Source organism: Diadema antillarum, unplaced genomic scaffold (genome assembly GCF_040938485.1).
Source record: "Diadema antillarum isolate AM-2024a unplaced genomic scaffold, OU_Dant_1.0 seq00000094_RagTag, whole genome shotgun sequence".
Taxonomy (NCBI): domain Eukaryota; kingdom Metazoa; phylum Echinodermata; class Echinoidea; order Diadematoida; family Diadematidae; genus Diadema; species Diadema antillarum.
The window spans coordinates 1-137,502 of record NW_027271183.1 but is presented as its reverse complement, the minus strand read 5'-3'; the positions used below and the strand labels follow the sequence as shown (position 1 = coordinate 137,502).

General features: G+C 39.4%; 1 protein-coding gene across 1 annotated transcript; it reads left to right on the top strand.

Annotated features, from left to right (window-relative positions):
- Positions 1–46,358: 46,358 nt before the first annotated feature.
- Positions 46,359–137,355, top strand: LOC139726633 (uncharacterized; the record flags this gene model as incomplete). Its single annotated transcript, XM_071637622.1, has 32 exons — positions 46,359–46,997; positions 96,425–96,610; positions 97,250–97,457; positions 107,125–107,287; positions 112,471–112,584; positions 113,049–113,204; positions 114,544–114,588; positions 115,791–115,829; positions 116,689–116,751; positions 117,265–117,339; positions 119,290–119,391; positions 120,371–120,427; positions 120,887–120,994; positions 122,980–123,087; positions 124,003–124,056; positions 124,547–124,645; positions 125,256–125,354; positions 126,340–126,438; positions 127,859–127,903; positions 128,363–128,461; positions 129,266–129,319; positions 129,977–130,030; positions 131,056–131,109; positions 131,958–132,011; positions 132,515–132,568; positions 133,487–133,585; positions 133,968–134,012; positions 134,678–134,731; positions 135,101–135,154; positions 136,234–136,287; positions 136,648–136,755; positions 137,266–137,355. Coding segments are annotated over exons 1-32 (2,808 nt in total), but the record flags the coding sequence as incomplete, so codon positions are not given.
- Between the last annotated feature and the right edge of the window lie 147 nt (positions 137,356–137,502).

Here is a 137,502-nt window from a genome sequence, read left to right as displayed (position 1 = left end):
GTTTTCGTATGTTTAATTTTGCTGTATTTGTGAATAAAAAAAATCACCGTGGAGGGGAATATTTCCCTTTAAACACACCTTTAAACTCAAGGCACGCAGTCACACTGAGAGAACAGAATAGGCTGTGTGAGTGCATGGATTGGGACGGAGTAGGCTTGGACGAGAAATCACGCCGCCGCCGTTATGAAGAAATGGTATGAAAGAGTCAGTGCGCCATGCAGAGAGACGATACAGTGGAACAGTACAGATAAGTTAGATAGTTTCCTTGCAACCGAGAACAGATTTATTACAATTCCCACAATCCTCACTGGAACAGCTTCCGTCAAACCCTCCTTAAGCAGGTAGGCAGTGGTCAGTTTCGTATGCGTATACCATAGATACATATTGAGGATCTCCTTTTTGTGGCGTAAAATTGTGTCCGAATCCCCTCTTCTTTTCGTTGTAGGTCAATGTTTCCAGTCAAGATAATGCAACAAATAGACACGTTTCCACTCATTACAATATTGCAAATAGAGCGTGTAATGTTTTAGCACGCGAGAGAATAGACTAACTGCAGGCAAATATAATGGCAAGAACAACACTTATCAGGAGAATAAAGTCATGCCTATTTCGCTTCATCTCTTATGATTCAATTTCTAATCATGCATGCATGTGAAACATATCAAACGTACACCTAAACAAATGGACAGACAAAGAAAAAAACAAACAAACAAAAAACGAACAAACTAACAAACTAACAAAGGAAACAAAACTAGAACCAACACAGTACAGACGAACGCCCTCTATATTTTTGTAACAGGTTATCTGTGAGCCAAACTCGTTGATGTGCATGAACTCGATCACAACAGTAATGATCAGTTCCCATGGTATGTAACCTTTATATTTTCTGTGTCTAATTTCACCGCATTCACTCAGACGCTTCCGGGAACAATGTCAGCTTATCAGCCGACAGAACCAAGTGGCCGATTCCGTCACAGTTCATTGCATGTGCAATGACCAGGGTCACATGATAAAAGCCCATCCTTTCATCTAATCAATTTTATTGATAATGAATGCCAGCAGGCTGGCAAATTGGACGACATTAAACGTACAGTACTTTGTATAGATTAAAACTTGTCAACAAAATCACTACCTAAATGCAGATACATATATACTCCGAGTCTCTATTCAATTTGTGAGTTATACAAATATTGTGGATTATTTCGGAAGATGAATGAAATTATAAATGCAAATTTTCAACATGATAAAGTAGCCTCGGGCACGGAAATTTATGTTGGACTTAGAACAAGCTAGACAAACTCTTGAACACTAATTAGACTATTTTATAGGGGGACTTTTACATGGAATTTGCAAATACTTGTAGTTAGGGATAAAGGGGATACAAAGGCTTTACGGATAGATTTATATTCATCAGACATTGTCAGAGCTTTATGCGTGTTTATAGATAAATGGACGAAGAAAAAATGTACTATTCGACATTTTTGCCTGCAAATTCTGCAAATACGGTCTGGCAGTTGATGACTTTCCTGACAATTTTTATGATGCACAATGTTTGGTATTATATGCAGGTCAGACAATAATTTGCCCCTGATCGTTAAGAGTCAACAGGAATTTCCCAAGGGGCAAAGGGAAAAGGTGGTCAAGAGACACTGTTTCTGACTTTATAAGTAGATTTTAGTAAAATCAACGTAGCCATAACAATAACAGCAACAACAAAAAAGAAACAAAACAAGTCAAAACAAAACAAAGCAAAGCAAATTAAAGCAAAGCAAAAACAAACACAAAAACAAAAACAAAAACGAATGCATTCATTTTCAGTTTCAGTTTCAGTAAGTTTTATTTCTCCACTTGTATAAAACAAAAATAAGTATGACGATATCAAAAATTATATGCAACTCATGGACAATCTAAAACAGGAGTTCTCAGTACGTAATCATGTAAATAATACATATCCATATATTTCTTGTTTTTCCTTATACATGTACTCATATTTTGTTCATTGTAGCAGTAATCGTATATGGCTGAGCCGAATTTCTCCAGGCTTGTCTGACCTTGCACCGTATATAGGGTTTGTTGACAAAAGGAGAGATAAATGGAATCAGTGATTTTGTTGAGTTTGGAGGAGTTAAAGTCAGACAGACCACTTCCGCCACTGCGAATAATCATAATCATCGTTGCCCCCAAGGAGGCGCCAGTGTTGTGTTGTCATGCCCTGGGAGTATGCGAGACTGAGATAAATATATTATGATGAATAAAGAGAGAAAGATAAGTGACTATCATATCAAACTTTACAGCCATCTTTGTTTTTCAAGCCTTGCCTAGTTTCATAACAATGCATCTATAATCATATGCCAAGTCTGGCATTTACAGGATAGATCACGACAGGTTTTGTGAAGAAAATAAGAAACAAAACCGAAAAAATCCTCCTCAGTGCGTTTTAAATCATTCTTTTTGACAAGAAAGCTGTTTGAGTATTTGCGGTGTCTTAAAATTATTAAAGCAGCAGAAGTTTCAATTATCAGTAGATCAGCACTTTTACGTGCCATGAATTTCTATTTTGGGGAAAAGAAATGTTATTTCATATAAAGATTTTAATAACAAGCATGTTGTAAGACTTTATTTTACCCACTATAGGTGGGAGAATTCTAGAGTATGACGTCAACACTTAAAATATTTTCCATTGTTGCTCCGTAAAAATAGATCAAACTTCAAACCCGATTTTGATTGAACTTCTTCCCATTTCGTTTGTTATGAACTCATTGTGAATACGGAGCATCTCTTCATTCTACGGAGACGAAAATAAAAACAATACAATCCTATAAATTATAAAATTGATAGTTTGATTTGAAGAAATGACACAAAGCAGAAGAAAAACTGTTGGAATTTTACAAGTTTTACATGTTTTCCATATGCATCCTGCATGAAAATTGGTCACAATCATTGTCTTCTGAGAACCAGAAGAGCTTTAATGCAATTTTAGGCGGTGTTAGGTTATTGGTATTATGTTGCAGAGCTCGAGCTCCTCTACGATGGTGTCAATTTTGAAATTTCAGTGAAATATTAAGAATTAACACCACAAGGGCGCTATTTTACCCTATATTTTGGAACGAATGCTTATAAATCTACCCACATTTGATTTCGTAAACCTTTCATCTTATGAAAATTAATTGCCTTTGTTTTTATTTACGCTCAGATTTTAGCTGACATGCAGTTTTAGAGCTTCTCTTCAATGCTCACACCTGTAAATAAAATGGAATGTCCCAGACCCCTTCACAAATTCTTACCAAAGATACCAAAATAAATGAAGAAAAAAAATTAATTAAAAGTCAATAATGCAGTTTGGCAAAAAACTGAATAGCTGCTGATATTGAGTACAAATTCCTCTACAAACTGCATTTTGGTTGGAAGATGAAAGCTTTTCTCATGAAATTTGTAGGGACTATATTTCATTGGGTGCATGTACAGAAAATGAGTGATAGCTCGAGTGAAAAAGAACACGAAGTCTGGCTTTGCGGACCCTTGGACAGAGTTTGAGCTGAAGAACCTGCCTTGGAAATTTGATGGATGAAAGGGTATATCTAACTTATCCAGGTTAGTGAAGATAAAACACCTCATTTTTCCCGGCTATTTTACAGAATGTTTTGAATTTTGAATTTTAACACACGTCTCTATATGGGGAATTATTTATCCGTGTGAGCCCTTTAAGGGCTTTGCTTACATGGAAGTTTCAAGTTTCCAATCTTCTGATATCAAGATCCTCAACTCATACGAACACAGTACCATGTGACAACCTTTAAAAAAGGACAAAACTAAAGCAAGAAATGATAAAGAACAAAGTCCAGCCACAAAAACGACAGCAACCAAACAGAGAAAGGGGGGGGGGGAGAGGAGAACATTTGAAAAAAAAAAACATTATTCCGTGATCGGTGCGAACCACATGTCTAATGCTCAAGATCGAGGTGAGAGGATTGATGAAGAATGAGTCGCAAAGGTGAATGAGTCATGATGTACTACGAAACCTTTGCTTTATTAGTATACAATAGATTGATGGTGCACGTGAGAACGTGATACATTAGGTCACTGCTCCCTCTAGACTAATTGCAGGCAAATTGTAAGTCTTTCCAGCAGAGCGATAGCGAGTAATACAATACTATCGATATGTAACTATGCATATTAATAAAAAAGACCTATATGTGAAGCTTATGTATATAGAAGCACACACACACACACACACACATATTATATATGTAATATATACATAATTCATATGCATATATGAATGATTATTATATGCATTGACGTTACATGATTGATAGTAGTCACAGTATTATAATCGCATAGCTAATTTACATTATCTTTTTTTTTCATTTCCACTAAAAAATTATATATGTTCGCATATTCTCATCTACTATTGGTTGTTACGTCGTTACGTTGTGTGTGTGTGTGTGTGTGTGTGCGTTTGTATTTTGAATCACATGGATTACCTATTCAGCATCGATCTCACCGTCTTGCATGCAGTAAATCGTGAAATTCTAAACGAGGGAGTTTAACACAAAGAAGAAGAAGAAATGAAAGAATGAAAATCCCAGTGACACTTTTGAAAAATTTAACTTACCTGTATTTATTGATAATGCAAATATATCAAGCTGCATCTGTTTCCTGACACATTTTGTCGAAGGTTCCACAGAAACTATCCACATTCATTAGTAGTAACCTTTCGAGAACTATCGTAAATATATATTAGCAGCTAAGATTGCTAAATATCATGGTAAGATATTCTGCGTTTTTCCCAAACATTATTCTAGGGCACTAAAAATTTGTTTAAGTTTATGAGTTTCCACACCACCACCAACACCAAAAAGAAAGAAAAGAAAACAAAAGAAAACAAAAACAAAACAACAGAAAAAGCAACAACAAAGACCCCAGAACTAAACCGCAAAACAGACCGACAGACAGCACCTGTCAATTTGTACATAATCAGACATTTTGTTGTTAGTAAAATTGTACCATCAGAGAATGAGACATCTAAAACAATAATCAGTCTATTGGAAGTCAGCCAAAGGATCGATCAACCAGAAGTATCAAGGCAATCATAGGAAATGCGGAAACCTAACGACCTGTGGCCGATTCAGCTTAGTTCAGCAAGTAACAATAATGCGAACGACTATTATAGTCCCCATAAATCTGTTCATTCAGATCAGTGGGAAAAAAATCTACGTAACAATTGATCGTGAAGTATATATCAATATTATCGATATTTTTTCTTTCTTTTTTTTTCATTCATTTTGTTGCTTTTGCTGTAGGAGTAGTTTAGACAGTTTACATATATACATGGGATTGTATTAATGTCTTTTCAAAGTCATATAGGTGAGGAATTTAGAACTAGTCGCCCGACAGATATAAATGAAGAGCAGTTGTACTCTCCCTGCACAGATTCGTGGTGTCGCATCTTTTGTTTTATTAAAGGGTCAATTCTGACCAGCTAAAAATTAGTATGGAAAAAAGGGGGAGCACCATGTACTTTACAAGCACGAAATCAGATATGAAATAGAGGAGTTACGAAATTGTTAAGATTCGCTAATTTTTACAGAACAGTTTTTCAAACAGTAACAGTGATGAATATGCAAATGAGTGACCTGACAATGTCATATCACCTCACAATTTTAGATCGATTCTGCACGAAAAACTCTCTTAATCTTTCTGCTGTTATAATGTAAAAGATGGCGTTATTCCTGGCTGAATAACTTCAAAATGATGATTAGTCACATACTCAGGATTTGAGACTGGGAAATAATTGCACTTTAACAAAAATTCCAAGAGTTTGTGTACTAAAATATACGCCAAGATGTGATGCGATGACATCATCAACTCACTCATTTGCATATTCATAACGACAATTCGCGAAACCTCACAATTTCATCGCTTTCTTAATTCTTATTCGATTTTCATTTCATTTTCACAGTTCTGATTATTCTGATTACGATTTTAATCTTTCTTTTCAGACTAACCTCTAACTGGTCCAGAGTTGCCCTTTAAGCACAGAAGAAATGTATAGGCGTTCTTATGGATACAGAATGAGAACTATATAATTTATGAACCATGCTTTGTCTGAATCAGAGCAATGTGTGTATGTATGTATGTATGTATGTATGCATGTATGTCTTTGTGTGTGCATGAATGTGCATGTGTGTATGTATACATAATGTGTTGTATGATAGCTCAAACTTACAAAATACTAAGCAGCGGCAAATCTCTTTGTACCTAAAATGCCTATGATGACTTGTATGTGCCAGATATTGTGTACGATGCAAGAGTAGGATCCCCTAAGTATGTCAGACTGATACATGGATGTTGATTGGCACAAACTGGTGTAACAATGACAATCTTTCCGTAGGATGGACATGATGGGGCCGAGTGAAAGACAGCCTTGAGAGCATGCATGTATTTCACAGTCAATCGACTCTTTCACTTTTATTTCTTTTTTTTTCTATATCAATGTTTGGTTATGATAGACAGTACTATAATGTACCATCAAGTGCAATAGACCCGTGCCAGAGAGTAAGATGTCGGGTAGAGAAGTAAATACTTGTATATACTTTTGATAATTATTTTGCGATAATCTTTCTGTCGTCGGTATGTCATCCACCCCCCCCCCCCCCCCAAACCTCAAGCCTTAATATGAACATCTCCGGAGAGTTCTTCATCCATTTACTAATATAAACATTGCGTATATAGTCGATAGAGAATGGATGGAATATAATGAGGAATATAGGAAGAAGGGGGACGGAAGGAGGAGGGGAATGTGATGGGGTATACGGGTTGGTAACAACAAGCCTTCTGCAGCTCTGCCACATACCCTGGCCTCTATACTCGTCGCTCTACCTAATTTGGGGCAGTTCCGGAGGTGATGGCAGGGGGACGTTTCTAAACTATCGATGGACACCCGACTTCCGACCACGTCTTTGACAGGGGATGTGACTATACGATTCTTCTCTTTATAGGGCCTATTTCACGCTCTCTCTCTCTCTCTCCCCTCCTGGCACTCACTTAGGCTTCCGTAGCCCGTGGAAGACTATACTCGAATAAGTAATTAAAACAAAACAGTGAAGTGTGTTCCTGCGTCGTAATCAACAGCAGCAGTGCTGATCAATAAAGCATAATCTTTGCCGTGTACTCACATCTCTGCCAGAGACGCACAAATTGGCGCACACCCAAACAAACACATAATACAGACACCCACTTAGTACTTTTCAGTATACACACACAAACACTAGCGATATCATTATATATACACGTATATGATTATGTATTTTTAAACAACCTTTCATATCGAGAAACATGCGTTTCCTGCGCCGTAGAATCCATCATAACGCCCACATTTTCCTGTTTACTCTTCGTTGCAATTTTGTCAAAGCTGACTGAGGCATTAAATGGAATGTTACTGGTTCAAACTCTCTAAGGATGCATGTAATTCCTATAATGTTAAGTCAACAAGATATAAAGGCCTATAACTCTGCACAGCGTCGCTTCTTTTATTTACTATCAGATGGCAAGAAATTCAGATACTCTTGTTATGTTTCACTTTTGACTGCAAATCTGTTTTGTCAAGGAACCTTTGCTCTGCTTTTTTATATCCTCATAAGTGTGAGCACAGTGGTGTGAGTGAGTGTGTTTTTTTCCCCGACCTGTGTATCTCATTATAGCTACATATATATTTTTTTACAAATGATTTAAATAATCTATATCAAATATAATAGCTATAAAAAAACCCTCGAATAATGTATTATTTACTTATTATTCATCTAGCGATCCACGTCCCACAAGCTTTACTTTTTAGTGGATCACTATTTTCCATAATCGAATCTGTTTTCCGCACGTCCACGAAGTATATATGTATTGTTTCTCCTAATTATTGTATATATATATATATATAAACATATGTTGTTATATAATTTATTTCGGATATTACATGAATCTTTTGCAAATGTTTGAACAATATCATTTCATGACATGTATACTTTGTACTATGTTTTGATTTTTGTTGATTGGAAATTTGTACTATGTTTTTTTTATTTTCGTCGATTGGAAATAAACTATGATTGAATTGATTGAATTGAATTGAGGTTTGGGTCTCGAAAATGATAGCTCCAGGGTTCATATCCCACTAGATACTGTATACCATCCTTGGACACTGTTGATATTCCTCTTGATGCGGGAGGTAAACGTTTAGTTCCGAAGACTTACATCGGCATTACAAAACAACATCATCAACAACAACAACAACAACAACAACCAACCAACCAACCAACAACAACAACATCAAACGAAGAGCTATTTCAATTTCCCTTGCTAGAAAAAAAAAATGCAAACTCATCAACATGCATTTCATCGGAAAAACAGAACAATTACGATGAAACTCGTATTTATAACAAATTGGAATAAAAGTTTGTTAATTGTGGTTTTATTTAGGCAGATTAATAACCTCTTCAGTGTTGACACTTATCTTAGGAGGGCCTTGCCATTTGGAAATATTGCTCCGTTATTCTTAGGATGAAATTTTACACCTGCATTAAGAAAAAACATGAATGGCGTCAGAGGATTCTAATCCAAAGGGTACCATTTTCGAGATCCGAGCCTTCTTAGTATTGCCTCTGTGTTCAGAAATATATGGATATAAACAAGTCGAGATGAGGATTTATGACGAAATGACAAGGAAATTATGAGGCACTGAAGAATGACATAATCTTATTTCATGCCATGGAAGCAGAAATTTGCATTTACATCTGAAACGTATCTTTGGAAACCCCTGAAAGAATCGTAAGATTGTTTTCTTTCTCGACGCAACCGTTTCATCATTTATCAGTTTCATGAATAATTCTGCATGGTAGACAACAATCTGAGAAAAGTGTTTGTAAAAAAAGAAGAAAGAAAGCGTCTCTCTTTTCTTAAAGGCATGAAATTTACGACAGTAACGACACACTCATGGCACTGTTAACATTGATGATATTTGTATCAAAATAAATGATACGGCGATATTTCTGTGAAAAAAAAGGAGCAGGATTTTTTTTTTATAACATCCTCAATGAAATGGCGCTGAAAAAAATGATACGCAGCTTTTGAATTCAAGTCGTTAACATTTGAAAGGCTTAGCAAATGCTTTTGGTGAGAACATAGTAGCTTGAATGAAATGTAAGCAATATCAGATCATTAGATTATTGAAAAGAAACTGATATATCGAAGTTTACAATCACACAGATCATTAAATTATTGAAGAGAAACTGAAATATCAAAGTTTACGACTATAACGTGAGATATCTCTGCAAAGGCGAATGATTCGTACTTGTACAGAAGGGCAAGACAGATAAACGTGCTTTCCTTCTCCATCCATACATAACAGGGGTGACAGCAAAGAGAGCCTGAAGGTGATAATCCATGCGCCACTCAATTGGGGCGTAAAGTGACAGACGAATTGACCGTGAAATACCCTCAGAACTTCACTTTGCACTTTGGTATCAAATGAAGAGCATACACAGACAGACAGACAGACAGACACACACACACACACACACACACACACACACACACACACACACACACACACACACGCACACACACACACACACACGAGCTTAAAAAAAGGCCAAACACTGAACAGTTCACTTCACGTTGCGTGACTGTCTCCACCGGAAGAGCGGCATATAGCGCACTTCCGGCCTCGAATACACCCATCTGCTCCAAGTATGTATCGAAATGGTTGGATTGTAAGAAGGAGCCATATTACAGACAGAAAGAGAGAGATGATAGAAAAAAAAAGGAGGTGAAGAGAGACGGATGGTGATAGAGAAAGAAAGAGAGGGGAGAGGAAAGCATAAACTTGATAAAGAGGAATCGAAAAAAAGTTGAAGAGAAGAACTGAGAAAGTAATATTACTTTAAAAAAACATACATCCCTATAAAATTGATACTCACAGAGTACGTAAGCTTAAAAACGTACCCTATTATGCAGATGAGAAAAAAGTTAATACTGTTTTATGATTATTCAAAAGGTTACAGAAGTCGGCCTACCTGAAATATAAAGTAATGATGCTAAACTTATACGAACATTATAGTCAAGTAAGCATAATCGGTGTCAAGATTGTGGACAGCAAGCAATCCTACCCAATATAACTACCTTCTCCTCTTTTTACCATTTATTTAAAAAAGAGAAGAAATTGAATGAAAACTTCAATCTGCACAAGAAGGTGTAAAACTCTGACACGTATAGGGCAAACAGGAAACACCGAAGTCGCTAAAAAGTTACCGCCTCTAGCGGAAAACAAGAAAAGATTGCCGCTGCGCTGAAGCAACAAGGCGATAATTTGATCAACATATGTTCGGCACATGAGCCCTGAGTAAATTCGCAGCAACAGGTTGATGTGTTAATTCTATTTACAGGAGAACCGTAAGCTTTAGCTAATATGGCTTCAGTGCCTTTTTCCCCAGTATGTATCCTCCATGTACCACGAGCGCTGGGTATCTTGGTGGATGCACAACTTTTGAAGTCCCGATAACTTTGACATTGTTTGACGCGAGCGTCAAGGTCAACAACTCGTAATAGCGATACATGGCAGTCATTTTATATATTGCTGTCGTGCAAGAAGCGACGTTGGACGCGGTGCTACATCATTGGACAGCCTTTCAGTTTTTACAGTGTTTTGTTTCACTTTATGCATTGCTGGATTTGTCAGCATTACAACTGATTTCCATTTGCTAATGTCCCAGCCTTGTGAGGAAATTATTTGCATTTTTTTTGTGTCCAGATTAAACGGGTGATGATCGTTATCCCGAAGGTTCGCTAATTGCTAAAAATGAAAGAAGGTCCGCTCTTCCGAAGGTTCGATATTCCGAAACACACAAATTACTTATACCTACGTGTTCATTAATCCAAAAATGAAATGTTTGAAACTAAGAAACATTAACGACTTTATTCCGATAGTTTTTTTCCTTCCACAGGGTGTTTTATTTATACACATGTTCAGAAAGTGACATTTACAAATGATTTTTTAAATACAAAACAGAATCATAATTCAGTTATCGACAAACAGTGGCCTACTGCGCTTGTACATAATTATAATAACAAAATTTCTTTAACTTTTACACAACATATAATTTATATTATTCTTTTTTTTTTCCATTGGCAGAAACAACCCTGAAAAGACTTTTAATATAATGTAATTCTAATTAAATGTTCAAAAACACTTAATAAATAAAGCCCATTTTTTCACAAAATTCTTTTCTCTACAATTCATTTGACTTATACATTTTTCCATCTCAAAATAACATTTTATCTCAGATATTATATGTTCGAATGACGGGACGGATTTTTTTTATTTCGCTGAAAAAATTTCTCTTCTTATAACAATCATCATACAGTTTAATGCACTGTTGTTAAGACCATAAAATCCGAATAACTTATGTTGGTTTGTAAATACAATTTGTTTATCTATCTCCAGGAGTAACCATCGCTCAAAATTATTCCATATATTATTTGAATAAGGACATTAACAAAATATATGCATTATGGTTTCCTCACTATTATTACAATCTTAAATTGAAACCACCTCATATTAATATCAATAGTTGATTGAAAAGGGATTAAACAGTATAAAGACCATGTTTCATCATCAAGATCCAACATACTACTCCACTTTACAAAACTGTTACATTGTTTTGACGTGTGTCTTAACAACGTTTGATGAATATCAGAACAACCTTTCTTATGTTTCAATATTACATTTGGGAATAAAGGTTCTGTCATCTTCGACATGCAGTTTTGTTTTGTTTTGTTTTTTGCAAATGATTGGTTAGAAGTAGGCCTACACAATCCACAGTGCTGAAGAAAGTTAGTTTGTATACCAAACTTCCTCTGAAATTCAAAATATGAAAGAAATTTTCCATCATTATCTAACAAGTCATTTATAAAACGTATAAATTTCTCATACCAAGACTTAAAACATACAGTGTTGTTATTCATTTTAATCAAAGGATTATTCCAAAGAGGCTGGCTTGCCAAATTGTCATGTGTATTAATTTGTCAAAATTCTGAAAAAGCCAGAAGTACCTCTTTCCAAAAATCATTAAGCATTACATTGGCATTTTTTTTTTGGTAGTATAATGACCACATAAATAAATGAAACGATACTGGTTGGGGCAAGAAAGAACGGAACATGTGGTACGTGTAATTTTCAGTCTGCGGATCACAAATAAACCTTCTGATCCAGGATATTTTAAGAGATTTGGCATGCATGAAAATATCAATCATTTTAGTACCACCATGACAATATAACTGACACATTTGATTTCTATTTATTTTATCGGGTTTATTTTCCCATATAAACGAATAAAAATAACGATTTATATCTGTCAATGTTTTGAGATTTGGTTCAGGAAGTGATAACAGCAAATAATCTAATTTTGACATCAATAGGCCTAATGATTTAACTACAGTAATTCTTCCTAAAACAGTAAGTGATCGTTTAAACCAGGAGGTCATTGTATTTGTAATATCTTTCATTTTTTTCCACGGTAATTTTGTTCAACCATTTCATGTAGTTTAACCGAAAATTCTATTCTCAGGTACCTAAAGTACCTACCCTGAAAAATCCAATCAAAATTACAATCTTCCAATAATCTAATTCTACAATTGCGATTCTTTCCTATCCATATCATTTTAGTCTTTAGTTAATTCGTAAATTCGATATATTAGCAAAATTATCAAAAATCTCAAGAGCATCTTTTAGATCTTGATCTGATCCGTTGAGTGTTAGTAGTGTGTCATCTGCGTATTGTAATACTTAAAAAAAATTTTCATTAATTTGCAACCCAACTACAGAAATCTTGTGCCTAATCATAATTCCAAGATTTTCTCTGACCAACAGAAAAAGATAGGGTGATAAGGGATCCCCTTGCCGACAGCCCTGTTCTATTTTGAATCTATCTGTAAAATAACCGTTCATTAAAACACTGGAAGTAGCATTGTTATAAAACAATTGAACCCATTTTTTTCTTAGATTGGCCGAAATTGAAAAAAATCTAATTTTTGAAAAGAAACTTATGAGAGACAGAATCGAAAGCCTTTTCGAAGTCAATTGAAAGTAACAAACCTGGTATATCATGTAACTCTGTATATAAAAGTATATCATACAGTAAACGAATGTTTTCACCAATGTATCGACCTTCCAAAAATCCGGTTTGATTTCCATGTATGAAATATGATAAAAATTTCTTAAATCTGTTTGCTATACAACCAGATGCCAGTTTATATATTACATTCAATAAAGAAATTGGACGCCAATTCTTTAAAAACTGTCAGGGTTGATTTACTTTTGGAATTAATGTGATTACTCCTAATTTTTGTGCAGCCGACATTTGTCCTGAAAAATAAGCATAATCTAAGATATTTAATAAAAAAGATTTAATTTCCTTCCAAAAAACACGATAAAACTCCACGGTAAAACCGTCTAATCCGGGAGATTTATTACATGTTTTTTAACACAGAGTATACCTCTTCTTCATTTAAGGGACCTTCTAATGATAACGAAATTTGTTGTGATAATTTTGGGATGTCAGAAGATGACAATAATAGGTCTAAGTCTACATCTGTGGTTTCTTTTGCTTCATACAAACAGGAATAAAACTGAAACACTTCTTTCTGTATATATCACACTGATTCGGAATAATATCATTTTCACGGGAGAGCTGACGAATTTGTCTATCAACATTATTCTGTGTTTCCAAGGTTAAGAAATACTTTGAGGGCTTCTCTCCTAATTCCATCCACTTAATCCTGCTTCTCATTGCGATTCTTTTTCTTTTGAGCGTAAAATTTCAAATTCTTCTTTCAGTTTGTTTCACTGATTCTTCTTTCTGTTTCAATGATTACTGTTTCAGGGACAAATACTTACATAATGAAAGTGAAATTTTTAATGGCTTTTCTAAAGTTCTTACAAATCAAATGCGGGTATATACCTTTACTTTCAACTTTTACTTCTCACTGAAATGTCTCTCGACAGCGACATCGATCACTGGTTCATTGCACTGCTTCTTCTTCTATGAGACAGAATTCTTTAAATGAAAATGGAAATGGAATGAAATGGATAAGTGAACAATAACCCATGAGGAATGAAAAGACACAGACAAGAGTTATGGCATAGGCAGCAGTGCACTATGATAGATGACCCCATGACCTAATCAGTGTTGTTTACATAGCAAACAAGAAGAATAACCGGAGTGCAGGGGCACAGCCTCAGACATTATGACAAGAGGTGCATATGCACTCTGCACCTGAAGGATGAAACACCCTTTTCAGTGATGTCACCTACAACATTTTAGTCTGGCAAGCTGTTCCAAACACGAACAGCTGTGTATCTGAAAGTCCTGCCTGTGGAAACTGATCAGAAGACAGGCACTGCACGAACATGGCAAGGCATTGACAGGTCTGGAACTTACTGGTCAACATATTTCCATGATCGAATCTGAAAAGTAAAAAGACAAAACAAAACAAAACAAACCCATCAACAACAAACAAAGCAACAACAACAGCAATAACAGAAACAATAACCAAAACGCAAATAGATGTTAATTTGATAAATAACAACGTATTCTTGATGCTACGGCTGACATTTCCATAGTACTATCATCACAGCGACTTATATCAAAGCGACGTGGAATCAGGAACGGACTAGAAGTCTTGTACCTGCAATGTTCACTTTTTAGTGTTTCTTCGACTGGCCCTGGTATTTATTCACCTGTTTCACGTACAGAGAGGGAGAGGGAGAGACAGAAATTGAAGAGAGAAACATTGCATTTTGATCACTTAACGAGTTTACTTAACCTGATCTCGATCCCTGATGGTCCTGCGCCGGAGAGCTTCCCTCCCTTCAACCTTCCTGGATTCCTCTGGGAAGCCACAGCCCCAAGCTAAGGACCAAGGTGCTCCTTCCAAATTAAACTATGCTCAAATCAAAATTGGATAAACGTGTGTGTTTTCTCCCTCAAGGAAACTGTGATAGCTCTCATCATCACACCTCATTCAGTTGGCTTTAAGGGTACCATCAATCTTCTTTTGAGAGATCTTCGAAGTGTGGCCAAACATCATCTTTCTGTAGACTTGAAAGCAGAATGTAAAAGGAAATCTGAGCACTGCGCTTCCCTATTTTGACAGGGGGTACTTTTATTTCTTTTTCTTCTAAATTTAGATTTCATTGTCATATTCAATGCTTCTTTCAGTCACCAAACTTTATCCATCTAAAATCTGAGAGAAGGGCATCTCATCCAATAGTAATCAAGCATAAACAATAGTCGTACAATGGGTAATTTTCAATCTAGCCAAAGTACAAATAAATATTGGTCTTCTTACGAAAAGGGGGTTTCGTACGTTGCGGAAAGAAATCTTGGACAAGACCATCGACCAGGCTGCGAACTTATGAACGGAAAGGTCTACAAACGCTGGTTTCGTACGGCATTCTTAAGAAGATCTTACGAAATGTTCTGAAGATGGTTCCTACGGCGTTTGTAGCAGTTCGCAAAGGCATTTGTGATCAAGTCTAAGCTCAGAGCACGACTGAAGAAGCTGCCAAATAAAAAAAAATCCGAGGACCCCCCCCCCTTTTTTTTTGTTCTTAATGGATTAAACTCTAGCCACTGCATTCTGTAACCCAGGTGACCAACTCCAAGCTTTGATAGCCCCATAAAATGGGAATGGACGGTGGAGCTTGGGCCGGTTGAAACACTCCCTTATACTCATTAACTTATAGTCCTCGCAGCTCAAAAGCTCGCTCTGCTTGTAATCATAATATAATCTGATAACAACGAGCACGTATCAATGCAGACAAGGATGTGTCTCGATGTTATGCAATCTCTATTCTCATTAGTGACATCATCTGACGATACACCACTCTACACACAGTCATCAACAAACAAAAGACAAAAACAGACATGACTTTATTTCGTGTAGATGACTTTGACTGTAGTGCACCACCAATCTCTCTCTCGCTCTTTATTCTTCTCTCTGTTTCATTTTACTCTAATTGGCAACAACCAAGAATGAAAAGCTGGCAAAAAGTCTGGCTTATAATGTGTGAAAATCTGATGCTTTCAATGTGAAGGAAATTAACGTCCTGTCAGTGCACCCGCTGGGTTTCGGGATTTTCTGTGGAAATTTGGCGGGAAACTGCTGTGTGCAGTGGGCCCAGGTGTTGTGGCGTGGCCGCAGACATTACTTCGTCGCACGCATGATATTTGAACATTTGACCTTGGCTATGTCGGAGAGGTAAATACAGAGGAATTTGAGAACACAAGTTTGTTTTTTGTTTTTTTATCTTTTGCAAAATTTTTATGAATGATATCGCAATGAAAACTCGCACGACTGTTACTGCCCCAAGTCTTAGGATAGGCATTGGCAGATAAGGAGCTGACAAACCTGACCGCCAATATTCCGGTACAATTAAGTAAGCTCTTTAGCAGGTGGAATGTTTTGGAAAGCGGGTTGTTTTGAGAAAGTGGAAAACACATCTGAAATAGATTAGACACTATTCATGTTCCTTATGCAGGTTGATTCACTGCGAGGAAAAATCGAAATGGACTGATGTTATACTCAAGCAAAAACCTAAAAACGGCTGCGGTGTGCTATGAGAAAATCGGAAATAGTTTCAAAACCGAGTTTGGTTCGGTTTGGTTCGTTGGCTTTTATTGTAAAAATGGCTGGATCTAAAGTTCAAAATCATAGATAGAACTAGAGTCCTGTTATTGTATTTCCATTAGCCACCACCAATTGCTGAGGTAAGCTCTAAGCAAAACTCACACCAATCAACCACTCGTTAAGACTTCATCAAACTCCACGTCCATGCCGACAAAAAACCTCAGCCTTGCTTTAAAAAAAGGTTTAATTGCCCATCTAGGAAGTGCAGGAAACGGGTTCGGATGGGAAGCCGGCAGGCGAACTTTCGAACGTAGTTCATTAGTTAGAGCCATCGCCACAGATAACAATTAAATGCTACGAGTGCACAAATCAAATTAACGGTTCAACACGTTTCAAGCTTGTAGAGGACCCGGTCTCTCTCTGACTACTCTCTAAAAAAAAATCGAGTGAAAAGTTTTCACTCTAAAAAGAGTGAATTTTGAGTGAAATTGGAGTGAATTTTGAGTGAAAATGCTCATTTTCACTCAATTTGGAGTGACGTCAGGGATCACTCGAAGATTTTGGAGTGATCCCTGACGTCACTCCAAAATGAGTGAAAATGAACATTTTCACTCAAAATTCACTCCAATTTCACTCGAAATTCACTCTTTTTTGTATTCACTCTTTTTAGAGTGAAAATTTTCACTCGATTTTTTTTAGAGAGTATACCTCTCTATTTTCCAGCTCTTTTCTAGCAACTATTTGGCAGATATAGATTTCGGTCTATATTTTGTTTGTTGCCACTGTTCTACGAACGGATTTTTGTATGATACATTAACAAAACATGATACATAAACAAATGGATGCAAATTAGTATTTCAGTAACAATGTACACGAGAGAGGTAACAAAAATGTCTGTGTGTTGAAGTCTGTCAATGTGCGCAATTCAATTTCTCCTCATCCAGTCTTCTTGTCAAAGCAATGATAAAATCATAGCAGATTTTATACAAAGGAGATCCTTCCATTTTCCACCATGCTCACAGATAGATAGGCCTATCCATTATGACTCAATACAATATGGGTTAAGGTATAAATCACATAGTAGGCCTACTTCAGTTGTGGAAAAGAGGATTTAATGAGAAAGTGGTAGTCTTTAATGTACATCTGATTATCAAAATGTGTGGAGTAGTAAACATTTACAAAATTCATGTAAAAGCAAGCGAGCTTCAATATGTAAACAGGCAGACAGACAGACAGACATACACACACAAACACACACACACAAGCAAGCATTCACACAAGCACAGAAACCAAAAAGCTAACCTATAACCTCCCCCCCGTTTGAAATGTTAGATTATGATAAATGTCAAATGCACACGGAAATATATGGAAGCTCTAAAGGTTGTTTTTTTTTCAAATTCAAATGAACTTATTGGGAATTTTCTGCATTGAATACATTACAAATAAAATACAGTCATTTCTTTTCTTTTCAAAACAATATAGAACATACAGTGTGTACGTCCGAACATAACTGAGATATACGTGTATAGATTAAAGAATAGAATAAGATAACACGTCAATAATGGGAACCACTCGGGATAAAGTGAATCAAATGATCTGACTGAATTATGACACATGTATTGGGAGAGTGAATGCAGAAGACTGTCGTCTGATAGGCATATAGCTTGAAGATACGACAGCCTTGAAAGAGAAGTAAAAGAAAATAGGCAAAACATACATCATAAGTTTGACACTTACCACTACTTTTAATAATTGCTTATGAGAAATGTGAGTGCCAAGCTACCCTTTAAAGGGATGGTACAGTATTGGTGGAGATGAAAATTTGGCTTTAACTTTTTTGCAAGATACCATGAAAACACTTATGAAATAGCACAGAGCATACCGTTTTAAGAGGAATTCAAAGTTTATTTGATAAAAATCGGGTTTGAAATAGCTGAAACATCCACAAAACAAAGTAAAACAAAACGATCGCAATAAAAGATGGGTCCCACACTTTATTAGGATCGCTCTGTTTTGGATATCTCGGCCATTTCAAAACCAATTTTCATCAAATAAACATTGAATTCCTCTTGGAATTACATGCTCTTTCATATTTCAGAAGAGGTTTCTCACTATCTCACCAAAAAATGATAAAAACCTGAAGTTAAGTCCTAACCAAACCTCCCCCCGCATATGATATAGCCTATACACTCGTTAAATCGCTTTTCCGTGAAGTTTCCAGATATTTTTTTTTATATAAAATTTCCAGTGTTGTTTAGGTTTTCCTCTTCAGACGTCGGCTTTACAGAATCTCTACAAATAAATGAATGAATAAATATATAAATAAAAAATCCCACCAAAATCCCCACAATATCACTATATATACATATATATATACTTTAACCTCGAATAACTTTCAAAATGGAAATAGTTCTCATCATTAAGACATATGAAAATTTGATTGATAATCTCTATAAATGGTGAGTACCACGACTGTGGTTCCATTTATCGTCTATCCACCCCAAAATGGGCCAACGTCCTTGTGAAGTCTAGAGCTCGGGCAGGGCAGGGCAAACCGAATCGGATGGCCGCGGAAAATCAGGCGGCCAGGTTTAACTGGGTTAATTTGAGATGTTCCCTTCCCGGCTCTGCCTCGGTCCCCTCATTATTGTGGATTCGATATGCAGAATAAACTGTGTAACGAGAACAGCGAGATCTAAAGGTTATTATATGGAAATTTGTTTACCGTGACTTATTTACCCACCAGATCCGTTGTGACATCTCAGGGACCCAGAAAGCCAGTCTGAAGTCTTGAGAGACATCAACTTGTTTTGAAGAGGTGCTTTTCATTTACTCATTTTTTTTTCATATTATTTCGTCATACATTTCAGTCCGGATCTGGAAGGAATTTGTGGTCACTCCCATACTGACATGCCATAGACCTACTAAGTGTCCACGTCAATACTCATGATATTATGTTGAGCTCTGATACTTTGTTGTTGCCTTGCTGTTGTTGTTGTTGTTGTTGGTGGTGGTGGTGTTGTTGTACAGCTATTCAAAATCTGGGCACAGACTAATAGTTTTATTTTTGTCTTTCTCTAAATTGGTACATTGCTATCACATCATGTGTCGCGGCTATCGTTCCGAATCAAATTGGGTAACTGAAGGGTGGTGCAGCAGACCATTAAAAGTTTAGAAGGAGGAACCAAAATATCCGAAAAGCAACTTTAATTTTAGGCAAAGGATGAAATCAAATTACCTCAAATAATCTAGACATGACATGCATAAAACTGATGAGACACATAAATGCCTTCATGACTCTCTTTAAATCTATGAGAGGTATCTAGAAAAACAGAGAAAAAACTAAAATAGAATTTCAATAATCTTGCAGTCTGGTGTGTGTATGGTTGTTCCTCATTCAGAGATGGGTTTCCTGAAAATAAACTCTTGTTGAATATGGAAGTCCAAGCCTGGTTACCGTTCATTATTCCAGAGGTTCGTTACTCCCAAGATTCGTTCTATTCAGAAGGTTCGCAATTCCGAAGGTTCGGAAACTTCGGAATAACGAACTTTAATTCATTTTCATACTAACGAACCTTCGGAATGACACCACACCATAAAATTTTAACGAACCCTACTTTATGTTGTACTAACGAATAGCTATAGATAAGATCCGTGCGGAATTTGTTTCGGTATGACGAATCTTCGGAATAACGAACCTTCGGACAAATGAATTAACATCATCCCTAAGCCTTCCAGTCACATTCGAACAAGAAATCATCGCATTCGGAAACATTCATACCTCCGCCCTGCGAAAGATTATTTGCCTACAATTTTGATTTTTTTTTAAAATCTTTTCACTCCAAGATGACTTTGATCAATATCTCTGATCACATGACTTCTCCGCCGTAAATTCAGCTGCGCTTATCTTAAGAAACATCTTGGTATACCATCTCCTATAAGTATTAAGGGTGGAGTCATTGGGTGATGTTCGATATTCCGAAAGTTCATTAATCCAAATATCAAAAAGGTTCATTATTCCGAAGGTTCGTTACTCCAAAGATCAAAAAGGTTCATTATTCCGAACGTTCGTTACTCCAAAACACACTGAGTCCGTATACCTATAGATGTTCCTTGGACCGAAAATGAAATAGGGTTCGTTTATCCGAACATTTGTGGTGTTATTTCGAAGGTTCGTTATTTTGAAGGTTCGCTATTCCGAAAATGGAATTAGTTTCGTTATTCTGAGGGTTGGTCAAACCGAGATTGAAATAGGGGTACGTACTCCGGAGATTCGTTTATTCGAATATGAAACAAGGTCCGTTATTCCGAAGGTTCGTTAATCCGAAAATGAAAAAAAAAAACACAAAACAAAACAAATGCTGTGCAGACGAACCTTCGGAATGCTAAAATTATTTCTTTTATTGACGAGCTTTTATTTCATATTCGGATATTCGCACTGAAGTGCTCTACCGATGTTTCTGCTTTCACTGAATGAACCGCTATACCCAAGGCCGGGTCAAGTCACTTTCACGTCTCCCGAGGCACTGTGGGTTCGTTCACCATTTGAAAAATGGAATGACGATTGCCGACTAGGTGTGTAGGAAAGAAAAATATGCGATGGCGTTTTGATAAGATTGATTAATTAATTAGGTTACATGATTACCTCAATTAAGTAAAAAGGCAGTCCAGAGTGAAGTTGGCTTAAAATTGGTTAAAATCAAACGACGACAGTGGTCGATGCAGTGACGATGTCATTTTCCACGAGTTCACATTGACCCACACGCAACTCTCCACAAAATTCATTTCTATTCATTTTCATCATTATGAAATGAAAACGAATATATTGTACCCTAAACATATAGATAATATACTAGCTATTGTAGCGTATCTGGGATAGTCTTAGTAAATTATTAAAAATTCCGTATCACACACCATAGTAATCAACAAAGGTGCATCCAAGAAGTGCCCTGATGATCTATATAATGATGCAGTTGCCACGTTCTGCAGGAATGGTTTCCAAACTAATATACATACTTGGTTAAAAAGAAGTTCCATTAGATGCAGGATAAATGTGACACGTTTCCGGTGAAGCGGTATCATTATGTCTAAAGAATTGATATTGTTTCTGCCAAAGGACGAACATTTTCCGGTATTTACAATGCACTTTTATGTCAGTATTTCTTTGTGAGTACTCTCTTTCCTTAATAATACAAGCGGTCCGTAACGAATCACAAAACTATATCTATCTACAGCTGGGCACGTATGTGAAAATTCACTGGACAAGAGCGTAGCAGCTAGCGAAGACCGTGACTTGGAGAAGTCATACACATTTCCTCTTCTTGGCACATCATGTTACGTTCACTATTACATATTTTACTTAAAGGACAAGTTCACCTTCATAGACATGTAAGTTGAGTGAATGCAGCAATATTAGTAGAACACATCAATGAGAGTTTGAGGAAAATCGGACAATCCGTTCAAAAGTTATGAATTTTTGAAGTTTATGCTCAGTCAGGGCTGGATGAAAAGACTACTATAGCTTGTGATGTCACATGAGTACAACGATATAAAGAAAGAATAAAGAAAATTCAACATATTTCCATTTTTCTCGCATAACAAAAGAACACTCGACTTCTCTCTTTCAGAAGGCAGGGGGAATAATATTACCCTTAACATACGTCAGTAGCAAGTCGAAGAACTGTGCACTTTATTCAAAAAGTAAAGTTTTGTGAAATTCTCTTTTTATTTTCCTTATATAGTTGTACGCATGTGACATCATACACTGTAGTAGTCTTCTCTTCCAGCAGTGACTGTGCAGATACTTAAAATATTCGTAACTTTTGAAAGGATTGTCCAATTTTCCTCAAACTTTCACTGATGTGTTCTACTAATATTGCTGCATTCTCTCAATCCTTATGTATATGAAGGTGGACTTGTCCTTTAATCAAAAAGAAGTTCCATTAGATGCAGGATAAACGTGACATGTTTCCTGTGAAGCGGTATCATTATGTCTAAAGAATTGATATTGTTTCTGCCAAAAGACGAACATTTTCCGGTATACAATGCACTTTTATGTCAGTATTTCTATTATGAGTATACTCTCTCTTCTTAATAATACAAGCGGTCCTTCTGCAACAAATAACTGTTGGTGCGTTTATCAACTCCTTTTCTCGGCAGAAACAGGTTATCCAAACAGCTTTCAAGGAATTTTTACGAGTTGATAAACGCAAAGCTGTTTTGAAAGCCCTTTGGGAAAGCCTTTTCGAAAGCCCCAAATTTGTGGCTATCCAAACAGGTTTCCTTAACAGGTTTTCAGAAACCTGTTCGTAAAAGCCTTTTGGAAGCTGATAAACGCAAAGCTGTTTTGAAACGGTTACGAACAATGCACGCCTTATGACCTCTTCTCCTCGGGTCGAATTGTGCAATGCAGCTGTGCAGTGACAGGCCAGTTAAAAAATCGTGTTCGCGAAGAGAGTTGATAAACGCAACTATTTTGAAAGCCGTTTCTAAAGGGCTTTGGAAAGGGCTATCGAAAGCTGTTTAAACAGGGGAAAGTTGATAAACGCAGCCAAAGTCTCATGCCGCCACTCAGAAATATTTGAAGTATGTGCTTAACTGGAGCTGCCTCACAGATAGGAAGACAATTGATTCATGTGGCATTGCATCATGAGTCGTCACTCTCAAAGGAAGATATGTCTTTATGACGGTAATTGCTTTTCGCCGTCCCTTCTTAGAAAACAAGCGGCACATTGAATTGAATTGAATTTATTTATTTAACCACGGTAAAAAGCCTGCTATCAGCTATAAGCTGTTTTTCAGCAAGGCCGTGAAATGATAACAAAACATAGAAATCATACAATGAAGAGAATTCACATAAAAAACACAAAATAATCATTACAAACGAACGCCGGAAAAAAAAAATGAAAGAAAAAAAAAAGTCACAGAGTATACATTGTGTAAGTACAGACACACACAAAAAAAGGAAAAATCAAACATGTGACAAGTTATTGGGAGATAGTAATTACATAAGCATTGTGTACTTTGATAAATTCAATATAATCAGGTAGAATGATTAGCAAAGGAGATGTGCGAAATTGCTCTTGAAAATTCAGTAATTGGAGTTAAGGATCTTGTTTCTGTTGGTAATGTATTGAATAATCTCGATGCCGAATATAAAGTGCTATTTTTTTAAGAATAGTTGATTTGGGCTTAGGGAGGTTAAGAATATTTTCATGATTACGTAGATTGTAGTGGCTTACTCTTTTCTCGAGACGTTCACATAAACTTTCTGGTAGAAAATTATTCAGCAGTTTGAAGATGAAAATCAATGCTTGCTTTTTCCAACGATCAATTAAACAGTCAACTTTAAGTGTACTATATAATGTTTGGCGGTTAAAACGATTATCAACTTGCACCACGATTCTCAGCGCCCTGTTTTGTATTATCTGCAATCGCCTTAAGTGCACTGAATTACCATTCATCCACAGAGTACAACAGTAGTCAAAGTGACTTTGGATTAAAGTGTGGTACAGCGTAAGAGCTGTTGCTTTGTCAATAAAACCCCTTGCCCTTCTGAGTAAATAAAGATTGCGTATGGCCTTAACTCTTACACTTTCAATTTGCTGAGACCAGGTTAGATTACAATCAATAATAACACCGAGGTTGCGAGGTATTCACATTGATAAACTCTTTTGAGTTCTGTATTACCAATACAAACATTAAAGTTGGTAAAGGGTCTTAATTTTGCTTTAGATCCTAAGATCATGTAATTACATTTCTGTACATTTAATATCAGGTGGTTATGCGAAAACCAGTTAGCCATCAGCGAAAGATCATTGTTCAAAACGTGTTGTAATTCTTGGGGGGTTTTGGATGCAAAATACGCACAGGTGTCATCCGCATATAAAGACAGGCGACACTTTTCAACAGCTTTTGCGTGATCGTTTAAGAACAATATTAATATGAGGGGACCCAATATGCTGCCTTGCGGTACACCACATTGCACAAAAGAACATCTCCATTTCCATTGACCACAGTTATCTGTCTCCTTTGACTAAGGTAATGTCTAAACCATCTGGTCACATTCTCATCAAAACCATAGTAAACTAATTTCTTTAACAGAATGTCATCCGAAATTAGATCAAACGCTTTTTCAAGATCCAATGAGATTAAACCAACAACATAACCTTTGTCTATGGCACACACAAGGTCTTCAATGACATTGATTACAGCCGTCGAAGTGGAATGTTTTGGTCGAAAACCGTGTTGTTGTGAACATAAAAGACGATTTTCCGTTAGATACGCAGTGACCTGCTGAAACACTATTTTTTCCAATACCTTAGAAAGCACAGGTAAAACAGAAATTGGCATGTAATTGGTTACATTGGTTGGGTCACCATCTTTATAAAGTGGCGTGATACATGCTAATTTCCATGCGCTTGGTACTACACCTTTCACCAGGGATAAATTGATCAAATGTGCTAAAGGCCGTAACATATGACTTACTGATATCTTAAGTATGCTTGCAGGAATATGATCAAGACCAGTTGCCTTGTTCAAAGGCATTGTATTGACATGCCTTAGAATGTCTTGTTCTGAGATCTCCTGAAAAGTAAACACAGACGATGCTTTTTCCATAAATTGTTCCATGTTATTACCAAACAGTTGTGTTTCTTTACGTTTGTTTGCAATACTTGTGAAATGGTCATTCAAATGAGTTCCAATATTTCTATATCCACTGACATCTTTACCTGAGACAGCCAACTTGTTGTCTCCGATCAATAATAGTACAGGCAGTCAGGGCTTTGGAAAGGGCTCTCGAAAGGACTATGGAAAGGGCTTTCGAAAGGGCTATCGAAAGGGCTATCGAAAGCCGTTTAAACAAGGGAAAGTTGATAAACACAGCCTATATCTACACAGCTGGGCACGTATATTATGTGAAAATTCACTGGACAAGAGCGTAACATATTCTGTATCGTGAACACCGTGACTTGCAGACGCCATGCACATTTCCCCATCTTGGCAAGAATAGCACATCATGCAACGTTCACTACATACACTTAATCATGAAATTTAAGTGGAATTCCAAAAGCTATCTAGGTAGTCACGTAATTTGAAAGGGAATTCCGGATTAGAAGCGGATAAAAATGAGATATGTTTATGAAATTTCCAAGTTTGTTAAAATTTTCACAAAACAGTGCCTGAACGGCCAATATGAATATGGAAATGAGTGAATTGATAATGACTTGTTATCGCCTCACTTCTAGCTACATGGTTTGCACATAAAATCAAGAAATTTCCGTTTTTTGTTCAAACACAATTATCTGATTATGCTCTATTCGTCTAAAATCTTGATAATCTTACCGATCATTATTTTGAAATGATTTCCCGGGGAACAACATTATGTTTGAAATCTTTATAACAGAAATTGAATTTTTGTCAGCTTTTGTGCAGAATCCATGGAAAAATTGTGAGGTAGGCCTGTAATGATGGAATCAGGAAACTCATTTCCATATTTATATTCACTGTTCAAGAATTGTTTTGTGAAAATTTGTGATTGTTCAAGAACTTTTTTGGGGGTGAAAATTAGCGATTGTTCAAGAACTTTTTTGTGTGTGAATATTAGCGATTGTTCAAAAACTATTTTGTGAAAATTAGTTTTGTGGAAATCAGTTTTGTGAAAACTTCAAAATTTATTTCAACTTCCATAATTTTTGTCCAATTCTGATGAAATTTTTGCTGTTGTGCTTCTAACATTATACTCTCTCTCTCTCTCTCTCTTTTCGGACTAACTTTTACTAGTCCTTAAAGTAAAATCGTTGTTGTTTTTAATAAACTAGTATTCCAGGTGGGGTTTTCGCAACCATGCACACAATCTATATCTTGTATGCGAGCATGTTCATGAGTTCTGTAAATTCTATTAGTTGAGCCTACTCAGCCAATCTTGGCAGAACACAAGAGGTCAAGCGCTTTAGCACACACGACACACACATCACACGCAATTCACACAGGTACAGCAGAGAGACACACACAGGTGACATACATTGCATCCATTCCTACTTTTCGGATAGAGATAGTGATGACGGGACTGCGCGTGCGGGCATTCCGTTACCTGTGATAAACAAGACGGGAGCAGCCTTGACACCTCAAGAAGTATGTGCTGTGTACAAACATTGTTACCCACCTGGGTAAAAGGCAAGCTCGTGAAGATATTTTACCCAAAGTACACACACAGACACATAAACACACGCACATTCTCTCTTTCTCTCTTATCTCACCCACCATGATCTGTACACCTTCTCCATACGCACGTACCAGAAACTACGCTTCAGTTTTCATTCGCGAAATTGAGCCCAAGGAAAACACACAGAGCTCTCAAGCTTTCGCGCTGCGTGATCCCTAATTCCGAGCATACTCCGATTCCAGACATAACTCGAGTTTGTTCCTCGGGTCGCCCTTCATACTACGGTAAAACATGACTACGGTTAGTCTGTTATGCGGACCCATTGCCTATTTTGAGATTTTGAGATGGTTTACTACTGGATTCTTATTTCTGGATACATTTTCTCCGAGCCTTAAACTATGATAACTCTCCATACCTACACCATAGAACGGTTTAATGCAGTGATACGAAATTCATGTCTGGGAAGACGATCATAGTTCCCAGTTATTCAGGTAGCTTGATACCATTATTAAACACAGTACTTGGAATCCAATGTACATGGACTGGATGTTGGTAAAGATACCAGGCACGTCTCTTGCATGCTTTTTGGTTGTCAGGAATAAACTTACGTGAATGGTATGCATTTGGGTATGTTAGCATCAATAATAATTGTTGTCTATTCATGCATGAGCCTGTAACCAATACTACTATTTTATTTATCGATGACTTTTTCTCTCCTAATAGACAAGTATTGTTTACCATTGGGAACAGTGATTTTTAAAATGTTCAAGTTATCACATTTAATACATATGTGTAGGTAAGTTGTATCACAAAACATCCTACCGTTATATTTCGCAAAAAAACCCTAAAATATAAGGAGATATCACTATTTTTCTTACTAAAAGACAACTGTAGACGGTTTCTAGTCTAGAAACAATCTTATAACTTTTGTTCACATTTTGTATATTAAACAATACTTAATATTGATTATAATGATTGAAATTTTTACATTGGTTGTTTCTATTCCTAACTCATATTTTAGAACCATTTTGAAGCTGGGTTTTTGTTTCATCTTCAAATGATAAATAATGCAGTTAAATGATAAGAGGAGGTCCTCGCAGTGAAGACAGTTCTATAAAATTATTATGCTGTAGTTTATTTTACGTGGTGTCTATTGGACACCTCAAAAGTGGTCTTGTACGGACCAATAAAAATTAATAAGCTATTTTTGTTGTTGTTGCATGTCTTCATAGCAAAAAGTTGTTCCTCACAGACAGCTTGCCAAAAGCTCCCCAAAACAAAGGCATGTAAACGAAGATTTCAGGGCTATGCAGGAAAGAATTAAAGTTCACTCCATACTGGTTCGTCTGAGAGGAAAAGATGGATAGGACCTACTTTCGTAGACCAAAACCTATGGTTGTAAAGCATGCGTTATGCAGAATATTTCATTTTCAACAGTGTATTGCTCAAAACTTACAATTATCATCTAGACATTCACAATATGCATTACTCTGTTATCTACATACAGTGTATGTATATATACATGTGTGTGTAAATGCGTAATATGAAAATACTGATGATACCCTTGCGTGAGCATTTTGTCCGAAAGGAAGCAACGGAAAAGGATTATGACTTTTTTGGCGGTCAGAAAACTCATGATCACCTATTATTATAATTTTTTTTTGTATAATTCATGTATTTCAATACCGTATTCATCATGAACAACGAATTTCATGAGCAAAAAGTCGCTAATGCATTAAACAAATAAGGTCGTATCTTCCTTCTACCCTCACTGGTTCTCTATTAAGTTGATTAAGTTCATGTGCAGCGTTGGCAGCGTACCAACGTTTTCGACTCGTATACGGGATCTTCCTCGCGTGAAGGTTCAAAAAACTTCCGCCCGGTTCAGCAAGTTCATCCCCATTATGTGCAACGATCAAATCCAATTCATTCGACAATCCTTCTACCGCCCCCTCACCCCACCCCATACCCCCCTCCCCGCCATAACCTGAAAAGCAATGTTTTTGCTAACTCAATACTATACAAAGAAAAGCTGGACATGTGGAACAATGATAGTTTTCAGGACCAGGCCAAAAAAAAAACAAACAAAAAAAACCTTTGTCCTCTTTCCATAACCAATGGTAAACTTGGTAGGAAGTAGAGCGTTTTTTTTTTTCCACCTTTAGAAATCTTGCTTTCACGAGCGCATTTATTTCATATACTTATAGAAAACCTATACTGAATAATGGTTTACCGTCAAAAGTATTAGATGCGTTAAATTCAAAACAGTAAAAATGATTTCATCGCAATCCATTGCGCATGATGGTGTTAATATTCTTATGAATGGGACCTACATTCTGAAAACAAACTAATCAATTTTGAATAGGAATTATTTCAGATGGGGACTTACAAGGCTTATATTCACAATCTGATCAAATTCTGATTATTGATTCTTGTCATGTATCTTACCAGATTCTGGCCATATTTAAATTGAAACTATTCAAAACTTCACCAAGCTTTAAGTACAAATCTTGAAACACCCCATTTAAAACGATCCTATTCAAATCAATAAGGTTGTTTGTTTGTTTGTTTGTTTGTTTGTTTTTTGGGGGGGTGGGCTGTAGGCGATAAATTGCACAGTCTGAGAGGGTTTTGATTCAGATGCATTGATAGTCGTTAGATTGATATCAATTTATGTATTTCATCACCCTCACATCTTTTCACATTCGTCCATTTCAATGACAATGACATCCATGATGTACTTGCGACTTTGAAAAGCGATGTGCTTTGGGTCTAATGATTAAAACGTATTCATTCCTTCCTCTGCTTTTCCCTTTTCGTCTTCTTATTTTGAGGAAGGATTCGGGAGTTTCTCCTTCCCCTTCCAAAACGTGTCAATGAAATTGGCAATTTTGGTCAGAGACGCTAGAAAAAAAAATATTCATCACGATTAGACAAATCTTAATTTTTACTCTTTGACGAAGACGTAAGAGGAGCTACAAAAAAGGATATTCATCATGATTAGACAAATCTTATATTTTACTTTGTGACTTAAACGAAGACGTCACCAGACTAGTTCCAATCAATATCATACAGGTCTTTCATAATTTCTAAAAAAAAATGTTTATTTTCTTAACCACGTAATACTGACATGTCACAATCTTATCGTTCTATTTCTAAACAGAGTGACTGGAAGCATCGTTCTGTCGGCCTATCGCTCTCAGACTTTGCACACATTTGGAACATGAATACACGATCATGTTACGACAGATCACCTATATTGTCTGTCTTGGCATATTTCCTAGTCTAGTTATCATAAGTCATTGCATGATTGGGAGGATTGTGATTTCTAACGAGATGTTTGCTATTTTTTCGGACTCGGCAAAGTTCAAGTCAATTCACTCTTGCTAGGATGGCGCCAACACATTCATGACAAGTGTCTTAACTTCTTGACATCGAAGTGCCTTGATGTCACGTCATGTACTAGCTCTACAACTACTTAGAATTCCCTTAATAAAGGGGAAATCCAGTCCAAATATACGTTGGTCTGATAAGAAAGAGTAAGATCTTCAACGGGAAAGATTTGACTGAAACCGGATGAAAAATAAGGAAGTTATGTCATTTTGAAGTTTTGCTAATTTCTGCAAAACAGTTCTTGAACAGTGGATATGAATATGAAAATGAGTGAGCTAACCATGTCATACCCTCACAAATTTCCATTGATCGTGTACAAAAACATGACAAAAATTCAATGTTTCTGTCATTGAAGTCTGAAACATGATGTTTTTCCCGGTTGAATAACTTTAGAATAGTGATCAATTAGATATACCAAGATTCGAGTCTCGGGCGTAATTGCGTTTGAATGAAAAAACTGGAAATTTCACAATTTTGTGTACAAACTATAGAGGAAACTGTGAGAGGATGACATGCTCACTTTGCTATTTAAATAATTATTATTCATATTGACCGTTCAAGAACTGTTTCCTGAAAAATTAGCGAAACTTTGAAATGTCATAACTTCCTTATCTTTCACCCGATTTCGATCAAAATTTTACCGTTGAACTCGTAACATTCTACTCTTTCTTATCAGACTAACTTATATTTGGACTGGATTTTCCCCTTTAACTTCTTGACATCGTAGTGCCTTGGATGTCACATCACTATATAGCTCCATAACTGTTTAGAATTCCCTTAGATTTAAACCAGATACATTACATCGAGGTATATAGTTCCAGCCTTTGCTCAATTTGGCTTTGATAGAGAAAACTGAAAAAAAAAAACAACCCAGACGGAATCGCAGTAGAAAGTAATTAAATTTTAATGGTTTGCACAATTGCACGAAGCAGTGCATACGTCGTAAAGCTACGGGTGATGTTCGTTATTCCAAAGTTGCGTTAATCCAAACATTGCATAAAGTTCGTTATCCTGAAGGTTCATTATTTCGAAACACACAGATGACCTATATCTATAGACATTCAGTAATCCGTAAATGAAACAGGGTTCGTTAATCCAAACCTTTGTTGCGTTATTCCGGAGGTTCGTTTTTCTGAAAGTTTATCCGTAAATGAAAGTAAATGAAATAGGGTTTGTTATTCCGAGGGTTCGTAAATTCGAAAATAGAATACGATTTGTTAATCGGAAAACGATAAGAAGGTGTTCACTTAACGAATCCTCGGAATTTCGAACCCTAACTCATTTCCGAATTAACAAAACTTTAGAATAACGAACTGTAACCGTAGCTATATAGATTATACAAAATGAATATGGTGGTAATGTCATCACATCAGAAATCTCATACTGATCTGCTCACGAAAACTTAAAAGAAATCAACTCAACTCGTTCTATACTATTTCTGTATCGGAATAACCTAGCGATGCTGACTTCCAGTTGGTAAGGAATCGTACTAGCTAAGCTATAATAACCCCAAATAACATGTTTTTTAAGATATTTTCGCGTAACAATGAATGGAAGAGTTGTAAGTTGATGGTAGCACCTAAGCGAATTAGCTACATATACGACTGTACTTGTGATTGCGACTGTTGGTTAGTGAAAGCATGTGAAACTTCAGAATTTTCGTTTTATTTGCATAATTTCATAATTTCATGATTTGAAAAAAAATAATGTTATTTTTTCACGCTATTTTTCTTCTTTCTATGAATGTATTGAACATAATAATGCTTTTGCCATATTATTGAAATGATTATACAGACAGGGTTGAAGATTGTTTTTTGAATTTGTGGTTGAAAATTCACATTGGAGACAAACAATGTTGTGCAATGTTGTGTGTAAGCATACCGTCCCCTCTAGCAAGAGGCAAAACACTCTGTCCCTCGGATAGGACATAACATGGAGGTCCCGTGTATGAGAAAGTCACAACTCATGCAAGTAAAAGATCCCGCTCCATTCATTCATCGCAAAGAGCAGGGTGTTTACCCCGGTGAAGTGGTCCCGTCTCACATCCAACTGGACCCCATGGAAGACCAGCTATAGTGTAGCTGAATATGGGATATCCAGCCATCTTCTCAGATGGAAATGACAAACAAACAAACAACAATATCAGAGGGCAACTTCCCTCTCTTACAAACAAACTCATCAACTTCAACGTTACATTTTTTTCAGAATATATTATTGACACTAATAATTTCGCGATTGATCTTTTCTCTCTCTCTCTCTCTTTTTATTCACTCTTTGGAGACCAATAATGACTGGTGGATATGTTAAGAAGTATGAGGTAATATTGTTTTTTGATAATGCCGGGACATTATGAAATATCACATTCTCTCGTACTTTTGAACATTATCTATTGCATATTGCCAAATCCATCAACAGCATCTACAAAAAAAGAAAAAGAAAAAAAAAAAGGGGGAGGGGGTTATCATACACTATACACAGTTTATTTATCAGATGTACAACTCAGAAGTTTCAAATGTTTCAGAAGATCAAAATCAAACTTATTTCATCAGACTATGTGTTTTATGCAACTAAGTTAAGCACATCCCTGTTTTTCTTTAAAGGGAACGTAAACCCAAAGAGCAATGTGGATTGAGTGAAAGCAGCAATATTAGTAGAACACATCAGTGAAAGTTTGAGGAAAATCGGACAATCGATGCAAAAGTTATGAATTTTTAAAATTCTGGTGTTGGAACCGCTGGACGAGGAGACTACTAGAGGTTATGACGTATGAGTGGACAACAATACAAAGAAAGTATAAAGAAAAATCAACAAAACTCCACTTTTCTAGCATTATGAAACAGCACTTGACTAACCGCTTTCAGAAAGCAGGGGAATAATTGCTACCCTTAACATATGTCAGTATCAAGTTGATGGAATTTGTAATTTTCATGAAAAATGAATTTTTGTGGAATTTTCTTTATATTTTCTTTATATTGTAGTCCACTCATACGTCATAACCTCTAGTAGTCTCCCCATCCAGCGGTTTCAACACCAAAACTTTAAAAATGCATAACTTGCGAACGGATTGTCCGATTTTCCTCAAACTTTCACTGATATGTTCTACTAATAATGTTGCTTCCACTCAACCCACATTGTTCTTTGGGTTTACGTTCCCTTTAACGTAATCATTCTAAGATGATCTGAAGGAATGAGCGATACAAGCAATTCATATGGATCTTTTAAAAAACATAATATTCTCAGTACCCTATTTAAAGCGCACTCACCGGATTCAATCCAATTTTCCAGCTCCGGTCCTTATATAATTTTCATTCATCGTGATATCAAAGTGTTCCTTTAAAACACACTTGGTCAAAAACTCTTCTGACTTGCGACGGAACTCTGTGAAACTCTGTAGGGGGTGCGCAAAGGGTCAATTCAATTTGCGAAGAGTTTCGGTGTTTTTACATCCCCTCTTTTACTGGCATATCCCTGCGGCAAGCACTTAAAATTATACCCCGTAGAAATCACAATAATATATCTATTACTTTTATATAGAGAGAGATGACAAGCGAGCTACAAAAAGGTATATGAGATCATGTCGAGGTATGTGACCACAGACAGAAAAAAAGATGAACAGAAAAGGTTGTGCTTTCAGCTCGTCATCATGACGAAATTGTAAGTTTTCATTATCGGCAGGGTGTGACATGCCCGTTATTTTTGCAGTTGACTTCATAAGGTGTTTTACCACACACTCTGTGGTAAAAACGATATGGCCTGCGGTGATGTTTTCAGTTATTGCAAAACTCGATAAGAAGTTTTGTAAAGAAACTTAGCAGGCACCGTTCTTTCTGTGTCTTGTCTGTCCTGTTTAATCAATGTAAATAGGTATAGGTATTGAGGTGGAGCGATAACATTTGAAAATTCAAATTTTCAGAGTTTCATTTACAGTATACATTCAATGTGGATGAAGCATCAATCATTGTGTTGGAATGATAACTTAATCGCTTCATGAACACGTAGAGGCGTAATATTTCAATTGAAAATCGCTCATGATTTTCTTATATAGTTTGCAAAGGCTTATGGAAATTACTGTATATCTTAAAGGGAAAGTTTCTCCTAGATACACAAAAAGATTCAATGATTATCGAAACATAATAAAAGCTCGAGGAAATTCGGATAATCTGTTTTAAAAAAGGATTTTTAAAGTTTTGGTTTATTTATAAAATGTGCCCTTTTTCTCTACATGGAAACTGCACAACAAGTTGTGATGCTACAATACTAAAACGATGCACATCTTCATTTATTAAAACCAAAATGTAGACCTAAATATCCTCTAAATTGACATGATCATGGCCGGCGCGACCGCCCCCCCCCCCCCCCCGCTTTTTTTTTTCAGAATACATTGAATACATACGGGCTTAGGTACCACTTGTGGCACCAGAAAAGTAAGTAAATAGGGCCTATAAGCCCCCACCCCCTATTTTTGCTTGTCAGCTGATTAAACCCGGAAGTGGCACCAGAAATCTAAACTGCGCCCCCTCACTTTTAAAAGCGTGGCGATGCTGATGCTTCCCATACGTTACGGAGATGCAAAGATTATTCTCTATGCCTTTTATAGAGGAGGTAAGATAAGTGTTCCGAGAAAACTGAACATTATTTGGTGCAAATCAGGTGATATTTTGTAGACTATTGTGAGCCACAAAAGAACAGTGCACTGCAAAAAGTCCGGTGTTAAATAGTGAACACCGAGCTGGTGTTAAATTTTCGGTGCTCATTTATGATGTTAAATTAACACCTCCGGGTGTCATTTCCAAATTTTAAACTGTTTTTTGAAGAGTTTCTTAGTAACTGCACTTCTTGTTGATTTTTTATTTATACAAGATGATCAAGAATTTTACATTAAAATACTAGATTTTTGAAAAAATGCGAAAATAAATTTACACCAAAGTAACACCAGCTGGTGTGGTCTCTTATTAAAGCTGGACGGGTGTTAAACCATTGATATTAACACCAACAAATATCAAATCAACACCATGTGGTGTCATTTTTGAATTAACACCAGTACAGTGTCAAAATAACACCAGGTACAGTGTCGAATTAACACCACGATGTGTCAGGTGAACACTTTTCAACACCATCACAGTGCATTTTTAACACCTGTGGGTGTGGTCCTTTATTGAAGTTTGATCGGTGTTAGACTTAACACCCGTGGTGTTAAATCTAACACCGATGTTTTTACAGTGTGGTGTTAAAACCCATGAATATCGGACATATTACATTTCTTACGAGTACCGCTATACAGGGAAATGTACAACCTGACTGCAATGTCTGTCCTATATCATTTCCTGAACTGGCAAATAGCAATTATTATGATGTTCCAAAAATAACCCGAACATTCCAAGGAGCGTGATAAGCAAGAAAAAAGAGATCCAGACTCGATCTGTTGTAATGAGGACGCGTACGCCCCCCCCCCCCTTTTTTTTCAGATCGTGCACATCTACCCTGGAATACAGTCGTTAATGTTTATTCGGGACTCGGATAACCATTACCACAGTTCAACACCATAAAAAGATACTTTTAGAAACTACATTGTACTTGAAAACTACATTCTAAAGGCCATGGAGCTGTTCCTATAGCACAGACAATCGCTGGGGTTTTCGCCTTAGTTTGCAGGCACAAACCCTTGTTTGTCGTAAAGGACTCTGCGCCAAGACTACTACATGCACCATTTGTAATAGCACTGTCCCATAGGCCCCGTACTGTATCTTCTCCTGCTGTAGTGCCAGTGGTGCATTTAGTAGTCTTGGCAAAGACTCCTTTACGACCAATACGGGTTTTTACCTGCAAACGACTTTCCCCTCGCTGGTGGCTTGACTCAGCCAAGCGTGACGACCATCGGCTTGCTCCTGTGGCAACTAGAGAAGGCCTATGGCACAGGCTGCTTTGGAGACTTGACCGAGCACAACTGACCACGTGACCAAAAACCGTGGCAAAAGTGTTATCATGTCTCAACAGATGATTTCTTTGTGTGATACACCTTATATGTATCTGTGAGGAGTGGAAAGTCAGTACGGGAGAGTGATGGAGAGAGTGAGGGAGAGAGAGAGAGAGAGAGAGAGAGGGAGGAAGAGTGAGCGTTCATGAAATTGTAATCCGCATGTAGGTCTACATGCGGTTTGTGTATAGTTGCCGGACAAAATAGTAATAAATAGTATTAAGGGGAAGAATATTAAACAGACACCACAGTTGTATGATTGTTTATCTTTATTGCTTTCTTAGCCATATCGGGACGATTATAATCCGAGTTGTCCTGAGTAAAAGGAGGTGACTGTAGAATACAAACTCCACCTCATGATCACACTGATGAATCCACTGCGAGTAGTCTAGTCCCAGGAAGTCAATCTATCCTTGTGTAAATTGAAGGGGAAAGGCATGGTGCACATTGGAGGAGGGATTAGGGGAGGGGGGGGGGGGGGAGGTGGGGAGACCAACCGGAATCGTTTCACATGTTAATCCAGCCAGTATTATCCGGCCAGATGATTATCAGTCTTTTACATTTGAACAACTAACCTTTAGTTTAATATACCGAGTACAGAGCTTCAGAATTATAGTAATTGGGATGAGGAATAAGATTTTTTTTTTCAAAATTTATAACAAATTGCAATGAAGAAGGATGATGACATGGCAGCGCTCCATAAGAATGCAAGAACTGAGGCTCAAGGAAGCAGAACAAAACAAGAAGACATGCATAGATTCTGCACAGGTGAACTTGTTAAGCAAGCGGTATTATAATGGAATTACACAGCAACATTTCTGAAATATGTGAGGCTCCTATGTCATCAACACTGTTCAGAGTAATTTGTTCAAGATTTTTTTCAGAGTATATGTTCCTCTGCTCAAGGACAACAATAAATTCCACAATTCTATACATGGAGCTGTCGATTTATGTACCACATGATGTGAAATTATGAAAATCGTCTTACAGTTTACCTTTTGGAGAAGTGATTTCGAAAATGTTCAAGATATCACATTTGATGCATATGTGTAGGTCTGTTGTATCACAAAACATCCTACCATATACAATTTTCGCAATAAAGCCTAAAATACGAGGAGATATCAGTGTTTTTCTCAATAAACCGTAACTGTATGCGGTTTAGTCTGGAAACATATAATCACAGTTATAGTAATAACTATTGTTCACATTTTGTGTATTTTCGATTATACGGATTCAAATTTTTACAGTAGTTGTTTCTATCCCTATCTCACATTTTAGAACTTTTTTAAAGCACTAATGCTGGGTTTTTGTTTCATCTGCAAATGGTAGATTATGCCTTTAATGTCGGACCACTCAGTATGTCAAAGACTTGCAATACACCCCTCCCCCACCCCCAACAAAAGCGATCAGGCTTCCCTATAATCATGTAGCTGTACAACTACAACCGTTGTGTGTGGATTTTGATATTACAGAAAGAAGTGGTTCCTGGAAGCCAGACTAAGTTTTGATGGACATACCCTGCTTTGTATTCTTCTTCTCCTTCCTAGCAACAACCTTTAAAGGTCACTTCCTATCAGGTGTTCGATGGAGAACTGTTTTGTGTGAAGGTTTGCAACTTTTTTGTACCCTATTTGACCACCTGTTCAGTACGAGACGGTGGTGTTTTATGTGGGTGTTCAAATAGCTTCATGTGGAGTAAAGATAAAAACATAACAAAACGGCTAAATACCTGACCGGCTAACTCGGTGACCTACTCAAAAAGTTGTCCACGGTGTTCCAAAAGTGAAGGGCGCAGCAATGGCTAGCTTCCTCTGCATTTTACCCGTTCCGGTAGTCCGGACAAGAACAGAACTGACAGAAAGACGGGGGAAAGAGGAGAGGAGGAGGTGGAGGAGGAGTAGGAGGAGGAGGAGGAGAAGGAGGAGGAAGAAGAAGAAGAAGAAGAAGAAGAGGAGGAGGAGGAGGAAGAAGATGAGGAAGATGAAGATGATGATTAAATAAGAGAAAGAAGAAGAATACAATGACGCTGAAGAAGAAAAAAAACATGAAGATGGTGATCAAAAGAGGAGATGAATAGAGGAAGATGAAGAAGTGAAGAAAGGAAGAAGAGGGAGATAGAAGAAGAATTGACTTGACTGGAGCGCCCTAGCATCTCATCAGTATTTCAGGAATGTCAAAAACATAACCATGATCTCAGTAAGATATCATCAGGAAGATGTCTTCCTGAATACCATTCGTAGGACTTGAGCTAGGAGCATGACAGTGTCCCGAGACCAAATGCAAAGAATGGATGCCGACGACTTCTTATCAAACCAAATAAATAGCATTGTGAGATAGATACAACAGAGACAACAACAGACATACAACTAATCATATCGTATCACTTCATATCAATTGCCCAATGAAATTCGTAATGCATCAACTTTAAGACCTTTTCAAATGTCATTATCTGATTAATAGATAGAGTATTATAGTTTTTAAAAAAAGACTCAATGGAGTACCAAATGTAACAACCATTTTTTTTCTTGTGGGGGAGGGGAGGGGGTATATGAGTCTTGCTTTTTCTTTGTATGGTAGGTTTGTTCTCCTCCTCTTCTTTTCTTTTCCTTGCTTTGCTTTTCTCTGAATATTGTTGACTCTCACTGTACCAGTTCGGTATATGATTTTCATTATTTTTTCTTATGTTTTGTGTATACAGTGTATTATTCTCGTATTGTACTGTAAATTCGGGACCCTGTGGAAGAACAGCCATATTTTGTAAATATGACTGAACGGGCAGTCCTCCATTTCTTCTGTTCGTATATGATGCAATGTATATGCAACTTGTAATGTGTGTATTTTTTATCTGAAGACGGAAATAAAAACAACAACAACAATATCATTCATATAGGCCTAATTGTATACATCTTCAATCAAGTGGAACGTCACACTGAAAACTGGAAAACTTGTTATACGATGCGGCAACGAGAGGCAATTAGTAAACTAGTACTGTGTAGGCCTACAGTTACACAGTACACATTACTGTGAACTACAACTAGTATACAAATAGTGAATGGTCACGAGTGCAATGGTACATGTCTTGTTCCATTGCATGAGTAAAGACCATACACTATTTGTTTTATACAACGTCCAAGTAGATCTTTATTTGGTTGGAGGATTGTTGGATAGGTCTAAGTAGGCCTAGACAGCTAGAAGTCTATATATGTATGGAAAATATAGCCACACTTACATGTGGATCCACTGCGATTCTCTTGGCTTGTGCAATCAGTGTAGATACAGGTCACAGCTAGCGCTCATACACGTACACTAGCACTACGTAGGCCTCCATACGCGCATGCATGTACCGCACACGTACACTGCGCTAGCTGCATGCGATCCTCAATATGCAACACACACAGTACATGCAGTACCGTACGTTTTCTCGAACTGTGGAATAGAACGAAAAAATCGAACCAAGTTGCACACAAAAACAGAACCAAAATTGCACGGCGCGTTGAATGGAGTACTTATTGAATATCACGTCACCAGCAATCCTCCGATCAAATTACAAGGATCTACAAGTTGGACGTTGTATAATACAAATTATTGTATACATGTACGTGGATATCAAGATATCCATAGTGCAACAGCAGCAGGAATCTCCTTCAGCCATAAAGATCGGGCTACCGCGCGAAATTGTTTTGTATACAGGCCTTCGAGGCAATAGCGTCATCCAACATTCGATATAGTGAATGGTCACGAGTGCAATGTCGTATTGTCACCGAGTGCGAAATCTCGTGCCATTACACGAGTAAAGACCATACACTATTTGATTTATGCAACGTCCAAGTAGATCTTTTTGGTCTAAGTAGGCCTAGAAGTCTATGTATGAAAAATATAGCCATACTTACATGTGGATCCACTGTGATTCTCTTTCTGCAGGGTGCAATCAGTGTAGATACAGGTCACAGCTATACTAGCGCTCATACACGTACACTAGCACTACGTAGGCCTACGTACGCGCATGCATGTACCGCACACGTACACTGCGCTAGCTGCATGCGATCCTCAATATGCAACACACAGTACACGCAGTTGCACGCAAAACTAGAACCAACAATCCTCCAATCAAATTACAAGGATCTACTTGGACGTTGTATAAATTGTATTAATTTTGTATAATGACCATGCATTGGAATTTTGACTGTCAGCCTGTCATAAGAAATTAGAAATATCAAGAGAACTGATCCTTCTCATCGCTGTATACAATGGTGCAGAGAACCAGGAGACAGATATGAGGTGCAACTGTAATTAAACCAAAAATTGATTTCGCTCCTTAGGTGTGCTTTGTGGTTGCTGTCGTGGCATGTTCAACGCGATCATGAAAAGTGGAAGTACACATTTCCGTATTTCAAACGCCCTGACAAACTGATCTTGAGGAGAGTATGGATGCTCGCAATCGGAAAAATCATTCATTGAAAAAAAAAATCAGAAAAAGAAAAACAATAGCATAAAAAAAAACACATATTATACAGCCCGGACTTAGCCTTTGTCAAAGGCCCTATCGCTGTTGAAATTGCAAGAGAAGCGGTCAGAAGATCGTCAAGCGAGGCACACAATCGAGCAGCCAGCGATAGGTGACGCTTATTCTCCTTTTGCTCATGACTGTCAGAGCGATTAGCAAGAGGGCCTTTGAAAAAAAAGGCTAGCCTGGACTTGAAAAATACTGGACCAGTTAAAAGTAAGTTTGAAAAGAAAGGGTAAACTTCTATAAGCACAACAGTAAAAATGTAATGGAAATCGGATAAGAGTTAGCGAAGTTACAACATTGTGAAGCTTCTCTTTTTTTTTGTGCAAAACAGTTCTCTAACAGTTTATGTGAATGTGCAAACGGGTGAGCTGTTGATGTCGTCACGCCACAATATTCTATTGATCTTGTAAAAAAAAGATGAAAAGTAAATATTCTTTCATAAAAGTGTGAAACATAATGTTTAATATTCTTGACTGATAGCTGAAAAATATAATGATCAATCAGATATTATCAGGATTGAGACTGGGGCATGTAGCTACGGTTCAAAAACCAACAACACGCACACATATAAACAAACGAAAATATCAAGATTTTATGTACAAACTATATGGCAAGTTGTGAGGTGATGACATCATCAACTCACTTATTTGCATGTTTATATTGACTGTTATACGTGTAGAAGTGTTTTGTGAAAAAAGCGATCAACTTCACAAGTTCGTAACTTCCTTATTTCCCATCCGATTTGGATCAAATTTTCACTGTTGTGTTCATACGATTGTGCTCTTTCTTTTCAGATTATCTTTTTACTTGCAAGGAACTTACCTTTAAATCAACGTTTAAAGGCCTGGTTTAGTTCTGAGCAATGCAACATGGGTGTTATTTCTTCGAAATTGATTGTGAACTGTTTGAATGCATCGTGGACACATTTTCATCCCCTGTCCTGCGAAGAAAACGATGGATGTGGTGGTGAACACATGTCTTGAATTTAGCAAGCAATTAGTCGCACACGGATGGGGTAGATCGAACCCTGGGTAGACGATGTTGAGTTGGGTAACTCGCATACAATCCTCAAGAATTTTCCAAATTCCAGCAGCCTTTCTACAGTAACATGACAACTTTCACGAACTGTGGATCACTATACTATGTTCTTTCTCACCCTGCCTAGTCCTATTCTCTCAAATGAAAAAAAAAAATATTGTAGCACCAACAAGTCTTGCACAACCTGGCGAATGTTGATACATATTCGGTGAGAGATCATAAGAGGTTTCCTATTAGTTTCCATACAAAGTTACATTATTTCCTCCTCATTAAAGCCTCGAATGGAGAACAATGTTCCTGCACAAACTGTCTGTTGTTCGTTTATCATAATGATATCCCAAGAAAATTGTGTTGATGATTAAATGTTCCAAAAGAATAAAGCGTAGAGTCCATTAAAAAAAAAATCCTTATCATTCTTCATGAGAAGGATGTCAAATACATTTGAAGTCAAATCAATATATAATCAAATCATGGAGCTTTATCTCCATATTCAAATGCTTTTAAGAAGTTAAGGAATAAACTGAAGTGAAGAATGACAGAGACTACTGAGAGGGTGTAGATGTTTGTATATTTGTACTAAAGAGGGAAAGAGACAGACAGAGAGATGAAGGGATAAATAGATAGAGATGTTGTATTCAATTTGAGGCAGCTATATTGGAGAACTATTCAGATGAAAAAAAGGCAATATTCGTGTTTGTATTGACAAGAATATTGTTGTAAAATCTGAGAGACACTAGTTTGTCCTCATAAGGACATATGGGTGCATGGGGTTAAATCGGAAAGAGAAAAGAATTCTAATAATAAAAAGAGAAAACAATGAATTATGAATGACAACTTTCTAATCATTTATACAATTCACCATCATTACACATAATCAAAAGATCGTATCCCAAAATAAAACAGAAAAACAGACAAGTATGTAGAAAGGAAACACACGTACAGACAGACATACACACACAAACCTCCTAACACATGTACACACACGTATAGACGATAAAGGAAGCGACAGAAACTTCTCGGAAGTTCCCTCAAACAACGGAGGTACTGCTGAAGAGACAGTTGGAATCTCATTTATGTCAATTATCTGTTGGGCGTGGAATTGGAAAAACGGATCACAGTGAACTTTAATCAAATTCACAAGTTCCTCGTTAAAAACTCATCAAAACCCCTTGCGATTACTGGTTACTTTTTAGAACTGGGACGGGGTTAGTGTTATCGGGAAAAACCTCGGTGATTTACCATGTAAGCCAAGTCAATCGTGAGAATTGACGTCCGTGCAGCGCAGCGATCGCGGGGAGTTCAGCTCCACTCCTGCATCAGTAACGGGTGCACGTTCGACACCCATGAATCATGTAGCCCACGGGTCATACAGCCCATGAGTTGTACAGCCCACGAGTCATACAGCCCATGAGTTTGACAACAAACAAATAATGCCCAAGAGACCGACACGTTGAGCCCCGTGTTGTAATGTCGAACTCGTGGACAACAAAGAGAAATGTGGATTGAGTGAACGTAGAAACAGTAGAACACATCAGTGAAAGTTGGAGGAAAATCGGGCAATCGACACAAAAGTTTTGAATTTTTAAAGATTTGGTGTTGGAACCGCTGGATGAGGAGACTACTAGAGGTTATGGCGTTATGTAAAGGGCATTATTCTTTGAGCGATATAATGTTTGCAGTACGCACTGTTTTATGATTATCATGCCAACCCAACTTTCTTCCCCATGATGGTAATTTACAAAATAGAAACCTTCAAAATAATATGCCTTCAGATTTCTTTCTCAGTAATACACTATAATATTGATTCCCCTTCTTTTTACATCCTGTAAATTTTATATAACTATTTTTATCTTAATGCATGATTCATTGAAGATAAATTTACTCCAAATACATATATATTATATATGTGTGTGTGAATTTTATTTAATTCAACAACGTCAGAAGAACACGTTAGTGAAGTTTGAGGAAAATCAGATAATCTGTTAAAAAGTTACCATTTTAATAAGTTTTGAAACTGCCGTCACTTGATAATAAGGCTAGAACCTTTCGTGAAACCACGGTAGTGGAACGATATAAAGAAAATTAAAGGCCATTTGGTTTTATTTTTGTTTATCAAGCGTAATGGGGGAGCACTAATTGCTCTACTACATTCTGAATGCAGGGGGAACATTAATGTAAGCAAAAGTCGAGGGAATTTAATTGTTTTATTACAAATGCAGTTTTGTAGAAATCTCTCTACATTTCCTTTATATCGTTCTCCTAGTGTGCCGTTAAGAATCGTTGCAGCCTTCTTATTTATATCCTTACTCTTATTCTTGAGTTTAGTCAAACGTACTTAAAAATTCGCAACTTTCGAATTGAATGTTTGGTTTTATTCAAACTTAACTGATGTGTTATGTTAATATTCTTGCATTCACTGTATTTGCATATACCTAGGCCTAGCTTAGGAGTGAAATTCCCTTTTTTAAACAAATTGACTTTATATAAAACTCACTCGTTCATTTTCACAATTTTAAGTATACACACATTTACATACACAGATGCACAGCCTTATAATAGATATTGCATTTTTAGAGGTGCGATATTACGCTTGACATCTCCATTGGATTAATATTTCCCCCAGGAGATCAAACGTTTCCCAAGCGCGCAGCGCTGAGGGAAAATATGGTCTCGAGGGACAATATAACTCTCAAGGGACTGTCGAATGATATAATTATCACAAAGATAAACGTGACAATATTTGTTACACTAATGTTCTGCATGTGTACACATTATTTGATTCCAGCCCCGTGGGCAGTCAGTCAAATTCTTGAATTATGTTACCTGACGTGACGTCACTCGCAATGTACCGCTTTCGACGAGCATCGACGAGCATGTAGACATGCATCATGTAATATACATTATGTGTATACACATTAGGCCTATATACTCTTAGATGATGACTGGCGGGGGAGGGAACACACCGAATGTTCCACCCGAAGGGTTTAACCGTTTGGTATATGTTCCCGACAACAAAAGTCATCATCTGTTAATATTATATGGGTTAGTCAAATTATCAATTTCGTACGCATTACAATAATCGGTCGTCTGCTTTTTCACATTGTATGGATGGAATAGGCAAATTTATCCTATCGATTGCGTGAAAATATGATCGTTCAATCGTTTGGTATCGTTTGTCATTTGTTACGTGAAAATGTTTTCCCATGGGAGAACATTACAAAAATGTTCTGCCCATGGGCGAACATAACCAATGTGCCTCCATCACGTGACTGTGTTTAGCCAATCACTAAGTGGTATATGACTAAACCATTTAATATACAGTTATATTATCTTGTCCAATGTCATTTTGAATAGAACACGTGACAGCTTGTGCATGGATGTTGCTGTGTAGTCGTAGAGCCACATAAACTCTGGATTCTTTTTGGGTTGGGGAATGATGTTAGCATGGAGCTACAAACGAAACGTTTGTAGCTACATGATGTTAGCTACACTACTAGGCTTTACCTCACATGGGATATAAACGAATTTCTGTTTTAGCTAGGAATATTATAAGTTTCTTCGAATAGAGATAATTCAATATAAAACAACAACAGCTTGCCTTTAGTCCCGGCTCAATGCGAGAAGTAGCTTTAGTCCCGGCTCAATGCGAGAAGTGTTGCTACTGGCAGACACAATTTGTAGGAACATTGCATAGCACTTCTGTCAAGACAGACCTTGGTTTTACCTTTTGACCTCCAGGTGTCTCTTACATCAGAATGAGTGAGTGTATGGTTGAACTTGCTTTTACCAGGAATTCTCATGACTTATTCGCCTAATGTGTATCAGATATACCATCGGATGTTTTCCACCAGTGCCTCGCGAACATTCGGGTTGGAAAGTAAGAAAACATGTTGGAAATAAACTCAAGTGGTATGTAATGATATGAATGTCTTGAATCAAGGCTATGATATATGAGGCGAGAGGGTTGGAGACAGGACGCACTCACCCGGTCATGATAAGCTCGCTGCTTGGGGCATAATTAGTCTGCCAAGTCAGCATCACTCGAACAAAAGTGACGGGATTTTACCAGGCTTTAGGTCAGCAAAATAAGATATCACCCACGAAATTGACCCGCGGATTAAACACAAGAGACTGGATTGTAAGGCTACTGCACGAACCACGAACAGACGTGAGCAGATGTCATTACTAGAGAGGCAGAAACAACGGCGGAGACCCACGGGAAATAGTTTCAGTAATAACCCGAACATTTCTAGAAGGTTCGACTTATACCATGGGGATAAAAACACGCAATATCACAAGGTAACTTCGAATCAAATGCTAAGAATCAACATGATAAAACTTGCTAAATCATTTGCTAGAGAGAGACAAAATTCAGATTTTAATGGGAATGTAGAATTGCTCTAGGGTGAAGGTATATTTCACTTTCACTCCAGTCCCTCCAATAGTGAAGTGAAATTCCCCCTGTCAAGAGTTCGACTAGTCCGCGCTTTTTCACATCCTGTTTCATGAATCGCTGAGCTGTCCCAGCGCCAGAGCGCAAGGTTGATCGGAGTTGTGCGAAAAAGTTGGTGGCATACCCCTGCGAACGCTCTCTGTTCGACAGCTTACGCTGACGAGAGACAGGACCGGGTCGAGTGCTGGATGTTCATCCCAACGGAACCAGGTTAGCTCGTAATCTCCGCGCGCAGGTGTGGTGGTACGATCAGGCCAGCCCCTCTCCCAACTTCGCCAGCAACTGCCCCCGACGACTAGAAAAATCTGTGTATGTGTATGAGTGTGTATAAATTCAGCGGCAGATTTTTCTCTTGGCGTGGGCCCTCCCGTCGGCAGAAAACTTCGTCGCCATCGGGGCATTGCAGTCCGAAACCTTGCCACAATCACGCACGGGTTGTGTGCAGTTTTATTTCGGAGGCATTTCGCCCGGACCATCTCTCGTTTCAGAAACTGTCATCTGACGTGTTCGGAGAGATTACCCATAGATTAATTGGAACTATCCCGATACATGCTCTTCGTCGGTGCTTTTCCAAGTGGCCATTGAACTCTTGGGTCAATTAGGGGCCTAATTCCAACTCTCTCCTCATGTCGTAGCTTGATCATAGCTTGGATCGCCGCCAAGACGCCAGCCATGGATCGGACTATAGGCTTCAGCCTACATTTATTGAAGGAATTGAACATTCGAGTAGCTATCGTCCTATTCCTATCGACGATAGCATTATGTAGACAAGTCACATTACCTGCAGGTAAGCTTGATTAACTTCACCTTCATAACATTATTTTATTTCCCATCGAGGTTGCTGTTGTAAATCGGCAGTCAATAGGCGCGGAATAATCTGGGTGGATATAAACGTCGGGAGGTGATAACCCTAATAACGTAAGCGGGAAGTCATCGGTCTATTGGTTCGCCGCGTCATCAGTTTTTTCATGCGTACGCTCACCAGCTAAATCAGCAGGCGAAGCCGTGCACACTGCAGGCTTACATGTCTAGGCAGGGTCTGGTAAGGGTCAGGGGTACCTCGCGTGAAGTCAAACGATGATGGTAACTTGTGACAAAAACATCTTCATTCGAAGGAAATAGTGGGGAAGCCCGAAGAGGATGCGCGTATGGTGTCGAGACAAATGCTGTTATAATGCGCTTTTGGCATTACACACGGAACTCTGCGCACTAGTTCTTTTCGGCCGTTTAGTTTGTTTCCGAATGTAGGTTGTGATCGCTTGTGTTAGGGGAGTGGATGATAAGTGATAGGCTGCCTAAAGTGATAATGACACTCAAAATTTTGTCTCAACCGTTCTATTCAATTCTTAATAAGTACAAAATATACGTCAGTCGATTTCGAATTTTGTCTGAAGTGAGTGTGGGCGAGTGGAAAATTTAGGTCGGAGAGAGAAGTTTGTAGAGACGCGGATCCTTTTTGAGTGGACGGCAGTAAGTACAGAAAGCCTTTGCCTTCTGTCTGTCCGTGTGTGTCTAGTTACCACCGTCTGTCCATCTATACAGGCATCAGCACTGAGGGTCCAGTAGTCGCAAACAGCCGACGCCCTTTGTAAACATGCTTTCTGATGAAATGTGGGATGGCAGCGAGTGGAAAGGTGGGTTGGTTAAACGCTTATCAGAAACATATGTCGACGCAATACCAGGGCGCTGCAGCATGTAGGAGAGGAAAGGGAGAGACAGCGATGATGCGGACAGAAAAAACAAAACAGAAGGGCCGCATCGTCCCCCACCCCCTCTTATTTCGAGAATGTTCCGAAATTAGCTCTGGGTTCATAATCCGATGGGAAAGTCATCACTCATGGAGGGGAAGTTTCAGTTAGAAGCAGTGTCGGACATTTGAATATCTTTTCACCATCACTCTTTGTAGTTTTCCAAGAAATTAACCCATCTCCCAACTTGTTTTGCTCCCTAAGGATAAAGGGAGCCGAAATGCAACACGAACAGCAGTCATCCAGGTCACGAAAATGATTCTCTTGTCTTACGTGAATCGGACAAGCTCCAGCTAGCTTCGCCTTGCATCGATATCCATTTAATGAAGAAGAAGAAGTATTTCATTGGTATATCATGTACCCTATGAGGTCAGGAATCCATGGACCTGTTAGCAATGGTTAGAGCGGTAATGTCATTATCAAACTCTTAAACTTGAATATCAACCTGCGCTTGAAAATAGGTAAGCTCCAAGCCAAGAGGATACTTTTACAATTATCACAGAGTACAAGATGGTGAATCCCTCCCAATGTCAAGAAATACATGTATTGGTTTTGGATGTGATTACGAAAGAAGGATTTTTTCTTTTTTCATTCGTTCATTGGAAAGAATAAATCCCTTATAATTTCTTCTGTTTGTGGGCGTGCCTGAAGGAGTTTGAGAAATATTGACACCCCGAGAAGGCAACAAACAAACAAACACACACACACACACACACACACAAACACACTACTCTTAGCATACACACATCGTACATTGGTATATCATAGACCTTTGCCGTATTTGCCCATGCCCATGGGTCGTGACAATAACAAGAAATTGAATAAGCTGTTTGGAGATAGACATGGCAGAGGGGTTCCTATTTTCCGTTAATACAATGAGAAACTTGCGGAGGATCATCATGCCATAATTATGCTCAGACCAATTTCGACACCGATAGTGTTATCTGTCGTTTGAAATGAGTATACAAGACTTGTTTGTTATCAGCCCTCAACTTAACACACCACAATTTGCCGAAATTTCTAAAGAATCAGAAACCGACCGAGAAAATCTATGCCTTTCCGAAAGCTTTGAGATGATCAGGCACATATTCTTTTGCTGTACAACGTATGTCCCATGAATTACTTTCTATGAATCTGCACCCGCATCCGAACCATTGAGAAGCCCAGTTAAAGGGATGATACAGTTCCGGTTGAGAGAGGGTTTTTGGTTTCCAACGTTTTTGATGATGATTGTACGAGATAATGAGAAACCTCATGAAATATGACAGAGCATAATTATGATTCTAAGAGGAATTGAAAGTTTATTTGGTGAAAATTGGGTGTGAAATGGCCGAGATAACACTTAACAAAAAAATAAAGAGGTCCTGACAAAAGTTGTTACCTAACTTTTAATGAGACTTTAAGTTTCTTTTTGGATATCTCAGCCTTTCAAAACCAATTTTCTTCAAATAAACTATAGAATTCCTCTTGGAATTGTTTACTCTTTAATATTTGATGAGTGGTTTCTAGTTAGTATCTCGCAAAAAGTTAAAATCTGAATCCCCCATCTCAACCAAAATTGTACCATCCCTGTAACCAATCATCTTGTCATTCGTGTTGAACGTTTACACTCAAGCATTTGAGCGAAAAGACTGGGGTTGATGGATGGGTTTGTCATGAAGGAGACGTGATGAATGATCTAAGAAGAGAAAGTATTTTAACCGTTTTATCGGACAGTGATTGCTTCCGACTGCCCACGACATCTCCCTTTTGAACCAGTTTGCACTTTTCCGTTTCCTTACCCTCTTCCGAAGCTCTCCCGCTACATATTAGTTTGTTTGGAATTATTGGTTATCATTAATATTTGGCTGAGTTTGTTATTCGCCTGGGACTAAATAGTTTGTGTCAGCAGCCGCAAACGTTGCGAACTAATCACCCTGGCCAATGACCGGAAGTAATAAACGCGATTCCACGACACAGTGGAGCCACAGTCACAGCAGAGTTGGAGTCAGTCTTCCCTTGTGACCCCTTTTTTAATAGATAGCACTTTGTCGAAGCACAAATTTACACCAAAATGTGTTGAGGATCACATTTCAAAAAAAAATACTGTAAAACGAAAACAATACGTGCAATATTAGTCGTCGTTGGCGCAATGAAAGTGTGTTAATGCTGTTATTCTAGTTCATCTGTTTTCTTCGCTAATAGGCTACTGTCAATGGCAAGTCCTGTGCAATCAACTCTTTACTGTAAGCATTGAGTTAAACACCTGTCTTAAACAATGATTTTAGAGTATGAACTTTTATGAACCTTAATTTGATGCTCTTTGAGTGAAGAGAGATGATTGTTCAATTCTATAGGTTCTCCCACTCAAGTATTCGTGATCACCATCTGATTATATAAATTGTAAGGGGGGCTGAGGGAGCTAATGACCTCAAAAGTCCTTTTTTTTATGAGGGGGGGGGGGGGGCTGTCGTTTTTATTTATGTTTCCTATGTCAGCGCCAAAAGTTTTTGATGTCGCCATTTTAGAGTTGTGTACACAACCTAATGCCAGCTGTGATCCATACCTTCCATAAATCATTCATCAAGTTTGCGACGGTCATTACTACCAAAGATGGCGAGAGTGCGGGGAGCTTCTTGCGATTATGTCTTGCCACGTTGTCGGGCGTCTCCGGATTGTCCTGGTCGCTGATTGGCCACCCGTGCATTGCTGAAGAATGTTGCCTCTGTCTTATTTTTTTTCTTGCATGTGCTCAACTGTTGCACCGGCTTGCATCCGCAGTCTCTCGCAGCATGACTCGTAATTGAGAGTTTTTTGGGCGCTCTGTCATGTTAAAGAGACAGTTCCTGTTGGCGTAGGGGCTGTGCCATGCAGCCTGCACGAGTTTGGGATGGAGGGGGGGAAAAGGCCGCGTGTCCGCTAGAGGATAACAGCCCCGAAGATTAGAATACTCTCCGCAGTGGAAGGCTCCGTGCAGAAAGATGCAATCCTTGCACTCTGTCCTGTTCAATTTATCGGGGAATTACTTATGGGACACAAGGAGGGAGAACTGGGAGATCTAAGCTTCACCCTGCTATAAGATGCCCTCCTCCTTCTCGTTCGTTGCGTGTAATCCAGCACATAGCGCAACCAACGCCGTTTCCTCCAGCTCTCGCGCGTGCTCTGTCAGAAATGTTTCCCCAGTTCAAACTTTGCCCATAAAGATCAGCAGTAAAATGAAATTAATGTCACGGAATGATTTAACAGAACTTAATCATGTCAAATTTCGTATCATTTTGAAATGCAGAATTCGTTTGTAAGAATTCACAAGAAATAGAATCCAAAAGGATAGATTACTAATCCAATCATTATCAAAACATATTACATATCCATGTAAAGATAACTCTCTTGAGCAGTTACCTTTGATAAGGGTCGTGACCTCAAGGGAACCTTTTAACTTTTGTGTGGCTGTAAAGAGAAAAAAGAAAAAGGAAGGAACGAAAGGGAACATACGACCAAGTAACGAATGCACTGCTTCCGGTCAGAACGCCACCACGAGAAGAAGAAGAAGAAAAAAAGAAATGACCGTGGGGTGACCTTGTTGTGCCTCGCTAAATTTAGTGAGGTATGTTAACGACCCAATTTCAGCAGCAAAGATGTATGTCTCTCGCAGCAGGCATGCATTTGAGAATAAAAAAGAGAGGAAAATGAGCGACGGGTTGAACATAAAACCTGAAGGCACAAATAATTACAGTAGTCAGCGTTTTTGCCCCCAAATGCGCGACTAGTGCGTGATTACGTAATGTGACGAGAGTGTGGAAGTGACCCATGGGAAATTTGATGAAGATCGATGATAATCTATCACTATCAGGACGACATGAATTTTTATCGGACTGTTTTTTGTCAGTGAGTAATTCGTCAACCTTGGACTCGATACCGTACATGTCTCGAACCAACTGTTTGATAAGGGATAAACGTGGCAGCTCTTCTTCACTTCGCTGACTTTTTAGATGATTAGGGACTTGTTTACAAGTCTAAAATGCTTGGCTATTTAAAGGGCAGTGCGAAGGACTTGTTGAAAGGTATTAGGCTACTTAAAAAAGCAGTTCAAGGGACTACATGTATTCCGAGGAACAGCTTGCGTGGTTATCTTGTCACACTTTATCTGTCAGTGTTTCGATATGCGAAGAGAGGGGTCCTGGATTGACACGAAACTTTAGTATACTAAATTATGCATGTGTCGACCTAGCTTTCAGGACCATCAAAATTCTTGGGAATGACATCTATTTCTCATACTCTATAAATATCATAAAATACACTGAAAAACTATACTACAGAGATACCATCAAAGAAGGCGAATGTAGACTGTATTCAGAGAAATTTGATTTGATATGATTTGATTTCTGCATATTACACAAAATGAGTAAAACATTGCAAAGAAATTTTCCGAAAATAATTATAGGGCCTACATTGAGAATTACAGGCCTGCCTATTAAACAGTAGTGTAAGAACTACGGATAAGTATTCGAGGATTTTTTTTCTTTTGAATTAGCTAAATCAAGTAGTGTATGAACTACGAATAAGTATTCGAAGAAAGTTTTTTGCTTTTTTCTTTAGCTATTTAAAATCCTACGTCGTTTGAAAGCTGTAGTGAAATACGTAAACACTGCGAAATATCAGAGAAAAGGTGACATTTATCATATTAAAAGAAAACTGAAATGACACCTAGATATACAAAACGTCCTGGGACAATTTCGTGATGATCTTTTTGGTTACGAAGTTGTACAAGCAGGGCTGGCTGGGAATCCTCTATCTCTTTTTTTTTTTTAATCATCATGCAAGCTTAAAGGGGATGGTTACTAACCGATCAGTGGGAATGCTGAGGGATGATTGTTCCAATCCTTGTGGGATTCATTTAAGAGTATATTTATTATATATCTACTGTTGTGTGAAAATTATTTGCCTCAGAACGGTCTCATATTCAAATAATGTGCAGATTAATGCCCCGTCACTGACCAGGCACGCTAACCTGGAAACATTAAACTGCACATTACTTGAATATGAGACCATTCTGAATCAAATAATTTTCACACAACAATAGATATACAATGTACTCTTAAATGAATCCCACAAGGATTGGAACAATCATCCTCCAGCATTCCCACTGATTCCCACTGATCAGTTACTAGCCATCCCCTTTCAAGGGATGAATCGTCTTTCTAATATTTTCTTGACTATATGTACTGATACCCCAGATGCAGCTTCTCGAGGATCATGAAACGAATTTGTCTTGCAAGAGAATAATGTGTAAGAAAATGATCAAGATTTCATGAACAACACGTACGTGACGAAGAGAGGGGGGGGGGGGGGGATTTGAATGCCATCGATTTTTAATATACCGACATCAAAATGGGTTTGAGCAGTCGGTCAGAAGTTGTTTTTGGTAATTACTAGTTCTTTCCCATCCTGTGGGTACGACCAGGGAGGGTTCCCACTTTCCTGGTCGATGGACTTAATGAATGTGTAGCTTTCTGCACTCATTCTTTACTCACATTATTAGAAGGTGAACATACAAAACAAAGCTAGCATTTGTGGAAATGGCTTTTTTCTTATGGCTGAAGTATAGAGACGGACTCGTGATTGCTTACCAAGACCGACAGGGTAGGAAGGAATGTCGGTCGTCTAGACAGACCTCGAAATGAAGGCACGGATACCGGCACTTACAGCAGTCTGCAAATAGAAAAAGAAAGAAAAAAGAGCAAACGAATGAAGAAGCCAAACGAACAAAATCTCCAACAACAACAAAGAAATACATGAGCTACGAAAGTCATCACACGCAGAGTCGTAAAATTCGCAACAAAGCAGAAAATGTGACTGAGGATTCACCTTCCTATCCCATCTCTCTCTCCCTCTCTCTCTGTCTCTCTGTCTCTTTTCAATTTTTCCAGTTGGCGCGGTAACTTTTAGTCTGCTCTGCGCAGACGTTGTACTTGAATTCAGTCATGTTAGCGCCATATCTCGGCCAATGTGAAAGTGCATTGTACGTCAGGGATTCCTCATGCTACCTCCTTTTACCTGCCAAGCGTACGTGATAGCAAAGGAGTTGGCTCCTTCGAATGGTTGCACCAAGGAGGTATGAGAGAACCATACCTCCTTGGTTGCACGGATTTGAACTGAAAAGCGCGGATCGGATGGACTGTGTAAACCCACGCGAGTTCTACCGATTTAGCCTGTCGTGCGTTGGCTGCATCTCAGACTAAACTCCGGGCTCAGGAGACTGCGCGGGGGCTGGGGGGAGCAAGAGTCACCTGGCGAGTGCAGCCCGACCTTCCCGGGCACTGAGGGGGAAGACCCGCTGGGAAACCTCTGTAACCTCCTCTGCGCCAGTCAGACCTTGTAAGTTGTATGCGGAAAGAATTTACGCGTTGTGATCATGGGCGCAGAATTAAATTGTTCCAAGGGGAAAGGAGGAAAATCAAGCATGACAGTGACACTATCATCTAACAGACATTACGATACCAGTATACCTACTATGCTACATTCGTGATGCCAACGGACGATCTGTTCTGTGTATGGCCAGACATCTTGTCGGCACTGATACATCATCCGAACTATAGGGGTCGTCAAACATGCAATTGGGGGGGGGGGGGGGGGGAGAGAAAACACAGACTTCAATATTGACATTGATTGTGGTCGGACATCACCGTTTTTCTCGTAGTACATCCCTTCCCAGTAGCAGGAGGGAGAAAAAAAATTCGGCTCGTGTTTTACAACTATACAACTGCAAGAATGTTCGAACGAACAAACGAATACTTTGCTTTTACCTGTCCAATGCATTTTTGTTCGAACGAACAAACGTATACTTTGCGCTTTACCTGTCCAATGTATTTTCCCGCGGATAATGATTGTATGAGACTTTGATATGCCAAACCGAGACCGGCTAATGAATATCGATGATCGAATGCGACGTAATGGTGATGCAGATTTGAATCGCAGTTGGCGGAGGCTTAGAACGGAGATGAAATTCCAGAGAATAGTCAGCTGTCAAGAATCATCGTATCGCACCGAGACGGTACTGAATATGACATCGAGGTTTGTCAGGCTTGTCGCTATCAGTTACGAGGCGGTAAAGCGTGGCTGACCTAAATCTTTTTCTGCATTTTTATGTCAATAAAAAATAAGCGCTTGTAAACCCAAATTTTGATTCCTGTAGGGCAATATGTAAACACTGCACCAATTTCAGATACTGCTACAATAAACCATGCATGTGGGAAAATTCATTAGCAATAGAATATTAAAATTTGATGTCTTATCGGCTGACTACTAAGCTTGAAGCAAATGATATCTGGGGCCACCATTTAGGTAGTTTGTCATCCGTCTGGAACTGCTAAGCCTCGGATCCCCGGTTACATGCAGGAGGCTCGATCCCCTCATAAATTCGACATTAATTTTGTTTGATGCCCTGGCAATGGAAAGATATAATCGTAAAAGCTTTCATGATTAGGTATTGTTATTGCCCCGTGAGATTCATGCAACATTTAAAATAATATCTTCTTGATTGCTCTTTGTAACCTTCGAGATTGTAATCAGGGAATATCGACAGGATTTTTGTCAGCTGTCGGGTGATATATTCGCATGTCTTACTGAATACAATCACTGAGTTAAAACCTGAGAGGTTGGCCAGCTAGCAGAGAACAATCTTGAAAGGATGGTACTGAATTCAAATCAAGAGAATAACGAACCCTATCCGGGCTTGTGTGTCGAGTTTGAACTCCCTTCTCGCCTTAATTCCAAAAATGGTAACATGCTGGAAAGGTTGTTTCTATCAAGGAGATGGGCCCACCTCCCTGTTGCTGACCATGTTTAACCAAGGGGATCGTTTGTGGAGCGGATGGTGTTTCGGGAAGTAAGGCAAGCACGACATCACGCAGATAGACCAGGGAGATGGGAAGAGACTCTTTTGTGGCTTTTGTGCAGATGTGGAGTGCTAGCAGGAGTATGGTCCACTCTCAGTTGTCTTCACCGACCAGAAGTGACCTTTACGTCATCCGTCATTGTCATGAGTTGTCTGATTTTGCAGATGTAACCACTTTCTTCGGTTGATGCATGCCAGAAACGAATGACACTGCGATAATGCCCGCGAGTAAACTAATGCAGACATCTAGATTCTTTTCACACCCAACTGATCAAGAAGCTGGAACCCTGATGAAACCAAGTACTATCTAACCGTGCCCGAAGCGTTCATGGCACCAACAGCATGCGCCCAATAACGCCAAAAGCCTTTCAGCTGGCGTGAGATCTGCAGGAGCGTCGCGTTCTAAATTATATCAAGGAGGTATGAGATACCTCCTTGATGTATCTCCTTGATTACATCAAGGAGGTTATAATGATAAAGTGAGGCTCTTCAGTGAACAGATACACTTACGTCATTGCAAAAGGTGTTTCACCCACAGCGGCCCCCTCTCGACCTAAGTTCATAAAATTAGGCCAACTGGTACATGCAATGCAGGGGTTTTTAGCATTGATATAGGGGTCCCTCAAAGGTAGTAGCTATCACAGATGGCAACTATCACTGCAGTTACTGCAAAGCCCACAAAATTAAATCAGACCGTTGTATTATTTTGAGGTCTTTCTCAATCTTTTCGTGTTTCATTCGCATAAAGTTCTTGATTCTCGATGAAATAAAAAGCGCCATCGGGTACTGTCCTGGAGAGACAGTGCTGTCCCAGTGCAGATTGTGTGCGTGTGCTGATTATATACAGGTGCTTGATGCTATCATGGGGCAAGTAGCTGATGCTACTGTGCAGGTGCACTTTCTGATGACTGGCTCGCTTAAAGGGAGACGGCATCAATAGAATGGTGACAGACATTTGAAGTTGAATGCATCCCATACTTTTCAAAAGGGGGCCCTGATTACTTTACTCGTCACGGAAAGTTTGACGTAACTGAGGACGTAAAATTGGAACGAAATATTCAGTTCTGGAGGCCTGCTGAGGAATTTCCGCAATGCTAGCTATTACGCAGCTTTGCAAAGAACCGAAAATACAAGTTTTGGCGCAAGGAAACTCCTCGAAAGTGGTACTTTCGAAGTACTATCATGATTTATTATGATTTCAAAGTATGTTTGTTTTCAGTGAAATGAATCATGTAAAATAGCGGTCCACCACACACACTGGTATATGCAAGTGCCATAAAGTGCAGGCCTACTGATACGATACTGGTACTAGTTAAAACACCCAGTAAATAAGACTGGGTTATAGTCTTTGCTCTTAAATTGTCATGCCGCGGCAAAATTGAATGTATCCTCTTCAGAATCAGAACAAAACGTTAGACTGTGTCGAATTCAGTACCCAAGTCCTTCGTGCAGATCCTTGCGACTGACGCTGACCATTTCCGTGAAATACAAGTGCAGTTACTTACCTCTAATTGGAGTGTCTTTTCAGGAATAATGGGATCCGACAAGGGTAAAGGGGGGGGGGGGGGGTAGAAGGGGGAAGAGGTTAGAGGGGTCAGTTTTGAACTTTCCTTTTCGGTATCAATATGGGTAGCTTTCGATTGTCATCATGGTTGAGTTGAGGATGTTGTCATATTTTTTTCTTTTACCACCACACCAGCAGGACGAAAGACAGTTGCGTATTATCCTGTCTTGTAAATTCTTACGCACGTTTTTACCTTGCTGTTTCGCCGGTCACAGTACACTCACTGATACAACCAATTTGTCACCTCCATTACAAACTCATACATGGCTGAGAATGCACAGTCGCCTCTCAATGTGACACGCGTGCCTTTTTTGTCTGGTTTAACACATTTTGTTTTTGTCTGGTTTAATACATTTTGTTTTTGTCTGGTTTAATACATTTTGTTTTTGCTAGATTTGCGCATTTTCATGGAATTTCATTGGCCTAGTTTCTCTTTATGTAACGCTTTTATGAGCCTTACCTGGTTTGGTATTTTCTTGTCTCTCTTGTATACTAGTATACGATACGTTTGTGAGCTGGAGTTTCATGGAATGTCAATATTTCGAAATCATGAGTATTTATGTACTCAGCAAATCTTTGTGTGACAACGATTAGTGTCCAGTGAAATTGTGACGAAACCAAACAGTTTGAAAAATACACGATAATCCTTTCTGTTTTCTTGAAAATACGGCAGATATGTAGTTATAAAGTAGGCCCTATACATATGGTTAGTTGGAGCAGGGAAATGGGTCCCACCTCCCTGGTTGGAAGCAACGTATGTAAACTAGTATACAGCATAGGTTTGTACAGTACAGAGTTGTTCTGGACATAAGAAATCAAAACATGGCAATGATAGTGCTTTTGTTTTCTGCATCAGTTCCTTTTCTTAAAATTTCACGAGGTTTCCATCTTGTGTAAAATGCGAACATACACACTGTGTATTGTTGCAAGCAAAACCCAACACAGTGAAACTACGAGAGTTGCTGTTAACTGCATCAGTTCCTTTTCTTAAAATTTCACGAGGTTTCCATCTTGTGTAAAATGCGAACATACACACTGTGTATTGTTGCAAGCAAAACCCAACACAGTGAAACTACGAGAGTTGCTGTTAAAATGATTGTATCATGGACCTACATATTAGCTCCATGGCTATATACTTCAAAATATATAACAACATAGGAGGCTTGTAATGAGTGTTTACCACAATCGATTTCCCCCACAGCAGACAGTGGTGTTGGATTATGGAGGCATGATATTGTATCTTCTATAAATAATTTGATAGTGTCAGCCTAGCCTTCAAAACTTCCGTATGCTTTACTTGTCATTGTTTTTATTTTCATTAATTTGTACACCATAGTTTAGCTCAGTCAGCAAAGTGCCAAATTGTTACAAATTGCCAAACTGTTGAATTGCCTCTTTAATCAATGTGTTTATCCATGCAATATCTGATTTCAAGGTACACATAATAGCAATTTCTTTCCCATCATTATCACCTAGGTCCTAACCTTAGTTGCGGGTGTGTGCTTTATTTGTTTGTTTTGTCTTTGTATACTATTCTTTGAAATGCATGAACTAATCTAGGTTTGCAACCATGTCTCCAATTTACATGGGATTATTCTCTCCTCCAGTCGTTTCTCCGATATGTGTGTATTTCATCTGCTGTATTATACACCGTGATTTCTTAACTTCATTTACAGTATAGATCAGCATATCATTAATGACTTGTTCAAATAAACGAAACAAATCAGCGTAAAAGCAGCTCCGTAATTCCTGGTAATTTCCATTAAAATATTTTCCATCAATCCCAAGTAGCGAAGTATACGTCAGAAGATTGCCTTCGTTTACTATAGTAGGTCCTATATGGCACTATGGCCCATCTTTATAGAATAGGGCCTTATTCGGTTTTTAAACACTGTAACTTTTGTCGGTCATTATCGTTTGTTTGTATTTATGTTTTCTTTCAAGTTTTTCCCTTTCATCACCCATCCGTCCTCTTGAGTGAGTGAGGAACACAAACATTGGGCAAGCTCCCAAAATAATTTCTCGTAGCCAAACTTTCCAGAAGGGCCCCTTTATATCATTGTACATTCAACCTCACACTAGTCGAATCTCAAAGGGACTGAAGAAACTCCTTCCAGTTTTGTGAATTTCGACTTAATACAATACAATTAACACTTGTTTATATCCTTCTGCGGTGGGTAGAATTTTTCTTCGACTCAACAGATTATTTGACTTGGTCCGGACCAGTTTCCCTGAAAAGAAAAAAAAAATGAATACGAGCACAACAATGAAACTTCGGTCCAAATCGGATAGAAATTGGCGAAGTTATGAGATTGTGAAGTTTCGCTTTAGTTCTTTTTCTGGAATAAATGATATGAATAATTACGCAAATGACTGAGCTGATGATGTTATCATCTTACGATTTGCCACGTTGATCATGAATGTAAAAAAAAAGAGATACGAAAATTGGTTTTCTTACTTCAAAAGTGTAAAACATATGGTGTTCCTGACGTTACAAATAATGACCAGACCAATTTAGACTTGAGAATGGGGCATATTGCGATTAAGAAAACAAAATGGAAGTGTCAAGATTCTGCGTACAATTTACAAACTATACGGCACGTTATGAAGCGATGAAATCATTAACTCCCTCAGTTTCATATTCATATTGACTGTTCACGAGCTATTTTGTGAGACCTAGTGAAACTTCACAATTCCATAGGTTCTTTCGTTGTTATCCAGTTGATACCCCCCCCCCTTTTTTTTTTTTTAAGCGAAGTTTACTGCAGTTCTGTGAGCTGGACTAGTTTTTCCCCAGCATCAGAGAAACTGGGTCGAAGATATCACAACAGTCTGGAACACTTGCTGGCTTTCCCAGCATTCATGTTGTCGAAAACCAAGAACACCGTAGACTTCTAGTCTCGATTTATGTGCAGATTTTGATCTCTCTCTGACCGAATCGTCAGTCGTCGACTGAATCAGTAACATAAGACCACTCCGGAGTTACTGGGGTATCTCTAATTGATCCCCATCTGTCTCAAAAAACGAATTATTCCAAACTCTGAAACTACACGAATGGAAGTTTTCATGGCAACACGCCCTCACTGTTTGTGCACTCATAGAGGATACTAGTACCGTATGTCCCCAAAAAAGAATTTCAACGGGACCCTCCGCAATGATATCTTTAAAAATAGTGAATCAATCCAAATACAAATTCAGGGTATGAAACTATAACTCATTGCACACATCTTACAGAAAACCCATTCGATTTGCTTCAGTGGTCAGAGAGAAATGAGGAATTTTGTAGAGGATGTCAAGAATCTCTTCCCTCCAAGTTCTGTCTATTGTATTCACACACAAAAGCATCGAAGTTTGGAAGAATCAGACTCATGACATGCTTTCCAACATTCCACATTTCTCTGTGACCGCATAACCAAATTGAATGGGGTTTTCTGCAAAACAGAGCTAAGATGTTATATTCTAAGACCCTGAAGTAGCATTTAGAGAGTTTAATCATTTTGAGTGTTATCAATGCGAAAATCTGATTGTATTGTATTTTTTTTTTTTTTTTTTTTTTTTTGGGGGGGGGGGGGACATACTGTACAATATTGTAGACTTTGTTCCAGGCTTGATCATCTATCTTTTCACGTTTGGCAGCACCGACTCTTACCCGTGAAGGAAAAAGCGCGTAAGGCCTGTAAATAAAGGCTATATTTAGGTGAATCTATCCTATCTTAAAACATAACAGCCTCAGAATAGTTCCCTCAGAAGTCAAACAACCGCACATGTAGGCTTTTATTGTTCATTCAGATGCACTTATGCCTTAATTTTTGCGAGGATTTATTCATGATTATACTCCATGGTTCATTTTTGGAATAGCATACTTGAACACGTGACTGGACTAGCTTATATAGTTATGAATTGTGTTTGTTAAAGGTACGATAATTATGCAGTTCATTCTGCACATAGATAAATTTCAGGAAAATTATCGGAAATCAACTACACTCAAAGAACAGTGAAAGAAAATGAAATTTTCACACGGATCAAAAACACTTTTGACGATAACAGAATCAGCATTATAGCTGCTGTAGTCACGTGATTATCGATGATAAGGCATTTCTGAGGCATTCAATCAGTAACATTCAATTTAAAGAACCTTTTCTCAATGAACTTTGAAAGATATATACTAGGCCTACCTGTTTTTTTTTCCCTTTAAAATCGTTGTTGAGAGTGGAATTCAAGGACTGAACTGCACGTGGATTTTTTTCTAGGTTATAATGTAATTATCGTCATTTTATGTAGGGCCTAAGTTGAAGGGAAAGGCATAGGCCTAAGTTTTTTTTTAAATGGTCGCCATACCAATAAAAGTAAAACCTCGCAAAATGACCTAAAATAACAAAATACCTGTAGTACCAAAGTCTGTTGATAATCCTCTGGTCACAATCAAATGCATTCTTTTTAATGTTGTTTATCGACCAATGTTACAACAGAAAGCAATTGCTATAGTAAGTCGATGATCTTTGACTAAAAAATATGCAATCCTATATCACACATGAGTCTTCACAGAAGTAGGTCTTAGCTGCAAAGGTGGAAGCCTCTCTTTTTTATATTAACGCACTTGATCTGGAACGTATAGGACCCTATAATATAATATGTGGTCAGCCTGCGGTGCCAATGTAATTTGTCTCCTCAAAAAGGATGGCCAGGGCTTTTGCCAAGATTTGAATTAGATTTTTTAGTTCGCATTAAAGGACCCCCCCCCCCCCCAGGATTTGGGACTGTGACAAAAATCGCAACCCTTCCCTCCCTCCCCCTCAAAAAAACAAAACAAAACAAAAAACAAACAAACAAACCAACCCACAAATGAATAGCCACCGTTCGAACTCGGATGCGATATCAGCATGGTCACATGGACAAATCGCATGGATTACTTACCATGGAGGATTATTGATATACATTTGTATTCATATTCATTTTGATACACTCTGTATGTCTTTCTACGAAAATCATTTACCTGGCGAGGTCTAGAACAAGCTAGCTAGGGAAGAATATACAAGCATGACGCATCAGACACTTATCAGACAGGGTACTTGTAATTGGGACACCTGTCTGTGTACCCATGCCATGGGTATCCATCCATGGATGTCAAACACTAACTAACTCTCGAGCAATGGTAAAGCTTGTGTGCTCTTCCGATAATGATTATGTTCATGTTAAATTGTATGACGGTAATCCGCTCTACTCACTTCAGAAAGTAGGGCCTATTGTATACTGGAGTTCGAAGTCATCGATATTAGACCATGAATCGGTAGTAGTGATAGTGTAATTAAACAAAGTATTTCACTACACAAGATGTATAGAGTTAACTTGTTATTGCTCATCACTTGGCGCAAAATGTGAAGCTTTCCACTTTACTGTAATTGCCCATCTCAGGTCACATCTTCTTTGGCACTTGTTTCAGAGAGCTCCAAATGTTTGTTTGTACTTGACAAACAGTAGGGCCAATATTATTCGTCTCTGCAAATCGACTATCGTGCCCGCCATCACAGAAAAGTCAAAACTGTGATATTTTGCTTCCTTATGCATGTAGTAATGAACTTCCTCGGTCTAGCTTCACCCAGATATTAAGCTCAGGTTCTGTTGTTCTTCTGCCTCGAGTGTTGAAATGATGTTGTTCTCTTCCAGTTCTTCTCGAGAAGGAGAGAGGTAGTCACATTTCCTGCCGATTGACGAACACCTAACCTATTCCTACACGGGATTCTTGAAACGGGCGTTCTCTGCAGGATTTGCCAAAAAAAAAAAAAAAAAAAAATCGTGCCATGTAGGCCCTACCTGACAAGATTTTGCACTTTGAGCCCATGCTCAAGCGCTGCATATCCCCAAACAACATTGTTTATTCCGTTCAGGTTGAGACAGTACAGCTGCAAATTATGGAGATGATTTAGTTTTCCTCCCTCGTAACCCGAAAAGGTCGCGAAGTTAATCTCATCTGCAGAAGAGAACCTGAAGCCTCCCGTTATTGGACGTCAAACCGTGTGCTAACCTCTTCTTTGGGAGGTTTGCAAGGGTGGAATGCTGAGAGTATCAGTGTAGTCGTTCAAGTTACTGTGACAGCATCATTCAATTTCCTGGGTGACGTCGGCTATATAAAGGAAAAGTTTCTGCATTTAACGCAATGAATGATTCTCATGAACCAGGTGTGGCTGACTTGTATAGCCCTATACACGCAATGTTGAACAGATTCACTATCAATATGGCATATTCTTATTCGTCAGTCTGATGACTCAACATTTTATGGATTTCTCACCACTATCCACGACACATTGCACCGTGGAAGATGAAGTTTTGAACTTGCTGTGCACAGAAGACGTGATTTCATTACGAAGTATTGGTGATGCGCTGCGACGCTGATTATGTGCTTATGTATGTGTGAGCGCTTTAAAAAACATGGCACAAGCCCGATTTCACTACATAAAAGTGTGGACACGGCATTCGCGCCCACAATATGTAGGTCACGACACGCAGGCAGGACGATTTGGGCGTCAGTCCATAACAGTAGATTTCATTTGACGAGTACCAAAACGAGATAATCTCTCCCATTGATTCAATAACCCACTCGTAAATCAAGTGTTGTCTTTGGCTTTTTCGGTCAATTTAAAGCCATTCAGTGAGGAAAGGAGGGCACGAGCTACACGAGTTCTGAAAGAAAGTATGTGGGGTAAGTTTTGTGGCATCAAAAAAAGTGGAAAAAGGATGAACACCTCCGTGGTACAGTACCACTGAGGCGGTACTGAGGCGGAGCAAACCGTCGTACACATAATGCGACTGTCTGCAATAATCTTTTGAAGCTGGAAGTTCAACACGAAGCTGTGCAGAAGCAGCACAGAAAATAACGAATAACAAGATGAAAGAGGAGGAAAATAATGTTGAGAAGAATAAGAAGGAAAGCGGAAGAAGAAGTGGAGGGCCCCCGTGACTGTATTAAAATGGTTGTCGAATCTTCCTGCAAGACTCGCAGCGGTGGAGGTCACGAAAAAGGCATGTTACTTTGTTGGAACTCGGCCCAGAAAGATGGTTCAACTGCTTACATCACTTCACACCTGTGCATGTCTCCCGCTGTCTTTTGCTCTGTACTTTTAAAGGTAGATGTCCTCTCTTGACACTCTCCAGTTTTCGGGCAACGTGATTCGTCAGGCTCGTTCAGGCAAGCTAAGCCGCGTGTACAGTTTTGACTTTCATGTATAGCTGAAGCTCTTATGTGCGATCCATTGACTGTTCCTTCACAACTTGCGTCGAAGATGGTGTTCATATACCCTGCACTTGTGTCAAAACACGGAATCAGATTTAGTCCAGAAATATAGACATTCCATCTGTCGGCCTATTCTTTTCTACTACTTTCTGTGACTGCTGTAATCGCCGCCTATTGCCAACAGCGAGGCTCTTTATTAGCGTGACATTGCGGAGATTCGTCCGAAGTTCCGAACTATTATACTATACCCGGAGCAGTTTGTCCGTGTTGATTTAAAAACAAGTCCGCGAAAAGAACAATAGTCCCTGCAGATTTGTCGTGTGAACGCAGTGAAGCAAATGGGACGAAGCAGAAGAAATTCCTATTCGGGCTCTTATTATGACTGAAGATGTAACAAATTGTGATGTCTGATAGAGAGAGAGCATTGGTAGTAATACATGGACTTCTGTGTACACGCATACCATTGGGGCGCCATGGGGCTGCTATGGGGCTCCAGGGACGGGGCGAAAAGACCAGAAATCAATGCATTCTTTTTCTGAATTCACCTCCTCCAAGATCATTAAGAATTGATAACGAGACGCGCTTGCAGGTAACGACCCGTAAGAAGACCTTCCCTGGTTCAACGACGACAGCTTTTCAGAACTGGTCCGAAATACGATGGCCTCATCATTTCGCCATGAGACCTCGGTCCGTTTGGGCAACACTGGGCACCAGTATTTCAATCTAGTGGAAACCACACGAGTGGACTGCAACCATGCAGGAGGTGGAAGAGAGAACCTCCCTGTTGCAGCCATACCTCCTCGCTGCAACCATTGAGCTACAGTGTATAGTAGCTCCATAATGTCCATGCTGCAACCATGGAGTAGCTCCTGGGTACAACCAACCAAACAGTACAGGAGTTTACCCGGAAGGGCCTCGCCAATGGGAACCACGCTCTGAAGTGGCCAAGGGGCATGGAGGCACCCGCCATGGAGCTCCATGCACACCCACCATCAAAATCACATTCCCTTTGAAAATTAGATGTGAGCAGACCAAGGCACGCGCAGTGTGAAAATGTCTCTTTTTTTAAGATATAGGGCGGTGAGTTGGCTCAGTCGGTAGCGCGTCTGCCTCACGATCACGCGGCCCGGGTTCGAGCCCGAATCTGGACTGAGCAATGTTGTGTGTAAGCATACCGTCCCCTCTAGCAAGAGGCAAAACACTCTGTCCCTCGGATAGGACATAAAATAGAGGTCCAGTGTATGAGAGAGTAACAACTCATGCACGTAAAAGATCCCGCTTTATTCATTCAACGCAAAGAGCAGGGTGTTTAACCCGGTGAAGTGGTCCCACCTCACATCCAACTGGAAACCATGGAAGACCAGCTTAACGTAGCTGAATATGGGCTATCCAGCCATCTTGTCAGATGGAAAATGAACAATCAATCAATCAATATGAGATTCGCAAATGGACAACCCTCGGACGGTTCCTCATTTTGGTGTTGGTCCTGGTGCACAATGGCAGTCAGTGCCGTCTAAATTTTATGGCGACAATTGACGCACACCAAACGTTTTGTGATGATGGCCATTCTTTCTTGCCTTTATCCAATCGTTGACTTTGTCCTGTTTCAAAATACGAAGATCCCCTGATTAAACTTCAGTGTCTTCTACGACAGTACTCGAAACCCAAGTACAATGCCTTGCATATAGGCCTACGCCCTTTTTGAGCGAATTATTATTAGAGTTAACATGTACATAAATGCATCCCGGAGATACCAACAAAATGGCTTTAGGCAAGGGGAAACTTTTTGCCCCCGTGAGCATACAAAAACAAAAAGCCGTGAGTTTGGGAAGATTCATGGGCACAGGTTTCATTATCTAGTGTTAGCGTTGGTTTGGCGGAGGATTAATTGTTTGCTGTTTATATTCTATTCTATGGCATGATTGTAGGCCTACTGTCAGGTCTACAGTACAGTATTCCCATGTAAAGGTCGGCGTGTGGGTATTTATGGCTTCATACCTTAACACGATGAGGCCTGCGTGGCACAGTCCTTGAGTTCGTTTTGTAATCGCATTTTGCTTACAACAAGGCCAAAAAGAGGATCATAGAACAGATTTATCAATTAGACTAGCTACATGTAGTGTTGCTGAAAGCTCTCACGCCGAATAGTTGACGCATGGCCCCGCACGGAATTTTCTTCATTGGTTTGGCTATCACAGTCCGAACAGGGAGGTGAGAGGAAAGTTTGTCTCACCTCCCTGGTCCGAACCAGATGGTTGTTCCTCTGCATTGGGGGCAAATCGCTTCCTTATCGAATGTAAACACATTCAAATGTTTGAATGCAAAACGAAGGCAACATACGCACCACTATCACTAGCAACTTCCCTAAAGGTGTATGAATGGTCCTTTTGAAGGTGGCAGCAGCTGCCTTCATGGACACTGGTCAATTTGCGGTACAAACTGCAAAGTAAGAGGTATTGAGACGAAGTTGTATGTCTGTTCGAAGACCCGGCTTCCATGTCTAGGCCCTTCTGAATAACAAGGACAGGTCGATGTTGGCATATAATTTAAATTTTATCTCTGTTTTCTTTTTTAATGGAATAAACGCAATGATTCAAATTTGGTACTAGTATGCTTACAATGATACTCAAAACACTAAAAATAGAAGTATGTTATTGTTTATAATCTATAGTTACACACACACACACACACACACATACACACACACACAGGCAATTGTGTATAATATGCATATATATATATTTTATGTAGATCTATACTGCCAAAAAAAAATGGAGGGACCCATACATAATGGCAACATCGGTCAAATTGCACACTCGTCACGTGTCGTGCGATCGACTTGTACGTGCATCGCGATCGATTGTACTTCTTGTTTGCTGTACAAGCTAATTTTTGTAAAACTTGTAGAGCAAATTTGGGCTATTACCGTCGACAGTGTTTCATTTCGCTCCATCCCGCTGGTCCTTGAAGGTGATTAACTTCCGCAACTTCCAAATAAAAACACTGGGACCAAAGAGAGAAAAAGAAAAGAATACTCATTCCAAATCCTCGCCTTTCTATGACCTTTTACCCTGTTCTCATTCTGTTTCTCTCTCTGCAAGTCGGTCTTCTTCCCTGTGTCTGTCACACTCGCTGTCCTCTCCAAAGCTGAAGAATTTTGGGCAATGATGTTGTACCTCATGGTGAAGTTTGGAAGTGCAGGATATACAGTTCACGTTGAGAGAGAGAGAGGGAGAGAATAAAAGAAATACATGTACATGTACACGCCACTGTTGCTGGCACGACGTCTTGGCCTTGCTATGTAAATTGCTTGGTCATCAGTACTGTATACATTGACGCGACCGGCAGTCAGCCAGTCAAGGCTAAATTCGCCAACGTGGCCAAGATGTTCTTTTCGGCTTTTCCATTTCCCCCTCGTCGTTGCCTCATTCTCATAATTCTGTTCCTGTTAGTGGGTTTTTCTTTTAATTCCCCCTTATTTGTCAGCCGAATCCTGACAGATTTTCATGTTTCTTCGAAAAATGATTTTACACCAGGTAACACCTCCAGGGATTTACTGTAAATCATGCTATTTCGACGTCCTGGCTTGAGTAGGATTAGAGTTCAGTGATGGCATTGGTTGTCAAAGTGCTGATGGCACAATGTATTGGAATCTCTATACACACAAGAAAAGTGGATGGGAGATATAAGTTGTGTGTGTGTGAGAGAGAGAGAGAGAGGATGGGAGAGATAAACTGGAAGACGCACTGGCGGATAATCGCATAGAGGGATCATGGGTAGCTCCGTGGATGGATCATGGAACTAGACAAGCAAATCGTGGACAAAAGTTCGCGTTTGAGAAGGGGAAAAAAATCTAGAGATATATTTGGACACAAAGAGCAGTAGGCTAATACGACTTACGTGTGCGTAATTCGTACTTGTCATACATGGCTCAGCCAGGGCTATGCGAACGTGAGGGCTCACACACATCAATTGTTCAGATTTGATGACGGCCGCAAGCCACCCGTCGATATAACTTTTGGAGGAGGCAAGATATGGCCACAGTGTCGAAGATGCCCATTTTTAGAGTTTCTCTCAAACTACAAACTAGAGCGTACAATTCTGAAAGGAATTCAGGAAGTTTATGTGATGAAAATCGGTTTAGAAGTGGCTGAGATATCTAGAAACAAAGAGATCCTAATTAAAGATGGAACCGTCCTTTTATTAGGAGGACTTTGTTTTAAAATGTTTTTGGATATCTTAGCCATTAATTCTCAAAAACCGATTTTCATCAAATAAACTCTGAATACCTCTTAGAATTTGTATCCTCTTTGATATTTCACGTAAGTGGTTGCTAATTATCTCGCAAACAGTAAAAAAACATGATTTCCCATCTCAACCGAAACCACGCCATTCCCTTATGGGGAATTCCGAACGAGTTGACAGTTTGCCTGAGAGGGAAGAGTAAAATTTTACAAGCACAACTGTGAAAATTTTATCAAAATCGCTCAGAAATGAGATAATTTTCACCGATTTTGATCTAATTTTCATGGTTGTGCCTCTACAAATTCAATTCCTTCTTTTCAGAATTAACTGCACACAATACGGCTGTGATGTTAATGAATTTATTGTGTATTGTCGATTAAATTTCTCCTTTCAAAAAAAGTAAGGGGGATAGATAGGTTTTAATTAGATTGACCACTACAATCTCCCAGTGAGCCACAAAGGACAGATTGATTACCTCGTTGAAAAACAGGATATTTCTTAAGGACGGCTCCACTCCCATCATGCCACTGGTAATGATGTTTAAATGGGCAATTAACGTCTTGTGTGATGACCGTTAAATCATTCATGAGGGAAATGTACTGAAACCTGTCGGATGCATTATCCTGCTACCCCGAGACTTGGAATCGGCAACTTCGTCACCTGTTCGCCGCTTGGATTGTTTTCGTTATTGTTGTTGCGACTAACGCGATTGTAGCAACAAGACTGTACAGTACTTTAAATTCACGAAAGCGAAGAAACATAAGGAACATTTTTTGGAATGTCGGTGACACTCGGCACATTTTCATGTCGTAAATGCACACACAAACACCTTCACCACCACCCATAAGATACACCAAGAAAGTCGTTTCGAAAAAACAACAACAAAACAGAGTTTGCAGCTCACTTGTGTTGCAGTTATGGAGAAGAAATTTTTATTCAAGATTCAAGATTCAAGATTCAATCATTTATTGTCTGATTTAAAAAATACAGAAAATCTTCCTCCACTGGCAAGATAACAGAGCATAACACGACAAGAATAACAAAAAAATAATAATAATAAAAAAAAGAAAAAAAAAACATGAATACCTGTCAATTGAATGAAAATTTCATCTTTGAATGACGGGATGCCAAACCTGGTGCGATCGTGAGGGAACGTGACTTAAAAAAAAGAAGCGATATAAAGAGGCAACGAAAAGAAGAAGAAGAAGAAGAAGAAGAAGAAGAAGAAGAAGACAAATTTGGAGCATTCCTGGTAATGCACCGAAACAAATCTTGTCGTATTTCTTCTTCCAGTTTTGTACTTTAAAGGGAGCGTACAGTTTTGGTTGAGACCTAACTTCAGTCGTTTCTATTTGTGTGTGTGTGTGTGTGTGTGTGTGTGTGTGATAATGAGAAACCTCTCATGAAATATGAACGAGTATGTAATTCAAAGAGGAATTCAACGTTTATTTGATGAAATCGGTTTTAAAATGGCTGAGATATAAAAAAAGAGCATTCCTAACCCACCTTTCATTAGTATCGCTTTGTTTAACTTTTGTTTTTTGATGTCTCATCAATTCCAAAACCGATTTTCGTCAAATAAACTTTGAATTCCTCTTACAATGGTATGCTCTGTACTATTTTATAAGTGGTTTCTTGGTATATCGCAAAAAGTTTAAAGCCCAATTCTCATCTCTACCAATACTATAGAATCCCTTTAAATTGCCGGCCATGCAGCAAGAGCACACATTTCTATATCCTATATAAGCCCTCTGTTGACAACAATCTATCATATAAGTACATTGTATTTTCAAATCAGGAAAGAAATGGTATGTTTGATATTTTGAAAAGATGGAAGAACTTAAAGGAAAATAATTTGCAACTGAAACATATGTATTTTTAAATAGAAGTTGAATGTACATAAATTACATTACAATGTACAATAAACGAAATTTATATGTTTGCACACACACACAAAAGTTGAATGCATAAATTCAATGTCAATGTACAATAAACGAAATTTATATGTTTGCAGAATATTGAAACTTATACTGAAATGAGGGAATTGCTGGAAATTCCGAACCAATTAAAGATAATCTAAGAAGAAAGAGGAAAAATTTTACGAGCACAACAGTGAAATATTAATTCAAAATCGGATTAGAAGTAAAGAAGTAGTGAAATTTTATAAGATTCGCTAAGTTTGGCAAATAAATGAGCTGATAACGATGTCATCACCTCACAATATTCTATTGATCGTTGGAAAAATAGACGAAAATTTAAAAATTTTGCTCCTGAATTTAGTGTAAGACATAATGCTATTCTTGGCTGAATAACTTCAAAATAATAATCAGTCAGTGAGATCAATAAGGATTGTAGACTGGGGCGTACTGGGGCGTAATTGAAGAAAACAAAGCAAAACAAAACAGGATATTTCATGATTTATGCTCAACCTGGGGCAGGTTGTGAGGGGCTGACATCATCAACTCATTATTTGCATATTCATATTGACTGTTCAAGAACTGTTTTGTGAAAAATAACCAGACTTCGCAATTTTATAACTGCCCTAATTTCTAACCGAATTCGATCCAATTTTTCTGCTGTCCTTGTAAAATTGTAGTCTTTCTTTTCAGACTATCTTTTGATGCTCTGAGGTAATTCGTTGAGTGCTAGGAATTGATGAAGTCCAATGCGCTCTCGTATGTAGGCCTATATGAAAATACTTGCCTTTTCAGTAAACGAAATGCATAGAAAAAAAGAGATGTTTGCCGAAATAATATCTTGTTATTGTGCAACTTCCTCGAAATGAAACTATAGTGACGGAAAAGCTGATTTAAGTGCGATGCGATATGCTTTTGAAGCAGGTAGGTGGAGGTAGTGTTTTTACATCTTTGTGGTCAGTATGTGTATATATACACACATATATACATATACAGAATATTACAACCACACACCAACATTTGTTCAAGAGAGGAGGAGATGAGAGTGAGGTGGGGGGGGGGTTGAATGATGTAAATACCCATCACATGCATGTGTGTACAGTGTGTGAAAGAAGATGTTCGAGAAGGAATATGTATGGAGAACTCGTTCCGGGGGGCCCATAAATAAACACATGTTGCTTAGGGAGTTGTTTTGGCTGCATTCCCAAAAAAACACTTCTGCTTTGCTCTCACATGTTCATGTTCATTCTTCAAAAATGTTTTTGAACGTTTTCTTTACGACCTCTCGATTTCAGAAAGTTGACATTTCCATTCATCGGCTTACCCACATGATTACTGGTATGTTGGTATGCAGAAGGGGGAGGGGAGGGTTTGGAATGAGATGCATAGGGTGAGGTGGGAGTCGCGATAAAAGCGGCGAGAGTTGTTCCGGTGTGTTGAGGACGAATAACTATGATGATATACGTACAGTCAGTCAATGCCAATTTCGGATGACTTGAACCATGACTGGGGTTATTGTCATGGCAGACACCACTCACAAAACCCGACGACGCCCCGTCTGGGCTTCTGGAATGAAACCATCCAGATCTCATGCATGCAGTCATACGAACTAGTTTAAAGGCATCGTATTCGTATAGTTTTGTTTGAGACCTAATTTCAGGTTTCTAACATTTGTTGGTGAGATAATGAGAAACCTCTTATGAAATATGAAAGAGCATGTAATTCTATGAGGAATTCAATGTTTATTTGATAAAAATTGGTTTTGAAATGGCTGAGATATCAAAAAAAAAAAAGATAGCAATTCTAATAAAGTGTGGGACCCACACTTTATTATGATCGCTTTGTTTTACTTTGTTTTTTGATGTTTCAGTCATTCCAAACCCGATTTTCATCAAATAAACTTTGAATTCCTCTTAAAATTGTATGCTCTGTACTACTAGTGTTTTCTTGGTATCTTGCAAAAAGTTAAAAGCCCAATTCTCATCTCCACCAATACTGTACCATCCCTTTAAGCTGTATAAAAGAAACTTGAGATAAATATATTCTTGTGACTCGCGTCTGTTATTATTATGATAATGTTGACGAGAATGATCATAATAATGATAGTAACAATGATGATAATGATAATGATAAGGATAAGGATAATGATAAGGAGAGAAGAACATGAACGATTTGAAGTGTGTCACTATTTATTTCACTCTTTACAAAGACACTTTTCCTTTATTTAACGAGCCTGCCTAAGATAACATCATCGATAATATTATGTTCTGGCACGGCTTTCCTGACCTACGGATATTAATTCGTTCGTAGAAACGAAATTTAAGAGACAATTAGGCTACCTTTCGCTCTTGCCATGTAGGAACTATTAATGAAGTTTTCAGCATTTTGACTCACGGGATGTATTGGCATCCACACTGTCATCGCCTTGGTTTATCATTCATCAGTTGACTGGTTCGTTAAAGATAATACACTGTAAAAACATCGGTGTTAGATTTAACACCACGGGTGTTAAATCTAACACCGATCAAACTTCAATATAGGACCACACCCGCAGGTGTTAAAAATGCACTGTGATGGTGTTGAAAAGTGTTCACCTGACACTTCGTGGTGTTAATTTGACACTGTACCTGGTGTTATTTTGACACTGTACTGGTGTTAATTCAAAAAATGACACCACATGGTGTTGATTTGATATTTTTTGGTGTTAATATCAATGGTTTAACACCCGTCCAGCTTCAATAAGAGACCACACCAGCTGGTGTTACTTTGGTGTAAATTTATTTTCACATTTTTTCAAAAATCTACTATTTTAATGTAAAATTCTTGATCGTCTTGTTTAAATTAAAAATCAACAAGAAGTGCAGTTACTAAGAAACTCTTCAAAAAACAGTTTAGAATTTGGAAATGACACCCGGAGGTGTTAATTTAACACCATAAATGAGCACCGAAAATTTAACACCAGCTCGGTGTTCACTATTTAACACCGGACTTTTTGCAGTGTATAAAGTTTTGGTACCTCAAAAGTTTCCCTGACTTTTCTTGTTTTAGTTTGTGTTTCAGGTTAAAGTACCTTTCATATAACTAACACTGTGAGACTTACTCGCCCCAAAGTGCTCTCATGTCTTAGTAATCATGCAATATTGGTTTCGTACCAGAGCAGAGCGGGCTCTGAAAAATTCGAACGAGCCGTTAGTTTGACTCGACGCGGTACCGCGGCAATCAATAGACACGTATTGTACGAAACCATTTGCATTATTGCATGATTACTAAGACTTGAGAGCACTTTGGGACGAGTAAGTCTCACAGTGTTAGTTATATGAAAGGTACTTTAACCTGAAACACAAACCAAGACAAGGAAACTCAGGGAAACTTTTGAGGTACCAAAACTTTATATTATCTTTAAGTCATTTTTGTTTTTCTGTAACTGTTGCAGTTTCTCCTCTGTCAAGATCTTCGTCTGGAACAAAAATATAAAGCAACTGTTTGAAGCAAGAAACGCATTAAATATGTAATTCATCAAATACACGTGTAGTTCGTGAAAGCTAAACGAAATCTTCAACTTTGCTTTCAGTCTGGAGGCAAGTGAAAACTTCATGGAGAAAGATACTGATGCCAATTTGATAAGAGCCCCCCCCCCCAAAAAAAAAGAACCAAACAAACAAAATCACAACAACAAACAAACAAACAAACAAACAAAACAAGAACAAATAGATGAACTGATTTATGGTGTGGCTTTCCGTGATCATCATCCGCGCAAGCTGCCGATATTATCTTGCCAAGTCGGAATGACTACGTTATGCATAGTGCAGAGCCTGTAGGTGATGAGATCGTAACATGTGGGTTACTTTAAGAATTTTCGATACCTGGAACATACCTATTTATCAGTTTTACCAGAGGGCGAACAAGAAAAACAAGTTATTTTGTGTTCATTTACAGCTGTGTGTATGCGAGCACGCACTTATGTCTGTGAGTACATCGGAGAGTCACCTCACATACCATACCATGCACGCGAATGTGCTGAGTAAGTTAGTACGCGACTTTTCGCTGACCTTCTGACCTGGAGGGCAGGGCGTGCGCGTAAGTCTATCTGCACAGGCGAATGTGATTTCTAGCAATGTTCCCGGCCCAGCGAATAAGTGTGTCGTTTTATGGTTATATTTCGTCTTTGTCTTCCAAAGAAGAGCGTGATGTGGTTCGCCATATTACATACAATATGCGGCAGGAGAAGAAGGAAAAACCCATGACTGAAACTGTAAAGCCGACTAATTCGTCGACTGACGGGAAGACCGTAGATGCTTATTAGATATCATAGGCAGACCAACTAGTAGGTACCCTACCTCCTTGGGCAGACCAGATGGAAAAAAACGTTGGTGTACCCAGGGAGGTGGAAGAGAAAGCCCTCTTCTCAAACACCAAGTTATGAATCGCGAGGAGTTACAGTGTGACATAAGATCCATGTAGCAAACACCGACAGTCTCTGAGAAAATGTGTGTGTGTGTGTGTGGGGGGGGGGGGGGTCATTGTGAAACTCACACTCATCGTCGATATATTTGTTTTTGTTCTCGTCCCTTGTGGTTAGATATATGATAAAGAGGATTCATACATTCGCGATACATTTTTCCTTTCTTTCTCCTTTCCTTTTTTCTTCTGTTTTTATAATACTGGAAAGACGTAAACAAGCCGTGAAAATGTGCACCAAATGCTAAATTTATGGCTTTTTGTCGGAATAAAAGCATGGTCATGATAGTTGATTTGAAGAAAAAAAAACCCACATTAGGGCCTACGTGGTCTGATGGCGAAGAAAGGGTTTTGTACAATGTTTTTAGTATACTTATCTATTCATTCATGACATAAAAAAGCGAGGTAGTCTCAAACAGGTTTGGTTTGGTTTTATTGTTGCACTCTCTTACTCCTAAGTACAATAACAAATCAAAACAAAATGATATGGAGTAAGCCAAAAAGGAGAGTAAAAATGTACAAATCCATGCAAGAGCATTATTGTCAATTGGGTTACAAATCATCTCTATAAATCATATGAATTTAAGACAACATAAGGCATATTGTTTTCGTATGTGAACAAAGGATAAACAGATAATTATGGGGAACGTCATCATAAGCAGAGCTTGATGTGGACGAGGCACAAACAAAAATGACTATGTCTAAGTCTTTAGATATTTTACTGATGGTAACAGTACCTTCGTTTGTTATGGTAGAGTGTTGTAAGAAAAGTGTAATAATGATAATAATAGTGATAATGATAATAATGGTATTTATAGACAATGAGAATGACTCTGAAATAAATTGAAGATGATTGTTGGTGATATAATTTCGAAGGCATGATGTTCTTTGTCAGTTAGAAGTGACATAGGTGACCAAATCGTAGATCCGGGGAGTTGACGTAATTACACTTACAGGCTGTTATACGACGTTCATACATATATGAAACCCAAGGAGCACCGTGGTTATGAGGCTCTGGATCTGTAAACAGAATTTGGGATTTTAATCCTGCAGTACGCTCTTCATCTTTGGACAAAATGTTTTGTTAGATACGCAATGTTCCTCTTGACCCAAGTGTATAGATAATGGTTACCTGGAAATGCTATCAGGGTAATGATAATGACAGTGATGGGTGAACGCTGAAAAGGCCATCTGGGAAAATAAGATCATAGTAATTATTATTTAAACCTAAAATTAACCCGTTTCGTAAGGGAACATATTGATCTATGTAGTAGCCCTATGGGGGATTTTAGAATTCAGTATGGAAGGGGTTAAGGAAGACATGCAGAGGAAGACACATAGGAATAGACACCTCTCCCCAACTGTTTCTCCCTCTCTAACTGTTCCCGTTCATCTCTGTGAAATAACTGTAATTTATGTAAGCCTATGGGCCTGTACGAATATTAATTTCGATATCTGTTCGATGTGTTAACGGTTTAATTTCATCTCAGCACAAATACCAAACGAAGATTGTAGACTTCTGCTCAAAGAAATACTCTAAAAAATAGAAATCTCTTTTTCCTTTTCTCACAGCGAATGTGGATTTCTGAGGATGTATTCGCCTTTCTACTCACTTCCGCAATGACAAGGAAAGTGACAAGTTTGGAATCATATCCGAAGTTGTTATATACGGCGTTTAGCTGGGCACGTGAACATCTCCTGCCCCACCCTCCCCCTTCTCCCTCTCTTTCTTTTTACCCCCCCCCCCTCCCACCCCACATATTCCCAGAGTCGCCATATACATGCGTTTCTCTTCCGCTATCATGTCACGAAATAATACATTTTGACAAGCGTTATTAACTTCTACCGTATTGCGTTTCCTTAGTAACCGCGTAGTTATTGGACAACTATTCTTGGTTGGTACCCATGTATGTGTGTCACCTTCCCACCAACAAATCTTCTCATCACGCGATCCACTTTCAATGTCCTAAATTGCATTTCTTCCACATTTGAATGAAATATGAGGATGTCGGCTATTACCCCAGTAGACGGGGTATACATGAAATAGGAAAGTGGGGTCAGGTGACGTGCTGGCTTGGTGGCGTGTATTGTAAGGCGCTTTGATTTACTGACTCGAGGAATGTGGAAAACGTGAAGACATTCAGAGCAGTGTTTTTGTTTGTAATATTGTATGTATTTATGTTTGTTTGTTTGTGTGTTTGCCTTTGTTGTGCGTACTCAAGCTCTCCTGAACAGAGACATCACGAAACCCGGAAAGACCGAAATTTTGTACGATCTTTGCATATTTCCCAAATAAATACATTCAACATATTGCAAGGTCACACTGTTAATTACTGACGATATGTCCAGTCTCTTTGTTCTGGTATTGTACTCCACGGTACATGATAGCATGCATGAATATTGCCTTCGCGTCTGTTACGTAGAAGATAATATATCATTTTGTCACCTAAGTATGGCCCTCTACTGTCATGGTCACAATTTGCCATATAATAACATTTGTCGGGAAGTGTTTCCAACCCAATCTTACAAATCTGAATCAAAACAGCGCCGTGACTGACTGCGTTTACGTTATTCCCCCGGTGAGGGTGATAATAGACCTTCGTCACCACTACAACCCATCTCATGGGGGTGGGATTTAAGTGTCACCGACAGAGTAAAACGAGGTGTGTATGATGATGGTGTCTGATCTCCATGGCAACGGTCCTTATTATGATGTCATCAATTCTATGCTATGACATTCTTATCGTTGTACTGGGTACTTCACGGGGGGACCCTTCAGCCTGCCTGAGGTGTCGTCCAGTTTGGTCACGGGGCAATCATTCATCCTGCCTGAACGAGTGTAATTTACCATTGGGTGGAGTGATTAAAAAAAAAAAGATATGTTCGAGTTATCACAAATGATGCATATAATGAATATGTGTAGGTCAGTTTTATTACAAAACATCCCACCATATTTAAAGATTCTCAATAGGCCTAAAGCCTAAAATATAAGGAGATATCCCTATTTTTCTCAATAAACCATAACTGAAGACGGTTTATTCTAGAAACGATATTATTATAACTATTGTTCCCATTTTGTATATTTGACCATATGTACTTCACATGAAATATTAATGTTTTTACTTGATTGTTTCTATCCCTAATTCACCTTTTGGAACGCTATTATGAAGCACTAAAGCTGGGTTTCCGTTTCATCTGCAAATGGTAAATAATGCCCTAAAGAGTTCATGAATTTAGGTAAAATAAGCGGTTCTTTACGGTAACACGCCCTTATAGTGAGGCGTTTGAGTAAAAGAAACAGAATCTGATAATTTGCGAGGTTAGTTTGGTATCCATAGGCCTTCACCACACATAATAAATTATGAAAATGGTGTACAGAAGAAACTTGGTAAGAAGAAAGCATGTGCAACAAAAAAGGGAAAAAAAAAAACACCACCACAAACCCAAAACAAGCAGGGCAAAAACAAAACACAGAGTCTGATGTAACACATTTTATCCCTTCAGCAGTGGCGGATCCAGAGGGGGCGCAAGAGGCGCACGCCCCCCTTTATTTAGTCGTCAAAAACAAAAGAAAACAAAAGAAAAAATGAAATGGAAACCCCGAAGTGGTACCAGAAATATTAGTTGCGCCCCCCCCCTTTACAGAATTCCTGGATCCGCCCCTGCTTCAGTGCCTCTTGGAACAGTTATTTCGGTTTAGTTTATTTTTACCCCAAATAGTCTTGATATATATCCTGTACTAAGAAAAAGAGAAAAAGAAATCCCACACTGACGTACCTATCCATAGTGACTTATTGCTATTTACTCACGGATACAACAGAAAGGGAAATGTTGGTTGTGTGAAAGTGCACGTACCACAATGCACACGTGCACTTAACGGCGCGTTTCGCAACGCTGCAGTGAAGAAACCTCATTCCTTTATGTTTTTTTTTCGAATCTCCCAACCTGTCTAAACTCAAGAAAGACAATGCCTATGAAATGAGCAGAAATAATTGATTTGAAAGAATTTTAATGCGACAGTTGCGTGTCGGTGGACTACACAGAATCGAGGATTGTTGACGTGCCCTCTTGATGTAGAACTAGAAGGGTCGAATGAACCCGTCCCATCGGGGAAATATATTTGTGAGTGCAGTAACTGGTTCAGATATGTCACGCTAGGTCTGTTAGCCATTTCAGTAATTGCCGGGTAGCCCCAGTCAATTAACCCCTGGTAGTCGTATCTCGGGAAGTGGAGTGGTATCGTTTCCAGCTGAATAGCCGTCGAGAGTCTGAAGTCTGGACATTTGCTGCAGAAAGAAACGTCAGTGCTTCCTTATGTTTTTATGCCATTGTTGATATACACATGGATATTGATGATAAGAAGTAAATACCCGTGAACTTGTGATATTTCGTTTGCTATTGCCCCTGTTCATTTATTCATTTATTTTATCAGAGAGAACTTGAAACCTAGTGGTACATCGCTTAAAATTGTACTTCTTGAAACTTACATTTGTATATGTATGAATCTACTAAAGGCACTCTGGGAGCTTAACGGTATACAGTGAATAACGCGCGTTTCGATACACAAATTTCTCCTGAAAATTCCCATACGAACAGCGAACAAGTAAAACAAGCATGGCCTATCGGTCAAACTTGTATTGGCAAGCGTATGTCGCATTTATTTGTCATGGTAAATTCTGCGTACGATATACAAATCGTTTATGTTAGATTTAAAGGCACTCAACGTACATACAAAAAGGCGAAGGATACGAAGAAGATGACCTCGTTTCTTGAGACCAAACTTACTGAGGGTAACTCATGAATATTTAATTTGGTCAAGAGTATTATTCCTGATTTTTTTTTTCCACGACAAAGTTATGGAGTTCCTTCTCCCGCTTTATAGGGATGACCACCTGGGTATCTCTCACAAAGTGTAATGGAAGATAACCTGTTGTTGGGGAAGTTTAACAGTTGGACAAAGCAACTGAAGAGTGTACTTTGGAAACAAAGTACGTGTGACTTCACTATAGTTCCCACTGAACTCTCAGTTAATGCCCCCGTTTTCCTCTCACCAGACGACATTTGTGGGGTAGATGGGGTAGATGATTGTGTCCTACATGCCGTGTTTCGCGGCATTTTTCTCTGTCGAAGAGGGCGTCAATTTCGCAGGACGGGTGTAGCATCAAGCAAGTTGGCACCTTTGGCGATTCACCCCGGGCCGGCCCGCCCGCCCTATACTGAAGCATCATTATTCGAGTGGCGATCAGGATCGCGACCCAAATTTCAACTTTTCAATGTGAACCCAAATAATGCGTAATTTCGCGTGATGTGATTTTTTTTCTCAAAAAGACGCGAAGTTGCATTGCGTGAACAGTAGCGACATAAATGAGATTTGGAAAAAAAAATCGAAATCTTATACCCCATACTGAACCGCGCGTGTCGCTATTACTTTGTGTTTTACCAGCTGTGGCGCGCCGTGGTACATAGAATTGGATATTATTGAAGTCCTTGTACGTAGTGAGGATAACAAATTCATGTACATTCGCAGGTCAGCTCTTCGCAAATGATCGAACCACTTTGTTTGTCTTTTTTTCATCACAGTGAGAACGATGATTAAAGAAAATACAAACCCTGATCGCGACCCAAATTTCGAAAGTTTGATACAATGAGAACAAACCTAAATACACCACCTATCGGTCTGATGATACGGCAGTCGCACCTTTCTGTGGGTTCTTATAGTGAAGATTACCTATTTACCGCACTCGAAAATTAGAAGTAATTTGATTCAGACATCCCTCTGGTTGTGCCAGTAGAAGATGGGTCAGTGAGAGGGTAGAGAGTGGGGGCGCTCAAGGAAAAAGAAATAAAGGTCAGAGAGCATACGGATACGGCATTGCCCATTGCCGACAATTACATGACTGAACGTATTAATAAATCTAATGTGATCAGCATTAACATTGGGGTCAGGGGCGTCACTTTCAACCAACTGATTCCATTGACAAGCGCAAGGAGGGAGTGTAGTTGGAAAAAGTATCCAACCAGTCAATAGTTTAATAGCTAGTTTTTTTCTTTCGTGTTAACGTAAAAGGACAGTGATTCCTACAGGATTACTGTACGATTATTAATATCTTTCATGACTGCAAATATATTATATTTCGTTAGATATATCCAATGTTATACGTTCGTTACGGTACAAAAAAAAAACCGTTGTCGAAACGGCAATAATAGCATCATAGAAATTCTCTAGCGTAGCAGGCGGTGCAGGACATTTAATATCTGTGTATTTCTTTTCTCGATTTGACACACATATTTGCCATGCATGTCAAGGAATGTGTATAGCGTGTTACGGGGCGGTACGTGGAGAACAAGCATTTTAAGTCTACATTCAACCACAAAACCATGAATGTTTCCCAGGTAGTGACAGTAAAAATTGGATCCTGTTATGCTAGAAGATGAATAAAGGTTTATCCCACCTGGGTAGCCGGTGACAACTCATTCTCTCTGAATTAAGTTCGGTAACCGATGGAATCATACTGATTGTTCGTTCGTTCTTCATGCTGTACTGCTTTGGATGTGAAGGCGGACCGCCCCCCCCCCCCAAAAAAAAGGAAAAAGAATACTAGTGGTGCTTTCACGAGAAATATCAAAGCTAAAGCCTTTTATCGTTACCCTGCACCGGAAAATATGGATAATGAAACAACCATAACATGCCTGCTGGTACGATATATTCCAGAGAGCGTGGGGCGAGAGGACCGAAACGAAAGATGGAGAAGAGCGATAAAAAGTGCAACACGTAGAAGGTAATGTACACAGTGAGAGACTGGAGGTGACACCAGATGGGCGAAGCCATAGACGCCCAAAGCTATAAACGATTGCCACCCTTGAACTTCTTGATTACGTGACTGACCCTGCTAGTTACCGTTCTCTCCGTCAGGTGGAGGAGAGAGACACGGAAAGACAGAGAAAGAGAGGCAGGGAGGCAGAGAGGGAGATAGAGAGAGAAGGTATCAAAGATGCGACTCTAGGGTCCTGGCATTTGAACAGGTTCGTGCTGGATGATAACCGATACCGACTATTTATATTGATGGAAGCGAATGGAGTACACACGGATATTATGTCCTAGGCACTGCTTGCGGTTCACCGCCAGTGGGAACGTGATTCGGAATGGATGGACTATTGATAGAATGTTTTTCGCAGATCGTCCCAATCCCGTGGGAATGTGTCTGGCTGGTTACCATGGATACTGTCACTGCTGTGAATCGATCTACCATCGGCAGGGAGGTGGGAGAAAGACACCAATCTCCAACGTTTTGAGCATTTCTGCTTAATGAACAATGTTTCTCTGTTTTGAAAAGGTGTGAAACACCGACAATACCTGACCTGGATGGACCTATTATGCTCTACGCATCTGTGATAGGCCACATGTGGATTGTATTGTATTAAAACGAAGCTGTGAATAATTACCTTGATATAAACTGGTGAACACGCGATAAATTGAACAATCCGAGTAACCGGATTCAGAAACAACACTAATGTTAGAAGAATTCACGTTTGAATAGATTTACTAGTGTATTGATAACTGTTCGTAGATACTCTGATAATTACAGAATGATAGTTAAAACTTGAGTGTTTCATCATTTGAGCAACATTTTACAATGTAGCTAGCAAAGTTCTACGCCAGAGTTGGAATATGTTCAGCAGGCAGTTGTGTCCGGGAAACGGGAAGGTATTTTGCGTGGTAATTGAGAGCGAATATGTAAAAGAAGGCTGTTGTAATCACCTTTTGAGAAGCATATCCGTTACATTCCCGCAGGTTCGTCCCTAAAAGAGTTTCGAGAGTTTAGCTGCGTCTGTATCAAATAACGACCGTCTTTCCTGAGCCATGCGAAAGCAAACCGCAAGTGAAGATCAGCAGTCCCCATTACCACATCCCCGACCTGAGTGAGGGTAGGATGGGAAGAAAGCGAGGGAAAAAAGACCCTCCCTCCAAAAATGTAGATAGAAGGGAATTGGTTGGCTTTCATGACTTTTATCTTTTCTTAACTATTGAAGCTTTTGGCTTGTGTGTGTGTGTGTGTGTGTGTGTGTGTGTGTGTGTGTGTGTGTTTGTGTGTGTGTCTGTCTGTCTGTCTGTTTATTTTGCTAACCTTTAGAGAAATGTCAGAAAAGTACGGTGAATTGTCTGTTGACAGTAATTATGGAAGATAAACTACTGCATCAAGATGGGGAAAAACCAAACACAAAACTCGTTCATCGTTATGGAAGGTTGGATGTTGTCCAAGTCAGATCGAAGGAGAAATGCTGATAGATATGTAAACGTCTTGAGGCAGTATGACACAAGATATGCATGGCTTTTAGCAGACGACGAAATGTTAGGCAAATTTGGCGCGCCAACCTTACAGGAATTTTAAATACTTTTCTTGCCCAATTGACTCTGTCATAACTACTTTACGGGTGCATACCATAATATATATATATATATATATATATATATATATATATATATATCGTATATATATATATATTATTTATTATTTTCATATTTCAGTTCTAGATTCTTAAGGGGAGAATTCATCAAGTCCTGTTTTTTTATTAACATCTATTATTTTCTATGATTTTTTTTTTTTGTGTGTTTGTACTATACAATTTTGCCGTGTCTTAAGGTAGGATAACAATTACCCTATCATGTGAGAATTCTTCTTGAATCTCCTACTATTTTTCATGTCTATCGTAGAGTTACCAAAACTCCTCGTAATCGGCAAGTTTATAACTGATATTGAAAGATTTCAACATAAAGTAGGAGATAAAGAGTTGCTCTTTTTTGCCCCAAACATTATAGCAGAAAATAAAGATATCCCCTGATTTTGTGGGGCTTTAATGCATTCATTTCAACCGGTTCCAGCTAAACTTTAGTCAATATAGCATATGCAGTGAAATTCAAAGTTTATAGGTAGAATGTATAAGGATGAAACGGTGATACTACGGCAAAATTTCCAGTGGACTTCATGGGTCGCTGCGTATTCGCAGCTGAGTGCGCGCGAGTGCTGACGCGCTTTCACCAGGATTGGGGGAGGCCTTGAGGTAGCAGTCAGACAGACACGCTCATTCCCTTGAGAGGCACCGCTACTGCAGAGCGGATGGCATTGTTCCCCAGTATTTACCTCGTTTGCCATGGCAACAGACAGTCTATTCTTTTCAGGAAATTAATATTATTTGCAAATGTCAAGAAAAAAGAAAGAAAACATGTCAGCGACATTTTTGAAACTATCTCTGGATCTCGAAGAGTGATGGGACTTGAAAACAGTTTTCGAGGTGTACGACTGGAAATGAATAGCGTCCTGAGACTGATCGAAGAAGTGGTTAATAACAGATAATATGATTGACATCAGCAACAAAATAATAATGATAAAAATCAACCTTGCAAACAAGACAGATCCTCTTAACGAAGTCCATAAGTAACCTGACAAGCAACAATGTTTGTTCGCAAGTAACCCCTGCAGATTCCTTTCATCTCTGTCTCGTCTTTATATTCTACGTGAAAGCCCTCAAAGTACAAGAGAGCCATGTTTTCTAGCAAACGTTACTCAAAAATTGCCTTGAATACTTGCTTTTGTGAGATACAGATTTGCGTATTATGTATAGGCCTGTAATACATCTATGCGTACATCTTGAATGGGAAGCGGTTCTCTTCCGCGACTTTACTGGACGGTAGGACTAGATATCCTCAGTCCGGATATCGCTCCGTCAATACAGGATATCAGGGATTTTATTTTAACTCTGTTACGGATTTGCAATGGAAGCAACAGCACGTATGACGCAAATGCATGAGAGGTATTCCGAGCTGTGTGTACAACGTGATCGACAAGGCGAAAAAGAGGAACAAGAAACACCTGTGATCCGAATATATGAAAAGAACTTTTTGAACATCATTGAGGATTTGGGAATGCTATTTACCTGATAAAAGGATTTAAAGAGGACTGGTGTCGTGAATGGAAGAGGAGGAGGAATGATGGGGGGACAGGGGTCATAGAGCAAGAACTTGATGGCAAGAGACAGGTTCGACCTGATCATTGTGAGAATGAAAATTTCGAAGGGTCATTCTTTCAAGGTATTCCCGAAATGTGGAAAAATAATGTGGAGAAGAGGAACTGTATACATCCAAATCTGCCAAGTCTCACCGATTTCGCAGGAGGCTCCCCGAAAATTGGACATAATTATCTTCCACGTCCTCATCAAGAAAATGTACTAAAAGCCTCTCTGATTTCGAAAATATTTTCGCCCATTGAGATGCTTGTAGCACACAGGCATCTTTCCGACTTCTTTGGTACCTCGACGATTTGATGTGTGCACGTTGGCAGCCCTGTGCTATAATATCTGCTATAGCCGGAGCAGCGAAGGCTCTTCGATTTTGCTGGTAGAACCCTGAAAACCTGGATATCTTTTTATAATATCTACAAGAGAATTGTACAGCCTCCCTTTTGGAAATCTTTGTGGTGCATGCGACATGAGGAGCTGCTATGGGTTAGTGGATAAGACTTTGGACTAACAATCACGAGTTCTCCGGTTCGAGTCCCCTAAACAAGGCATTTTATCCTCTTTGTTCAACCCTTTGGAGGAGACCCAAAGTTGTCGGTCCGGTAGTTCCCTATTTTCCTCTCACCTCCCTGCTATTTTAAAGCAATTGTGGACGTCCTTGGCAGATTCAAATCGATTTAAATCAAATCAAATCAAATCGAAGTGGTATACACCTGATTGTTTGTTTAGGTCCGCCTGATTTTGAGATGCGTAAATGTTGCAGCCCAGTAGGTCCTATATCATGAATGATGTCGACTGTGGTCATGTAGATGCCATTTCGAATCCGACGCACGTTCGAAGTTTCGCCAATGTGATCTGTTGTTCCTTTTCCATGACCCTATAGTGACTCCTCGGCCCTTAGTGGATGAGCGACGATAATCAATATCACCAGATTGCTAATCACGGTTTATTGGACAAGCAGTTGTCCAGTCATGCCTTGACCTCTTGCAGGGACAATGCACGATAGTACGATTCACCCTTGAGTTGGGGTTAATGCTGTTCATTACTCACACTTGAACCGTCTCTTATCGGTAGCGATCAGATCGGACCACACCGTATATCCGGTGAGCTTATAAGGGCGAGTCACCTTAACAACTCTGTTGGATAAGATCATACCGCACCACGCAGAATGCTGACAAAAAAGTTAATGATTTCATTATAAATTGACTTCAAAATATACCACTTTCAATACTGTGAGAGTGTAACAGTCACAAACATCGCCTGAATGATATTTCAAAGTGACATAACAAACCTCTTCCGATGGATTCTGTTTTACAGAACGGGATCAAGAGCTAGGCCTACTAAAAACTATGATGAATAAGAGATTACAAATTGCTTACTTCGAAACTGATGAGACTGGATTACAGCCACCGTTCATAGACCAGAACAGACCACACCACATACGAGACTGACAAAGCATGCAGAGTAGGTCAAACCCACAGCAAAGATATTCGTGTATGAAGTGCTATACTCAAACCATGTGGCCGAAAAGATCTACGCATGAAAGATACTAGCGTGTGAAGAAAACTTCTTTGTCTACCTTTCATCACCGCTTATGAACAACATTAAGTTATAAGTAACCGATATTTAATTTAACAACAAGTCTTATTCTCTGTGAAATTCGGGTCGTCTTTCTTGCTGTTAATGACCTCCCCTTTTGTCGTCGTTCATACGACAGTAAACTGACGGGCATATTACGTAGTAGTCAGGGTAGTGAACCTGAGCCGGCAGAAGAGTGCTGCAAATGCTATTGACATTAGTTAATTGCTCTCTTCTTTCTTTCTTTTTTTTTTGGACGAGAAAAGAAGTAGTAGAATCAAGACAAAACAGACCACAAACAAACCGTAAACTGACTCATTTCTACAATTATGTGTATTGAGAGCGAATGACCATTTATTATTCTTAGTAGGAGAAAGGGGCTATGTTGACCACCGATGAATAGGACATAGTGATGTAATTGAAGCAGATGTAATGAAAAGGGACTCTGCCTTAAAAAGCTCCAAAGAGCACCGGCAGCAACAACAAGATGATTCATGAAATCACTGAGATCTTCTCCACAATATAATCATTTATCATCTACGGTAGATATAGACGTACTGGTTGCATCAATGCCCATTACGAGTACTGGAACCATTTACAATATTTTACTTCAGATATTATTGTTACTTGAAATAAGCAATGCATGTTTGAAGGTCCTAGCAATCCTATTCTATAAGAGTGGAAATGTAAAAAAAAAGAAAGAAGTGATTCCTCTTCGTAACTTCAAATATTTATTTAACGCCGCCGACGCCCCCCCCCCCCCCCGGCACCCCACAAAGTAAGGAACTTTGCGATATCTTGACTTTTGCTTATCATGGATCCGTGTCTATTTTTGCAGTGAAACAAATCTTTCACTGTTGCATCACAATACCGCTAAGCTACTCCATAGAAAAAAAAGACAATTCCTGTGTAGGATATAGGCCTAGATAATACAATTTTCCCTGCAATGAGCATTTCGGTCTCTATACTTTATGCGTTGTTTGAGATGAAAACACACAAACTTTTCACGTTCTTGTTAAACAATTTCACTATGTCTCAGGTTGGTAACATGGCTTGGGGGGGGGGGGGGGGTGGAGGATGGAAAACGTTAATAGCAAACAACAACAACAACCACAATAACAACAACAAAACAAAACAACAAAAAACGAAATCTTCCCACACCTTGCCGGGTCTACTTTGTTGTGTGGACAAAAATGTGTTTACTGACGGTTGTAACACGAGGCCTATAAAACGAGACAAATTACGATGGTTCCCAGTGAATTAGGCTCTTTTTAGTTTTGACATTCTGTACGATGATACCAGGGAGGTGAAACATCTCCCTGATGATAGAATGCGCTCGTGGGAGTGAGTCTGCAAGGTGGAATTTATGCCATTGTTATAGATTGTTATAGATCACACCCTATATATCGAAAAGATGGAATCAAGAGCACAGTCATTGTTGTTAATGGGTAGTCAGAATCTTTATGGAATTTCACTTCAGAATGATGAAGTCACACTGAGTTTCATTTTAATCATACTCCGATTATGTGTTAAACGTGTTGTAGAGCTCTCAAGGAAAGGGGAAAAATTGTCCTTTCAATAATCTCAATCTCTGTACTAGGGTGACATGGACTCTTGTACACTGTGGACTCCTTTTAATGTTAGATATTTCATATTCAGATCAGGCAGTTGTGATATGAGGCAGACCTGTAGTGCTTTTGACACATATAGTTAGAGTGTACGGCACAAAGTGCTGTCCACAAACAAAAATTAGAAGGGAAATTGGAGCAAAATCAAAACGGATATGTGGTTTTCTCTGAGTCATACTGCGTTTGACCAGGTTCATGCGATACACCAAACTAATATGAGAAGTTAAAGTGTCAGTGTTGTGATGCTATGTATGATTACCAGCACTGGCTTGTTGAACATTCACTTCGTAGCTGCTGTGTGAAACTCATAAAGAGGGAAAGGGGGAAATATATTAATGAAGAAAATTTGCCTTTTAGGCAGTAGTCTTAGTCGAGGATTGAAACCGTAGGGTTTGTTACGCGATTGGTGCGTATAGTTTGGACGCTAAATATGTGTGTTTAGAGTGGGTTACGTTGTCTAATTTGTCCTGTTGTGATACTTTCCACGATCGATCTATTTTTCCATTATTTAAACGACACTTTCTTTCTGCCTATATGTAGCTACCACTGAAAAGGTACTAGTATCTCGTGCCGGTATATTATTTCCGTGATGGAAAGGCATGTTTGAGCTACGAAGTTCTTACTTACCTACAAAAGTTTGCTCATGTGGCAAAAACATCAACATAAAACAAGCAAAGGGGTGTCCAGAACACTGCGCTTAGTCAACAATACGTGCACATGATCGTAACTTTTATCAGCTAGACAAACAGTGTAATGATATTTGAAAGATTATTTTTTGTTTTGTTTACGTGTTTTATTAACAAACGGAGGCGACAGAGTGAGCTGATTAGTATGTCATCAATGTCATCATATTTATGACATTCTATCATGGCATCATTTTATGATGCTGAGAATGGGGAGAGTAGGAATGAAAAACATGAGGGGGGGGGCTGGGAGGGGGATGAGGGCTGAGAGAAAAAAGACAGGGGAGGGGATAAGGAGAGCTGTCTGAGCAAACTTCGATACGGGAAGAGGTCGACTCACCGCTGGATTCGTTATTAGCCTGTGGGGTACACTGAAGTCTCACTTTCTGCTCTTCCTATCAATAACATCTCCAAGTCGCCTCCACAAAAAACCCGACTCGGGGGCTCTTCCTATTTTGAGAGGCAACACTGGTATAGTCGACCTGTGTATATTTTTAGCTGCACTCAAAAAAGCAGAAACACCAGACACGACATGTTGGCCGTCATCCAAACTTAATGCTCTTCATTCCGGTTCATGATTTTTTTTTTTTTTGGAAAATTTTCTTTAAAAACCTGGAAAGACTAACAAATTTCTGTTTTGAAAAAAAAAAAGAAATTAACTGAATCCAAGTTCAAGACCACTGCTTCACGTGTAAAAGCTGAATATTAGACGACCATGAATCATCACAGACTAATAATAGCTTTATCCTTTCACAATCATAAGTCGAGCTATACCAGGCGAGCCGCCTGTAGTAGTTCCAAGTGCATGGTCTTAAAACTATTATATGTGGTAGTTTTGGTATCAAACCATTATTATTTTTGCTGTCGTTGTAATGATGATTATTATTAGTAGTAGAAGAAGAGGGAGATATTAGCCGTAGTACTAGTGGTAGTGGTATGATGTTAAGCCTTTCGGATACCCTTATAACGACTCCGTGGTCATGTATTGTGGTGGAATTAGAGGTGTTCTACTGTTAAATGGTGCAAAGACACGCCTCATTTCAATCATTATTCAATTCCCAAACTTAGCAGTAAAAAGATTAATGTGCGTCATGGCAAAGAATCAAATGGAAGGAGCAAGCATATTGATGGATTGATGGGTGTGTCTGCATAATTATACTCATCGACAAAATGTTTCTGCAAGTCTGGAGTTTGTGTATTTGTTTGTTTGCATAATAATTGTACAATGTCCTGGCAAAATCGTATTGTCTTGCATAACACACTTGAGATATCGTGACACGTTGTCCTTGATAGAGTTTATGTAGATGTTGACTGCTGGATTTATGGCTGCTAGCTCTAACATTTCGATGCAGCAGAGGATGAATCGATCCCCACGCAATAACTAGGGGCTCAAGGAACTGACCTGTCAAATATTTCCTGAGGTGATGAAGCAGCTAATGAGCGGGAAACGTGCGCTCTTCCTGATGGGAGAAGGCGCCTCTTTCACACAACTTTGGGAAAAGGGGGGGGGGGGGGATGGGGGGTAATCCGGTAACGCCATCGAAGTTACTCTGAGTCTCGTAGAATGGATTTAAGTGAACTGCATAATAACGAGGTGTATTTGTCTCTCAACAGCTAACCAGCAGTTTTTCTTAGATTTTATATGAAGCTAGTTAAGTTTCTGTGCAGGGTTGTGGCGTATTTATAATGTCCTTACTGACCTGGGTCAAGAACAAATGATATACATTTGGGATTCAAAAGTTGACCCTCGTTAGTTGTAATTTTTGTGAATTACGATCATTCTGTCGCAGTGATCTCATGGCTGGATACGTGAGTGGAATTCCCCTTATGGTACTTTAAACTTTAACTTATGATACTGCTAATACCTATATTTAGACCTGCAATTAACTCTACTTTTTGTAAATGGGCAAGCTTATTTTTCCGATGATGCTGGCTGGTAATGACTTGTAAACTCAAATTAGGCCTATAGATGTCAAAGGTACTGCACAACCTTTTTTTTTTTCATTTTTAGCTTTCTCAATGACTCCGGCTATGTTTCATTCTTTCGTCAACCTGAAAAGTGCAGATGAAAAATACAGATAGACAGACAGATATAGAGACAGACAGACAGACAGACAGACAGACAGACAGATAGACAGATAGATAGATAGATAGATAGAGAGAGAGAGACAGAGAGATAGATAGATAGATAGATAGAGAGAGAGAGACAGAGAGATAGATAGAGAGAGAGACAGAGAGAGGAGAATGTTGATATATGTATATTTCTTTCACCCACGAATTTTGCGTTATTGTTTTAATATCTTTCTCAATATTTTGGGTATGCAGGGATCACAGCGATTTCTATTAGACAATAGACACGCCTGTTGTCACTGTATCCCTTGCCAAGAAACACCGTTCCGTTGTCTCCTAACTCTGTCGTACTTCTATACGTGTTGTGCCAAGTTATCTGTTCTGTCTCTCCTCTTTTTGACGAATGTGCCTTGAAGGGATACCAAGAAAGCACTAATGAAATAGTACAGAGCATCCCATTTTAAGAGGAATTCAAAGTTTATTTGATGAAAATCGGGTTTGGAACGACTGAAACATCCAAAAACAAAGTAAATCAAAGTGATCGTAATAAAAGGTGGGTCCCACACTTTATTAGGATCGCTCTGTTTTGGGTATCTCAGCCATTTCAAAACCAATCTTCATCATATAAACGTTGAATTCCTCATGGAATTACACGCTCTTTCATATTTCATAAGAGGTTTCTCATTATCTCACCAAAAAATGTAAGAAACCTGAAATTAGGTCTCAACCAAAACTAAACGATCCCTTTAAAGAATTTCGTTGACTCTATTAAAAGGTTTACACAAAGGAACTTACTGAGTCCCGATGAAGCAGCTGGCTTACCCCTTGTGTGTTTCTTGCGGAGAAGAGATCACTCGTCAGACACAACACACACCCACGACCCACAAAAAAAAAAACTCTTCCTGCCCCGCTCTGACGTCACACGTAAACACAGACAGATACCTAGTCTTCGCTTCTCAGACTGTGTTCACGGTTGACCTTCATGTTGTAGAAATGGCATTTTACCTGTGCTGTGATACAGCTTCGACTCCACCGAACTGTCATTATTTAAGAGGAAGAGTAAGAGTGGAATAATTATTTATTTGTCTTAATTACGATTTAAAGGAGAACTAACCCGGGATTCTGAATATTTTCTGAATGGAGTGAAATGAAAACTGCTGTATGTATAGGTCCTAAATCACTTACATTGATAAAGTGAAATGGGACTGACATTTGAAAGTTATCTGATTACTTCCATATTATCAAGTATAATCATGTTCATTTACTGCACATCGTGGTAGATATATCATAATCTCTATGTGGTTGTCGCCTTCTTGATACACAAAGTGTCTCTGTCGTGCTAATTCAAGAATGAATTGGTCACTGCAATGTTCAAATATATAGGCCTAATTGTAAGAGGAGACCATGCCAGGCGCGTCACTGTTACGGAATGAGATCTACTATAATTATGTGAATACACACTGTAGGTTTTGAACTGATTAACCTGATAATAATCATTCACAAAGTTTTTAGATAGGCCCTACAGTACTCACGTGATATAAGTTATTTCCGATCTGCGTTGAAATTTTTTACCTTTTGTAATTTCTTTGTCTTTTTCATATTAGAGCAGTTAATTAAATAAAAAGTTTTGGTGATGAGTCTAGTCGATGTTGATGATGAGAGCTTTCCCGAAGTGGAATCTTCGCACAAGGTTGAACAGTAATTGTAAAACCGCTGCTGCGAACCCAGCGACCATGGACGCGTTACAAAGCTTATGTGCGTTGAAATGATTTTCTTTCGGAGTTGTTTTCTGTTGGTTTTTTTTTTTTTCCCAAATCGTGATGAGAGGCATTTATGCTCAAAGTTTCAATGTCAGATGCGAAACCTGTGAGCGGGTAAACAGCTTTTATTTATGGGATGTGTCGGAGACAGACAGGATTCAGTGGCGAGGTTTCGACAAACTTCTCATAAAATACACACTGCCTGACTTCCAACCGACAACCAACCAGACCAGGAGAGCATGCAGCTCTGCTGCTCAGCAAGTCTCACATCGAAACTGCAAGAGCCGCTTCATTACAACTTCATGCACTGTTTGAAAAGAGAATCTGTCTGACTTTAGAGGTAGTTCCCAATTTAGAAACATGGAACATGCAGTTGGTTATCTCCTTGATTTCTCTTTGCAATCTCCTGATTTTGATTGTTTCAAAAATTATTCAGATTAATCAGTGTTGATGTAAAGTTAACGTGTATATGTCACATGTAGGCCTATTTACACACGTGCATATGCATGTGTGTTATATGCTCTGGGGCTTTTGGTCATTTTTTTTTTTTTTTTTTTGTATACACACTGACAGTCTGGCCACTTGGCAACTAGCCTTTTGCCAAGGCCCTCTCTCTGTATGGTGGTGAGCGAGTGGGGTCGAACGAAGCGACAATCGGCTCGCCTGTTATAGCCTTCAATCAGACAGCGAGAGGGCCTTGACAAAAGGCTACCCGGCAACCTGATTTGAAAGTTTGCTCACGTCACGTTTGCCTTCATGGCATCGAAAGATGCACAAACTTGAAAGCATAACCACAGCAGTGAAGCTTTTAATCTATTTAAGCCTACACTACTCTCACAAAGAAAAGATGAGTTACCGTGATCTCACAATGACTAAGTGCTGGTTGAACGGCCCTGTCCTTTTAACCGTGATGTGATTCATCAGTGATTACTTACCCCCCCCCCCCCCCAAAAAAAAAAAATAATAATAAATAAATAAAAAATGAAAAAAAAATAAAATAAATAAATAAATAAATAAATAAATAAATAAATAAATAAATAAAATAAAATAAAAAATAAATAAATAAATAAATAAATAAATAAATAGATAAATAAATAAATAATAATAATAATAATAATAATGATAATAATAAAAAGAGAAAAAAACAGAGGAGAAAACAACAAGAACACCACAAAACACGAAAAGGAAACGAACAAATACCAAAAGAAGTTGAGAACATTAATTGATTAACCATAGATAGGCCTACATTTCACAACGTCAAGGGATTTCCATTGATGGCACGAAAAAGATTGAGGGTGATCATCGAGCTTAGTGTTTCTGAACCCTTTCAAGACTACACACTGAAACGCGATTGACATTATGAAGACGTTGCCGGTGGTACCAAGGAGGTTTGTTCTCTCATACCTCCTTGGTGGTACTTAGTAATCGAAATGGAACCAAGGCACTTGATATATTTCACAGAGTCACGTTTCCTGAAAAGCATACTTTGGAGCAGACAGTCGTAACTGGTGTAAGAAATTGCTCGCAGATGCTGCGTGGAACCAGCGCCAGTGAACGAGAGCGGGGCAAAAAGGACAACACAGCCATGAGCGAACCCTCAGGGAGTCGTCTGACATACAGACATACGCTGCAAATTACTGCATCCGTTATGCTTACCCTGCATTTACGGCTACCAAAGCAGGACGAGGATGGAAAGAGAGAGGGAGAGAAAAAGATGAGCTCTGTCAAACCACACGATTTTTTTTTTTAGACATACCGACACACTCGGTGTCTCATTTATCACGAGAAATGACAAAATTAATCATTGCATCCCATATTTTTCTATCATAGCACAGCAAAATCCTGTGAGCCTTCGACCACGATCAATTCTAAAGCTGTTGATAAAACATCCCTCGTAAAAACAGAGAATATGACTAATCCAGTTTAACATGTCATTGTCGTGCAGAATGCATCGTCAATGCAGGAAAAAAAACGAAAACAGCTCCAAAATCGAGCCCCCCTAAAGAAAGAACAAACACACACACACACACACACACACACACACACACACACACACACACGCACAACAGAACCCAAAATAACACCAAGAAGACCCTTTTCTTCCGGCGCTTGGCTCACGGGTTGCCTTGGTAGTTCCTCCGACTGCTTCCGATGGGAAATTCGCGGAATGATTGTGACTCGCATTGCAAAATCTGCAGACGATCTCCTGTACGAATTCTATCCAAACCATTACCGTGTTATTTCCCGAGTCTGGATTAGTAGGTCAAGTCGCCATCCCTGGATAGCAGCATGTATAACTATCTCTGGCTTTTTTCTTTTCTTTTAAATCTCATCCATGTCCAGTCTTTCGAGGCCGATATCTTCATTATTCAAGGTCACTAGTAGACATTAAATGCACTCAACTTGAACTTTATTTGATGCGTTACTTTAAAAGTGAGGATATTGCGTTTTGTAGGCAAGCGTTAACAATTGGTAACAGGAGGGGAGAGGGATAGGGGAAACCGACACCATGCAGTATAATGTTGATAATCGAATTCATCGAGGCAGAAGAGAAATAGTCAACGCTGTATTTGTGAAGTAGTCCTATAATTATGTCACATGAATAATGACTTGCTATTCTAAGGCTGAGTAGTGAGATTTAAACGTACATTTCTTCTTTTTTTATATCGGAATAATGTTGAACTTGAAGCTACATTCTTGCCCAATGCGGCAAGTGTACGATGTTGTGAATGTACCGTAGGCCTATACATTGGTTAATCGAATACAAGAGGACCTCGTAAGAACAACAAATCATTGGTTCTCATTTCTTCATGTTTAGGATCAACTCGTGAGCCCTGACAGCTCTCGTGATTATTTCTCGACTCGAATGATATCGGCAGTCCTTACATGGATAGCAAAGTGATGAAATACGATACACGTTTCATATAGAATCACTTTGTGTATACATCCATTCTAAACTCTGAAAGTTTTAGCCACTATGTACGTTGCATACACTTCCCTTGAGTTCTAGGTCTCAGACAAAAAGTCGAAAGAAAACATACCCTTCAAAAACCTAAACTAAAAACTACCGGTATCGAAGAACTTTAACTTGAACATTTCACTGATTATATTGTGAGAATATTGGCACTTCTGAATATACAAATGGTTTTGGACTGAAGTATTATGTTAACTTCCTGGTTTACGACTGAGATCGTAACCGATATTCGATCGCTTTCAATGAGAACTATATTTCGAGTGTCCACATACAAAACTGGCATTACAAACTTTCTTCATGCTTGAGACTGCGACAAGCAAATCTCTGATGTCTTTGCGACAGTTGTCTTCGTTAATAAGTTGACGATATCGATGAAATAGCATTATGTTCTATCTACATTTGTCCCCTTTTTAGGGGTTTTATGTTGACTAAGAACCTGATTTTATTTGATCTTTCCACCGTTTCTTCCCAAAAGGTACCGTGGATCTACTAAAGGTGCTAAATTTTGAAGATGACGTTGGAAATGGGAAACCACGAGGAGTCCTAGACGTAGAAGGGAGATGTACTTCCAGACCTAGTTCACCGCCCGCGGGCCCAGTAGACAAAGCGTATAGTATAAGGAGAATGTCCGAAACAAGGCAAGCCAGCGAAATTTTTGGAGGTGAGTATTGCAGGATGGATCAAACAAACGGTTGCATAATTACTTACGTTTCTTTCAGACTATGAAATCTCCTTAACATGCAGGAGAGAAGATAGCTTCCTTTCAGTCCGGGTAGATGAGTTATGTCTTAATCAAGTTCATGAGGCACCAATAAGCATTCCATTTCCAGTAAAGAGCTTTTATAGAGTGTTATTAAATGCCAAATTATTTAGCTGCAGAAGTATTCCCTCTCATTACCGAGTTTGCTTAATCTTTATGGGAATCACATGATACTTGTCTTCTCTTTCTCTCGTGGCCTGTGGGTGCTATAACTCGACGAAGGGATAAAAAAGTGATTTTCTCGTACGCTGCCGAATTAGTGCTCAATGATCAATATTCTATCGCTCTCTTCCAATATGTCACTTCGAACAAACGTTTCTATAAATTCGAAGAAAAAAGTATTACGGTGAATGCATCTGTCGATACTGTATGGAGTATTATGGATACTGATTTACTCAGTTTAATTCAATTCATTTCATTTCAATTAATTTAGACATAAAAATGATTGAAACAAATGGAAATGATATTTCATTATTTTGATATGAAGCTTTGTTCAATGATGCTTTCTCATGGGCGATTCTTAATTTCGTCGTTTTCTAGGTTACTTCCCGAGGGACTTTACAATCCTACTGACATTAAAACTGCCCACGGGCGGTCGACGTCCAACCAAACCCTTATTCGGTATCTACGACTCACGGGGCAACGAGCAGTTAACGGTGTCCGTTGGCGGAAACCCTCGCTTCGGGATCATGGGAGCTAACGAATTCCTCAGGCCAAGATTCAACATGAGTATTCTCTCGGATGGCGGGTGAGTCAGGATATTCCTCAACGGGATCTTAATATCATACTATCTTGCACTTCCTACCAAAAATAAGCATATCAACGTAAAAACAATAAAGAGCACCAAAACAAAATGAGGACTGTCTCCGTGCTAACTGTCATTTTAAAGGGATTGTACAACTTCAGATTTCTAACATTTTTTGGTGAGAATGAAAAACCTCTCATGAAATATGAAAGAGCATGTAATTTTATGAGGAATTCAATGTTTATTTGACGAAAATTGGTTTTGAAATGGCTGGACTTATTCGCCAGGGTTGTACCAAAGGGTCTCGACCATCGTGAAGAGGAAAAATCACATCCTTCGATTGCACAAATACCATCTTCTTTGGTGTTTGGCTTACTGTAACAGTAACCTGTTGTGTTGCTTTTTTGTGTGGTGTGGTAGTTTATTTCGTTTGCCTCTCCTAAGGGAGATTGTACGTGATAAGATAGACGTTGCTCATCGGTCCAGATGTTGCGGAAGATGTTTGGATTTTTCCCTGGTGTTAAGATGATGCTTCGGGATGATACAAGTGGACATGCCAGTCCGTGTCCCGATGTCGCAGCTTTGGATTTACGGCAGCGAGCACTATTTTTCATTTTGGAAAGAAGATTATGTGTTTCTCGGGGGGAAAAATTGCCAATAATGGTCGAAGAGGGCGTTTCAGACATTGTAAGATGTCACTGGATGACCATTCTTTTGGGCTTCATCCCAATATTCAAATTTGTAACAACTAACACACTTATTTTTAGCTTTTCTGACCTCACGGCAGTAAGTTGGATGTTGTTTTCATGCAATGCCCTTGAAACAGCAAGGTGCAGGCGTTTGATGATTATGGAAAAAAATAACGATAATGACGGCCTTGTATTTATCATCTTCAGCATAGTCCCTTTAGCGCTTTCGCTCACTTAGATCAAGAAGAACACATTAGGTTCATATCTTGTCTAAGAATATGAAAATTATCAGGCTTCCGCTGTATCTCACCTGACTGCGTCAGGTCAGTGGATTTATCGTAATAGTCTAATGATATCATGCCATGGTTGCAAATGGAGCCGGAGTTACGACGTGTTTACCTGTCTGCCAAGCCTCGTAACTTGTCATCGCGACTCGGGGAGAGTCACCGTAACTCAGACAGCCGTTACTCGTGGCCCATGAATCAGTCAAGATTAGGTGGTTTGATATTTGAAGCTACCGTTGGTCAAGATCAGGATGCCAAAGGTTAATAAGTCCTGACAATTGTGATTTGCTCGAAAATAGTCTCCGTGTTTGCAGGAACACTACTCAGGGAAGAAAGTAGCAAACGATAACCTTTGGGTCATAAGGTCAAATGCAGTGGTTACCAGGTCTCTACGACCTCAGTGATCGTGTCACTTTAGATTTGGCTAATTTGTGTGCTTATAAAATGATTCTTTTTATTTGGTGGGGGGGGGGGGAGAGGGAAGGAAAGAACGGGTGAAGAATGACCGTATTTACTAAGTAATCGGGCATGGTTTAGTGATACAACATGGCATAGCCCTACGCTGGTTCAACTACTATATCAATCAATGTTTGGAAACATCAGTGTTGGAAGAACTAAAATGAACATTTTACTGTTTGGTGCTTTAAAGAGTATGACAGTATTACAGAATATTGTTTTGAGTGAGTAGAAACTATGACAGAGCGATTTTATAGTATTGAGTTAAGTTCTGTGACGCCGAAAGAGTCAAATGTCAAGAAGTTCAGCACACGCCTACGTGTTCACAAATGTGTACGATAAATCGGGACACAGTCGCAGAAATGTCATCAAATTTGAGAGAAGAAAATCATGGAAATGCGGCGACACGCATTTGGCACTGATAACACTTTACGATATTGATGTCAAAGAGGAGAACTGTCGAGACCCGTGCGAAATCATCAATATCTACTCATTCTGGGTCAAGTTCAATGCGCAGAGTACCAACAAATGACTTGGGTAAAAAAAAAAAACAAGGGGGGGGGGGGAGGCGTCGTGATGTGGAATATCTTTGAGCTTGAAAATATATGTTTAAATGACTGAAATAACATTTTTATTTTGGTTTGTGTGTCCTCTGTGGATCGGAATTATTTAATCTATTTAGACGTAAATATTATTAGAAAGGGATTTAAAAGCACCCAAACCAGCAAAGCGAGTAAAAAAAAAAGTGAGAGGGGAGTAGAACTACCACAGCCCGCAGTACGTAGACATTTGCAAAACTTGGAACAAACGGTACAACCGTTAGGACTAGGTAATTATCTTTCATTACGCATAATGCGCATGACAGGGCTGACACTTTGTATTTTTCTTGCGATGTAGGGTGTATATATTTTATGTTTTCATTAAGCACACTTATCATACTCGGGTTTGCTTAGTTTGAACATGTGTAATTTTTACTCTCTGGTATATAGCCTATACCATTAAAAGATAGTTGTGTTTTCAGGGCAAAGTGTTTATTTAGGTATGCACACAACTTTGAAATGCTTGTCATCTGGTCTCCAGGTGTTCATTATCAAAAGCCTCTCTAAATAATTGCGTTTTCCAGGAATTCTTTCGTGTTGAGAATTGTTGGCTCCGCGAGAACGTAAACCGTTTTCGGTCTTGCTCAGCTGTAGTATTGCGTTACCTTTCGAGGAAGCGTGTAGGGAATGTAGAATTGATCATGCGTTTTTGGATACAGAGTATCATCCTTCTCCCTCCGAAACCAAGGTGAGGAAAGAGGCGCCCTCTTAACACACAAAAAAGAAAGCCATGGTAGAAATGGTGTTTGCAACCATCTGACCTTGTGTCGCCTTCTCTGGAGAGTCACGTCGGCCATATGTTCGATTACCACGTGCATAATATTGTAAGGGATTTGTGAGAAGGCGTTGGGCGGGGTACTGGGAAGTATGAAAAGACCAGATTCTTCTACCCACCGTGATCCCTCCTCCGAAGTTTAACTCCCATCACCCCACTAAGTCGAACGTAAATGCTGGTCTTGTCAGATAATGCACGAGTTTGGGGTGGGGTCGTCTCTGTCTGACCTAAACCAAACTTGATTTTGCCACCTGGGTCTGGCGCTAATTTGTCACTCGCATGTCGTACAGTAAGCAAGATTTCTTGAATTTCTTCCTTCCTCCGCAAAAGCCATTTGCCAGATGTGAGGCTGCGGCGTTGAACTCTGCGGGGTCAAGGGTCAGATGGGAGGAATTCTTATCTCTGCATTCCTTCCCAGATGGCCGCGAGTCCCCTGCTTGGCGATAAAGAAACGATAGAGTGCTGGTAGTGGTATTGATGCATTATCTATTACTCTATTTGTGTCATTTATGCATCAATGTTTCTGTCAAATTGTTAGACTGAGTTTCTTACTTTTCATCAGGGCAGAAAGGAAGACCTAACACCACTGGACGCTTATCGCCTGGACATGTAATTGGAAGACCACCTCTCTGGTACGACCAAAGGAGGGAGTACATTACATGTACCTCCAACAGCGAAGGAGAACGTTTACAGGCTACGCCAGCGTACCCATATTCAAACACTATTTCATGCACACACACACGCATGAAATACACACACTTTCATAATTACTCAGCATTAACTGCTATATAAGATAGAAATGTGGAAAATTCGAGAACATAGTGTGGTAATGGCTTCAGCAGTTCAATTTCCGGTGTCTGCAACCAGTGGGACTTATAGCAAAACACTATCTTTCTGATGGCGTGTGCCCAGGGGTCAGTGAACCACTGTGAGGTTATAGCTGTCGATGCCGGTGAAAGGAAAGTTATTTTCCTTGACCCGCTGCCCGTTCATCATTTTCGTCGTCTTCGTCGGGTCTTCGTTGCCGAACTGAGGAACAGTTCTAGACACGGAGATAACCTTCTCATCCTCTTCTGCAGTAGTTTGACACATGAACATAACGCCTTTTCCGTTTCCGGTTCATCGCCCATATGCCGAGCTCTTTTTCTCCCTCACGGGAAGAAGGCCTGCTGCTTACTTGGCAGATTTTTGACCACGTCAAGAATTCAACGAATTTTCCTAGATCGGAGGATAGAGCTATTGTGAACCCAGATCAATTAAGAGATCTTGGAAGGTGAAATCATCTGTTGTACATAGCTGGATGGATAGATAGATCGATCGATTGATAGATAGCAAGATAGATAGATAGGCCTACTTATGGAAAGAGTGGGAGAGGGAGGGACGTAGTAAATACTAGTAAGGGGGAAGAAATTCGAAGGTAAACTCACAGCCGGGGCAGGGAGGTGGGAGGGTCTCTCCCTTCTCCCAGGTCACAGTAGAGAGACGTTGGTTTTTCAGTACACTCCTGTGAGTGTACCGTAAAGTCATGGAGCTGCTGTTTTGTTGCTCCAATGTGACACACACTCTTCCATCGGTGTACTACTGGTGAGGTGGTCTCCCTGGTACGTGCATTCAGAGCCCTGTAGCCCCGCACGTATTGTGCGATCACCTGATGACACTGGAGCTATTTATTTCGGCATACAGGTGGGCGTGGTGGGTAGGAGTGGTAGGGGTGGGAGAGGATGGGATGGGAGGAATAAGACGGTTGGTGGATGTCAACACCCATTGGTATCATACACACTGTATGTATGGATAAGGACGTTTTCGACCCATTTTTTCTTGGCCTGGCTCAGCATGCTGCGATGCCGACTTTATTATACGGGCGCGCCTTGCATGACTGCCGCAGATGTATTACCTTTGTCGCTTTTCGAGTGTGTGTGATCTGATCATACGAAGTCGAGTGTCTGACAGGGCTCGTGAGGGGTGTACCATTGCAAACAGGTGAAAAGAGTGGGAAACCATGGAGTTTCGTAGCTCCATGAGCAGATTGAGCATGCAGTGTCAGACATGTCGTGCGATCCAGTGCCACACCGCGTTAGCTTGACCCGTTGAAGACCTATCCACAGTACACTCGTGCAAGTGTCTATGGGAAATGCATGTTTCATACCACAGTCAGCTCGTCATCAATGAGTTAAAAGAATACCATGAAATCAGCTTTTCAAGAGGGTAGAAGTTCCCTTAAACTCCGACATGAAATGGGAGTGATATAGTATTATAAAGTTTCATATGTTTTACCCGAAAGAGTGATAGGTGCCTTTCATTGTTAATGTAAATGTCATAAATGTGATCCTCTCTATATCGTTTTTTTTGGTCCCGTTGGTGTTGTTATTGAAATGATAACTGTGTTAGAAATTGAAAACGCAACCAAATGAATGTGACATGCCTTTCATATGGAGGAATTATGTTAGGACTTGTCCAAGTGGTGTACAAAATTAGTTCAAATTAGGTGGATATGTGATTAGCATGGAAGAAATGGACAATAAACTTTGGCGAAAAGAGCGTACGATACACGGTTTGAAACAAAAGCTAAGTTTTGTTGAGATCAAAGGGTTTAGTCTGTCAATCTCTGAGAGTTAAGTTCCACTAAATAACTCGCGTCCTGGTTGAATATTTCATCAAAAGGGATGCTGGCGATTGAGGAGCCTTGTGACTACCACTTAAACGACAGAATCTGGCGCTGACTGCCGTATTATTCCCTTCAAAGTGTTCTTGTGTGAATTGTTCCATCATTGAGCTCACAAATGGGAAAAATCATTGAGGATAGATTTCATCATGCACACACTCATTCTAAAAAAAAAAAAAATGTTTCTTAACGACGACCTTCTGGTTACGGTGCAGGAAGTTTATGAAATATGTTGACTGCACATTTCTCCTTCGCCTGGAGGTAGAATAGAAAGCCCTCTTCATTTCAAATTGATAACGTCACCTGAAACGGAAAAGTAAAATCCTATTCCCGCGATCGTTATCGTTGCCGCAAGCGAATGACCCAGGGTTCAACTCATCATCTGTCGGGGGTAGCAGACCGGGGAACAAGTCTAGGCCAGACGTATAAATCACACAGCAAAGAGGCGGATGGTAACATGAATGCTTTTTCTCGAGGGACGCGCACTTTTCGCCACTCGTGCAAGTTGCATCCCTATTCGGATGGTTTTGATTGTGGTCGTCGTCCCCGTTCATAAAAAACTGACGTCAGGGCCAGCATTTGGGAGCTTACTTTCGTCAAGGGGACAAAAGCTTCACGTGATGTCTTGGTAGTTATCGATCCCAATGGATTCATTAAATACTCCCTCTTGAAGAGACCTGGTTGTCGTGGGAAATCACTCCTACGACCCTCTGCCCCTGCACGGATTCTTTACGCAGGCCCTCTTTTACCCTTTGCAATGATGGATCGCCAAGTGGTATAAATCCTGGCAAGGAACGGAGCTATTAATAGAGCAATAACATTTACCGATGGTCAAATGGCTGAAGTTTTGAGGACGGTAATTATGGGCGTGGTTACTGCCTTCCCCTGCAAAGATGCTGAGCAGTTAAACGAGCCAAATCTAGGTAAGCTCTTTGATGGTTGGAAGTGAACTCTTCAATTCAGTGGGAGGATATCAGATTGTGAACTGTCGTCTCCTTGGCAACCGCTTCCATTGATCGATGAGCTTGCCTCCACCTTGATCTGAAGACGCAAAAACTTGAATAATGATCCGAAGGTCCAAAGTTAAAAGACCACTTCCACTTCCCACCTTACACACGGAGCTTCCAGTTCTCCCTGATTCTGCAGATAGGTCTCTGTCAACTGTAAAATTTCTGCATGTCTTGACAAGAGAATATTAAATCTGTGAAATCTTGGTAATCAGATTAGATTAAGAAGTGCATGTGAAATAGCGGTATCTTTCTGATTGCCCTTTTCTACCTTCCTGTATTTTGATACGTGAATATTGACTGATGATGATACGTCTGTTCTGCCGCTGTTCCTGGCATTTTGCCACCACGATGGTGCCATGAATGATACATCAATATAATTACATGATGTGATTTTGCCTGCTAGGAGCAAATTGCACTGTTTCAAAATAACTTCTCGCAATGCGATCTGAGTTTTCTTTGAATCTTTCAATATCAGAGAGAGAGCCACAAGAGACCCAAGAGGACGGGAACGTGAGGATTTCTCGTGATGAAGTCAAAACATCACGTCTTGGAAAAAAAAAATCAGCCCGAACGCAGAGATGGAGGAGAATCCACGTGGAGATATCCGAGAGAATGACCTTTCACCGGGTTTTGACCCCGCGTCATTCTAAAAGCGGCAGCTGGGGATGGCAGCGACAGATGTACGGTCTACAATCAGAGAGGAGAAAATTTGGGAGATTGGTTGGAATCTCGTCAATATTACAATACCATCGTCAGAAGGAATGCGAAGCCATTGATACTTACGAGGCCGCAACTTGTCATTATAACTCAATCGTCCAAAATTGGGGCGTGAAGCTGTTAAGTGGTGACCCATTAAAGATGATGCCCTCTTCTCTGTTTTCCTCCCTCGCGTAAACCCACAAGGGCAAGTGGACGCTTCCTAAATTCGCTGCTCTTGCTTTTAGGAGGGAGTTGTTGCGACGTGGGTAATCTTGACAGTGCTGGAACCTGCCATCCGTTTTACTCCTATTAGTTAATAGAAGAAGAAAATGTTCCGCCTCTTCTTGTTCTCTCCTCTTCAGTTTCCAGTAACTTCTCATCCTTATCGGCTTATTCTCATCATCCTCCAAAGCACTGTCTCCATCCTTTTCCATGTCCTGTCTATTGCTCTGTGATCAATCCTTCTCTACATGCATAATCTCTTTCTTCTATTATGATGATAATGATAAGGTCTTATTTAACGAACATAGTTAGCCTCTTCGGTCTAAACACTTCTTCCATAGAGTCACCTGCCATCATCATTACCCTAGCATTGCCAGGGATCTATTCATTTATTCACTTGGCTCAAGTGGTATATGGTGGGCAAAACATCTCAACAAAAGATGAACACACCGGTCAGGATTCGGACCCAAGATCCTCATCCATAGCCCGTTAAGCCGCATCCACCACCTCCGGGTCATTACTTTATATAGTCCCACCCTCCTTCTCCAGAGCAGTATCACCAAAAAGTTGAGAAAACGGTTTACAGAACGATGTCTTGTCGACAGTACAAACCAACCTGAACAGAAGACTTCACGGGACTATGATATGAAGGATAAGGCCACCGGAAATCCGTCCTTACGAAGTTCGCAAGTTGCGTTTGTGTCCTACATCAAAATGTGAATGACCTCATGAGTGAAATCATTGACAACCTTGTACTACGCAATGTCAATGACATTTTGAGGTGAAGGCTCAAATGTGGAGTTGATGATATCAAAGTGTGTGTGCTTGTCCCTGTTGGGGTGGGTTTTGCATGATAATGACCCTCGAAGGAAAGACCACTTGGCGCGTTAGGGCTATTTGACTCAATTAGTGGCTGTTTCCGTCCAAAATTGACTACAAATTCTGTCGGCGTATCGAACGGACAGGTTGGAGACCTCTTCCCCTTGACTTGCCCCTTGGAAATGGGCGCTGATTGTGATGACACGGGCAGATGGCACGCTTCCCCAGCATACCATGTCTTGCTAACCCATCTGCCGAGTCGAAGGTAGCAGGAAGTTTGTGGTCGATGCCATCCGTCTTCTTTATGTCTTTCGCCTCTACAATCTCCTACAGCTGGTCAGACGATTTTCCCGAGTGTTGCTCTTCCCGTTTACCAAGTCTCTCTGTCTTTCTCTCTTCGTGTGGTCGAAAATCAAAACCATGGCAAAAAATCACATAATTCTTGGTCCTTCTTACTTTCTTTATGTGTGTGTGAGAGTTTGTTTTATTTTGGGATGGAGGAGGGTTCATCATGACGCACGTGAAAAAAAAAAAAACACTTTGCGCTGCGCCACCAAAGGACTTTAAAATGTAAATGCTGATGCGGATACATATTTGTCATAATAATCGACCTACTGGTACTGCACACGGACGTTGGCGTTCCATCATATCTAATTTCTTTTTTTTTTTTTTAGGTGGCCTCAAGGATTAGTATTGAAACGGAACATCTCTACCGTATACTCCTAGTGAAGAAATTTCACCTTTCTCGTTTCTGAGCCTACACAATTATAGGCCTACCTTATCCCATGGAGCTACATGCTCCAAGCATTTACATTATCCTTTCTAGATACACAGGAAAGTCCGTCTTGGTTTATGTGTAATCATGTTTAGCTACGGTCACAAAGGTTCGTACGAACGATGCGTTCGTACGAATGGCACTGTTCGTACGAATTCTTTAGTTCGTGCGGCCGCCTTACGAAGAGAGGGTTTCGTACGAAAAAAAAAAAAAAACGTGGACAAGACCATCCACCAAGCTATGAACTTACGAACGGTCTACGAACGCTGGTTTCGTACGGCCTTCTTAAGAACATCTTACGAAATTGTCTAAAATCGTTCGTACGGCGTTCGTAACAGTTCTCAATGGTATTTGTGACCGAGCCATTAGTATTTGTACGAGTATCCTCTCTTTCTCTATTGTGATGCTTCATAATTGAGAACGAGGTTAAATCAACGCAGTGTCCACCTCTGTGATTTTGTCTCGGAGGATTAATATACAGTACGACTATTGTTTATTAAATTATCCATGGTGCTGTGGACGTCTTTATTGCTTTGATGATAGTGATATTATCTTCATTATCAATTCATTATTCTTAGAATTGATTAATATTATTATCATTATTTCCATTGTAATTAGTTATTCTTACTACTTCATTCTCTAAACTTACACCGTTTCGTCTATGTCTTGGTCTCCTTTAGGTGGCATCGGGTAGCATTTCGGGTCAGCGGCGACCAAGTGACACTCACAATCAACTGCATGAACCCACAGAAGCAGACGATCAAGAGGTCGGTCGGTCCCTCCAACATCGACCTCGACGGCCTTCTCATCTTCGGGAACAGCATCAGCGGAACACACTTCGAAGTGAGTGGGGCATTCCGATTTGCTGCTCTTGTGTGATTGTGTGTGTGGGTGGGTGTGTGTCTGTGCGATTGTGTGTGATACTGTGCTTGTGTATGAGATACAGTAGTTAGTAGGCCCTATTAATAAGTGCGTTAGATTGTGCGTGTTTGGGTGCGTGTGCTGGCGTTTGTTTGTAAATGTCCGTAATCTTTCTTTGCTCTTTTTTTTTACCTACTCTTCCTGCCACTACATGCCTACATAGTTCAGAATTACATAGGCCTAACTAACAAAAGTTTCGTCGTGAGGTCAGACTTGGAGCAAAGATTGTATAAAAACTGTAAAGTTTTGACAGCACGACACGGAACGGTCTTATTGGTAGTATATTTCTTTCCAATGTGAAACACATATTCAGCACTTTGTTCGATTCCTGCTCGTTCGCAAGCTTCTTGCTTGTTCGGCCTTTGCTTTGACGTCAAAAGTTAGCTCCATAGTTTCATATAGTACATCCGAAACCAAAAAGCAATGTGCTTACTGAAGAGCCTGCAAGACGCTTCGGTTGTCCACGTCTTTTGGACAGATACTGGACTCTTGAGAGGGATTAATTAAAGAAACTTTTCACAGCCATAAATTATCATTACTGCGGAAATGGGTAGGCCTACACCGAATAAAAAGTGTACCCTCGCGACAATCGTGACGATATCGTCTGCTCTCCCAGCACCGTCGAACAATAGAACAGAGAGAGAGAGAGAGAGAGAGAGACATACACACACACACATGCAATGAGAGACAGACAGACAGACCAGTTGGACAGACATACAGATAGAGAAGCAAATATAGCTAGAGAAAACAGGAGGATGATAGAGATACAGGAGACAAAAAGACAGAAAGATCATTGGATAAAAGGGCTTTCCCAAGTCTGAGGAACTGATGAATGGGAAAGGGAGAATTTTGTTGTCAAAGTGCCGAGTTAGACGCGGCCGGGTGGCCGGGAGGAGGTGACTGGTACGTGGAAGGACGTCAACTAGACACATTCAGACATGAGAGATATTACACTCACTCTGTTTGGAGAGATAATGGTCTCGCATTCTTGAATTCACCACGAGGAAGTCAAGAGATCATACCAGCCTGCTCAACTGACATCAATCAATGACCTCGGCTTCAAGCTGTGGAAAGCTACAGCAGAAGGTCTCAAGTGGCTCCACCGTTCAAAAAAAGAAAAAAAAAGTAAATGCAAGGGGTTTTGTCTGGGTCACCGCGCCTCAAAGATCTTCCATGGACGGATTTGGGAGTTGTGGTACAAGCGTGCCACCGTTTGTGTCTGTGGAAAAAGACGTTACGATGCAATTTTTTTTTAAATGCACCGCACATCTCGAAGGTAGTTTGCGAGGAGAAATGTATCCCCCTCTTTACCTCCAGCCAGCTATCACCAGCCGATTGCGTGCAGATTAAACCATGGTTGCCATGGACACCCTACCGTTGTGGAAGCCGCGGTTCATGGCGTGTAGGTACGTCCTAGTCTGGTCACTGTCGCTTGATCCTCTTGCAAATAAAGACAGTGATCCTTACGTAGGCATTTATTATGCCTCCGCCACGAAGTGGTGCCGGAGGCATTATTTTCATAAATATGTCTGCAGTGGGGCATTAGGATGTAATGACTGCGATGTGGTTATATCGAAATTGCTTGTAAGTATTTATAAAGTGGGAAAGTGAGGAATGTAGAGAGTAGTGAAAAATGAAAACAATAGGAAGAATCATGAATGCTTGGACAGACCGAACTACGCAACTGAATATAGGCGTACTGTTTACAACCTGGATAGAGAGGAGTAAAGATGGAGACAGGCAGATAGATTAATAGGAAGAGGACAGACAGAAGTGTAAGAGAGAGAGAGAGAAAGTGTGTGTGTGTGTGTGTGTGTGAGTGAAATAAAGTAGAAACGACAATTGAAGATTGTTTTCATTATTACGATGTTTTTATCCGCTACCAAGAGACAGATGGTCACTGTAACTGTACACGTTATGTGGCAAACCTCTATGAAAGTGCGGAACAGACGAAGGAAAAGAAGAAGAAGAAGAAGAAGAAAGAAACAACAAGAAGTGCACAGACGTCTTTGGTCGTATTGGAAATAGTCGTGCAGATGTAACAGCAAAAGCATGCATCCAGACGCTATTGGGGGATATTTAGGGCAGACCCCTTCCCTACCCAAAGCCGGTTCACAGGATTGATTACGAGTATAAACTGGCTTTAAAAAAAGAGTGCATTGATGCTCTGATATGATGGAAAGACGAATATTCATTTGACGAAAATGTATGTCGGTTCGTAGTTCTTGCGTTGTTCACTCAAACGCAAAAGAGAAAAGCAGCGAACCCTAGATCGAGAGTAAACTTGCGAGATTCTTTCGGATTTCTGTAGTGGGATGCCGTCACTCAGAACGAGGATATACGTGACATCTCTGTCTTTATAATTATCTGTCTGTCTGTCTATCATTGTGTACCTCCGCCCTGAACAATACCAGAAGCATACTCAGTAGTTTAATGGACTTTCTTGCTAGCTGTCAAGCACACTCACAAAATAGGAAAGTAGGCCTACCTCTACAAATACCAAGTCCAGACTTGGCGATTTGTACCTACAAGCATGGATCTATATGGACATGCTACAAGACACATTATTTATTTGAACAAAAGCAGTGTCAGTTATTTTCGCGCGCCAAGTATGTTACATGATGCGCACGTGTTGATCGTCCACCCCCTGGAGTTGAAATGGTCTTCTACCGGTCGTAGAACGAACAGGTGCTCTTCAACTTCTGCAAAAGGGCGTAAGTTGAATTTTCGCGAAATCGTTCTTCTCTTACTATCTCCGGAGCAAAATATTGAGAGATGTTTTTAGGGGACAATTTTGTCAAGTCTGCTATTTGGAGCTACTAAATTTTCGCCCAATGTAACCCTGTCGTTGTTCATATTTTAGTCTCGTCTCTCCAACATGGAAACAAATTCCAGATGGCACTTGCGTCCTTCGTAGACTGGCTAAAGAAAAAAAGTAGCGCAAGGCGGCTAGGTTGACCCGAAAAAGTTCAGCCTCTTGAAATTTTTGCAGTTAGTGAACATTTGATAGCGCTCCCGGGACACACATTATGAGCTCAGGAGGTGACCCGTGATGGGAGAGACTGTATACAAGAAGTTGGTATACAGCCCCACACTCTCCCCCTTTTCCTTTCTGGTTTGGCCCTCTCCGGGTCCTCAGACAACCGAATCCACAGGAAACGTCTACTTTGGGGGCAGGGCAGCGAAGTGGTCTCGAATGTTACAAATTTGGATCCACTGTAAAATACACTGTATAATGATTTATATAAAGACAACTTACAGAAAAATAAACTGTGACAAGAAACAAGTATCAAAGATCGATGAAAATATCAGTTCCCAACGTCTTCCGCCGACCCACTGCCGCAGACAACATCTCGTTTTAACGAAGAAAAAAAAAGGCGATTTTGTGTGATGAAAGATGCAATTATTACTTCCTCGGGCCTGCTTGTTATTTTCATGATAAAATTCATGTGAGTTTCGCTTTTGTTGTTGTTGTTGTTGTGGGGGGACAGATTAGTTAATGAAGTATTTTCTCAGGATGAACTGCCTAGAAGATTTTTTTGATATTACAAAGACTCATTACATCATGGACGACGTGTTTGTTGTACTTACCGTGAATTGTCAGCTCGAATATAAAGTATTTGCCTAATGGGTAGACTGTGATTGCTCTGATAATAAACGGAGTATTTATCCATTTATGTCACGAAGGGTGATTTAATGATTACAGAGCTCTAAACGTTTATGCAACAACTTGTACACATATATGGTAGGTGTTTGGAGGTGGTTGTACGTGTAGTTAGGTGTGCTAACATAGAGACAGGCTATGCCACTATGGGAATGGGAAGGAGAAAATATTTTCCCGGTACAACATTCCCACGGTGACTGACCGTGAAACAAATGAGTTGGGTTATCGCCCTATAACCTCACAGGACTGACTATTCTTAGCAACCCCGTTGGTATCGATAGTACGCATTCGCCCGCGAAAGTCTTTAAAAAATAAAAAGGAGAAAAACACGCAAACAAACCAAACAGCAAATAAAAAACGAGCTGAAGTGGTGTGGTTATCATTCAAAGTATGTTTGGCAACGTTGCTGTTTTGTAGGCTCCCTGTGTAGCTTGCTGTAATTAAGTAAGTTGGATACCATCATCACAAAAGGAAAGAAAGAAATAAGCTACAAACAAACAAACAAACAAACAAACCAAAACGCACACATCGCACCACAGCTGTAGGGCTTTTATATTTCTATCTTTGGGTCTATGTAAGAAATCAAGGAAGTACCCCTTTAATTCAGCATTGCTTTACTGAGCATTAAAGAAAGACAGCACTTGCGTTTTCAGACTACTGAAGAGGAACTATGTAGATAATGGCCTTGAACATTACGATGGGGTCGGTAATCGCTGAATCGCGCTTCCCCAAAACAGCGTCATAACATACCTGTGGGATGGCTATGACATTAACCTACATGGCAAGCCCACAAGGGAGCTCTCAATTGCCAGCGCCAGTGTGATCCAGATTATGTGGGACACCTGTATACCATAAAAATGCGTAGGTCACCTTGGAAGGTGAAAACTCGTCGACTGTTAAAGCAAACCGGTCGTCAAAGCTACCAATCTATCGCTTTCGGCGTTCTGACATTGAAATAAAATCAGATGATAATATACATTGTAAGTACTGGTATATCTGTCGAAAAGCACATGGGTCGAAACGATCTATGCTGCGCTTGAATGGTCAAACTACATTTGACATTTAATAGCAAGAATGAATTGGCCACTTGGACAGTAAAAGCGCGATGGACGTAATCCTGCCACTTCAAATCATCTCAGCGGTCCTCAAAGCACCAGCATTCTGATGCGTCTAGAATGTAGAGTCCGTCTCTTGTTCCCAAGACGGAATGACGACAGACGAACGGTTGAGAACCAATGGATCAGTTGAAATCATGAACACATTCCGCAGTCACTGAGATTGGCATCGGTACCTGCGTGTTTGTTTGTTGTTTGTTATTGTATGTATTACATTGCCGAACCATTAAAGTTGAGTAAAATACCTTCCTTGGGAAGTTGACATGACTTGGTGTTGTAGGTTTCTTTAGATTGATTGTGTTTTGCTTTGTCCACGTCCTCCGCAGGGCCTCATCCAGCAAGCGTTGATCATCCCCGATCCTTCCGCCGCCGCGGAGCAGTGCTTTGTTTACGACCCGGAATGTAGCCGACCGGCAAACACCTTCATCGAAGAACGACAGGTGAGAACAACGGGCCACTGTAAGAAGCCAGCAAAACTTTGGGTCAATGGTGCATGCAATAAGAAAGATTTTTTTTATATATAGTCAAATTCTATGCCTGAATGACGGGAGAAAACAGCAGTGGCGAACTGATCTTGATCGCCATGCAGGATTGGTTTGGCCTCAAAGCAGAAATCATCTTAATCATCGACTCTGTTGCGACTCCTTATGGGTCTGCGGCCTCTCTACACAGGTTAAAATCTGTGGCAATTGGTGGCCGCTATGCACAGGGTCTTTACGGGGAGTGGGGGGATTTCAGTGGCCGATACCGTAGGTAGAATCTGAGGCACTTTTGACTGTAGTTTGCCTTTTTAATAGTGACATGCACTTTGGCGGGATTGGTGCTAAAGGGCGGGGGGGGGGGGGGTGAGGAAGTGATAACTCGAATGCACTCGATTCTTGGTTTTTTTCTCTGCTTGATTCAGTTACCCGAAAGGCGTGGGGAGCAAGTCAACGGACCGACGAACGTGTATTACGGCTCGGGAGATGGATTAGAATGGAGCTACGAGGCGTCCATCGACCCGGCAACCCTCAACGTGGTCGTGGCCGGTGAAAACGGGCCAATCAGCGCAGTTGGTGAAGTGAGTTGTACAGAGAAAACGCGCACGCACACACGCGCACAAAACCCTAACAAGTACTGCACGAATGGATGTATTGATAAGAAAGAAAAGAAAGTGAAAAAGGGATGTGGAATCCGTTTCTTAGGAGCATAAAGAAGTGCTAGCACTTATTATCCAAACTTGTGACATGTTCGTGGAATATCTGACGTTGAAAACTTGGGGCCTATGTTTGGTAATAATGATAATAACAAAATGCGATGATTATGACATTGATAATAATAAAGAAAAAATGACAATTATGATACAGTCATACCAGGGCTACATAGACTGTTGAGGACAGTTGATTGTTGCAGCAGCATTATAACTCTAGCTATAATTCCCCAGTACTATTGGTGTTGATACCAGCGTATTGAATTGTGACAGAATCAGAAAGATGATATGCGTACTTCACTTAGGTTTATACTGAAATATGGAGAAATATACGACACGGACTAAGCCGTTTTCAAATTCATCGTCAAGTTTGACACCTTGTAACAAGGTTTGGCATATGATAGTTGGGACGCGAGTTGTTTGTGATTGCAAGGTCAAACACACACACACACACACACACAGACACAAACCGAGAAAACTAAACAAGCAACAACAATAGTTTAGTTTTAGCTAGTCGCAAGACATGAGCATTTTTTTTTTGGGGGGGGGGGTGGGGAGGTAGTGGAGCTACAGTATATTTACTGCGATGGCCTCACTCGAGCGAGGGTCACTCGGCGGGGTTAGGTCGGGTCGTTGGAGGGGCTGGAGGGTTCGCCAAGAGACACCAAACTTTGTCGAAGTAAATTTTGTGATCCTTAACAGTTAAGATGTGTTTCATACGAGTATATCAACTTGCACATAGTCCCAGTTACACCAACGAGGTGATAACATGCGGCCCTGAAGCTCCTTTTTCCTAGTTTGTTTTTGTGTGGTTTGTGTTGTGTTTTAGAGCTGTCAGATAACTCTGATAAGATTTTATCCATGTTTGTTTCTGCATGAGCGCTCTTTTAATTACAATGATAAGGTATGTTCTCATTTCATTTTATTTATAAAGTTTCCACACAAATTATACAGTGTTATATTTGCAATATGCATCCATGACAATGTGAAATAACACATAAATTATAAGTTGAGTACATAAAGACTATAATAACATCATCACTCAATGCAGAAGCAGTGTCGCCGGCATGTTAAGTTAGGGAGCCAACATTGACCTTTGCAAGTTAACATCTCAAAATTCGTCATTTTGCTTGGCATCATTATGTACCTGATTTGTTTCCATTCCTCCGTGAATTTGGATGTATTTGTCCTTTTCTTTATTTACTCGCAGAGAGGAACGAAGGGATCGAAGGGAGAGAAAGGAGAGAGCCGAGTCGTAAGTTTTTTGTTTGTCTGTTTGTTTGATTGCCTGCTTGTTTCCCCTGTACCGATAAATTATAGATTGCAGTAATGGATGTACACCTTTCAGCTGCATTGAGCGTTAGTTGCTTTTAATGTCTCTTTTTGTGTCTGCGTCTTTGGGTGGATTTCTGGGGATTCGTGTTTTTTTTTTACCTCGTTTTTAAATGATAGCTGACAAAGTTTTAGAACTACCAAGTCCCTCTGGCTCTGCAGTCCGAAACACCCAGAAGAGTTCGATATCTTCTCCGCGTGTCCTGAGGAGGGACTATAGAAACCGTCCTAACTTGTGAATTACATCTCCCCATTGAGAGTTGTTTTTTTCTTTTCTTTTTTTCTGGTTGCTTTTTGGAATGTCCCTGCTTATGATTTGTGAATGTTGTCAGCCCTAATTTATAGATCCAATCATTTAACTTCATAGTTACTTGACTTAATCAGCAAGACATCTACGGCAATATTTGTTCCTGGTTACATTGGTTATTTGCTATAGTATTTTTACTACCTTGTCGATAGAGGGCAGCAATTATTTTCCCCATATTTGTTTTGTATCATATAAATTCGTTGATCGTCTTTTGTAAACTCTTTTTATGTGCTAGACAAAGGATGATGACAATCTTCATGGCACGAACTTGATTTAAATGCTTATCAGAAATATGTCTGCAAAACTCAACGCTGTGAGGAAGACGCCCTCTTAAATAGGCCATAGGTACCTACCCTGGTGTGCGGGTTTTTTTTTTTTCTCTCCCGAATGTAATGGCCACATTCCATTGCTATCTTGAAGATAGCATCTCGGGTCACCCACTGTCAGAGGGGACCAACATCTCCTGGTTTTCGAGGATATTTCAAAGGGTTTGAGAAGAGGAGGACATTCCGCTAGGTGATAATGATGTTTCAGTGTCTTTAGGTGCATTAACAGCTCTTTCTCCGAACATATGTAATGTCCACATTCCATTGCTAATAATGTTGAAGCTAGCATCTTTGTGCCATCCACAGTCAGGGACCAAAGCCTCCTCATGATAATACAGGACCACTGAAAAGAGTGCATCCGAGGAGGACATAACGAGGATGTCTCAGCGTCTTTCAATATATACAAATACAAATTACATGTGCATGGTAACTCGGTGAATGATACAAAATGATCCTACCCCAATGTTCTCTTTTTATCCCCATCTTGTATAGGAATACTACCCTGGACCTGTTGGACCTGCCGGACCACGTGTAAGTGTTATGTTGTCAATCTTTTGTTAGCTTTTCATCACGCTAATACTAGGCGCACTGAGCTTGTGTGGTAAAGTGCATTTGGCTGTAGACATTTAACCAAGAAATCATGGGTTTGAATCCTACCCTGCTATCGTTATAATTCTTATGATGGGGATTTTCTCTTCCATGTTCCTTCGTTTGCTGCAAGAAAATGTACCTCATTAAGCGAAATGAAACACACTTTGGGTTGTGTTAGTAATAACAATTGTCAACGAACTAGAAACGTTTCTGGTACTATTTGCTTGCTAAACCGGGTTTGATCCTGTTTTGAGTTTTACGGTTTGCCCGTGATTTGTTTCGGGAATGATTAATTCCCCGGCCTCATGGAAAGTAGGGAAGGGGAACCATGATATATATGATGACTAAAGCTCTGCTCTGTGACTATAATTGAGTGAATGAATACCTATTGTTCCGGCGGTGCAGCGAGGTGAGCTTTTCGTCTCACCTCCCTGGGCGGTGCCAGATATGACTTACTACAAGTATGCAAAGCTGCTTCAACAAGATGCTACCAGGGTGGTGGAAAGAGCTTACCTCTCTGATGCTACCATCACAAGATCTGTTCGTGTCCTGAAAGGACAAAATACCATGACAATATACAAGATCTTCGAATTACCCTAACCTATCAATAGGCATGTTAAATAATTTGTATCTCCTTGCTTGCTCCAATGAAATCTCCTTGAGCTTGATGTGTAGATGTTTGTTGGCAGCCCTGTCTATAGCTTTTATGTGTAAAGCTTTAAACCTGTATCTGGAACATGAACTGCTACTTTTTTTTCCTTCCTGGTATGTTTTTTTTTTCTCCATGGTCATCTTACAGGGATACCCTGGACCTCAAGGGCCGGAAGGATCCAGGGGACCACCAGGGGAGAAGGGAGAACGGGTGAGTGTCTTCACGGCGGTAGCATGGGGGCATAAATGCGTAGTTAATTACGAGTTTTGAGAACGCTCGTTCAACTTTTTAGGGAGGCTTCGTTATGACTGATTTCAATCTTTAAAGTAAGAGTTATTTTTTATATTTTGACACCTGAAATTTGATGGAAAGTTTTATATTCAAGAGAAGTTACAGCAATCGTGTCTGTATATTTTTGTCCTTTTTTAAGTCTAGATTTACCTTGGTATGAGTCAAATCTCAAAATGTAAAAACAGCAGTCAAAGCAAGCACACAAGCAACACATCTTCTCTTTGTTGTGACGTTGGATAGAAACACAGCCGCTTGAAAACCTGATCTAGGAAATATAACTTTTTTATGTATTGATCATTTCAAAGCTGACATGAAGGTAAGTAAAAAGAACATTGTGAATAAATTGACACGGATGAATCCATCAGAAATGTGTATAATGTATAGCGCTCGAATGATTAATAGAATTGACGCTTTGCTTGGTTCCCATGTCAGGGCAGCCCGGGGCGGGACGGAGCAGACGGTGTCGCTGGATTAAGAGGACCTCCGGGCCCTAGCTTCATCATTCCGGTGAGAATCGTTTCATTTCATTTCATTTTATTTGTTTCCATCTTTCAAGAAAAATCAAAAGAAACATATAAACATAAAACAAGCAAATCTTAACATATAACAAGCAAATCTGAACGAAGATAACACCAAATACTGACACTATACAAATCATTACAAACTATGCAATTAGATATAGCTGACAGTAAAATAATGATATCGATAGATCTATCGATCAATAGAATAGCTGACAATAAGATAATAAAAAGAAAAAAACATATGGGGACATTTCTCTTGTTTGTAGACTAATTGTCCTCTTTCATATCGTTACTTTGCCCTCGCAGAATGGATTGTTATTATCATTTTTTTTGTAATGTATTATTTGTTATATAAATGTCGTTTACTTGTGGAATTGAGAAGCTTTCATTATGACATCGTAGATAGGTAGATTGTTGATGTTCATGTATTCCTTGCATCTAACACACACCAGATTAGCCCATTTCAGACATACTGTCCTTGATATCATCATCGTTATTTTGCATATACTCAGAATGGATAACATTCAAATCTTGTAATGCGTATTTATTGAATCGATGTGGTATATAACACTATCTAGATTTCCATATACATACACAGAAATACTGGGCATTGATTCTGATATGAATTACAAGATTGTCACCCTATGGTTGTGGGCAACATAGTAATAGTATTAATATGTTTCGCGTAATTACGTCAATTATAAAAACACTTGTATCATATGAGTGGCTTTGTGAATTCATGTGTTGGTTGTTGGTACGTTTCCTTCCAGTGTTTCCAGTGTTATGATTTTTTTTTTAAAGTTCAAGTTACGCGTTAAAGTGTGTTCGAAAGGCATGCAGGTTTCGAGCTTGGATACAATTGGGGTACGACTTTTGCCCCTTCAATTAATTTCGAGGCTCTATTATTCACAGGAACTCTCCGGTGTCCAACGAGACCTTGGTTATGTAATGTTTTTCCGTTTGGAAGAGTATCTTGTTGAGTTTGATGGTCGCCTGCCTTGGGCTGTATATTCTCATAAAATTGACGTCAGTCTCCGATTATGACTTTAGCACTCGCATGGACTACATAATAATAGGCAGCTCAGACTCTACTGAAAAACATTATGGTAAATAAAGCAAAGAGTTGCTATACAATAATGTTGTGTGAAACAATAATGATGCGAGGTAAAAATGATGTTTTTAAGCATAAAGAATGTATTCATTTTACATGAGAATGATATTTTTACGTGATGAATTAAAATGACGTGCTTCCAATATCATAAAATCGTCTAGGCTGATACAAGCAGTCCGATCTGGTGCTATGTTAGTTAAACTGGATGAAAGAGAATAAAGAGGAGGAACATAGTTACTGCTTTTAAACCAAAGGCGACATCACATCGCGTAGTTGTGAAAAGATAAGACAAGGAAATCAATATGCCTGTAAAATTATGGGCAAATATATCTCGAAAAAAAAAATGTTTATAATCTTGTTGACGACAAGATTGAATTTTCATACTCGAAGTAATGGTATTTACACTTGTTTGTGCCCTATCCCATCGTAGTGCGTATGACGGCATACGTAGTGTATTGGCATTTCGAGTTATTTCTTTTGTATTTATATGGTCGTCTACATGAACAAGAATATGAGTTTGCATAGTTTCTCGAGGAGCATTTGCCCTGTCCTCAAGCGTTCATGTTTACCGAATCGTCGAAATGATGGCCCAGTACTGTGCTTGAACGTCGGCCAACAAGAGATTTTAGGTTCAGCCAAATGGAGAGAAGACAGACGGAAGAAGTCAGAGGGACAGGTTACATAATAGCCAAACTTCGGAAGATGACGAGAGACAACTGACTAATACGAGGAAGGGGGCTAAAAGGACTGTGTACGGATTTTATGTAACCTTTCCGCGTTTGTCTCTCCCCCCCCCCCCCCCCACCCCCATCCCCGATCCACCAGCAAGCGGTGATGTCAGCTATGACGGATGCTGCGTCTTCAAGCAAGGGTCCAGGCAGTCAGGCCAATTTGGCAGCCATAAGACAGGTGCTGGAGGAGCAAAGGGTAAGTTTTTTACCCTTCTCTTCCTTCTCCCGTTGCTCTCTGCCCATCCATCTCCCTCTGAATTTACCACCTTTTCTCTGTACCTAAAATATTCATGTCTCTGTTTATTTGCCTTATATATATATATATATATATATATATATATATATATATATATATCAATCTACTACCTACCTACCTATCTATCTATCTATTTATCTATCTCTATATATCTCTACCTATCTACCTACCAATCATTCAATCAATCAGTCAATCAATCAACCAATCAATCTATCTATCTATCTATCTATCTATCTATCTATTTATCTCTCTACCTATTTAGCTACAAACCGATCTATCTATCTGTTTATCTATCTATATATATATATATATATCTACCTATCTGCCTACCAATCAATCAATCAATCCATCAATCAATCAATCAATCAATCCATCCATCAATCAATCAATCAATCAATCAATTAATCAATCAATCAAACTATCTATCTATCTATCTATCTATTTATCTATCTATTTCTCTACCTGTTTAGCTATAAACCGATCTATCTGCTATATACCTATCTATCTATCTATCTATCTACTTGCTATCTATCTATCTATCTATCTATCTTTGTCATTTACTCCTTGTTTTTCTGTGTTTCATAAGATATCACTATTTTTCTCTTTAAACCGTAACTGTAGACGGTTTAGTCTAGAAACATTTTTATTACACCTAATGTTCACATTTTGTACATTCAACAATACTTATAACATTGATTATACTGATTAAAATTTTTACATTAGTTGTTTCTTTCCCCGACTTACATTTTAGAAATATTTTGAAGCACTAAAGCTGGGTTTTTGTTTCATCTTCAAATGGTAAATAATGCCTTAAAAAACTACACGATGGCCATCAATGTGCGATATTCAGCGATCGTGTCGTTTATTTCACTTTTCATTCAAAGTTTGTTTTGTTTTCTCTGGTTATTATTGTTCCTAGATTGCCATGAGAGGGGAACGTGGCCCGCCCGGTCGTGAGGGTAACATGGGTCCCTTGGTAAGTAAAGAATATCATATATCTTGTAGCCACTGGAATTGCATTTAGCGGGACAGTGGTGATGTCGACGGTTGTTGTTTTAAATGATGATGATGTTGTTGTTTTATATTGTGGCAGCAGAGCTTACATTATTGTGCTTTCATTATTATTATATCTGTTGTTGGGACACCTGTTGTTTTTTTTTTTCTAACCACGGGAAAAGGATTGATAATGTCTTGATGTTTTCTCCATACTTGAAAAGATATTCTCCCTTTTTTTTTGTACGGATAACGGTGTTTCAGTTTGCTAACTCAACTGGTCATTTTGGTATGCCCAATATTATTAAATTTACTCAGTCCCTGAACGACTGTTCTTGGGGTGAGACTTCCATGCGAAGGTGAGTGCTGAACGCGACCTTGGTTTATGAAATATTGAAGAAGCTCAGTTTTCTTAATTTTTTTTCTTTGATATCCTGTTCAGGGTCCACCCGGACCCGATGGACCAAAAGGAGATCCCGGTAGTACGGGAGACTTTGGTCCCCGTGGTCCCCCAGGAACTCCAGGTTCACCCGGACGCCGTGGCAAACGGGTAAGTTGGAAAAAAATTTAAAAAAGAAACAACATCAACACTACTAAAACAAACCCACACCTCCCCCTCCGCCCCCCCCCCAAAAAAAAACCCACAAAACAAAACAACAACAACAACAGCGAACAAACAAACAAACAAAAAATAACAAACACAGCACCCATATTATCTGTTAAAGGACAAGTTCACCTTCATAAACATAAGGATTGAGAGAATGCAACAATATTAGTAGAACACATCAGTGAAAGTTTGAGGAAAATTGGACAATCGATGCAAAAGTTATGAATTTTAAAAATTTTTGTGTTGGAACCGCTGGATGAGGAGACTACTACAGCTTGTGAGTCATATGCGTACAACAGTATAAAGAAAATGTAAAAGAAAATTCAACATATTTTCACTTTTTTCGCATAATAAAAGAGCTCTTGACTTGCCTCTTTCTAAAGGCAGGGGGAATAATATTGCCCATAACATTTGTCGGTAACGAGTCAGGGGAATGTGTACTTTTTTCAAAAGATGGAATTTTGTGAAATTCTCTTTATATTTTCCTTATATTGTTGTACGCAAGTTATTCATACACTGCAGTAGTCTTCTCATCCAGCGGTTGCTGCACAAAAATTTTAAAAATTCATAACTTTTGAACGGATTGTCTGATTTTCCTCAAACTTTCAATGATGTGTTCTACTAATATTGCTACATTCTCTCAATCCTTATGTTTATAAAGGTGAACTTGTCCTTTAAGTAGCAGATACCTCGTAATCACAACTTGTGATACATCACATCGTATGTTTCTTATTGGTCTCCTCACCTCTCTATAGTCATTCATTCATTAATTTATTTTTTCATTTCCAACAGAAACATATAAATATATTACAGAAATTGAATACATAGATTTCATCATATGCAAAATAAAGGATAAGTTTACAAAAACTTGTAAGTGTACGGAAATGTTGGAAATGGAGAGGATTGCTAAAAAGCAGTGCTTGTAGGGTGCATTCCCCCCACACGTAATACAAGAAATTATATGATCAATAAGACAAGAAGACCTATAACTAACCTAACTAATTATCCGAAACAAAAACCCTGATCAAATCCCTACACGAAATCCCTACACTAAGTGTACTTGCCAGGTTACTTCTAGTCTGGCTTAAACAGTTTGTATGAAGCACATAAACAAGGAGTGTCGAGGCGATTCACCACGTCCTATCCTGAATTGTACGAAGAAGAAAAGATAAACTGGAACGTAATATATCCAATGTTTTGTAGATACTTTTTAACATAATATGAAAATATCCAAGCAAGTCAGACATTGCATGCAATGAATGCCAAATCACGAGACGGTCGTTATGGTATGCTTTGCCGAATATTCCTGTCGTCTGTCGCAGACCATTGGTTCACCTCACTCAAGACTTATAATTTTAAAACGCTACAGACACACTATATAGTACAATGATTGTCAGCGAAAACGGTAGAGTTAATGGAGTTCCGGTTGCCGCGTTGAATTTCAGCAACATAGCCTCCGTTACTAAGACAGAGGAGAACTACGAAGTAAAACTTTTAACATGGCGGAATAAGGTTTACGAACAGAGCCCAAATCTCGTCCTGGTCAGGATTCCGTTATTATCCCTCGTTCCTCTCACTTCCCACGTAAGGACAGCGCACCAGTAGGTATAAGTCGGGACTCTGGTTGAATGCGTGGTGCGTTCATCCGCGGGATATGGCCAAGATAATTTAAGCCATCTGTTCTGCATGGGCCAGCTTCAGAAATGTGTCAGTCGCAGTGCTTGGGTGATAATGGCGAGTTGCCTTGTGGTGGGGAAAGAAGGCTTATACAGAAGAGGCTGTATACTTGATTGTCAACATTGCATTATGATTACTATGATAACCTGTTGTCGCGAAATGATGGTAACTACTACAGTCACTGCACATTGATTGCCGACGAGAAAGTTGCAATGACACATTGATTTTTTTGTTTGTTCGTATGTCCACAGGGACGTCCAGGAACCGACGGCCTACGAGGCTCAGCGGGTCTTGGTGGCGACAAGGGAGACCGCGGGTTCGATGGGCTTCCGGGCCTTCCCGGGCCGAAGGGGGCACTGGTACGTATATGTGGTATGGCAGATACTCCCTGAATATCCCCGTTGTCTGGATCATATCATGTAATGAAATAAGCACGCAGAGCCTTTTGTATATGATCTGGTAGATTCTCCCTGAATATCCCCGTTGTCTAGGTCATAATATCATGTAATGAAACAAGCACGCATAGCCTTTTTTCAAAACCCTCCAGACCCCTCTGTAGTGATTGCCAAAGGAGTAACCAGAGGGTCACTACGTGTAATGAGTCAAACCAACAGCTCATCGTTCACGGCGGTCAGTGCTAAAAACAAAGGCCTCTTGAAAGAAGACTACGCACACAACTGCATTAATTATTGATAATATATTCCCCCAAAAGAAAAGTGTCTCATAAGTCTGATTGCAGAGTTGATGCTGCATATGCTATTCTGTTGCTTTATCCCACTTTTTTTTTTAAAAACTTCGTCATTGTTGAAAGTCGAGTTTCATGCCTGCTTCATCCAACTCTTGTTAACCCCTGAGTGATTAGAAACTGAAAAGCACTAAGTTTCACGTCAAAATTTGATCTAAGCACATTAGTAGGGAGAACGTTTGATTGAAGTTTACAACGACTGAAATGATTTCCAACGGCTATGAGAATAACACAATGTCCCAAAATTAAAGGTTTGCAATCGTTTTGCCTCCACTGCAATTAGTACATTGATTATAATGATCGTTGTCACGCCTGATATTTTTTTTTTGATAGTTTAGGATTTCACTTTATGAAAGAGCAGCAACACTTCGTTTGGGGTTTTAGGTCTGTTTGTCATTGTCGAATGTGTGACGTGGATGGGTCGAGTGAAATGTATCATTATAACAGTGATGTATAACGTAACGCTAGTCCAAATTTTCGAACGAGTCCTTTCATCATGTTTCTAGTACCTGTTCTCGTTGCGCTACAGGGTAGACCAGGAGAGCAAGGATTTCAGGGAGACTCCGGACCAAAGGGACGAGAGGTAAGACATCACCCTTCTCATTCGTAGCCTCTCGGCTGAATCCAGAATAAGGTGATTATTAATTTTCATCAAGGTGTTGACAACTGTACATACGTTTTGTACATGATTTTTCTGTTCTCCACCTTAATGTCCCTATCGAGAGCCAAAAGGAAGCATGCTAAGGTGTATATTATTCAAGACCTAGCTTTCGTTTATTTGAACCGCGGGAGCATGCAGATTGGACGAATGTTGAAATTAAATGATGACCTCTTTAACTACGCGCAATATACGAAATACAAAATAAAGTATCTCTTCGTATAATCCTGACACTGGAATATGGGAGCCGACCCATCTAGTTTTGGAATGAATTTCACCTAGTGAAGTGAATCTCACACACGGGTAGCGCCCTTGATCCTCTTTTTGGATTCTCTCTGAGCATTGACCAGTGTGCTGATGTTTGACAGACGTGATATTTCAACGGCTTTGTGTTTTTTGTTCCGTTTACAACCAGGGAGAGGAAGGACCGTACGGAGATCCCGGTCCTTCGGGGCCTCCGGGTCCGCGGGGATCACCAGGTCTGAGAGGTTCATCAGGACTTCAGGGTATACCGGTAAGTTCAGAAGTCGGGACCACGACCTGGCATGTTGCATATTTCTTTATCAAACTGATATGTTTTGGACCATATTATTATCAGTGTGTACTTATGTCACTAGTTCCTCCAAATGGAATTTGAGTTGGAAGTATTATCTTGGTTAAGTATCGCTGTTTCGTTAAAACAGTTGAGAGAAAAACTCTGTATACTTATATGTTTTAATTTTCTATATGTGCATGTGTGTCATACCTTGTCCAATTCAAATATCATCATTTTTATTCTATTTGCATGTTTTACACTTCACATCAAACTAACATGAAATTAGAGTTGCTTTTCCAGTTGAGAAAATCCGTGAGAGAAATTGGCCCTCGTCTTATACATCTTCTACGTGAAATGTTCCATTTATTGAATTTCAATTATACGTAAAAATTATACGTAACATACTGGTATGAGATGACGTTATTCTATTAGACATATATATGATATGATCAAACAAGTCTCACATCATCTATGTCGTTAAAACGGGATGATTGCCTAAATGATACTAGGTGTGCCCGCGAATAGGCCACACTGATGCAGAAGCTTACCTAATTATGACGTAGTGATGACGTTTGTTTTTTCAATCTAGGGAATCGAGGGCGAGCCCGGGAATCCTGGTCCTAAGGGACCTGTTGGTCTACCAGGTGTCCCAGGAGGTCCTGGTCCAGCTGGCAAGTCTGGTCCGGCGGTGAGTTCACTCCACAAACTACTATAGTCCAGGACTCGCAAAGTTATACCAGCCCTGGGCCCCGTTGCAAGAAAGTTGCAATCAATTGCAAATAATTGCTAATTTTGAAACAACCATTCTGATTGGCTCAGGGTCTGCCCTATTAAGAAGACATGCATGCAACAATGATTTTGATTGGCCAGTGACAATCAGTTGCAAGTTGCGTTTAAACGCAAAGTTTCTAGCAACGGGGCCCAGGTCTACTAAGCTTTCCTGATTCTGCAGAACGCTCCCTGAAATGTCTAATTCAGTTCAATTCAATTCAATTCAATTCAATTCAATTCATAATTATTCAATTCAATTCAATTCAAATCAAATGTCAACCAAATCTTCGCATTAGTGCGGAAAGGATACAAAAACCTCCCTAATTTGGGGCAAGTGGCTTTTTTTTTTTTTTTTTTGCATATCTACCGAGTGACCCTCATTCTGCAGGAGACCCTCTTCAAACGTTCTTATCTCTTCATATGTGTATCCCCGATTCGGATTTTTCCCCCATTGAGATGCATGTGGACACAAGTATCTATACCATTTGGTCTTTTGAATCCCTCTTAATTTAATGTTTGAATGTTAGCATCCCTTACAAACATTCCTGATAGTTCTCTAGGAGACTCCCTGGACAATTACATGAACTCCTTATGTTCTTATAAGGTAATTATAGCCTATACTGTAGTACAGTCTGTAAATAAGGTACAATAAGAGTGCTTAGTCTTGACCTTGCGTCAATACGACGAAATGATCAAAAAATTAATGACGATTAAGAAACATGATTAAGAAGATAACACCATCTGAAAGAGCAAAAACCAACAAAGTAAAACAAAAACGCATCCAGAGCAAGTGGTAAAATTTGTAAACAACGCTGACTCACATATAAACTCTGTATAACAAATGTCAATTGATGTTTTGCTTTCGGTTCACACCACACCTTTCTTTCCTTCTTTCTTTCCAGGGAGCAATGGGCCCACAGGGATCAAATGGTCCTCCTGGTGTCCAGGGGCCCATCGGTAAGCCTGGTGTTCCGGGAATTCCAGGTTCTGATGGACCACCGGTGAGTTGAATTTCCCGCGTGCTCATTCAGTTGACTTGCCGGGGGGGGGGGGGGGGGGGGTAAGTGGGTTTGTGACAGTCTGCTATCGTGTATATCGTGTACCCGTGTCCCTTGTCCCCCTAATTCCCTGATAGTGTTGGGTTAGTGAAAGTATGAGAAATTGATTATTGTCTCCTTTTCCTAACCCTTCTTTATACCTTGGACATGGAAGGATGGGAGGGGGTTTAGGTCATTGAAAGTACTCTTTTATACTTGTAGTATTGTCCTTAATGATATTCGCGGTGGAGAGAAGCGATGTATTATAGGAGGCAGATCATTGATCATCAACCTTTGTGAGCAGCACAAAAGGCATAAATGAATTTTGATATAATCAATACCATTCAATATTCAATATTGATCAAAAAATTGTTTATATGCTGAAAGGGATGGTACAGTATTGGTGGAGATGAGAATTGGGCTTTTAACTTTTTGCGAGATACCAAGAAAACACTTATGATAATAGTACAGAGCATACCATTTCAAGAGGAATTCAAAGTTTATTTTGAGTTTATTTGATGAAAATCCTGTTTCGAATGACTGAAACATCCAAAACAAAGTAAAACAAAGCGATCGTAATAAAGTGTGGGTCCCACACTCTATTAGAATCGCTCTTTTTTTGGATATTTCAGCCATTTCAAAACCAATTTTCATAAAATAAATGTTGGATTCCTCATAGAATTACGTGCTCTTTCATATTTCATAAGAGGTTTTTCATTATTTCACCAAAAAATGTTAGAAACATGAAATTAGGCCTCAACCAAAACTTTATGATCCCTTTAAGGAGATATTGTTATCTTTGTGTTCGTCGTCCAATATGGCACTGAAACTACACACAGAAAAGACGGATTCTTTGGTAGCAAGTGTAGTAGGCCCTACCATGTATCAAAGTATCCCGGTTGAACGTGAAATGAAGACTCTGAACAACGACTATTTTATTGATTTCTTTGGTGTCGATGGGATGGCGTTTACTAAAGAGGTCTACGTGTTTAATTTTTTGTTTTTTGTTTTTGTGGGTTTTTTTTCTTCTGGAGGCATTTTCACCTGTTTGTGGGAACTCTTGCTATCTGTGAATGCCAGTGTTGTGACCACACCAGAAAGTTAAGTTACTTTTGCAAAACGGGAAAGAAGGCCCACCTCCCCCCCCCCCCCCAAAAAAAAAAAAAAAAAAGAAAAAAAAAATGTAGCAGATAATTTCAACACACTGAGTTTTAACAGTAAAAAGTAATTCCGAGTTGTAGGAATATGTAATCTTAAGTCAATGGAACAGCATGATTTTAGTCTTTGGTATTCAAATCTGTCTGATGTGTTAATTACTTAGTGCTATCAAAGCATCAGGACTCAATATTTTACATTTGATTCCCCCCCTTTTTTTTCCCTCCAGGGCCACCCAGGTCAAGATGGACAAGGCGGTCCCAAAGGGAACATGGTGAGATTATCTTTTATATCTTGTGAAAAATTTAAGTTTTTCTGTGTGAATCATATTAATATGTACATAATTATATACATACTAGGTCTGCATACATTCGTGCACACATATAATTTAGTGTATATTATATGAATACTGAGTAAGATTTGTGTATGCATGTATATAATTATGGTTGGTAGTGGTATTGTATTCAGAGCGTTGCAAAGGTAGAAATAACAGTGATATCGATGATACTGATGACGGACGAAGTAGCAGAAAATGTAGCAAAACTGATGAAAGATATGACTGTTAATAATGATAATGAACGGATGGGCAAGTATAATACGGGAAAGAAGAATGAGGAAGAAACGAAGGTCGAGGAGGAGTGTAAAGAAGAAGATCCCTTCAAGCGTACTTTCTCACAGCAGACATTTATATATGCGTTATATGCCTTCCCTCATTGGAATCTCTTTTATTTAGGGAGCTCCAGGACCCCTTGGACCCTCCGGGTACCGGGGACCTCCCGGCGTGAAGGGAGCGCGAGGATCGATGGGATCATCGGGGCCGAAGGGGAACACGGTAAGATAGTAATTTTTGCTTGTTTGTTTGTTTGGGGGTTTGGGGGTTTTCTTACCATTAGTGAGCAACATCGGCATCCTCACCCTCAATTAAACCGATTTATGTGTAGAAAAGTCGAAACCTCGTAGTTATATCCCATCATTCTTCTTCTTATTTTTAATGGAAAGATGAGATGAAGAGTTGTACTTCTATAATTATGTCAAGTGTCAGGTCAAACTTGCCGTTATCATCTTGTGGCGAGAGATGAAGCCAGCCCTTAGCATTCCTTCCATTTGCTGTGAGAACTTTGAATCGCCTGGCTTCACAAACACAGTCTGATGCATTTTGACTGATAAGAGAACAAGCTAAATTCCTAACGTTTGGTTCAGGAGATGCTTTTTTAAGGTAAATTCTATTCAATTCCCTTTAATTCAAATCAATTCAATTCATTTCAGTTCAATTAGATTAAATTTGATTTGATTTAATCTAATTTAATTTAATTCAATTCAATTCAATTCAAATTTGATTTCCAATTTGACAAATTCTTTCTGGTGCAACAATGAAATTATAATACCAAATAATACGTATAAACCTTGTTTTATTTTGAAAGCGGAAGAGAATAATATGAACAAAAGCATAACCAATATGAAACGATTTGTTCAAAATCATTCTGATATTGGAAAAGAGATACCCCTAAAAGTGATGTTTTCATTTTGTGTGTTTGCATTTTTGGTATATGCGTGTGCTTCTTGCATGTTTTTTTTTTTTTTTTTTTATGAGATCCTTGCAAAAATCAATTGTACTCTTTTTGTCTCTTCTCTCTAGGGAGATGCTGGACTGAATGGTTTCAAGGGAGAAATGGGAATGAAAGGAGAAAGGGTATGATGAACAACTTTTACCCCCGGACGTATCCAAAGTTTGGCGCAGCTTTCAACCCTTGAGTCTCTGATGACACTTATCTTTATGAATGAACTTTATGAATGAACTTTTTGAATTTGTGAAGATTTTCATTCAAGAGCATTATATGAGCTATATATGAGCTATAAGTGATTCTAAATCCCAAAAGCTGGTCACAGGTTACCGGCGAAGTCTTACCGATTGGGAATCGGATTTCTTGCGGAGACTTCCCACAGAAGAGCTATTGTACTCCTCCTGAGCGCATAGATTTAAGTTCCTTATATTTTTTTTTCTTTCATGACATTTCATTTCAATTGGACAAATAATAGACACACACATACTTGACTGTTTTGGTATCTTTGGGTAAAAGCTCCACAGATTCGGGGGCGACGGGATGGCAGGGGAGTATTTGCAAAATGGTGAATCACCCCATTTTTAGTGACGTAAAATGCACGTGCAGGAAAAAAAAATCAAACGAAGACAAAGAATTATTCCACAGGTCCGTGATGTAATAAAGAATGTTGATAAGAAGTAGACCAGATGATGGAGACGAAGTACTGACGTGCATCAAACTTAAACTCTCTTCATAACTTCATCTTTTGCTTTCGAGCTACCTCTTTTCTCTCCTCTTTCTTACAGGGACCCCAGGGAGTTCCAGGACCACGAGGTGTTGAGGGTGGGGTCGGCCCCAAGGTAAACTTTGATGTGGTGGTCTTTCAGTCTCGCATTTTCTCGAGTTACGGTATCGATGCAAAGTGAGGCAGTGCTCTATGCAGAGTTTATTATCGAAGAAATACAAATCTTCAGCATTCAGAATTTTCATTAGCCAATCCAACAGGAATGGTGAATTCAATAACGTTTTGAAGTTTGAAATGAGAAAAGAGTGTCTGTGTGTTGCCTGCTTTCTTTTTCATTTATTCAATAAAAAGATGTGGAGTGATATGGAAATAGAATTTTCCATTCTAATTCCATATCACTCCACATCTGGAAAATTGCAAGTGATAATTTGTGTACATTTTGCTCTGAAACAGAAACCTTTAGTCATGTTCTCCTGGAGTGTCCTAAAGTGTCTATGTTTTGGAAAAAGATTACTGATTTTATTCAGTTCGCTTTTAGAGAAACAATTTTATTAAACGAGAAATTATTGATTATTGGAGTGGAATCAAAGAGTCCAAATGTAACAAATATAAATAAAATATTGATATATGCGCAGTATGCAGTTTATAAACAATACATGAGGCATTTATTTCAAGGGCATTCATTCAATAGTTTGAAAATATGGATTAGTTTTAGAAATGAAATACTGTTAGATAATGTTTCTGGGATTGTATCAAACATGATGAAATCATTTACTGTACTTTTTGAGTATGTGCCCATTCATTGTTTAAAAAAGAAATCGCTCGATGTAAAGCTTTGGAAATGGATGAATAAAGAACCTCTGTAGAGGAAAAAAAAAGATATGGAAATAGAAGTAATGCAAGTCAATGAAAGAATGAATGAATGAACGACCTGTTAACTATATTAATGAAAACTTAACAAAAAAAAAGTAAAATCAAGGATATTCATTAATTGAGCAGGAAAGTTTATTTCTGTAAAAGAAACGTAGACTGAGAGAAGGCGTATACATATTCAAAACTTCATGAATTATAAACTTTGGTGAAAGAGCGCCAAGAAGCAAAGAAACCAATGGGATACTTTTCATTTGCTTTCTGATGCAGGGAGAACAAGGAAACATCGGAGAAGCTGGACCTATTGGACAGCACGGTGATCCAGTGAGTGTTGTTTGGCTGCCGTTTTGTTTTTTATGCTGTCGTATTTATTTTTGTTTTTCGGCGTAGCAAATTTTTACTCTTTTTGAAGAATGTCTGATGGTAGTCTCCGCTACTTTCATTTTGACGTGCTGAAAGGGAAGTGCGTTAGGAGGGACATTTCTTTGTCATATTTATATTACAAAGAATTAATATTTCAAATTAGTTGTTTATGTATATACATCTACCAAGCAGCTTGATGATAAGGAAATACAGTGCCGAAAAACAAAACAAAGAAGAAATAACAGTATGACGATTTTGTTCTCGTCACTAGTCAAGTAATGTAAGATTGACGGGGTTGTCAAGAGTTACATGTGTCTCTCAACATGCTCAATCTCTAATCTTATAATGTGCGATAGCTTTGTTTGTATGTGTTCGACGCGCAACAATTTGTCCCTCATTCTGTTAATTTCGTTGATTTGCTCGGCCTCCAAGAATTTTACGAAATACACCTATTTGTGGCATTCATAAAATGAGAGCAGGTATTATCATTGCAAGCGCCTGTCTAATAATTATTCGAATTCCTACATAGTTATTGCCCCTTTTGACATAAACTTAAACGCATGGTAGTTTGAAACATAACTGGTAATGAAGGTGCTTGATGGTCACTGTGATCTTATAATGTGGGATAAAGACAACGGAATTAAAGTGTGTATACATGCAATTAACTGAATCTTAGTATCTCATTATGGCAAACATGATTGCGTTTGCAGGAAATTAATGAAAAATGTTGTAACACTTCGTTTTTCGACTGGTTTCGTCGCTTAGTATTTCCTAATTTGATAATTCTTCTATACCTCTCTGTTCCACAGGGTCCACCGGGTCCTCCCGGTATGCCTGGTTACCCTGGCAACGTTGGAGAAAAGGTAAACAACAACAACAACAACAGCAACAACAATAACAACAAACAAACAAACAAACAAGCCAACAATCAATAACTCTGTCGTCACTCTTCATTGTTGTTGTCGTTCTACTTGTACAAATTGTAAATTTATCTTCGATTGATTTCGATGATAGTGAGCATTCTCACCAGTGTATAATCATCTTGGGCGGCGTTTGTGGGTTTTTTTTTCCAGTTGAAAGACGGAGCGATTTGGTATTCCTTTTTATTGATATTTGTTCAGAACAAGAAACGTAGTTGCCTGCCTTGAAAGACGTCTCATTTTTTTTTAAGCTAACTTTGAAAGAATTCGAGTGTCACTTTTAGGAAAAAAAAAGAAAAAATATATGTATATATTTAATTCAAGAATTCATTCGATATCTCTGTTCGGTAAGGTACCCATGTATAGACAAAAGTGTGTTGCAGCGTAACCTCTTTCAACATTTTTCCAGCTAATACTGATGTCTGTTATTTGCGTTTATTCCCCAGGGAGAGGATGGCAAACGTGGGAAGAGAGGTCGTCTCGGAAGGAAGGGGTCAAGAGTGAGTTCAGTTTGATTTGATTTGATTTGATTTGATTTGATTTGATTTGATTTGATTTGATTTGATTTGATATCAAATGTTATGATATAAATTATGATGTGACAATGCTCGCATGATGCGATATAACTGCGTCAGACTACGGTTCACCAGTGCATTGCGTTGACCGAATTTGGTCCGGTCAAGATGCGGTGATGCAAGTAGCAAGAGTTGATTTACACTGTCGTCGCTTGGACCCACGTTAGCGATGCAATCTTAGTTTCAAGAATGGACAACTATAGAAAACAGCAATGAAGATGAGACACCGATGGACTTGTTTCCTCGGTTGTGTGCCTACTCGGGTTCGGCATTTAAAAAGATTAAGTTGAAGCTATGCAAAGAGAAAAATGTAAGAAAAGTCCCGTAGTCTTTCCTCACCTGAAGTTAAGACCAGCTTTCTCTTGCGGGAGTGATGATATTACAGGCAACTTCTGCTCACAATTCACTAGTCTCCGTAGATTCTTGAGATTCTTGAGATACCATGAGTTCTTCTACTTCAGTAGCTGTAATTTACAATACTCATTACCATGGTTACATGGCATGACGTCATTGCAAACTCTATCAGCAGGCGATAGCAATGGAAATCAAATGTACGGGCCTGCTACGCCTGTATGATTCTACAGGATCAGCTCTCAGAAAACATAAAGAACGTCTTCTCGTACCTCCATCAGCACCTCTGTGATTGTGTTTTTTCTCTTTTTAACCGCCCTTATTTTGATGTGGGAAAGTTTGCGGCCCTAAATGTAGCCCAACTCATAATGCAAAGAAAGCATGTTGCTGACAGATGCGTTGCGGTCCAATTTCTCCGCAAAGAATCCATTGATATGTGGTTATCGTCACACACAAAAAAGAAAATGTCATTTTTGTTTTCTGTCCTTCCAGGGTCCACCGGGCATGAGGGGCCCTATTGGTGAGCCTGGTCCAGTCGGGGGCCCTGGGGTCAGGGGCCCCGAGGGTATCCAAGGAATACCGGGGGAAGTGGTAAGTGTTGCTGGTAGGAAAGAGTTTCAATTCCAATGTCTTTGTTATCACTCTCTCTCGTAAACTCAGTTACAGTGAAATCAGCATGAATCAATAGTGAAGAACAGTTTCTCATGGGAAGTGATTTGTTCTTGTTGTGTCTACAAACAACTTTTACAAGAGAATTTTCGAGAGAGTGAAAATGTTTGCCAAGTTAGATTCTGAAAGACTTGAAATCATAACAGGAAAAGATTGAAAAACATAATAAGACAGTAGACCATCCTTTCCGCTCCACCCCCCCCCCCCTTCCCCAACCATCACCACCACCACCACGCATTCTAGTCGTGAACCGGTCGTCTGTTGAATGTTCAATTTTCCCGCCTTATCTTCTATTCCTTCCTAGGGTGAGCAAGGAGAGCGTGGGCCACCCGGACCAACCGGTGAACAGGTGAGTAAAGAGATGCATTATCAACTCCTACCAATGCTATATTTTTTGGTTGTTGTTGTTGTTTTGTGTGTGTCTGTGTGTGTGTGTGTGTGTTTTACAATTTAGACAATTCTCTCGTCTAGATTGATGTTTCTTTTTTTTCTTTTTAATTTGTTTTACATAATCAATCCATCAGAGATCTTTTTGACCTTTCAATAAAAATGGAGGGACAGTGCCCTGTGCCTCTAATTGCAAGAGTTGACTTCAAAAGTACATGTCGAAGCAAACAACAGGATGAATGGTAGAAATTTCCTCCAGTTAAGTTATTGAGTGAGAAAAGAAGTGAATATTATAATACATATTCACTTTTTGTCTTACTTACACACAGACAGACAGACAGATATACATTCTTATATGCATATTTGGAATGCTACTGTGACCATGGCTAATAAAAGTGAGAAATGACGACGCACTCCGCTGTGATTTAAATTTTTCTTTTAAGGTATTTCAGATGAACGCATTACTTAGTATTATAATCTCTGGAAGAATACACGATCTCTCGTTTTGAACGCAAATGTTTCCCCTACCTTACTTTTCGAATCTGTTTTAAAAGCTTGTTTACTTTTCTTTACTTTACTATGTTCAACTTACTTTTTTCTTTCTTCGCTTCTTTTTTTTTTTTCTAGGGAGGACCAGGCCAGCAGGGCCCGCGTGGATTCGCCGGAACAAGAGGACCCCCTGTAAGATAGAATAATGCTTTTTTAAAGTTCACGGTTGTCCTTGTTAAGATCAATTCGATTAACAGTTCTCCCCTAGGGAGAGACATACACATTCAGAATTCAGAAATATATATTAATATATGTATGTAATATCTTTACTAGATTGTTTCATTTGTTTGTATTACGTCATTAAAAGTTCAACAAACTTCGAAACAATCTTCAAAAGAAGTGTGAATGTAAAATAGAATTAAATGCTGATAAAAAAAAAATCATCATAATGGTGAGTCGTTTGTTGGCCTTATTATGAATTATCTGTGATTGAGGTCTAATGGCTAAGGGATGATACTTGGCAATGGAATGCTATCAGATTCCTTGTGCTTGATTTTTCAGGGCCCACCCGGGCAGGACGGCATGCCTGGATTCCCCGGAGCGCGGGGAGAGTCGGTAGGTTGTTATCTGGAACAGATTCTCTACCATTGCTGCATGATATCCATTGAAAACCATTACCACTCCGTTCAACATCATCATCACCACTATCGCCGTTATCATCTCCACCGCTATAATGATCACCACTACCATCACCGCAACCATCAGTTAGCCACCCCCTTCATCATCACCACTACCACCACCATTACCATCCATCCCCATCACCATTACATCAGCACCATTATCAACACCTTCACCACTACTACCACTACCACCACTATACATTACCATCCCTATCACCATTACGTCAACACCATTGCCAGCGCCATCACTACCACCACCACCACCACTACCATCACCATTACCACCCCGTCACCATGACATCAGCACCATTACCAATGCCTTCACCACCACCACCACTACCATCACCATTACCATTCCATCACCATTAAGTCCACACCATTCAACTGTGCCATTGCAAACGCCATCACCACCACCAACACCACCTCTACCATCATCACTTTCATTGCCAACATCATGAATATGATCCAATATCAGGAGCTTCCAACTATCTCTGAACCCTCACAGACCCGGTATCGTGCGGAGAATGTGTATTGCGAAGGTTGGTCCGACTCGGATATGTTCGGAAATCCCCGTAATGAATTGTGTGCAGCTTTTTACGCAGCACGCACACAGTCGAAGAATCTCGTCCGGAGCCGGACGTTACCAATGAGCTTGCGCTTATTATCGGTGCTTGCGCTTATTATCGGTGCTTATATTCGCTGCTTTCCGTTCTAGCAAACCTGCGCTAGTCGCGGTTTTCGAATATACCCCAGTGAGTAGTGAATTGAGATCGATTAAATCGGGCCAACCTTCCCATTACACTGTCTATCAAACAGTCTTTAACTGAAAAGTGCAACATATTTTTTTTTCTTCTTTCTCCTCGCTTGCTCATTGAACTGCTGCATAATGGAACAATAAAAATAACATCACAAAAAGAATCGTCCCTCGAAAAAAAAAAAGAAGATGAAAAAAAAAGCTTTCTCCTGTCTGAGATTGGAATCATATTTAAAGTATTTTGTTTATCTCCACCGTAGGGTAATGATGGCGAGTCTGGATCACCCGGACCAGCTGGTGTTATTGGACCTCAGGTAAGTAACATCATCCTGGAGAAATAGACCATTTTGCCGATGTATTCTAATTTTATGCTCTTTCCTTCCAAGGTTCAAATATGGCAGAACTGCAAAGTCCCTGATTCTTCAAGAGGCTGTCTGAAAACCTCAATATCTATTCATGTATGGATAAGTGAATATTGAATATCGCCCCCATTCGGGAACTAAATTAACAACAATCAATAAATTGATTAATAAACAATCATCCGTTTTAGTGTTTTGTATTCTGTTGCATCATTACTGATATACACTATGTTAGATTCGATTCCATGCACGTTGTGTGGAGCTACTCAGTGTTGTACAAACCAATGAATCTGCATTATTCCGTTCCCGCTATAGGGAACTGCCGGAGACCCGGGTCAAGCGGGACCAACGGGATTCCCTGGACCTCCAGGTCCACCGGGCGAGTCTGGACTGCCAGGGTCGGATGGCCAGACAGGACCACAGGTACGCAGGGTGATAATTGTGTTGGGCTTAGAGGGAACAGATCTTTATATGGCATATATTTCTCAGTACGACTGAGTACTACAGTCATTGAAGTAAATCACAGTACGTACGGTTATTGCTCTTTTTATCTACGATTTCAAAATATGTTGATAATCATTTCGTTTCTGTCTTTCCTGTATGAATTAAGTACTTCTGTAAGAAAAGATACCTCTTTAGCTTACCGCTCTTAGTTGTGAGGTGCGTTTTAGTGGCTTTGGCAGATAAAGTCCTCGAGGTAAAAAGCGCTTCGCGCACTACATCACAATTATGTTGAATTTATGATAACAGCTGTAATCAAAAGCCAGAAAGAAAGATAGCGGTCGAGAGGCGAGAAGAAAATAAATACAGCCTGAAAAGTACACTGTCTTAAATTGCATTGTGTGATCTGCTTTTCACATTACCGTATAGTGTGTAGTGTTATTTTCGATGTTCATAATGGCTTGCATTTTTTTATTTTCTCCTGCAACCCAGGGTATTCCTGGACCAGTTGGACCACCCGGCATCCAGGGTCCGGAGGGTCCCCGTGGTTTTGCCGGAGAACGGGGTCTTCGCGGAGAACAGGTGAGAATAAGACTTTAAAAAGAAGAAAAAAAAAAGACAAGAGAGGCTCAGTGGCTAAAGCAACGATCTCCAAATCTTGAGTTCCTTAATTTGAGTCCGGTAGCTGGCAGCAGTATTTTTACTTTGAGGAAAGAACCTTATCCTGCA